The 144,179-nt window shown below is 44.5% G+C and overlaps 3 protein-coding genes across 4 annotated transcripts; 1 reads left to right on the forward strand and 2 right to left on the reverse strand.

Annotated features, from left to right (window-relative positions):
- Positions 1–18,724: 18,724 nt before the first annotated feature.
- Positions 18,725–69,189, reverse strand: LOC119401789 (tyrosine-protein phosphatase Lar). The gene is made up of 20 exons (XM_037668762.2): positions 69,022–69,189; positions 61,167–61,469; positions 60,713–61,015; positions 57,794–58,111; positions 51,614–51,907; positions 48,379–48,506; positions 46,876–47,083; positions 41,782–41,943; positions 37,526–37,627; positions 36,806–36,947; positions 34,135–34,199; positions 33,317–33,431; positions 32,308–32,391; positions 31,645–31,734; positions 22,973–23,054; positions 22,610–22,700; positions 22,298–22,374; positions 21,193–21,326; positions 19,894–20,013; positions 18,725–18,808 (listed from the first exon to the last, which is right to left on the reverse strand). Exons 1-18 carry the CDS (start codon positions 69,167–69,169, stop codon positions 21,252–21,254), a joined length of 2,787 nt encoding a protein of 928 aa, XP_037524690.1. The 5' UTR covers positions 69,170–69,189; the 3' UTR covers positions 18,725–18,808; positions 19,894–20,013; positions 21,193–21,251.
- A 39-nt stretch (positions 69,190–69,228) lies between these two features.
- Positions 69,229–100,704, reverse strand: LOC125759410 (protein sidekick-1-like). 2 transcript variants are annotated; one of them, XM_049418138.1, is made up of 8 exons: positions 100,326–100,704; positions 81,911–82,238; positions 80,328–80,645; positions 79,036–79,371; positions 77,911–78,255; positions 75,884–76,210; positions 75,365–75,692; positions 69,229–69,329 (listed from the first exon to the last, which is right to left on the reverse strand). In XM_049418138.1, exons 1-7 carry the CDS (start codon positions 100,419–100,421, stop codon positions 75,460–75,462), a joined length of 1,983 nt encoding a protein of 660 aa, XP_049274095.1. In that variant the 5' UTR covers positions 100,422–100,704; the 3' UTR covers positions 69,229–69,329; positions 75,365–75,459. The 2 variants fall into 2 exon arrangements, with proteins under 2 accessions (XP_049274095.1, XP_049274096.1); XM_049418139.1 differs by lacking the exon at positions 75,884–76,210 and having other exon boundaries at positions 100,326–100,700.
- Positions 100,705–105,561: 4,857 nt separating this feature from the next.
- On the forward strand, positions 105,562–106,473 carry LOC119403182 (beta-alanine transporter). The gene has a single exon (XM_037670128.1). The coding sequence runs from the start codon at positions 105,562–105,564 to the stop codon at positions 106,471–106,473; it is 912 nt and encodes a 303-aa protein (XP_037526056.1).
- The last annotated feature ends 37,706 nt before the right edge of the window (positions 106,474–144,179 follow it).

The raw sequence follows: 144,179 nt of genomic DNA on the forward strand, positions 1-144,179 counted from the left end.
TCTTCCGTCATGTCAGACAAGCCAAATTGTATATAGAACAACTTTGGAATACTCACCACGAAGCTTTCGCAGCAGATACGTCAACTTTCTAGATTGCACAGCCGCGTTGCTTGCCTAGCTAGCTAGCTAGCTAGGCACAGAAACCGGTATCCTATTCAGCACTACTTCCCTCTCTGCTTTTCTGACTAGCGAAAAAATAAACAATAAAGAATTAACATTTGTCGTTGTTTTCCATGTATTCTTTCTCTACGAATTACAGAATAAGTATTGCTTTCAGTGTATTTGGCATAGCAGGGAGCATTTACCAAACACGCGACAGAGCATCTAAGCGACATTGAATTCCGGGCTCGTGAAGCGCAGCTGTCTAGAGCTAAATTCCTTATCACAATAAATTCTTTGATTGAGCTGAATTAGTTCGTTTCACTTATTTGACAGCTCCTGGTCTCTGTTGACAAAGGACATGGCATAGCGTTCGCGAGAAAGAGGTGCATATAATCCGCCACGGTGTTCTAGTGGTTATGGCGCTCGACTGCTGACCCGAAGGTCGCGGGATCGAATCACGGCCGCGGCGGCTGCATTTTCGATAGAAGCGAAAATGTTTGAGGCCCATGTACCTAGATTTAGGTGCCCGTTATAGAACCCCAGGTGGTCTAAATTTCGGGAGCCCTCCACTACGGCGTCTCTCATAATCATATCCTAGTTTTGGGTCGTTAAACCCCAGATATTAATATTAAAGAGGTGCATATATTACAAGTTGGGTAAATGTTAACGATGGCGAACAGTCACCGCAAAGAAGACATAAGAAAAAGCTTTGGGAGCTCAGCCTCCGATGTTTCTCTATACCGAAACGCCGCAGTCTAGATGCCCACATAAAATATGCAAATGAATGTAATAATTGAGTGTTGTACGTCGCCCGCATTGTTTTCAGCCGTCACTGGACATATGGTGGACTACCCGAGACGTGACTTAGTCGCCCAAATATTATTTGTTTTTTTTTTCATTATTCTTGAACGATGTACATATCTCATTCGCAATGACTGTGGATGATTAGTTGTAGTACTGCCCTAGTAACGCTCACTTTTGTGCCATCATGAAAGCAAAAATGGCAATAACAGTCAGGGCTACATTGATCGAGTTGAATTTTGTTTTGCCTGTCACTATCTAGTGACCACTGCGTCGATGCCTGACCTCTTGTTGATTTCACGATAGTAAGGAGCGAAAAAATTGTACTGTAAACGGAACAGAGACAACTAGGACGTTGAAAATTACTATATGTGTTTAGAATTATCAGTACCGTAGCAGCGGACCAATGTGTAAGGCGTGCACTTTACATGCGGAAGGTAGGTGGTGCGAATCCCGCCAAGAGATATCGAATGGTATTATAGGAAAGGTATCCCCCAGCCAGGCGCCCCGGTTGTTTACGGGGTGTGTGAACATCTGGGAGGCTTGCCATCAGCCATATCGTATTCATAACCACTTTCCATTGAAGTTATCAGCGTGGCCAGCTTAGCAATGTATCAAGTTAAATGTGGTAATGCCCCCAGATATAATGGAAATCTTAAAAGCTGCGATTTCCAGTTCGCGTCTAGCAAGACCACGTTCACCGTCGCGCTTCACTTACGAAATAATGCGAAAGAAAGAATAATGAGACGAGACTCATCTATTTGCAAATTGACGCTATATTATTCCCACTCACGCTTCGCTTGTGAATCATATGTTGCTCAACTGTGCCAGGTTTGTGATGTCAGCAGCTCATGTCTCGTACATTACGCAATGATAACACTTCAATGAGCACGTACATCACCAGCATGTGAGCGGTGGCCTCCACCTGTACGAGTCTATGCCTGCTTTCGGCGAAAGAGCGCTAGTTCGGTGGCCAACCGATGCTGCTTGATCAGCTCTGCATTATCTATTGGGTACTGCGTCATGTGTCGGACGCCAACGGATGGCGATTCATTATTGAAAATCGAGACATCACTCGTATATCTAGCTGGATGCAGAATTCCGCTTTTCTCTCCCCATCTGTGCAGTGCCATTCCATTAACTACCGAACCCTCACAATAAAAACATCACTAAAGAAGTGCTGCTCGTACCGCTGTTTCTACCATTTGGGCTGGAAGCCATATTTCACGACCGCATACAGACCTTCGTTGACTGTGGTTGGCCACTGGTTGAGTGGAGCGCTTAGTCTTCATCTTCTTTCTTCCGAGCATGCTTTCAATCAGTTCATACTCACCACCACTCCTATATCATTTCCCACAACATACGGCTAGGACAGTGAATAAATGAACAGGATTCCCCTCCTATGCATTCGCAAGATTCTCCCTACTCAATCAGCGATAAAGTGTTTGTGATACTTGATAGAGTTGAATCTGTCAGCTAGTGCTTTGCTTGATCAGTGTTCTACGTGCCGTGTAACCAGAAGACAACTTCAGTGGGCTTCCCACAGCTTTAGCAGAGCAATGTAATTGAAACCAAATTATCTGTCCCGCTGTTTCTAGAAGCAAAGTATAAAATGTTACGCTCTTAGAAACAAGCATAAGCTAGCCCGTTTAATTGGTTCTGCCCAGAAAGGACTAGATATCCTTTATTGAACAAGTGGCGCAAAACAAAGCGAGAAGTTCATTGTACGAAGGCAGTCGCCATCTCCTGTATCGTCTCCTTCCCCATTTGGTCTCCTGTACGCACGACAATTTAGTGTGCGTGCAATTCTTTTTCAGTGAATACAACGCAGCTAGTGCAGCTGAGAAGGTCATGCAAAGCAAGATAGCCAGGCAACAAAACTGGATAAATATTACTTCCCTCTACCATCCATATAGTACGACTGCGAGCGGCATACTAGTATATATGAGTACCGTAAATAGAGTTGTAGGGAAGGAATGGTGCTTCGCTGTAAGGGCTGTTACATTGTTGGGACAGAACAAAAACGAATAGTTGCTCATCAGGCAAAGCCGTCATTCCGCTCATGGACCGCGCTCGTTGCCCGACTTAGAAAGCGTGCTCTCGCGAGGGAAGCGCACTCGAGTTCTTCAGATCTGAGGTGTGAGAAGTATATAGCTCTGAATTTTTCGTTAGTGTGCGACGCCATCGCGATGCTTCTTAAGTTTACAAGGTACTTGATCATAAGCTATGCGAAGTGTTCTCAAGCGGTGCGCCCTCACGGACAAAGAACCTGGTTTGGTAAGTCAGGAGGATTCTCCAGAAGATGGCATGTGGTTTTTAGTACAACGTGCAGGCCCGCAGCCAGGGGGGGGGGGGGGGCTAGGGACATGGCCCCCCGCCCCGAAATTTTGGCGACGTAGGTGTTTTTACCAAAAATAAATTATAAAAATAGGTGTTTTTTTTTCAAATATTGTCAGGGTGTTGTACAAGTGCCTCCCCCCCCCTGAAAAATATTCCTGCCTACGGGCCTGATCACGTGGCTGTGACCGTGAAGAATGCAGCAGCCAAACGAATACATGTATAAATCTTTATTGGGCAAGCCTGTGCACATGAGAATAGAGCACTCGCAGCAAAATTATAGAGGTGAACATGGTCGCCGGAAACCTGATACTTCCTTGAAACGCGCCGGTTTTTATACGTACCTCATTGTACTGCACATTCGTGTGCTATTACTGGTGCTCGCGCAACTTTCACAAGCATATTGAACTAATACCGTCATGCATGCTGTCAGCACAAAGTCGGAAAACACTCAAGAAAATTACAATAAATTATCAAGACTAGCCAAATAAGTACTCCTAAGCAGGTCTCTGTTTCCATGCTTACATCTCTGGTCGACTGCGTTTCATTTACGTAGCTATTATTTTTGTGATTCCTATTTTAAGCAATCGGAATAAATGTAGTGATACATAAATACACTAATGACATAAATACGTGCTTCTTGCATGAAAAAAAGACACTTAGGCAAAAAGAATGTTTATTTGCCGTTATTCAAAAGGAACATATTGAATAAAACACACAATATATAAAATATCATATGGAATGTGTCTCTTCCACTTGCAAAAGTACGAAATGATGTTCTTTATACGCTTCTTGCAAGAAACATATTCACACTCATAGAAAGCGAACATTATATTTGCAAAATTACAAGCAAACGTCACTCACAACAGCGAAATTCGTGTTTTATGTACACATCTTGCACAACACTCTAAAAAATGACATGGAGGTAAATTTATTGGACACATCGTTGTTTTCTCATGGTCAACATGAGAAGGTATAAAAAATTTGGCTACAGGATATTGAGAACGCATTCTGAATGAACACGCGGCGTCTTTATAAATTATCACCCACATAATAATATTTTTCCTGCGATAATGAATATAATAGTCCACAAAACCTACTGTTTTGTTACTACAACACATGTATCCTGGAGCAGTATGTTAATCACTCGTAGGACCTCTCACGTGAGTGTCGTTGTACCACTGAATGGCACTAGTATGTACATATATGTAACCACAAAAGGTAGTAAATTTTGCGCAACGTCGAACAACGCGTTTTTATATTTACCTTGAAGTTGTGCGCATAAGTTCTTCTTCTCTTAATTATTGATTATTTCCAGATCAAAACGTTCCCCGTTCTCAATGAGGTGGTTATATCATGTAAGTATGCACAGTATTTGTTTTAAAAAAATATATAAGCTTTAGAAAAGGTAGTACTTGTGTCTAAGCAGGTGGCATAATTTTTAGCCGGACGTATACATGAACGTCATAATAAAGCCAACGCTCACGTTCATGAATTGAACTGGAATGTGCTCTGCCGTTAGCGAATTTGATTTTGCAGAATCCGCAAGTCATCTTTGCACCTCACCTGTGAAAACTCTCAAGCACCGTAAGTATTTGGGAATAGCAATGCAGAATTTGGCAACACTGCCTGGGTAACTTGATCTGGGTCCCGCCCGAAGATTTAGTGCTCTAGATATGTCCAACACACTCCACAAAGGCATGCGCTGGTGGAAAAAATTATGTTTTGGTAGGCTAAGTATTGTGCAGATATCTAAGCGCTTCGTAATCAAGCTCACAACAGTATGGAGACAAATATTGGGCTATATGATCCAGTGAATGAATCACTTGCAAAGAAACTGCGAGGTTTCTTAAAGAAGCTTTGCATTGGAGATTTTGAAAGGATATAAAATGCAATGGGCGTTGTATGTGCAGCGCTAACACGCTTTGAGTACCTCACTTTCACGAAAATTGGCAGCACATCAGTTTTCACATATGCACAATTACAGCAAAAGCTCACATAGGCTGCCAACATAAGGGAAGACACACATCTGGAATTTTTTTTAACATTCCTGATGAAAAGTGGTAATTTGCTAAAACATTGTGAAGACTTCTAGGATACCATTGAGTTGTGAAGCCAATAGAGTATTGTCGTCAATATATGCTAAAATAGGTTGTAATAATAACAAAATATGCCGATATACAATTAAGACACATCTGTGTACTACATTTTAGTTTGGTTATTTTGTGTTTGTATAAACAAAGTCAAATATAAAGTAGGGATCAATTGATGGGTGAAGTTGTCCTAGCTTCATTGTGAATTGTCATATTTGCTCGGATTATCTTCCACTCAAGTTCACTTGGGTTGAACAAAGATTGAGCATTTTGTCCTAAAGTTCTACAGTCACTGCTATTACACTTCCTGGGTCAGGTATGAGGTTGAACTTCCTCTGACGTCATCAGGAGGCAGGTCCTGACATCAGGGCCGCGACGTTCTCATATATTGGCTCATCTATAGTGAGAGAAAGGGAAAAACACAACATATTTGCACTAGTGAATTCAGCGCTAACATAATAAACTAAACGTAGATATCTGAGTATACCTGAGTTCATCACTTCGAATTATGTGCAGTTCTAACATTGTTTCACATGAAAAGTGTACTGGTCAGGTAAACTTTCTATTAGCAGTAAGAACAGGATTATCTAGCCTCTCTGATAGTGGACATTACTGAAAACTTCTGCAGCCCCTTGGGCGTGTGATCACCTCTTTTTTTTTGCGCAAAACAGCAACCTAAACTTACCTCGATTCTGTATTGATAAGGATGCATTTAATATTCTCAAAAGGATAATTAGGATATACTGAAGTTTTCCCAAGGCAAGCTGTGCCACGTGGTCAATAAATGATGAGTAGTAATAGAAGACGATTTCTCCATGGAGCTTTCGTGTCGGTAAGGGGACATCTGCTAAGTAACACACATTTATGCTAGCTGTGCCACAATCGCATACATCTTAACTAATACGCCATTGTAATTTGCTGCTCAAGGGGCCATTTTCATAGACCATAGACTGGTGCAGCAAAATGAAACAGCAGTGGTGGTTTCGGCCGAAAACAAAAAAGATGCATATTCCAAGCACTCTTCTTTCCTGTATTCCGCAATGTGTCCTAAACTGTACGTAATGCTGAGTCGAGTAGCACAGCATAAGGTGCTGTGCGAAGATCTTTTTTCCAAAATTTTTGTTTCCTTCTTCCTGCAGGATCCCAGTTAAAATGCATTTCGCCCTTTATGAATACCTCTACTTGGTCACTAGTTGTTGCATGTGCTTCAGACATTTACTTCTATTTTTGACTTCGTGATCCTCATGGATATTTCTACGCGCACTGGTATGTATTATTTATGAAACGTTTTTCTTTCTTTTTCAAGAAGTGGTCATTAAATAATTTTTTTTTTCATGAATGTGCCTTTTCCTTGCTTGGCTGCATTACATAGCTTCTGTCTGAAGTTTCTTGTTGACCAACTTGCTTATCTGTTACATCAATACCTTAATATCAACAGGAAAGAATATGATAGCATCTGAGGTAATGAATATATTGCCAGCCCACGTTTTTGCTGGTTAGGAGTGTTTGATACGACTTATATGACTTTGTTAGCAGGAAATAGGTTTGAAGCAAAAGTTAATATAATTTTTGTCACTCACTTTCTACTGTACTTCCATACATCTCGTCGATGACAGCAGCTACACAGTGATATAGGTAGGTGTATTGTTTCTGCAAGAAATAAGAGCCATACAACTGCGTTAATGATGGAGGAAAACGTCATTTGGAGAGCTTGGGGTGTATTGTACATTCGAAAGTACAATAATACTTCTTTAGGTAAAATGCTCTTAACAGCTCGCTGAATCAACAGCTTCACAATACAAAGTACTTGAACTATGTGACACTTCGTACTCCATACTGTCAAACTTCTCGAATAACTTGAAACTCAGAGGGGGGAGGCGATGCAGACACAAGAACGAAAATATGTACTGATGGGCTAGTTGGTGAGCCATGATTCTCGAATAGGCAGCGTGTTCGTTGCACTTTTGTGCGCTGCCTATTAGAGAACGAAAATATGATGCACTACAGCGCTGACACCGCACATGATATATGTGGCATTTTATGCGCGATCGCTTATTGCTGCACAGGCACCCACCGACCTGTGTGTACTTATATGAAAGTGCTATGGCGGGACTTGCCGTATCGATTCAGTTTAGCCCCCACACACGGGTCCCTGTCGCGCCGCAACTGTAATGATTTGACATCGCTCAGCCCAATCTTCTGGTGATGAGAAATTAATATACAGTGGTGCTTTAACGTAAAACTGACATGAGACATTTGTATTGATGCTGTTAAGGTTACTCGAACACAGCTGCGAAACTACAACAGTTTTCTGACTTCGACCCAGTAGATGGCGCTTTAGCATTAGCACTTGTGATGCTTTGGCATTGCGGAACGAGCTGAAAAGGACTCTTCTTCACTCATTAGACAGCTAAATCTAAGTTACACGATTTGTGCAATTAGGAAGTATGATAAAAAGCAGATTTATTGGCAAGTATAGGGAAGGCTTTAGTTCGAAGGTGCGATTGTACCATGGTAATGTGCCATGAGAGATGAAAAACCGTTTTTCTAGGGCTACGTGTTTTCTGCAAAACGTTAGATTTGTGTATGTAAAATTTTACACAAACTGAAGAGAAAAAGAGCACATGTATGGTAACACTGATAAGTTTAGACTACTCTTATCATTTATAATTAGCCTCACTGGGCGGTGACGCAAAGGCAGGTAATACACTTCGCATTTAAGGCCACAAAGCCACCTTTCTAAAAAAGTAAATAACCCAACCTTCTTATAGCACCAATCTAAAGAAACTCTTCAATATAAATAGTGACGAAACTGAATAATAAGCGTAGTAGTAAAGTAATATAAGCCGAGCTCACCCACCCTCTAATGTCATCTTGTGTCGTTTCTTTCTTTGTGGTGCGTCTTTACGTTTGCGCTGTAAATGTACCTCTAGGGTCATCTTGACGGCACCAAGGAAATCAACTAGAGAACAGTTACACCAATATCGTTGGTTGCTATTTAAGGTGTCAATTCATGCGCACTACCCTAATTGTCATCAACGTAGCGTTCATCTACTTGTTAAAATGGCTGATTGGGTGAATTGGTGATTCATGATACTTAGAAATACAAGCACGTAACTTAAACAACGTTCGAAATAAGCGTTCAATTGGTAGTATGCGCTTGTCCTTGTCTTCCCAAGTCCCTGTTAAAGTTACGCGCTCGTATTTCTAAGTCTGTGTACTGTTGATAAGCATACACTATCTATTGAGAATACACTAGAAAGTTAAGAGAAAGACATTGCCTCTGCAGAAAAGTGCCACGGACACTTTAATTCAAGCAAATCGGGAAATATTCGACAACGACATAGCTATAATATGCCGTAGAAAAGTGAAGAAGCCTGCGAAAAAACAACGTGCAAACTGCTATTCAAAACCTCGCAGAAAGCCTTATACATCAATGAAGAAACACTAGAAAAAGGCACACGTAAACACGAAGAGACACAAGTCATAAAGGAATGCTGGAAATGCGGGCTTGCGGTTGTAGAATCTCAAAGTGAAAAATACACTTAAGCCTTGTACAGCATGTAAGCATCCCATTTTGCATGCCACTTAGGTTGTGCTGCTGGCGCTACTTATTCCTGGCGAATAGTATTAAAGGGACAATAAAGGCAAATATTAAGTCGACGTTGATTGTTGAAATAGCGGTCCAGAAACCTCGTAGTGCTACTTTTATGCCGAGGAAGTGCTCATTCTGAAATAAAATAACGTTTTAGTGGTCCGGATAGCGTTATCGCACTTCTAATCACCAGCCTGAAATCCGACTTTTATACGTCACTGCTGCCGTGCCCAACGTTGCCCGCCTTTACTGCGCGGCCGCCGACACTAGTAACAGCAGAGCGAAAGTAGCGGGTCCCACAGAAGCAACAACGGCCATCGAAGCCATCGAAGCTTGCCGCAATCGCCGCAATGGATATAGACGAAGAACTTGACAACGAGACATTGGCTCGCGACGCTGGGCGCCAATTCAGCGACTTGAGCCCCGATGAACGCGGTATGCTGCTGAGTGCTCGTAATGCCGGCGTCGTTGCATGGCGGCATTTTGTCGAACTTTCTGTCAAAGAGACTTTCACTAGCGCGCAAAACACACGCGGCAGTACGCTATCCAGAAACTACCACTGAGCCGCGACCGCGTGAGCGAAGCAGGGCGCCGGGCGAAGCGCAGTTCGGCGAAAACAGAACATTTGAAACACGCGCGCCGTTCCCCATGGCAACGCCACAGAGGTGCCTTTTTCCATGAATCAAACGGTAACGAACAAACAGCATTTTATTACGTCTTTTGATGCACGGAAGGTTCTTTATTTATTGCTACTAGTTTGATAACTAGTGATATATTGTAGGCAGACTCTCATACGTCCTTAGGATGTCCCACTCGTGGCGCTCATCATGTGATACATTTAGCTTAATTTCTCGGTAAGTAGGGCACTGCTGTTGATAATATTGCCGTTTTAGCAGTTGTCATACATTGAGCTTTCACTCTGACATAAATTGTTATTTGCCTTTAGTGTCCCTTTAATAAAGGGCACGTAACGGCACAGGCTGGTCGAACTTTCGCGCCTCGTGCCTTGAGGTCAACACGAGAAAATTGCCGCAAGTCACGCACCTCGTTTTGTACCATGCACCTCCTGCACTCTCGCAGGTCCAAGACGAGGTGGAAGATGTCGATTTCTTCGTCCACTTCGAGCTTCTGCAGGCACATGTCAAGGGCGATGAAGGTGCCTGTCCGTCCTACTCCAGCGCTGAAATCAACAAGTATTTTGAAGCCATTTAGGTCAAATTGTATATAAAAAAATAACGGAAAATAGGGTGAATTGGTTCTCTGCTATTGTCTACTGATGGCAGCAGTCAAAGCGAGAACATTTAAGACAAAGTTGGCCAACATTAACTTTAATTTCATACGAGGGTCCGGGTGCCTGCCGGTCCATCCCACTGCCGGCGGCGCACGGGAGTGGGCATTTCGCACAAGTGGGTTAAATTATATTCCGATCATAGACGACAGCACCGTGTTTCGCGACTTTGAGAGAAAAAGCGTTTATTATGAAGACAGCAAACATTTTCATGTAGAATGAGAAGCTGGTCAGAGGCGTTGGGTGAATTTGCGAGCACTTGTACACACGCACTGTAAAATCGAACGCGTGTTGTTTGAGCCTAGCTTCTCGTAGGACTCTACATAATTTCTCTGTTCTGTATCGCTGGCAGAAAAGACACAACAAATTCCTTAGAGAGAAGCTTCTCTGCATAACGCGTACCTAGCCTCTGCCAGCCTCTATAGTCCGACCCAACTTTTGGAAGTCCGCGGCATTTCCTCCTTAAAGGCATATGCACGCGAGCCTGCACCAATGGGTGCGCGCTCCGTACTGACGTCATGAGCCGTATGCCCGGTGACACCGCCTTTGGAGAATATTGCCGCGAGTCCATGAGCGGGGCTATTTTTTCAGACATGGAGGCTATCGGCTGCCGCGCTTCGGTCGTCGGAGGGGGGTGGGGGGGAGGAGGCCTCTTCGGACTTCCTAAGTTGTATCCGACTCTAAGTATGCAGGCGAGTCCTGTAGCCCATAAAGAGAAATTCCGCTCTGAAAAGCCCATCGCATTACAAACACAAATTGATGTACATCGTTCATAAAATTGCACGCAGCCGAGTTAATACGAGCAAACAAACATGTAAAAGCAGCAGATAGGTGAACTTTGGATTGCTATACAAATATGCAAGCGTTAACGATGCGGGTACGGTAATACATAAAAAAATGTGAAAAAAAAATGAAAAGTGCACTTTAAAAAAAAACGCGGACTGTTGGAAGCTTCGTGGTTGCTGCGAACTCTCGTGGCTGGCAGATACAGTAAGCTGCGCCGCATAAAGACAGCACCTCAGACCATTCTAGACTCTTTCAATATCGATTTTATTCAATTCGAGACGGTATAATGACCTTTACCTTCAACCGCTTATATCTGAGGTCATTGCTCTATGTGAATTCAACCAATTCAGCTGAACATTGGCACTACTTTTTTCCTTTCTCAACCAGAAATTGGAAACCACGCCACCAAAACTCTTTTTCAAGAGGCGCTGTCTTTGCTGCACAACATGGTCTTGCGGGGTGGTGTAGCGATTGTAACATTGCTTATTTTTGCGCATGCACACGACGCATGTTCTTGAAATGGCTCGAAGCTCGAAAGGAAAATACAGCGTTTCTGGCCGTTTTGCTATTTTCACCTTCAACGGTGTTGAAAGTGAGCCGAGAAAAAATAGCGCGTTTCAATGGTGCGTTCCCGCACGGCGCTGGAACGTTTCGAACGCGTGAAAATTCAGTGAAGCAATATTCCGCGCGGTAAGAGAAAATAGAATCGATCACACCCGCACAATGCGATCTCACATCGTTTTAGCAAGCTCTTTAGGCGTTTGGCTATTCTAAAACATGAGCGTGGACGCAATCTCGTATAATTCAGTCTATAACCTGCATCTGCAGAAACAGATGGGGGCCTAATTCGACAAAGCGTTTTGTTCGTGATTGCTCTTTGACGTGGTCCAGCCAATTTCACTAATAGTATGTTCAGCATCGCCACTGGCTGCAAATGCTTTTTTTATCAATTCTGTTGTAAAATGTTTTTTTTTTTGGCAAATAAGAACTATATATGCCGAAACTTCCGGGTACTCTCAGAAAAATTTAATCAAAAAATGCCCCCACCTCCCCGAAGGGAATCGTGAGGAAATGCGAATGCATTTCTTGCGCCGAGAGTACACGGCGTAGTAATTTTAATGGCGTAAATTAATGACGAGACGAGGATTTGTGCCGTAACCATTTATTTACACGTTCATCAGCACCTGTTTGTGTTGTCATTGTACCTGACGGCCATAATCTCAGCCTTGTGGTCGCCATTGGCGTTTCACAGCGGCGTCTCGAGCACACATTTCCGGATGTTCTTGAGAGGCGCCCAGCCAGCGAACGGTCGAGAGTGAGGCGCGAGCGGACGGGAGAGTGGGGCGCAGGGAGGAGAGAGAGCGAACGGCAAGAGAAGGAGCGGCGAAGCACTGAACCTACCGTCTCCTACACTCTCTCGCACCACATGCTCCGGTTGCTAGGGGCGAGGATAAGCGCGCGCGCACGCAGTTGTTGCTATGCGAGAGGGAGTGAGAGCGGAGAGATAACACCTGCCGGCGCGCGGACAACGCCGGATGCCTTACATAGCCCGACTAAGAAATGCATTCGCATTTAAAATGGTTACGATCATCTTGGAAACTTTTCGTAACACCTGTGTCGCTTATAACACAGCATTCGAAAAAAAGGTAATGCTAGACGGCTCAGATGTAAGAGGCACTCGCACTTGGCCTCATAATGAGTTCATTTAAATTCTTTTATTATTTACATGAAGATAGGTACACCAGTCATTTTATAAAGGCAGGGCCCCATAACTACCATAGGAGTTGTGAAGGGGCCCCTTATGTCATATTCTGTGATACCAACACTAGAGTGCGAGATGAGAGCGTAACGGCACGAATACGGGACATTCTCATCAGACAAGCGACGCGAGTATGCACGAACGTGGGTTAGTTTTGTGGTTCTGTGAGGTCTGTGGGTAGTTTGTTCCAGACCTGTGGTGTGGTATGCGCGAAGGTGAATGATCAACAATTAGTACAAGATTTTGCAACGGTTAAAGTCTTGAGGTCACTGATCTTAACAGGTAAGTGGTACTTTGGCAAGTACTTTTCACCGAAGGACAAAGTATAATGTTAGGTATAATTTTTTTATAGCAAAAGGTACAAATCGTCATACTAATAAAATAAATGTACGCAACGGTTAAAGAAGTTATATTCTGGAGGCTATGCTTGCAAAGTGACGAACGCGTTGCCCTCTGCTAGGTACAAGAAAAACGGCACTGCTCATAGTTAAGAAGCATAAAACGAAGCGCACACACTTGGCGACGTCGCCTGTATTGTCCTTTCTCCTACTTAACGATCGCCTCAACACATTTCTCAAGCCTCTAACCGTTTCTTACTGCCGATACGGCCGATAGCCACCGCACCGCACATCTCGGGTTTTTGCGCCCCGACGCAGTAATTCATGCGGAAAGTGGGTTGTCTTTTGCACGCACCGCCCGAAGCCTGGTACAAGTACAACCTCTGGCGCGCTCCGTGCAGGAAACCTGCCGCCACCTTGAATGCTCAATCAGCTGGTGTGAAACAGGAGGGGATATGGACACGCCCAGTACACGAGAGCTGTAGACGTTCTACTGAATGTGGCGTGCGCGGCTCCTTCCGTCGATATTTAAATCGGCGCTCACAGCCTTCATCACGCAGGCGCTCTCGTTTTGTATGCGAAGACACATACCCAGCAAGTATGAAATGTCCGCTCCTCTATAACCATAGGCTTCTCAATGTGGAACTTCTGGTCTTAGTGTGTTCTTTTTCTATTTTTCCCTTGATGTAAAAAGAGAGAGATCGAATTTATTAAAAGAATGCAGAGAGGTCGGTCTGAGCTTGTGCGCTCTGGCCTGCTACTCTGCAAAGGGGAGAAGGGAAAGGGGGAAAAGTGATCAAGATGATAACAGGGAGAGGAAGAGGTGATGCGTATGTACAATAACCACGCAACGCAGTGGTTTCTTAAAGTCTAGTGTCTAGTCCAGTATTGTTCAGAAGGTCAATAAATGTCCTTGTAGCAGTTCCTCATGCTGTCTGGTCGGACATTGCGGACAATAAGCTAGTTTAACTGAGAGTTTTGATACCGATGCCTGCCAAAGTTGAAGCCAGCCTTTGGGAAACGTATAGAGGGCAGTCGCACAACAGATGTGTTAAAGTCTCATCCCCTTGATGTAGCTGTGTGTGCAGAGATGCCTCCTTGAGATCAAGCTTTTCGACATACATATCCTTCATATTGCAAGATGCTTGGGTAACGCAAGTGGTGAAACGGCTCAGTGGTATTCTATATGCCAGGCGTAAGGCGTATTTAGAAAGTACGGGTCGTTTGTTTGTATTTACCTATTGCAGGGTCAGAAAAATGTTGACATGTAGGGTAATGTGATAGTTCCTTCAGCAGACACTAAGGTTTCTGTTGGAATACAGTGTTCAGCTTGTCAGTGAATGCAGATGAGAAGGTACGCGGTATTCGTCACTCCCACCAGTTGCCGAGTGCGTGTTGCGATTAGATTTATGCGCTGCGGAAGGATCATGACCTGCCCAAATTCATCTTCATTTGTCTAGTTTTCGAATTTACAGCAAGGAGTGAAGGGAACGTCATAAAAATGACGTCGTGACTTCGAATATGGCAGAACAAGTGTGCATGATGAAGAGAGTAGTGGTAGGCGCGGTATCAAGACCGATCAAATCACCCGAAAGGTGAACCTATAAGAACTGCGGTTAGATCTACGACTGACTACAATTGTTCAGATTTATAAATTTGCTCTTGTTGTGTACTCAACTCTTTACCCGATTGTAAAGCGGGACCCGGAGTATATAGGATATGAAACACCCGTCAACACGCCCTGCGACATAACCTCACGAAAGTAGCAAGCATTGACGTAAACGCATGCACTTGCGTCACATTGCGGTGTCCGGAGAACAAAAAATAAAGCGTACGGCAAGCGAAACGGCGGTAATTTACTTGTCGGCCGCCTGATACCACTAGCATAATATTTGCTTCGCGGGAGCGTTCTATTATCTGTTTGCAGCAAATAGTAGAACTTCAACTCCGAAATGTTTCTTGCTCCTCGTCTACCTTACAAAACTCAAGATCTTGTAAAATGCATGCAAGGTGTGCACCGAAGATGCTAACCAATAAACAAAGAGAGGAAGAATGCCCAGTGGACAACTAGTTCTGGACTGTTATCATCAAAACAGAGAAGATTTTGTTATTTGATGTTGTCGCAGGCCACGACATGTTGATATACTGCAGTAACGCACAAACAAAACGAGAATGCCAATGCAGCGGCGTCCTTCTTTTACACCGTAACGTAACGAAAATTTTAGACTCTCGTTGCCAACTCGTTTAATTTCCAGGCGGCACTGTTCAGTGCTATTGCCGAGTGCAGACTGCAGGTGCAGAGTTACGAAATGTGCTCAGACGTTAACGCAGTTATGAAGAAAACGAAAATGAAATCTTTGTGTGCAACTAAAAACGCCATAAATACTTTTACTTAAAACACGAACACCTTTGTTTACGGCAAAGCCGACCTTACTTCATTAATACCCGTCGTACTTAGGAAAAAAATAATAGCAGCATTGGTACTTTATAATCGGAACAATAATATTCACCTCTGCTGCACACATCTCATTCATATATGCTGAACTCCCAGCACACATATGTCAGGACTAGCACGCGACCCACATATTAGAGAATAGGCACTTTTCTTCGCAGAAAAGTAAGGCAAGTAGTCTGCCAAAGAATGGAAACAAACGCAAGATTGATTGCTAGTTTTGTTTATGTCTGATCGCGGAGTAAGTTCTTCAAAGTTTCCGTCAGCGCTCCTTGCATTGTTCTCCGGTGCTGCGCTCGTCATTGCGCCATTGTGCCTGCGGTACGTTAATCGACGCACGCAAGCCACCCATCGGGCTACTCATCGACTGGTTTTATGGGGATACCACACCTCCAGACGGCTGTGCGATATTAATGACTAAACCACCCTACGAGTTACCGCAACTGCTGTATGCCGTTATGCTCACCCTGCACTGCACAGAGTGTTAATCAATACATCACTGGTGGGGATCTATTCTGTCCACAGTCTAACTACTGTAACTGAATGTGGCAAGTTAGAAGAGTTTAGAAAGGTCAACAAGTGTTCGACAGCAAGGACGAATCAAATTAACAAATAATCTGTTCATATTGAATAGTTTATATTTTTTTTCCAAACATTACATTAGTTTAACAAAAACAGCGTGGATAATCTATTGAATAATAGAATGATAAACTCTGTTTTTTTTTATTTCTCATTGGCCAATAAATGTCAACCTGTCATTACCAATTTAAAAAGTACCTCTTCTTACATATGGCCTGACAAAGAAGAAATGCCTGTTTGCGAAGTTGAGAGTAGTTTTGAAAAAAGTGAATTCGTTGTGTTCCCACTTATCCTGGTCTCCTCTGGAACCCAAAGACATAAAGTACGAGACTGGGTGCTTCTTCAACTGAAATAATTTCAGAATACTTAGTGTACCAGCAGTGAAAGCAGAGACATGGGAATGAATTTGTTGTAGTTCTTTTCAACAAGTCCCCATGGCCGACGTTAGTTCAGAAAACTGTTAACGTTTGCATAAACGGCAGTGGTTGCGGGCATGCGTCCTCTTCCGACTCTCCATATAAATTTTGATTCTATTAACCCTCAACCACATTGGTGGCTATCTCATCTGCCATCCACCAATGTAGGGTAGAAAACCGAATAAGTGTTTACCTTAAACAACCTCCTTAACATCTCGTTTCCTTTCATGAACCTCTTTATCTCTAGCCTAATGCAACTGCTAGCTTACCTGCAATGCACGAGGATCGGTGACTGCCTCATCCTGTTGATGGATGTCTCATTTTTCATCCACCAATGTGGGATAGGAAACCGGATATTCGTTCACTTTAACCAGCCTTCATATACGTGTCCGTTAGCAACAGCTTGATGAGGGCTAGTTGGTTCACAATTTAGAGCCACGAAAGCTACAGCTCCAAAGCAACAAGGACAAAGTAGAAACGAACACCACAGGACGAGCGCTGACTACGAACTGAATGTTTATTGCATGACACGTACATTTTAGAGCCACGAAAGTGGCTCTAAAATACGCGTGTCCCTTCTATTCATGTAGCTCTTTATTCCAGCATAGGTGAGGATCGGTGACCACCACATCACCTTGCTAGATGTTTATACTCGCGCACAACTTTTCTTAGCAATGAAGGGAGCGCTACAGAGGCAAACTACCCGTGTGCTAATACAGTCCCACATTGCTGGCCCGTCTTTTCTGCGTGAGAATCAAACAAAACAACATTGGTTTATTTTCTGCAGGATGCTGTTTGAAAAGAGGCGCAGCACGCACCAAGGAGATATTTATGTTTGTTTTACTTTATGCAGTGTGATTTCACGTTTTTGCGCTTGTGAACACGTCGCACCTTTTACGTGCACGTCACAGTCAAAATGGCGTCTTCTTCTTCAGATGAGCGCTCGTCACCCTCCAGCTTCTCCAAAGACTCGCCGATGGAGGTCGTGACGAATTTCATTAACAAATGGCTGTCTAAGCAGACGAAGCAAATTGTATGCAATGTTAATATTCGAGCACGCCCGCTCGAATAATCGAATGGCCGTCACAGGAGATAAGGAAAGCTCATAAACCGAAACTAAATTCGAAACGCGCGCCTGAACCGGACTATTTGTCGGAGCATTACATGTGCAGTAGCTCCTCCCCTGTAGCCTTTCCTTCACTGCCAAGGAAAGTTGTCAGCGAGTATAGCTTGTCATTCACTAATGTAGGGTAGCAAGCCCGATATTAGATGCGAAGCAGCTTTTGCTCGGGGCTGTGTCCGGCGGTGGCGTCCGCCCTCCACTGCACATGCGCCTACTCTCTCTCCCACTCTTCTCCTTTACGCGGGTGTTCGGTCGCCTTCTCTCCTCTCCTTCGCCGCGCTGCAGCCGCGGCGCAGCCTCTCCTCCCAGGTGATGCAGCCGCGCCGCTGTGAGTGTAGCATAGCCACCTGAGCGCGCGCTAGCTCCAAGGAGAAGGCTTCTTCCCCTCGTTCTTCGACCGCCTTGATGATGATAGGTGGAGAGCACTTTAGGGGCCCGGGCTGCCGTATGCTGTCCTAGCTTGGCATAACGCAGACAAAACCATGTGTGCTGGCACGCGCTAGCGCGTTCGGGCCTGTGTAAGGGGCTGGGTAAGGCGCTGTGGCCTCTCCCCCTTACACTCTCTCCGCAATCGCATGACGGCGAACAGCAACAGCAACTACAGTGAATTCATGATGTGCTCCACTTGCAAGGACGCGTTAACGCCAGGAAAGGTGCCCGAAATGAACTGAACATTAAGTCGACCCATGCGCTGCTTCGCATTCCCACATGGTTCCCTTTAGTGGGAGATGGTGTAATTTTTACTCAACTTAACCAACCATGCAATAGCTCTCCGTTCTATTCATATACCGCTTTATTTCCAGCCTACACGAGGATCGGTGGCTTTCTCATCTAATTAATGGATGTCTCGTTTGCCATCCACAAATGTAGGGTAGCGAACCCGATATTTGTTCGCTCTAACCAGCCTCCCTATACGTCTCCCCTTCTTTCTTGCGTCGCTTTATCTCCAACCTATTTAAACTACTAGCTTACCTGCAATGCACGAGGACTGGTGGCTGCGAGCCCCCTCTCGGGCCGAACATGCCTTGACAAGTGCGGACAAACTGCACGAGTGTCTCTGGTTTCTCCGGTGTTCCGTGATCCTTCCACGCCGTGAAAAACACGTGGCGTAGGCTACGCCATTTGCTAGAGTCGTCAGACTGTAAGAGATGAATCGAATCCAATAGAAGTTACACATGTTGAGTGCGATGCCGCATTGCGTGAATGACTCCGGTGAGGCTTTGCGAATAATTGAAATTTGTGTAAGTAAAACCGAATTCTAATGCATATATAAGGAAACAGAATTTCTTTCTGATGTTTTACATCCTATCCAATATCTGTCACAGGCTCGTAAATTCTAGGCTTAGTTTTTAGCATTTTCTTTCCCATTTTGAGCGGAGACTTGTGCCGCAGTTACATAGTTTATCGCTCATATACATTTCGTGCTTACATCGCACAGAGTCCTCGTGCCATACAAGCTATTGCCAGTACGTTTTTAGAAGTGCCCATCACAAATACAATAATATAATTTATGTCAGAAGTGTTCCTAGACTTGCACTTGTTACAAATGAGCACGTTCGAATATTGAAAATAGAGTTTGCATATTTGAAGATCAAGTTCTATTAGACAATGTTAAAATGCTGACACTGCACCTAAAAATCATACCGTGTGTTGTTACTTATAACGCAAAAATTTGAATATGTTAATATGTTTACAGCTCAAGCTATTTTTGTAGTAATAAACAGTTCGAAAATGTCATGTTAGAACTGTAGTCGCTTTTCAATTCACGACTTGAAAACTTTCGAAAATGTTCTTAAATTTCACAGGAATTCAAACACGAGTGCATCTGGTCGATCAATCCATTGCTCATCGATTAAAATTATTTTAATTCTACAGAGTGTGCCTATATCAATATTAAAGTGGACTAACTGTTGTAAATATACATTATTCCGAAATGTTCTAGGAAACGATGAATACTAGTTTTACAGTGAATACTGAATACAACACCGTAAACATTGTAACAATTTCGCAGAAGTTGTGATTTCGTAATTCTGATTTGTCCACTTGAAATGATCGAATGTAACAACACACCATATATTTGACATATAGATATGCCATAGCATATAGATAGGCTTTATGCTCTTGGAGTACATTGAAATGGTATCAGAAGCTTTGCCTCTCTTTCTAAACTCTTTCACTGACCATTTAAAGGAACCTTGCAGATTTGTGAAACTACACAACTTACTTTTATTCGGAATTCAGTCAAGATGAAGTCATCTCTTGGTGTCGTTGAGTCCTTGCGCACTTGCACGCATCCGTAAGCGTGTTCTTTGTTGTCATCAGGCCAATACTTTTCACACTTTTTCTGCATTAGGGAGAACACACAGATGCAAGGTGACACAGAAGTAAGTTTTCAAGGCCGAGTCTAGTTTCGTTCTGAGCGCCCTGCATAGTCTCTGTATAGTGAAAGCAGGGTAGGATGCTAAAAATATTTAATGAAATCGTTCAACCACTTCGGTACCATAAGCAAGTAAATGCTTCGATTGGGCTGCGATCTGGCGCCGAATGAGGATTCTTTGCGTATCTTTGGCATTTGTTGCGGGAGAGTTATTTGTTTACGTGGAAGGCTTTAAATAAATAAAAACGGCCCTTGTTCTCCGCCATGTTGACGACTGGCTACATGGCTTTGCGGACAGCGGCTGATGGAAGAATGTTAGTGATACTTCCTAGAATCTCATAGAAATTGCGAAAAGCCTCGTGCTCCTTTTTGTTCACTTAAAGGGAAAACTACGCTCGTAAAACTCAAAGGACTACCATTGAAATCATGTCAGGCAAACAGAAATCCCACGACAAGCGTGCTCATATATGTCAGTCATGCTTGCCGGGAGAACATAATTCTACGAGTTAAATTTTTCGAAAATATGCTTTTAACAGCTCCGGTAGTTTTAACTGCAATCTCGAAGTCTGAAATGTACTCTGCAGGCGCACGCTACTAAGTTGTACTGGCCTCAAGATTTCTCGTAAGCAATTGTGACTTGCTGATTACATTCTATGGGTTGTTTTCATATTGAGTCCTTTAGAACAAGTCGGTACCAACAAGTCCGGCTAACAATAATTTGAATGTGTAATAATGTGTTCGTGCGATATTATTTCGGCTCTCCTGAAAAAGAAAGCCCTAAGCATACTTTTTACGATACACTGTTCTAGGTTCTTGCCTTTTATATTGCTAACTCACACCATGAAGTAAGATCTCTAAGCAATAGCTCTTCAGTTGTTCAACAACTATGAATGACACTCGCTTTTATTTTTCGTTATTATGCTATGATTTCTTGCGCAATTATAGGTATCAAAATTTTAAGGACCGCTTCATCAAGAACGCACAGAAATCTCAAGAAAGCACATGGTGCTTCATAAACTTCCTAAAACAGCCGTTGCTGTTATTTAAATAAAACTTGCAACAAAAGCAACATTTTTGCTCGGATACGTAATCTAAAAGATTAGAACGCGTTGTTCACGAACAGTTGTGGAAGTACTTCTACTTTACCTTGTTCCCTTCAACAAACTGCGTGAGCATGATGATTATTTTTACGTCATGCTCCCAGATCATTCGCCAGAAGTCGTTGACCGTGAGGGCGTTAGGTCCTGGGCAGCGATGTACTCTCGATCCGAATTGCAACCCTGAAAATGTGCGATGTGCGATTTGCATGTGCTGCATCCAGCGGGTAGGCAAATATTGCCGCGATAATAAAGTGACAGCCAGGACAACGTTTGCATTAAAACATGCTTGGCTCAACCAAGGAGATATAAAAAGAATTGCTGGAGTGGAAATAAGGCCTCACGAATGAAGCCCTTCCGACCCTAACATGTCTACTGCGACTGTCATCTCAGTAGGGGCAGGACAAAACGTTAGCGTCCGGCGAAGAAAAGGGGGCGTTTTCCTTGCACGCCCTACAGATTCTGTATGACAAATTGTTCAGGACAGATACCGCTCAATGTGTGGCATTGTGTTGCCGGTTTCCCCAAGACACTTCAAAGTGTTAACGAATTTTATTGAAGAATAGGTAATATCAATAGGTTACTTTCGTAGGGAACAACAATCTTTTATCTTACAATTAACCTAGTGTTTACAGTAACAGAGCAAAACAGCAACGTATATCTCTAAGCTGGAACCAGACAGAAAGAGCATGTTCCGGAGGTAAAAGATGAGCAAGCGCTGGCTTCACTTTTGCCGGTAACGCGTCGCGAAAGCTTCCACCTTCAATATTTTTCTAAAAGTTCCTTGAGCTCAAGTGCGAAGAGCCGGTGCTTGCTGGCCGATGCGGTACTCGTCCGGCAGGCAACCATGTTGGTGCTTAGAGCCTAGCACCTCTCATGAAAATTTCTTTTTAGAAATGTTCATTATCGTAATTAAAGCGTGAAATATTAATCAGGTGTTTCGAATACTTTAGATACTGATCAACTGGATCTGTTGCACAGGCTGCAGAAGGCGTGATTAATGTGCACCAACTGCAGCTTTTATTTTGAAACGACAAACACGTCTTGCAGTGCAGACCGTATCTTCAGCAAGCCCTCATGTTTTCCCACGATGACGCTTGCAAGATGCGATTCAGTTCAATTATATTGCCACGTTCAAGCGTACAGCAGCTCACCTTCACAAAACTTGCGTTGATGTACGATGACTGTTCGTCCTCACCAACAACGGACAACGGCACCCTAGACCTGTCGACTATGCAAAAAAAAAAAACGAAAATACGCGAAATTTACACATAGTGCTCTAAAGCTGTAAAAAAATATCTGGCAAATATTACAATAAAAATACAATATTGATTTCAAAGCAGGAATTACGCACCTAATTAGGCGTACAGATTAAGGAAGTGAAAAGATCCCTGATATTTTTTTTTTCAACTTATGCTTGAGCAATATTTATCAATAGTACAGAATAAACCGGGCCTAGCTCTTACATGGATGTATATTTGTGAACCGGTTCTTTTTGCTGTTCGCTGGATGCCTTGCAACGTCAGAAGGATACTGCGGGCTTAGCTCGACTAACCTCTGAAAAGAGAAATCGATACACAATCATTATATCTCCATGAACTCACGATCTGTCAATCGGAGAGATTAATGCCAGCAAGTACTTTTCAAACGACAAAATAAATAAGAGCATATAAAATATTGAAAGAAATTGCAGTTACATCACAACAATTAGCAAGAGTTTGAGAAGATCGCGTGATGTGTTTCGTCCTCCAGTCGTACCATCGTAGCATGCGTACGAATGTAGAGACACAGTGAATGCACTACAACAATGACTGTTATTTTAAAGTTACCTCGTACTCGTCAGCAAACCTGTAGGCTGAATCCTTCATCATCATCGCTAGGTGGCTCCTGAACTCTATCTTGGGTATTGGCCTGCAAAAATAAAGTCGAGACGACGTTCTTACAGAAAAAAAAACGGGGACACTTTATCTTGCATCAACTATGATAACAAAAGCTGTTGACCTCATCGACAAGTCGCGTAGCGAGAGCAGTGCTTTGGTTTCGGCTAGTTGGTTCATTGTCGGATTTGTTGTGAAGTGGCAGCGCAAAGACAAAAGGTCAAAGAAACACAGTACACGCTACGAGTGCCCGTAGAATCTACTGTGGTTTTTTGTGCTCGTCTCTTTACGATGCCACTTCCTTACAAATCGCGTCTTCCTAACACACCGATCTGAAAACTCGCTTTGCTTGAGGACAAACACAGCTATGTATTATACATGTACTGTAATCAAGTAGGTGTGCCCCTGTCCACGAGCACGTGGCCGAGGAATTCGAAGAGCTGTGCATTGATTGCGAGTGAGCCCGTGTAGCTGAAATTCATTGCAGTGCCTTGCAAAAGGTTGTCCTGTTGGCCCAGACTCATAGCGATTGCGTAGAGCCGAAAAACAGGCTCTGACCCTACAAGCTGACTCAAGCGGACTTCATTGGAGCGATGCAAACGGAGGATGCGTTTTCTTCAAGGCGGGAAAGTGACGGGGATAAGCACGTGGCAACCGCTATCACGTCTTTTATCGCGTCCTCTCAGCTATACTCGACTCATTAAAACTTCCGATGACGCTGACCCACATTGCTGCAAACGAACAACAAAAAAAAGTAAATTTGAATTTTAGCAATGCACTAGGCGTTCCAACGCTCACCGCTTCAGTGGTAGCACTGTTGCAGAGTGCACTTGACGCGATCGCGTTGATAGAGAAAAAAGCAAGCGGTAGACGTAGCCGCCGGGTGTATCCAATCACTATGCGAGCCGAATCCACATCATTACTGACAGTCGGCTTGGATTGGTCAGGGTTAAACCACGGAACGCCGGGGCAAACATGAGTTCGGCCGAGGGCATACACTGAGCCCTACTCGTAATTAAAGTGGCGGCGACTCGGAATGCGCGTCGGCCTCGGGAGGAGCCGTAATTTGAAACGGACCTTTGGAGAACTGCGATTCCCCACAGGCCGCCTCTCCGTCGGCGGCATCACTTCATTGCGCCCAGCCGATAACCTTTAACGTCTCATTTTACTCAAGCGACCGTTCCGGCTTCGCCGTGTAGCCCGTACCTCCGTCCTTCGCTGTGCCAGTCACAGATGCGAAAGACATTAAAACGGTGAAATCGACCATCCAGAACCGTTCACTAAAACTGTCGCTTCAAGTGAGACTTGTTTACAGAGGACCACATACTTCGAGCATATGACCGATTTTCTATGACTTGGCGCACGTACTGAACATGCATCGTTCAAGGTAGAAATGTATAAGACATAAGTGCGCTTATGTCGAGTGCTCTCGATCTAGCTTGCAAAACTACCCACAGCCTACACCATTTTATTCACCTTTATCACGCTATTCAACTTGTGACCTCATTTCAGAACCGGGCAACAATTGGTGGAGTGCGGCGCAAGTTTGCCGTCCGCAGTACACTCTGCATGCCATTCTTATACCAGCTTAACGGAGCGTCTTGTATAGCCGTAAGCGACTTGATTTTCGCCGCGAGTCAAATGTGTGCAACCATATTTGCTAATGTTACAGTACAGGTCGTTTTCAGAATTTTCATGTAGAAGGATTCTTAAAGGCTCCCAGGCTGTGTCAGGAAGAAGGCTTCAGTTTTGTTTTGTATTTAAGCCGCATTCTATGATAACCTATCCCCAGCAAGCCATTTAAAACAGAAACAGAACTTCTTAATTGACTCTTGCCGTGTTCTCTTGTCTCAACCCCTTATTTGACATTGACAGACCATCTCTGTACGTTGTGATTCGGCAATAAATAATAATAATAATAATAATAATAAATATGATAATAGATTACAGAGCATAAGCAAAGTCACTATCAATATCATAAGCTGCACTCAACAAAAACATGAGCTCAGCCCATTAGTGCTCATGAAAAACACTCATCTGAATCGAAACGCTTTATAAGTAATTCATGTCATCTGTAGCCGTAATCCCGGTATTCAGTTTTCTCAAAGAAATAACCTCTCATGATCGTATTTTGCTACGATTACTCGATGCACGTTAAGTAATCCAAGCCCGCCGCTCCACGAATCCCCAGCAACGATAGCCACAGGGTTAGCCTTCAGTGCTGCGCTAGATTAAACCACCGTTAAGCATTAACGTTCATTCGTTTACAGCGCAGCTTTACGTAAAAGTACATTTACTCGGATGACGTAACTCCCGCAAAATGCCAAACAAACGTAATCGCTCCGTGGTCGAGCATTCTCAATGCGGCGTTCGCGAACGGGTGCCCGATTTCACGCTCGGAATACCGCGAATGCTTATAGAATCATACGCGAACGGAGGAAACGATTGAAATAACTTTCCGAATCGTTTCTCCCGGAGGCAGGCGAACTCGAATTGCGGGACCAGTCGGAGAACCAGCGCGGCTGCGCAGCTTGGGAATAAACGATTCACGGAATCATTAAATGCACCCACTGTGGACGAGCCCGACGTATCTCAGTATCGCCCACGACGCATTGACGGCGTTCCATTTCATTTCGCGGAGCGCGAAATCACAACTTTGGAGACTTCGTATGATTTTCGAGACTTCACCGTGGAATTGCCCTATTGCGTGCTATCCTTCCGGGGCTGCATTCTCCGGGTGACATACACGCAGACTTCTACACACGAGAACGGAAAGTTATGTCCACTGGCAATATTATTACGCGTTGACTTGGAGTCCGGAATAAATGCCTATCCGCGGAAAATCGGCGTACATGATTACAGTAACAGGTCGTGATGAATGTGGTCGTGATGTGTGATATCGCAGCAGTTGGTGTATTTGCTTAATTCAACAACTCCACATCGGAAATAAAAGCAAGGTCGTTCGCAAAATGACGCAACCTGTTCAGCTCTACTGCTTCCCATTTACGAGAATGCAGCAGCCTAGAAATAGTAATCGACAACATCTACTCATCATCACCGCTGTTGCGGTAGCAACACCCAATAAATATGCCTACCGCAGTCATATAATTCCCCACAAAGTCTCAATGATAAATAACATTTGGCAGATCTCACGCGTTGTGGGAATCGGTTTCATGCGAAGGAGTCAGCGAGTAATTATCTCTGCTGTAATTTATGTCTTTCAGCCAAGCGTTACGACATGGATCGACGCGTTTTTGTAGGTGTAGCAGCTGTGTGCACATTGTGGGCTTACCAGGCACGTCGACAACACTGGCGTTTAAAGGGTAACTTATGGTGCGACGTAACGTCAGCCCTCACGTTAGAGTACATACGTCAGTATTATCGAAATAAAGCGCGCTTTATGGTGCAATCATGTGAATATCATACCTAACTTTCGATTATGCATTCCTCCGTGGTCGAAACAATGCCTCAATATAGCTGGCAGAATCATAGGAATACAAATGCAATGTTTATGAGACTGCTATAAAAGCGGAGCCAACATTAGAACCACAGACGTTAATCTGATATGACGCCTGTATCGTAGGAGTAGTACATATGTAGTGTTTATCGCTTTCTTGTAAAATTGAATAGCCAGCACCTCAACCACAATTGACGTTGCACCGATATTACGCCTGCATAGGCTGTTTTTCCAGACCAGTTTATAGACCTGGCGTGGCTCTGTGGTAGAATACATGACTGCCACGCATAATGCTTGGGTTCCATTCCTGCTGCGATCCTAATTTTTATTCTTTCCATTCGTGGGGTCAACGCTGCCCATGTCGGTTTCTCTTAACTCTCTCGCATTTAAATTACGAATGCCTGTTCTCGCCGTTCCTGGGCAGATATAAACTGTCAGTCACCTGTGGCGTATACCCATACACTGCGGCCCGTGGTAAAAGGGTGTGTGCCACACGCGTCTGGAGGAATTGGTTTGACGACGTACGCGGCAGGATTTCCACGTTATTCGTGTAATGACCCGGCAGTCATATTTCGTCAACTCTTCTTACCGTCCCATACAAATTTCGTCTACACCAAGATAAGGAGGCGATCATGAGAGCGCCCAGGACGTAGTCGGCTAGATGCTAGATAGATAGTAGATAGCTAGATAGATAGATTAGATAGATAGATAGATAGTAGATAGCATAGAGAGATAGTATAGATGAGACTATGATAGATAGATAGTAGATAGATAGATAGATAGCCTATATCAATGCAGCCACCTCCGCTCCGTGAAAAACGTGGAAACAGAAAAGCTGATACTACCCCTTCGTCAGGCCATTACCTTTCTGCTTTTTTTGGAAGTCTTTTTGAAGTATTTATTTGTTGTATTATTGCTCTTCTTTTTTCTTTTTGACACTGTATGTTAAGCTATGGGGCGACGATATGCTCATGCCCGGCCGCGCTGGAACGCGACCGTAGCGATCTGGTGAGGCCGTGGCCTATTCCACCCGCCCACTCGCCGAAAATGCGTATTTCTATCACGGCTACGCTGGAACGTAAGCAGTGTTGCAAGCACTGCGGCTGTGCATGACATGCCGGCGTTACGCCAACGGAAGGCGTATGGTTGGCTAAGCTCAGCGTTTCTGTTAAAAGTTACGCAGTTCCTTATACAGTTGCCTAAGACTGCTCGAATGTGAACGCCATTTTGTTGTTCTTTACCTTCACTATGGATTGCATTGATCCTTTCCTCTGTACCCAACAACTGTTGAGCGGTAAGCCACGCGCATTTAGAACAAAAAAGAGAAAAAAAAAAAACGGGATTGCGCTGTGCGCAAGACGTTGTATCTCACCATATATGGACATGCCGAGGAGCCGCCGCGTTTCCTGATATCATGAACGACAATAAAGGATGTCTGCATCTGGGTACAACGACTTTTTGTGTGACAGTGAATGGCGAATCGGACGCGTTATTCGAAGGTCGCAGGTTCGGTCCCTGCCGGCGGCATGTTATCTTTTCGTCCACTTTAGTTTCTTCATATTTATTTTCTAATTACTACAAATAACACCCCTTGTACTTTCCTTGGTAATATTGTCTGTTAGTTCTCATTAATATAGTGAATGGCGTTGAAAGTCCTTATGATAGGACAAGACAAAGTCGTTTCTCCGCCAAGAAAGTAGTGCATTCAGAGGAGCGTTGATCACATTATCCCAAATAATATTTGCGAAGAGTTCGAGGCTCTTCAAGAAAACTCGCAAGAGAGAGACAGTACGCGTTTTTCAAACAACTTTGGTGCCACTCGTCTTGCGGCGCCACACACACGGCAATAAGTTCAGCTAGGCAGCACCCGTTCTTTTCTGGGCGCGCATGGGCCCGCACTTTTATTGCTTTTTTTTTCAGGGGGGTGCGAATATTCGAATGCTTCGAATATTCGTCGAATATTACATTTGAAATATTCGTATTCGATTCGAAAATTGTGTATTCGAAAAGTTCCGAATATTCGATAACTTCGAATATTCGACAAATTCGAATATGCGATTCGATTATCATGCATAAAATAACTCGTCTTCCACATTTATGCTGCGTTCGTATAGCTAAAAACGTTGCCGAGAGGAGCGATACACATCGTAAGTACACGGAGGCACGATATCTGCCTGCGATGAGCGCCCCAATACGTATGATTTATTGTTGGTGCATCTGCGACGTGCAGCGCTGTTGGCGATCATGTAACCGTACATTTTCAATATTATGCGGCCGTAACGTGCCGCACTACCACTCGTTCACTATGCGGGACCACTTCTGAAGAAAGACAGTGACCCATGTGACTGGTGGCGGACTGTAGGCACCTTCAGGTACCCTGCAGTCTGGCAAAGCTTTGCCCCATGTACCTTTCTATACCAGCCACTTCTGTTCCAAGCGAGCGTGCCTTTTCAGTGGCAGGGTGGGTTGTCTCTGTTAGAAGGGAGCGCCTGCTGGCTGATCGTGTGGAGCAACTCATATTTCTTCATGATAACATCTAGTCATTATTTTCATTGTGCCGTGATATTTGATTGTGTTGTGATGTGCATTGTGCTAGCGTGGACATTGTGTTCTGGAGATAGCAGTGTATGTCTTGTTGCCAGTCAGGCTGTTAATGTTTTTTTATTGCGATAGCAATTATATGGACAGTCTCAGCTGAATTCTGCCGTCGCCGTCATGCACCGTATATGTATAAGTATGTATATGTATATAAAAGCCCCAAAGAAAAATAATTCGGAAAAATGCTTCCGAAGCGCGGAATCGAACCAGGGATCTCTTGCTGCGCAGCGAGTGGCGCTAACCGCTACGCCACGAAACGCAGATCCTCCACGTAGCTAACGGCGAGCGTTATATACACACCCTTTACCGCTGGACGGACTCAGAGACGGCCGGCGCTTATAAGCGTTGCTTCATTACCAGCGAGATGGCGCTAGGAGCACGACGGGTGCATTTAAAAGTCGTCGGCGAGCTCGCTCGCTTCTTCTTACTGCGCAGGGAGAACCTCGCCCTTACGCTGTCTGCTCGCGCGGTTTTCTGGTGGTGATGGGAAGAGGGTTGTTTCAAGCTTTCACCGTGGTATCCGCGCTGATGTTACGGAGCGTACGAAAGTCACTCGATCTCAAGGTACGCCGCTAAACGAAGAAACAGACGATGAGCGCGAACTATCGAGTGTCACAGCTCGACACTTGAAGCACGCTAGTTTCCTTCGCTGCTTCGGCCGCCTTTGCAACAGGAGCGCTGTTCAAACTGAGAGTATACATTGGCGAGCATCACTTCGTATAGCATTAGTTTCTTGCTATCGCATTCATTGCTTCGCCCTTGCGGCGAAACTGTGACTTTTTTTTTTTCAAATAGCTACATGTTAAATAAAATATTGTTACTGTGGAGGCATTTTTCCTTTGATGTGCGATATTCGATTCGATATTCGAAGGCGGATATTCGTATTCGATTCGTATTCGAAAAATTTGATGTTCGCACACCCCTACTTTTTTTTAATCGAGCAGCCAAGCGGGTATGTCCGAGAGAGAGGGAGGGAGAAATGTTTTCATGTAAACTGGAGATGTTAGCATGGCTCTTCGCCTGGCTGATCGCCTGACATGCTACTCCAGGTGCTGGTTGATGATTGTAACATCGAGTAGACAGTGGATTCTGGATCATCATATACTATGCGCTTTCATGAATCATTGCTACCACGAACCTCTCATGATTGTAATAGCCCTTCCGCGGACGTTGTAAACATTAATCATCATAAACATTTCCATGATTCCGTAGCTGATATTGTATACTCATTTTGTTTCTAACTTACTGTACGTTTCTATTGTACTTGCATATCTTGTTCCTTTTTTTTCTTATTTTTTGTGTACGTGTTTTTACCACTCCCCCTCTGTAATGCCTCTGGGCCTGAGGGTATAATAAAATTAAAGTGAAATGAAATTGGTCTTGTTGATATTGCGTTCTCGCATGTTGCATTGCACAACGCGTACTCATCTGTTTTTCACTGATTTTGCGAAATCTTACGCGTATCAAATGGAACAAGCGTCAAATGCTCCTATCGTTTGGCGATCATTCTAATGTCAACGCTAATGTTTTAATCCAGCTATGATAATTTAAAACGCAGGAAGCTGAAGAGCACAGTTTCCTACACAATATTTTCTTCTATGGCCAGGAACGCTTGTTTGAAGATGCGTCCGTTAAGCGGAAGCCATTGATATCTCAATGGTCGCATACTGTGGGATTGTTGAGAGAGCCGTCCCAGCTATCCAAGCGGCGAGCCTGTCCCTGCTGGAGCCGCACGCAAACATATGTACCTGCGGCATTTGATGACTGCCTGGTGGTCTGTCTTTCAACCGGACTAGGTGCAAGCCATGATCGATTAGATCAGAAAGCCCGGCTTGACAAACTGCTGCAGGCCGTTACAATCATGATCAGGCTGGACGGGAGACGCGACGCGAGCACAAGTGTAAACGCGCGCGTCGCGTCTCCCCTATGACCCGGCCAACGCCTTCTCTATAGAGGACGCGTTGGCCCGGCCAGCCTAAGAAAAAAAATGGAGCGACGAAAAACAATACGCCTTCCCTCCACCTCTGCGTAAAAGTCGTTCCGGATAGTTTCTGTTCAAACCGCAAGTACTTTCCCACTGCTTATGTAAGTAGCGTACCAGGCAACTTCCAAAATAGAATTTCATCGTTCCCGGTTAAAATATCAAGCTTCATGGAGCAGTAACGCCAGAATCTCTGGTAATTTGCCGGGGCGTTTGAGTGACACCAGAGTATATCTGTATTATGGTATCAACTATATTAGGCACGCGGAAAGCGCTTGACATCTCTCTTGGTGGGTGAGCGACGGTTGTTGACGTATCTCACGTGTTTTCAGAGGTTGTAACCGACTACACAGTAAATTGGGTAATCCCCGATAAGTGTTGTATTTTATTGGTGTTCTATACTCTTGGAAGTTTATTCACAAATTCGCTCTCTCGTGCTGCCTACTCTGAACACAGTTCTATGTAAACGTTATTACGAAGGCTTTCTCAATTACAGGTGACGTCATCGGGACAGGATTCCACACGGGTAGATGCGGGATAGGTATAACTATAGAACTTGTCCCTGCACTTGCCACGGAGGTTACTCACTTGTTTATGTCTTTAATGACGTGGTGCTCCATTTCGATCTGCTCGTCTTGCACCGCAGGAAGGCTGGGCTTTGTTCCCGACCCGTTGACGCTGGACAAAATACGTGAACCACGATATATTACTGCACTAATGTAACATTTTTGGTCATATATTACTACCAATAAAACTGAGAAACCCAACAAAACTGTGCTAGCGAAACGTAACTCACATAAGGTATTGTATTTGACCTGTAAAATACAGATTGACTAATAACGAGTACCATTTCGATAAGTCCAATGCATTTACGCTTTTCTTCTTGTGGCCAGTATTCTGCCAAAGTAAGCGTTAACTTTCTTTTGTGAATAGGTGTTGTATCATATAACATATATTATTGCCTGTGCTATTTCTTTTTCTTCTGATTGCAATGCTTCTGAACCGAATCATTTGCGCACACTGGTATTTGCGTACCGGCATTTGCATTACGAAAACTGACATTTGTGTGCACAAGAGACAGTGCTTAGACGTATTTCTATTGAGTATACATAGTTGAACGGGAACTCAAATAGAGCTTCCAAATTATATTCGCTGACTAGTATATTGCTGGTTTCGTCCATTTCTCATGGAGGCACTCGAAATCGAAAATAAAAACGTTACATATATTTAGGAAAATTATAAATAACTTACTCGGACATCTGTACCAAATGCACGAGGGAATTGTTCATGTTGCCTGCGTCAGCAGATGCCCTCTTCGAGTTCGCTTGCTTCTGCCTTGGGAAGAAACATTTACACTGAGTGTAAAAAGTTCATGACGTTCCCTTTTCATTTTCTGAGGCAACTGCATACCAAAAGGCAGACTCGTTTCCGAATGTACATGGAGAGCATCGACACCAGATATGCCTACATCCCGCTTATCAAACCGACCTCGAGTAGAATTTTTTGTGGAGAGTTCCAGTTTGTAGTATATAGGTCACTCGTCGTGATGTACTTATTGCCTCCAACAATGTAGTTACAGGTGCATTTTTCACCTCGTTATGGCCAGCGATGACCCCCGCGTAAGTCACATAGCCAACCTTACAATTAAGAGCGGTAGGAAATGAATGAGAACGCTTTTTTTGTCTGATTTACCTATACATACCATTTAACAGATTTCTAAATAAAATAATCAGTTCCCTTCAAAATTTAGGTGATTAAAGTTCGCGTGCATTTAAACGTCATTATGCCATGATTTCGAAAATCTATAATGTATTGTTTTTATTGCGTCCCAAAAAAACTAGGTACTATACATGACTGGTGAGGCTTGAAAGCACACGTGAATAATATCTGCTTCATATAGTCTCGCTTGCATACTAAGCAGTCTCCTTTATTCAAAGCTTAACATCAGTGCTCTACTCAGGTGTAGCTTGCCATTTTATGCTATAACTGTTCAACAAAGACATTTTGACTTTCCAATTTCCCGGCAGGAACTACACTCTTGGAAAGTGTAAGCAATACATTTAAAGGCAAGGTGAAAAACAAAAACTGACATTTACGTTTCAACGACACCTGAATGTTCTGTTGGGATTTTATCATTTTTTCATGTGGGTGTGAAACGCACACCTAGCGACCAACAAGCAGCCCTGCAAAGCCCACCTCTATACATTCGCATAGATGATACACACTTATTTTTTAATGTGATAACATTTCGTGCTCTTACCGTGCCAGCCGCCGCCTGTGAATCACAAATACGGCCAGGATGGCGGCCATTATAACGATGGCAGTCAGAATTCCACCTGCGATCGCTCCCGCGGAACTGGGCTCTTCTGGAAGTGCTGACATATAAAGAAAAATTCGTGAATCATTCCAATTAGTGAATGCGGATGACAAGCGCAGTTCTTTAGCCTACGGATTTGTATATTTTATTCATTCATTTATTTCTACATACATTTACACATAACTTCTGTATTTCGCATATGCTGCTTTCAAGCTATTCCACCTCGATTTGCGTGGGCCAAAAGCCAAGTACGCAGAATATATATTTATTCATTTGTTAATGAGTTAATAATTTGTTTAATGATGATCTTACTAATTTTTGTTTATATTTACACATTTCATTGTTTGTTCACTTTTTTTCTGCTTACTTTTAGTGGACTAGTGGTGAGTAGCGCGATTTGTGCAATTTCTGTGGCACATGCCTACTAGGGGTTTTCCGTTGAGTAGGTATTTGTTCAATAGACGTACGCGGCGTTACGATATGTCCATATTTCTTATTAGTCTGAGGGTGGCAGTCACGTGAACCATTTCGCTATTTCCCAAGCTCAGTCTTGGCGGCTACTGTCTCTTTTCAAATTTGAAGGCAACCACCATTCATGATTATAAGTGTCTGCGGAGTAGTTAAGTGTTCGCGGAGTTACGATAGGCCTTGTTATATACAGCTCAGCTACATAAATATTAGACACTCTCAGCAAAAGTTACCGCATATGAATCCATGGGAAAAGAAATAACGCAATCGATAGGCACCAGTAGCCGCCTCACCTGTAACGAAGACTTCAGGAGAGCTGGCACGACTACCGCCTTTTGTGTACCCGATCACGTACATTCTGAAAAAAGAACATTAAGAAAAAATGTCACAAAAGTACTACGTGCTTAACATTCCACAGTCATTGGTAATGTAGCCTAAGCATTTAGGTTTCGAAGTGTTCATGTCAGAAATAGAAAACTGCTTCAGTCCTCTTTTTACTGGCATAACTAACATAGAACTACTTCTATTTTCTATGAGAGTTGAAGTTGAAGTTTATTTCAGGCAAAAGCAAAAAAACAGAAAGGTACAATTTGCCTAGGGGACAGGCGAAAAGGCTCAAAAGCCTGACAAAGCGCCTGTCCCCTGTAAACCCAAAACCCACCAAAATGACACAGTGCTCAGGGTAAAGAGTCAATAAGAAAATAAGCATAAATGAGTTTCTACACGCAAAACATGTGTGTAAAGGAAGACATAAATGAGCGAAAATTTGCCCAGGCAATGAAATCAATAAAGCATATATGTGTCTGACAAATCAAACAAACTGTAGAGGACATAAACAAACGCTAATGTAAGACATGTAAAATACTTGAAGAAGCTTGAAATTTCAGTACACAAGGTTTCAAAAATCAAAAATCAAAAGGCAACAACATCAATAAGCAATATGTGTGACGAATAAATTAAACACAGTTTAGATAACATAGCCAAACGTGAATGTGATTTACACAAAGAATATACTTGACGAGTGTGAAAAAAAGAGGATGACGGTGAATATGTTTGTGTAGATAGGAAGTGTTCCTGCATCTTCTTTTTAAAAATGCCATATGAGACTGTATTGCCTAGAGAAGCTACAATCGGTTGTTCGTTCAGGAATTGCAAAATTTGATGCAATAGTTTTTGTGTGCCGTAATTCGTACGTGGTTTCTCATATGTATACAGCCTATGCCGTAGGTTTTGACTGTGATCTCTCGAGAGGTGCATCTGATAAAACCCTGAGGGATCAGTTCGTACCTGTTTATAAATAAGCATCGCCAATTTTTGTTTCATGACCTTGGTTACCGTAAGTATTTTATGTTCCTTAAAGAGAGGCGTGGTATGATGCCCGAATGAAACCCCTGATATTAGTCGTATAGCTCTTTTTTGCAAGATGTGAATTTTATCAGTGTTTGCTTTAGTCGTATTCTCCCATACAAGGAGACAATAATGGAGATGTGGCTGAACAATGGATTAATATAGTTGTTTTTTTAACCACAGAGGAAGGGGTTGTCGCAATTTGCAGATTATACCCGTGGATCTGGCAATCTTTTTACGAACGTGGTTGGTATGTAAGGACCAGTGTAAGTGTTCTTGAAAAAGTATCCCAAGAAATTTATGCGCTGTGACACGTTCAATTTCCTGCCTTTCAAATGTTATTGTAGGCTCGCTTGCGATAGCCTTGTTGCGTGGGCGGAACAAAACATATTTTGTTTTTTTGGTGTTTAGTTCTAATCTATTACACTTAAGCCAGTCAGAAAGATGTGTCAGCCACAAGTTGCTTGTTGTTCAAGGTGATTGAGGGAAATACCGGCTAAGAATATATTGGTGTCGTCCGCGTAGAGAACAACATCGGGTGTTAGCGGTATGTTAGTTAGATCATTGATATGAACCAAGAAAAGCAAAGGCCCTAAGATTGATCCTTGTGGAACGCCACAAATGATATTACCTACGTTAGATTTAGTATCGCCGAGACTGGTGTACTGTTGCCGATTACTTAGATAACTTTTTAAAGCTCTAGAGCCTTTCCTCTAATTCCATATGAAGGGAGTTTCCGTAATAAAATATGGTTCTTAACCGAATCGAAAGCTTTCTTGAAGTCGAGAAAAATCCCTATGGTAAGTAATTTATGTTCAAAATTGTCAAGTATTTTTTTCTTTAATATCCAGTAACGCTGTTTCAGTAGTTAGTTTCTTTTGGAAGCCATACTGCTGTTGTATTATCACATTTTCTTGCAAAAAGTAATTTGAAAGTCGTAAGTTGACAACTTGCTCAAACATTTTAGAGAATATAGGTAATATTGAGATAGGCCTATAGTTATTAAGGTCATTTTTATTACCGCCTTTAACGATGACAGATATTTTTGCGATCTTTAGCTCATCAATAAAACCTAAAAAAGGACCCATATGTGTTGCTAACTGCCTCAAAAATTAGTTCTCGGCGTTATGTGCGATGCGCTCTAGTGTTTTCTGTCATCTACTGATATATTTGAAACTGTTTGCCAGAACCAAATCCTTCATTACACAAATACAGTAATACAACATAACCGTAAGTGGTATATCACCTAAATCATGTACTTAAGTTGCGGCTGGAATTAATTCCGAGCTACTCGATAGAAAACTGGCATTCGACACACTGCGTAGGTCAATAAACTACTGGCGAGACCCGCTTGCTGAAATCTCCAAATTGGTTGATTGTCCTATTTGACATGAAAAACGGTATCTAAACACGAATGTAAATACAGTACTAAAACTAACAGCGCGGGTGTTCAGAGTCCTTCGATTTTACGAAAATTGTATTAGGATTCTTTTACACATCGTGCTCTTACTTGTTGCTCATTGTTTTCGTTTGGTTAGATTGATCCAACCTGCATTGAGCTCGTGTCAGTACGTGTCAAACAAATTAATAATAAATACATTTCTCGCTTCTACTTACGCGTACTCTGCTCCCCCTCTAAGAGGCCCATTGCAGGGGACCTCCCGGTTGTCGTCGCAAATTTCACTGCCGATGGTGCATATCATTGTCCCTTCTCGGCCTCGCAGTGGCTCACAGTTCAGCGGATCCTGGTCATGGTTCTCTATGATGCCAGAAAATAATTGTTCCATGCTTTTTGAAAAGTAGGTAGGAAGCAAGCAGGAAAGCGTTCGACGCATTGCTTTTTTATTCCACTAGGTTCTAATAGCACGGAGCAGGGAACTGGAAAGTGCTAAGCGACATCATTATTCACGTTATCTCATCCTAACACGCGCCAGTAATTACGCCATGAATAAACTCGCCAGTACCAACATTCCACTTATGACAGCATACCAAGAGTCACATGGCCGAATGCTACTAATTCAATTAATCCGTTATAGAAGTTTACATTGGGCGAACAAACCGCAGTCAGAGTAAAGGGCCCGGTGCCTCTACGAGGTTCTAATTTGTCGGGACAACAAGCAAGCTACATTTTTTTTCATTTATTACACTAAGTGTGTCGTTATCTAGATGGAACATGTTTAGTGATATGCAGGCTTTAGGTGTCATGTAGTGTACTTGCGAACGAGATCATTCAATCCGGGAGCTTTTCACGCATCTCCAAGAAATCTGACATCACAATTTCAGAGGAATAAGAGCTGTGAAGCATGCACTGACGGCGCAAGATAACAAGCGGCTTACCCTTGGCGAAAGGGTTCCAGTCTTGTGGTGTAATCACATGTGGTGGAGTAGGCTGATTTCGGGAAACTTCTTTCCACATAATGCCACTTTCAACGTCTTTATCTGTGAAGAGACGTCTATTATTCCTACATCTGCAAGCTCAACAATTTTTACTATACTCTTGAATATTGTCTTTGAATGATTCACAACGGCTGATCCAATACTAAGCTAAATGTGAATCAAACCGCGAGAGAGTGAGAGAGAGAGATACGAAGAGGAAAGGCAGGGAGGTTAACCAAGCTTTGGCTCGGTTGGCTACCCTACACTTGGGGTGGGGGAAGGGGGAATATTAGAAAGGAAAGGGTAGAGAAGAAAGAAGAAGAGTAAGAAACAGATGGATGAACAGCGTGAAACTACACAACACGAAATCGCGCTGTTAGTTCACAGGCGCTCATGAAGTCCGGTGGTCCTCAAGAAGCACAAGAGGGCTTTCGATCCTTGCGCATATGCGAGAGCGTAGGCCAAGGTCCCAAGATCTTCTTTTCTGTAAGTGGTTTTGAGTCCAGGTGACGGAGCTTGACCTCCATACTACGTCGTTGAGTCTGATATGATGGGCAGTGGCATAGAATGTGTTCAAGCGTCTCCTCGCAGGCGCAAATGTTGCATGCCGCACTGCTGGCCATTTCAATCAGACACGAATACGCATTCGTAAATGCCACGCCCAACCACATGCGGCACAGTAAAGTTGCATCGCGTCTTGAGAGCCCGGATGGCAAACGAAGTCGCAAATTTGGGTCAATCGAATGCAGGCGCGCGTTGGAAAAACCCTGCGTATTCCATTGTAGAAGAGTGATACGGCGTGCAAGTGATTGTAGTCGCCACGCGGCGTCCGTTCTCAAGAGTGGTATGGGTGACCGCAGGCCTTGGTCATGAGCCGATCGTGCAGCTTCATCCGCGCGGTCATTGCCGACAATTCCGCAGTGACTCGGCAACCATTGAAATAGAGGTTTAGATTGAAGGAATGGGCCAACCGAAACAGCGTACATGTTAGCGATTTGCTGTTGGTTTAGCTGACCTATTTTACTTAATATACATCAACCGCGACACGGAAGGATGCCTCTCGGAATGTAAAAATTGAAGCATGACTAAGAGCTTATTTCCTATGAGGCAGTGAGAGGAATGGCTATTTCAGTTTTCCTTGGACTGCCATGCTGCCAGCAAGATGTAATATGCATGAGTATGTCCCAGAGATACAGCAATATATCGAACGGACATCTTAATAAGGTATCATGCATTATCTGTGGATACATCCGTCAAGAAACTTCACAGCGAGTTCAATTACCAAACATAAAATAATGAGCACCGCGGACGGCATTGTCTATAACAGATCATTTTAATGTAGTGATACTACTGGCAGAATTCCTCACCATTCAATACATCATTTTAAAAAGTCGAGCCGTAGTGAACAATACGTGCAAGTGTCTAAACGATACAGCGCATTGAAACTTCGCTCTGTAAATCTGGGCGTGTAAGCATATCTAAACCGAAAACAGATGCACTGGAAGTGGCCAGGACATAACAACCATCGATATTTTACTAAGCTATTGCATATTGGCAGAGTTGCGGTACTGCTCTGTGGATTTTTCAATAAATATTTATGTAGGTCAAAGTCTTCGATGCCTCATCATACACGGAAATTGACCGTCGACGGCGACGGCGTCCGGCGTCTGTGGCGCGAACACGAGTGACGCAAGAAATCATCATCATGTGGGAACGTCCCCACATCATGCCATCATAACTCATAAATCCCTATATTTGTGCCGTCGTTACGATGTCACCATAGGCGTGCGCACACGGGAAGGGGGCAGGGGGGCGGCCGCCGCCCCCCCTAATCACCTATGAGGGGGGCGCAAAATCTGCCCCGTACATTCACCCTTCTAGTCGCCTAAGAAGGGGGCGCAAAATCTGCCCCATACATTGACTTAGTAGGGGGGGGGGAGCTGCGATGAACCTTTGCCCCCTCCCGCCCTGATGGGGAACCCTGCGCACGCCTTTCGATGTCACTGTGACGTCACTATGACATCAGTACGTGACGGTACTTTATGACGTCGTCGCGTGACATTGTCGCTTGGTCAAAGATGGGTCGATCACGGAGGCAGTGCGAAACCAGGTAAGGTAGAGATAGCTTCAGTCTCTTCACTATTGCAAGTGCATAACGCACTAATAAAGCAAAAGATTGCTTATTCGGCACCTGTTCTCCAGGGGTTGTCGCAAACTACCGAGGAACGCCTTCAGAGAATACTGGCAAGGGGGCTAAGGGTGTGCCTAGGAGTCCCACAGGCAACTTCGAGTCCTCTCGTTATAGCTGAAGTTCGTCATCCGCCATTTACTGTCATACGAACAGTCGAAACTTGTCGACATGTTTACCGCATTTTAACTCAGCACGAGATGCATCCATTGAACCTCGCACTTATAGAAAGAAATAAATGTAAGCTTCACAATATCGTTCAAGAACATAAAGAACTATTACCGAGATATGAGATAAGCAGAGTAGATATTAATTTCCCTCCTTGGATGCTGCCAAGACCAAAGATACAGTTGTCGGTTGAGGGAATAATATCAAAAAGGGACATGTTCATGATATTCGCGCAGCAGCTGGCACTATTCCAGATTTATAACCTATATCCACAGTATAGTCACGTGTATACAGACGGCTCTTCCCATGCAAATTCCTCCTCTTCGGCTTTTGTCATTCCACACTTGGCAGTAGAGCAGCCATTTAAATTATGTAGAGTGACGTCTTCTACCGTTGCGGAACTCTTTGCAATTCTATCCGCGTTGCGCTTTATAACATCAGTAAAGAAGGAGCAAAAATGGGTCATTTTTAGCGATTCACAGGCCGCTCTAGCGTCTCTACAAAGTACTAGAAAAGATTCTCTAAACTCTTCCCTATTATATGAAACCCTAAAAGAACACGCAAAAGCAAAAGCAATGAATCACGTGATCGCATTCCAATGGATACCAGGTCACTGCAACATTCCAGGAAACACTGCAGCGGACGCCGCGGCAAATTGGGCGCACAATAACGAAGAGACAATTAGCCTTCCAATTTCTCACAATGAAATCCGCCTACTCCTGAGACAGACAACCTTTAGCCTCGCCAAAGACAAATGGTTCGATGAAAAGTCTAAAAATTCGGACTTATATTTAATAGAACCTGACATAAAACTATGCATTCCATCAGACTTGAGAGAAAATAGGAGATTTGAAGCATTAGTCCACCGCCTACGGCTTGGCACAGCATTTACGCGACACTTCCTACACAGGATAAAACGTGCGTCTAGTACAGAATGTTCCTGCGGCCACCCTGACGAAGATGTACATCATCTACTTATCGAGTGCACAAACTATGAATCACAACGAAAAGTATTACGAGCAAGTCTACTACTTTTAGATAGAAGGCCTTTCACATTGACGAAAATACTAGGTCCATGGCCAACGCAAGTCTTCAGAAAAGAGCGCTTGTCGCCTTGAAAAAGTTTCTTGAAGAATCGAATATTTTATGGAAATATTGACCTACTGCACACGATGTCGACTTCCCCTTCATACTGAAGGAATTGTGTTATGTTTGTGATAGTGTGTTTGATTTTATGTGTCATCATTTGTGTCAGTGTGTTTTCCTGTGCATGTCAAGCAATACAGAATATTTGAGTTTGAGCGTATACAGGTGAACTGACTTTTCCCATTTGAACTTGTCATACAACACTTGTGTACATATGAACCTATTAGACGTATATGAACTGCCATGAGATGTTCGGCTGTGAGTATTTTGTACATATGAACCTATTAGACGTTTTAGAGGTTTATGAACTGCCATGTGATGTTCGGCTGTGCGTATTTTCCTGTGTTCTACTGTATTGCATTTTGTGCCCTTATTAATCTTGTTACTACATATTCTGTATTCTAAGCGAAAAGGAGTAGCCGGTGCCACTATAATGGCACTAACCTCTCCTATTCCATCATTTCAATAAAAAAAAATAGCTTGCAATGCCTACGATCACAGAGGCAGAGCAAAACCACGTTGTGCAGAAAGATTTCACAGGGTTGCGGATGAGGAATAATAAATCGAATGAGAAGAAAAAGATGATGGCTTTCTCCTTCTAGTCGTCTCAGGGGAATACATGAGACCCTGTGAGCTTTTTTTTTTTTTCTGCTAATACACATTCAATCACTACCGTGACTATGCACACACCCTGCAAGGGATTATGAAAACTTACCGATGAGTTCGGCAGATCCAATGACCACGTCGTAACGTCTGATATCGCCGTTTATGTCATCAAACATGTCATTGGAAATCATGAACTTCTTCTGGGTGTCCGGCTCCGGCGCAGACGGACAGTCTCCGGCTACCATTGACACATTCTTCGGAGGCGGTGGGTCTGCAAGCGAGCACAAACCCATACCGCTATATTGCAAGAAAGCACTGCATTTTTATTTTTACCCGCGCAAACGCCGCAAAAACGGACTGGACAAACCGCGGCGGCCGTATTTCGATAAATAGAGAGCCGTCTAGTTAGATTTAGGTGCACGTTAAAGAACTCCAGGAGGTCGAAATTTCCGCAGCCCTCCACTACGGCGTCCCCCGTAATGATATCCTGGTTTACTACATGAAACCGCGGCAATGATTATTATTTCGAAGTGGTCAGAGTACACGCACAGATCACACGCTCCCATTCACATTTAGTTTGTTTTTTTCCACCACGTGACCCCGCGCAGACGAAGTGGACGAAATACAGGCGCAGCTGGCGCACTAAGCTTTTCTTTGGACAATACTTCTTGGACCTCAGACGAACTTGAACGCCTTAAAACGCCTTGTTAATAACATGTATAATAACGCATTTAGAAACGTGATGTCCGAAAACATTAGCGTATCCCCGCAATAAAAAGATTGCTCTCTAAACTTTCTTATGGTAAAACGCATTGAACACATGCTTGAAGCGCCACAGCTCGAACATTACTGCGTTTTCCTCGATCATTTAGACTTGTCGCAAGGCGCAGGCAGAGCGCTGCCGCTGCATTTGAACGACACGAACAGATGAGGTAGTCCCGAAAAATGACTCAGCAAGTGCAGCCAGACAGAAGCGACCGTATAAATATACGTTATAAGTCCGAGTGACAATTTTCGCATCGAGAAATTCGGCTCCTTTTTATAATGGACGGCAGACATATTGTTTTCGCGTGTTTATGATGACTCTTGTGCCGAAGAATTTGAACATGCATCAGCGAACAAAATTATTAATTCACATAACCAAAGAAATAAATCATGATCAGACACCAACGCATGACTTGTAACTGAGGCATATGTCTTCATTACCTGCCAGGCATAGCAAGGACTAAAAAAATATTCGCTGCAATTTTCAAGTTCTTTCAAAATGAAGCTGAGTGCGCCAGCAGGAGCAAGAGAAAAGAGATGTGCCTTCACTCGTGACGAGTCTTCCTGCCGTTTCACAAGCCTGTGCGATATCAGTTCCAGTTAGGCATCGAATGTTTACAAAGCGCGGGCCTTTCTTTGTGCATCATCATTAGGGCGCTAGCCATGTGCGTGTCGCCTCGTCGTCGTTAATGTACCGCTTGCACACAGCCCCTCCAAGATGCGTGGCGACTGGAAGTGCGTTCATGCCAGCCCACCGGATACGGTAATGCTTGTGACCGTGGTGCAAAATTGAATTTTATGCGCCGAACCCGATAGCTAAGACGCTGGTAATAAAGAACGTGCACTTGTAAATGAGTAATGCGACAGCCTCTAGCAGAGTCTGCTGGAAAGGTGATAAGTCTCCCTGTTATTAACGCGAGAACTTTAAAGAGCTCGTTTCGCGGAAATTCGGGCGTCGGCGTCGTTGGTAGTGAGCGAAAAATCAGCTTTGTCCGTGAGCGAAAAATTGAGAAAGATACAAATAAAGTAAATAATAAAAATCTTAGGTTCGAGTGCGAATTAAACCCAGGCCTGCTGTGTGGCAAGCAGGTGTTCTACCAAAGAGCCACGCCATTGCTTGAAACATCTTCGAAAAAAAAACACTATATGAATGTCATGTATTGGGAGGAGTCTCCTTACCGTATGTAATATTGCGTTGCAGAAGCGTAAAAGCGGTGTCAGGCGTCAAACATGTGAACTGCGCAACTAATGGTTGTTTTAAAGGCCCACCCATTACAAAGCGCTCACACGTATTCAATAATCATCCGCAGCAAAAGCATCAACAAAGTGAGCCGCTGCGTAGGTTCGCGTGTTGCCTTACGGAGGCGTAGTGGCCCTTCGCTGATTTGCAAAAGGAAGAATTATAACGTAGTGGATACTTCGCAACTGTACTTGCAGTAGGCATTCTAGGATGCTTTGAAACAGCTAATGTTGCGCGCACAGGAGTTCGTTTCCTTGCTGCGCAGTTGAGGTATCCACCGGGAGCCGAAGCCAGGTTAGCAGTTGAGAAGACGATGCACACGGGGCCTGATTACACTATGACGTTCAGTTCTTGAAGACAAAGCTCAAACGTCCTCCAAATTTGTTATGATATTCTTCAAATGTAATATAATTAGGATACGCGCAAGTCCCGCAAATTTTAATGCGGAAGCATGTGCCATTAGCAACAGGTATGTCTACTCAGTGCTTAATTATTTTTTTCTTGGAAGTGTTTAGTGGCGGTGTGCAGATAATAGTTGAGAAAAGTGCGTTGTTGCTTTACAATTAGCGACTTGCAAAATGCGCAACTTGAGAAGGAACGATTTGATTTCTCAATACATATTTACAGGCGTATGCCAATCCGAGTGACTCGTACATCTCATACAGGAAAGCTGTAAAAGAGGGTCCGATCAGCTGTTGCATATATTGGAGGATTATTATGAAAGTCTGTAAATATGCAAACATTTTTTTCACTTGTTTAACTAGATCTGATGACCTCATACTTTCTTAAAAAGGATCATTGTATACACACCTAACTTGGGGTCGAGTTCACAAACCATTCTTTTTCAAGTGTTCTTTGGCATAGGTCAGCTGCCTACGCTAATGGTATGCCCAGTGTCACAATTGGCTGAAATTTTTCTCCTGCGAACTATTCCAGCGGAAATGCTCTTTTTTTTTATAAACGGCCATCGTTCGCACTAAGACCTTAGCTTCTTCTTTAAATTTCCTTATAAATGACGCACCGATAATATTTCATAAAAAACATGTACTAATATTAAATTTCGCCTAGAGGCCCGCCTGCAAGTATTTGCCAATTTTGTCTTATCCTATCTAACCTTGAACACGTAGCCAATGAAGTGCGATACTAGAAAGGAAATGGATAGCTCAGTGGGCATCCTAAACAAAGCAAAGTTTGTCTTTTTTATTTCAGTGCGCTATATGCGAGGTTACTTTCCTGTTATAACCGAAGATAATTACGTTTGGAAGTGAAATCTGCAGGCTCCCCTCCTGAATGTGGTGTGACATTTACATCAACTACGTTCGACGAAAGATTTATTTCGCGAACGCAGGATATAGAGTCAGGCATGCCAGAAAAAGACAAGCGAAACAAGAAAGCATGTCAAACTTATTCTAAAATGAAAAATGATTGAAACGAAGTTCCAGGTGTGGGAAGCCTGTGAGGTGTCAATCTTGCGGACATATGCGATTCAACTGGATGACTGCCTGACAAGGATATTGCCCAATCCATCGCACTCCTAAGAATATTCTGTCTAAATCAGCAAGTTTAACACCTTTCCGTGTTCGCGCACCTAGAACCCCAGTTCGTTCATTCCTCGATGTCGGTCACACGTTTGCTTTGTAGAGAAGCATTGGAACGCTGTAATGGGTCTTCCTCTCGAGCGCCTTCTAGTGGATCGTCCTCTTCGTCTCTTCTCGGAGAGCATGCTCCTCGTGTTCGTGCTTGTAAGAGTCTGCGAGTCTGCGATCCGTCGTGACTATCGTATTTGTGCATCGTCGCCGTCAATCACGCCGTCAATAAACGTCTTTACAAATTGGTGGAGTGCTGTACCTTCACAACACCTTCAGTTTTCTTGTTGCTTTTTCGTCATATTTGGCTGTTTATTTTACGTTCGCGCACTAAACCGCTGTCGGATGTCAGCGCCTATATAATGTGTACCTTATTATGTAGCCGTTTTCGAGCTATTTACAATGCAACGCCTGGAAGACATTAGTACGCGATGACACACAGTCCATGAATTGATTTTGTATAAAAACCGAGTGGACATTTGCAGATATATTTACTGGTGGAACGAGCAACGAGTGGCACTCTTGTTTTTCTTCTAGAACTTCCGGTCGAGCCGTTACTTCCGGTTTACGGAGCATTGAGAAAAACTCGTGCGAGAAATAAAACTGGTACGAAATCGATGGTGCTGGTTCACTTTACGAGTTATATTGGAGGCATGTTATATTAGAGCACACGTTTACTTAAGACAATGGTCAATTACCTGTCAGGATTATTAATAAAAATAATTGAAGCAGTTCATTAAAATATCAGACGGTTTTCTTGTGAGCAGCTCGGATCGTTGCGGCCCCTACCGAAGGAGATCTAAACCGTTTCTTCTCACTGTGTCCAGTGTTTCCCGCTGTTCTGTTATCCCTTTTGACAATGTTCCAACTAGCCCAGTCCAACGCCTTGGTATCGCAGATCTAAACCAGGCGCTTCTTTCTACGCGGCCTCCGAGATTCGTTTCGGCAGCCCAAGGAATACACCTCGGCACACGAACGTCGATGTACGAGTGATGTCACCTGACACCTAAGCGAAGGGTTAGGGCAGCTTCAAATGTTTTACCTACTTGCTTGTTTACAAAATTACTGCAGGTTCGTCACAAGGCCCACAAAGGAAGGCTCATTGACGGGTGTGAAAAACCATGAAGAAGGCACAGATGTAGACACGCGCGTGCAGATGAAAGCAAATACTTCGCTAAACGGGCATGCTGAAATGGGCGCAGGCAGTTGCGAAAGTTACGCGATGGGGTCGATTATCTTAAGGTACAGAGTAGTGCTTCATTAACTTGACGGTTCTCCTGTTCCGAAAACAAGTTTAACTTGTGTTTCCCTCTCAGTAAGTTCTCACGTCGAGGTGAAACTATTTACACACTGTTTACCCTTACTTCCAACCCGCAACAGTGGCGTAGTGGTTGCAGTGCTCCACTACTGACCCGAAAGTCGCGTGATCGAATCTCAGCCAATGAGGTCGCGTTTCGACGGAGGCAAAATGCTAGCGGTCCATGTGCTTATATTTAGGTGCACGTTAAAGAAACCCAGGTGTTCGAAATTTCCGGAGCCCTCCAGTACTGCGTCTCTTATAATCATATCCTGGTTTTGGAACATAAAATACCAACAGTTGTTATAACCTTACCTCCAGCTGGAACCTCCACCTGGATTGGCGACTCCAGCGCATCGCCCCAAGCGCTGACGTTAACGTTGATGCCACGCACGTCGAAGGTGTAAACGTATTCGGCGGGCAGTTCCTCCACGTCGAAGGTGCAGACAGCAGGCATTCCATGGCATACACTCGCAACCGGCAGCAATTCACTCGGAACATTCGTTAAAGTTGGTTTGCCTGGCTGAACAGTGAGAACAAAAATAGCTAGAATATGCAGAACAAATGGTGACTGGCATCCTGTAGATTATTATTCTGCGTTATTCCAGCAATATGTAGTAACAGCGGGTGCTGTGCGAGCAACAGTTTTATCGTTATGCAAACATCAGCAGGAACCAGTTCACTTATAGACACACTCGGTGCAAGAGGTCTCATGCTCGAGTGATGCCAGGACAATACACTTGAAAGCACATGCACTTCGACCACTAGGGAGCCACAATAGTTAGATCAAATACATAATTTTACTTATTATGTAGATGAAGCTTCTGGAACTAGTCCTTTATTGTTCTTATTAATTACTGCAGATGAATAGTGTCTTCTATATCATTGTGGTATATATGAGAAGTGTTTTACCATAATGGAATACCTGTCATTGAAAAGATTCTTTAGTCGAATGTGCTCGACATATAATCCTACATGTGCAGGTTCACTCCACAGTGCTCCGAATATTCATGTGAGCAGCTTTTCATAGGAGACGCCATGATGCAGCAGTAAGTGATGAACATATCATAAAACGCCGCTGAAACAACTTTTGTGTAGTTATGTGATTTCGTGTGTTGCTAGAGTTCAACTTGAGCAAAACATTCGCACCAAGCAGAGTGCATCAAGGCGCATTAATTTTACCCTTTTCTCAAGACGTGCTTTCTCGCCTAAACTTATTCTCCGAGCGGTGGGGGCTAGGCTCTGCCTTCCTTACGTTATTAGGGGGGGGGTCGCCCCCTCCAATCACGTAAAGGGTCGCACGAAGTATGCCCCATATTTCTATTCGTTCAGACCTGTCCCGTCATTCTTTAAAAAGCAGGGCTATGACGACGTAGGTTTTGGACGATAATGACGGCCGAGGGCCCCTGACGTTACATTTCGAGAGCGGTTTACTTCCTGTCTTTACTCCCGGAAAATCAGGGACCAAAGGCAGGCCACTTTGAGAAGCATGTCATCACTTCATGTTCATTTTTATTCGGTTGTGTAGCATATAACCGATCAACGGGAGGGGGGGAGGGGTCTGCGATAAATACTTTCACCCCCCCCCCGGCTCCCTTGATGGAGAACCCTGACCACGCCTATGCTTGAAACCTTACAATTTATGCACTGTCACAAAGGAAAAAAAATGGTCTGCTCATGATCTCCGGGGCCAATACTACCGCCTAAATATTTTTCTAAAAAAATATCGACAACACCCGTTTCCGAGTCTAGAACAATAAAGAAGGCGTAAGCATGCCTGCACTACAAGGGTCTATGGCACGGACGTGAAATTACTACCTTAGTGGCGTTGTAGATGACCACGTAACTCTGAAGCTCTCCTCTTTTTTGAAGGGGAGGACGCCAGGTGAGGTGCACAGTGTTGTTCTTGAAGGCCACCAAGTCCAAGTCCACAATAGGCCCGGGTGCTGAAAAGAGGAAATGAAATGGCAGCATGGTGTATGTTTTGGTTATTTCATAACGGCCTTCAATTAGCGTAACTGGCGACAGAAAAAACAGTAAAACGGCGTCTCTGTATTTTAGGTCATCTTAGAATACAATTTATTTCTGAGCTTTCACACACACACAAAAAAAATGTTACATCTGCATGCTTCTGAGTCTCTTGCTCTTTAGCCTTACGAAACATCGATGAGAGCTTCCATCACTACATCTTGGACGAATATAACAAAGCGTGGCGAACGTCTGTGATCCCCGTTGAATGGAAATCATCTATCGTGAAACCAATCTTAAAGCCTGGGCGCCCTGCAAAACACCTCAAGTCATACCGGCCCATATCACTAACTTCTAATGTTATGAAGCTGATGGAGCGAATGGTGCTGTTTCGTCTAGATGGCAGACTACAGGAGCTCAATTTCTTTCCTGAAGTTATGAGCGGCTTTCGTCGACATCGTTCAACCATCGATAGCATCGCAGATCTCGTATCAACACTTGAATCTGCTCGAGAAAACAGGCACTCTGCATATATGCTCTTCCTGGACGTTCAACAAGCTTTTGATTCGGTGCCACATAAGGAGATTGTCTTTGCACTTATGACTGCCGGAATTTCGGGTCGACTGCTTAATTTCGTGCGTAACTTTCTATCGGAGCGCAAAATGAAAGTACTCATCGGAGGAGTGACAAGTGAATCGCGCACTGTTAAATGCGGTGTCCCCCAAGGTAGCGTTCTGTCGCCGCTTCTCTTTAACAGTGTACTTGCTGGGCTGCCAAGCCGATTACCTCAAGAATATGAGTTCCCAATAGGCATAGCAATCTATGCTGACGATATTGCACTGTGGATAAGCGGTCCTTCGCAGCAGGGTCCGCGTCTTCGCGGAATTTTGCAGAGAGCGCTGAATACTACTACAGAGTACCTCGAAGAAGTTGGTCTACAAATTTCGCCTGCTAAGTCAGCCGCCATTGCTTACCATCCCAGACAACGTGCTCGACGAAGCATGAGCCGGCTTTACATCGGAGATACACCAATAGAGTGGGTACGACAACATCGTTACCTGGGCGTAATTATCGATGATCGCCTGTCTTGGCGGCCTGCCGTTACCTCTGCGAGGCGCAAATCACAGACGCTCTTCAAGTATGTGGCTGCTCTGACTGCTAGGGGCACTGGCTGCGATCAGACGACAGCCCTACAGGTGTATCAGTCAGCTGTGCTCTCTGGCTTGATGTACGCTTTGCCAGTCTTGAACGTGCCACCTACTCTGATATCTCAATTGGAACGGGACCACTGTGTTGCCCTCCGAATCATACTTGGTTTACCTCGCGAGGCGCAATCTGTTCCTCTACTCACCGAAGCGCACCAGTTGCCCCTGAGGCTACAGGCAGACCAGAGAGCGCTGCACCATATCGGGCGTTTGCACCGAGCAACAGACGGTAAAGCACTTATTAATCGCCTCACTCAACGCCCGGGATCTCGCATGGGGAAAATGGCGGCATTGTTTACTACGATTGCCGGCAATTCAGAAGATTCCACTACCTTCACAACCCCGAAAGAGTACAACCAGTGCACCTTCCCCATTTATCTATCCATTCCCGGAATACATAAAAAGTCTGACCAGCCTGTTTCGGCACTATTTCAGTTGGCCCAGTCGCACCTATTTGAAAAGTTTGATGACTATCTCCATGTATTTACAGACGCATCTGTACGCAGCGACGGCCAAGGTGGCTCTGCAGCTTTCTATTGCCCTTCGACTAACATCAGACGGGTGTTTCGCATACCGCATCCATCTTCATCAACAACTGCGGAACTATCAGCGATTGATGTTGCTCTGAAATACGTTCAAGAAGAATTAGGATCACCAAAGGTTGTCATACTCGCAGACTCTCGTGCTGCCCTTAGCAGACTGTTGAGAAAAGACTGCGACGGTCCAATTACATGCAGCATTGTAAAATCTGCCACAAACATTATTTCTAGTGGGGTGTCCCTCATTTGCCAGTGGATACCTTCGCATGTGGGTATTGCTGGGAATGAAGAGGCCGATCACGTTGCTTCAAGTTGTGCCCACAACGAGTGCGACTGCCAAGAAATTTCGTGCCTGATAGACAACGCTCGTCTGTTGATCCGCCGACATCTTTTAAAGCAGCACCCTGACCAACGTGTCGCAAGCCGCGGGTTGTTCCCTCCCCGTATTCGTGGTCGTGGATTGCCTCGTTGTGACAGAGCCCTCTTATATAAGCTAAGAGTTGGCTCCGTATTAGTGCGTGAGCGCTTATACCGACAAGGTCGTGTAGACAGTCCATCATGTACGTCGTGTGACTCCTGTGAGACACTAGAACACATAATTTTTGAGTGTCCCGCATTTGTTATGCAGCGAGCACTGCTCATCAAGGAATATGGACTTATTGGTCTCAAGTGTACGAACCTTGATGATTGCCTGTTCCCGAGGGGTTGTGCTGCTCGGCGTGACCAGGCCCATCGAGCCCTACTTACTTTCTTAAAAAACACCGATTTGGCCTCCCGCGTATAGACAATTTTCCTTGTGACCACTTATTCGTGTTTACGTCTGTGTTATTTGTTTTTTTTTCTTACCTATTTTCTTTCCTTTTTCTTTCCCCCCTATCTTCCTTTCCCCAATGTTTCCCCTTTCCCAAATGAGCAGGCAGGCGTTGTGCCCCTTTAGGTGGCAGTTGTCAGCCTGTCCCCTCCCTATTTCCTCTGTGTCTTCGTGTTTTCTATGTATTCAAACCAAATAAATAAATAATAATGCCCCAATTTAGATGTAGGTAGCGCGTAGATACAGCGGTAATACGCAGACGGAAAGATACAGTTAAAGAATATTGGATATAGTATAGAATTTACTTGACACGCATTCTTGAATACTGGCGAAGGCATGCATAAATTAATGTCAACATTACCTTCTATTATAGAACAGCCTCAGTGTGGTTATTTACATTTAGCGTTGTTGAACAAGAACAAGAAATTTAGATGTTCGACTTGACATACAACAGTTGGTCTCATTAAATATACGTATTCGAATCGACTCAGCCACATAGCTGTTCAAGCGGCTACTAACCCACTACTTACCTTCGGGCAGTGTGCGAGCGTGGATGCGAACTGGAGGACCCTCAAAGCGCTTCGTCTTGTGCTTATTATAAGCGCGCAGTTGCAGTGTATACTCGGTGTACGGTTCCAGTGAGGATATCTTTGTACTCCTCGGGCTGATATCCGTACGGTTGATTTCACGGCCGTCGGCACTAAGGCTCCAAGTGAGGATGTAACCCTCGAGTTCTCCGTTTTTCTCCTGCGGCTCCGACCAGTTGAGGATAAGGGACCTAGACTCAAAACGAGCCACCGAAAAGTTCCTAGGAGTCGAAGGTGCTGTGCAAAAGAAAAAAAAAACAAGTGTTATTATTATCCGCCAATTTGTATTAAGAAAAAAAAAACTGAACCCCCGAAACAATCACAAATATTTCACAAACGCTCACAAACCTTTCACAAGCATTCACAAACGTGTTCTTAACGAACGACTTTTTGCAAATATTGTTGGTAAAAAAGTTTTTTTTTTTTTTTCCCGATCCTGATGCAGTGCAATCTTAACTGCGTGCATGCCATTATCCCGTGGCATACCAACTTGCAGTGATTAATGAAAACCAGCGGATAGTGAAGCCAAGAAATGTGTAGAGGAAGTTAACTGCAATGTTTTAAGTGTATTGCAGTAATTGTGATGCAGGTGTGAAGAAAATAAGGTGAACAAAAACATAACTTGCCGCCGGCAGGAAGCGAACCTGCAGCCTTCGGATAACGCGCCCGTTGCTCGGGTGCTTTGTCGCAGCTACTACAAAACACTTTAGGGGGTATGAAGGAAAGACGATGACTTTTAAGGCCTTCCATGCCTTCCTTGGCTTAACTATTTGTTTATTTTAATTAAGGTTGTGTCAAACAACAACAGGAGCCCTCAATATTGCCCCAAACTTGTAATGATGTACTTTTACGTATGTTTGCTCAATGTAACCACATATTGTATGTGATACGGCCTGCTAGTTATTGCACACGCGCGAGGGACTAAACATAACGATGCATAAAAATACCAGCTTACATGTATCGGCAAAACTGAATGCTAAAGTAACGCGTTAATTGTAAGCAAGACTTGTGCGAAAATGACACTTCATTGGCAGATATTCCGGTAATATAGATTGTTGGAAGACTTGAGTAAATACACTTGCAGTGTGCACCATTATAACTTGCACTAGACTCCATTTATCGGTTTCTAATGATACAATCGGCGCATATGATACAAAATTTTCCAGACAATTGTGTTTTCTCATTATCCGGCGTTTTCATTAGGCATCACGCTTTGTAAAAGACACGTTAAATATTAAGTGCAGGTCTGGATGCGTTGACATTGCAACTGTGTAGTCGCTAGGTGAGCAGGCAATCACGAGGGTAATAAAAAACAATGACTGGTACGAGGACACTACAGACAGAACAACGTTAACTTTATGCGAAATAATCTAGCTAGTAGACGTTTGAATTTCTCTCTGTTATAATTGGCTTTTTTCGGGCACGAGTAGTCGCGCTAATAGCTGCCGCGCAATTATACGAAGCGGAGAAATGCGAACGTAAAACAACCCTCCACATATTCTTCAGCCATTAGCTGTATTAACATTAGCCGCATTATATTTCCAACAGAATCGACAGTGGTATCGCAAAATGATACTATACTTTGTATTCAACCTTAATGAAAACCAACAGACAATGAGCTCTTAAGGTTATATCAACAGATAAACGAGCCCTTAAAATTCCCTTCTTTCGTTCATTGATAGCGAGGGCCTCGTTCTCATAGACATGATGCCTTCAGGTAGCATACGAGGGCTTATTTGTCAGCTGTCCGCACATTAAAAAGATCACGTGCTACGTGACGTCAGCTGGCAAAAAGAGGGGCGGGAGGCAGCCAATCCCCGTCGCGCCAGCTTACTTCATTTGTTATCTGTTGTTCCTATAACAGCAGTAGGGTCGCTGATTCACTGATATTATCTACGCCGGGCGGTATTGTGGGCCTTTTCAGTTTGTCTTTCCACGGCCGACATTGACCTATCGTGGTGCTGGACACGTGGCCAGTCTCTATAATCTGGTAGTGGCGATTGACAGCCATTAGCGGCGCGTCTAATCAGTGCAGATGTTAAAATGTAGAAAGGAGACCTTCACATATTGCGTTTCATACACCATGTGCAACACAGTAGAGGCTAGCGGGAATTCGTATCGTAAAACCTTCGCACCAACAAATAGTTCAATGTATTTACCACCCATAATGTGGTTTCGTGTTCTTTTTCTGGCTTAGTAATGCATGAAACGTTTTGGCCATTACACACAAACAATCTCATCCATGCAGCTGTCAATATGTTATTCTACATCACTTGGCGTTTGGATGTTGCCAGGTTCTGGTATTTAATTTGCAGCTGGTCATGACGCCACACACGCAGGCTAGTGCTCGGCTCGCACTAGCATTTACAACCAAGAAAGCCGACCAGAAGACGCGCGGAGTTATACATTTTGTTGACCGAAGTTTTGCATAGCTTCGACAGCGTTGCACCAGATGTGTGAAAGGGCGTTTACATCTGCATCATGACATCAATGTGTTACGACGCACAACGCCCCAAAGATAAAGACTGATTGCTTAATCAACCCCCTCCCAAGCTGTTTAAACTCTAGACCCTGGCTTAAGCTCTTGACCCTATAGCTTGACCCTAGATTTTAAGGGCTCGTTTCTTAGTTAGACACAATATTAATGTGAACTAACAGACAATAATGTCAAAGAAAGTATAGGCGATGTTATTCGTTGTAATTAGGATAAAGTGTGAAGTAAGTAAAGTGGACGAAAAGATAACTTTTCGTGCACTTTACTTTCTTCACACTTTATCCTAATTACAACAAATAACACCTCCTATACTTTCTTTGGCATTATTGTCTGTTAGTTCTCAATAATATTTAGGGGGTAGGGTAAGGTAAACAGGTTGCGTCGTTTCAGCTTCATATCTCTGGAACTGTACCATATTTGGTTGTTAAATTTGGCGCGCTCAATAGGAGAGTCTGTGGCCTTCAGTCTGTGTAATTTTGTCCCTGTAGCTTTTCTTACTTGCTTCTGGGTGAATACCAAATTTCTCACTGCTGCACAAAATTAAGTGCACCTTTTCTCAAAAACGAAAAGCAGTATGACCGTGAAATTTGGCATGCTTATTGAACGTGATATTGGCATTAATCCCAACCTATACAAACAGCTCCTACGTTTATCGCACCAGAAAAAAATATTGTCCTCATTTGTTGCGTCCCGTGAGTAATACCTTCCTATTCATCATTTTTTTATTAGTTATAACTTAAATAGTTTTTCCAAGACTTAGGTTCCGACTATTCGGAAGGGATTTAGGTGTAATCTGAGAAAATGTGAGTACGGTCGGACGGATAGTTTTCCAGAAAAAGTACATCAAGTTTGTAAAATTTTGAAAAAATTGATCGTAGAAAAACACGATTTTATGTTTCAAAACACGTGCGCGACATGCTCACAACGTACGGCAATTTTTACGCTAAAAAGCATTTTGGTGAGATAATTGCGATCAAAACGTATCACAACATGGTAGGAAGTGAATACATTCAACCGATCTAGCCATAATTATTATTTTTAAAAAATTCGTACACTGAGAAACAATGACGAAAAAGAGCTTGCGTATCCATTAGGAGGCGTGGTCGTTAGCGCCATTTTTTAAAGGGCTGGGAGTACTCCTACGTTCTCGCGAATGCATGGTTGTGCTCCTCAGAGTGTGTGTTATTTTTTAGTAATGAAATAAAAAGTCCCTTTTTTGGATCCCCTTAAAACAGCATAATTAACGTCCCATATGCCTTCCTTGGCTTAACTATTTGTTTATTTTAATTAAGGTTGTGTCAAACAACGACCGGGGCCCTCAAAATTGCCCCAAACTTGTAATGATGTACTTTTACGTATGTTTGCTCAATGTAACTCCGTATTAATGTGATACGGCCTGCTAGTTATTGCACACGCACACGAGGGACTAAACATAAGGACGCATAAAAATACCAGCTTATATTTATCGGCAAAACTGAATGCTAAAGTAACGCGTTAATTGTAAGCAAGACTTGCACAGAAATGACGCTTCATTGGCAGGTATTTGGGTAATATGGATTGTTGGAAGACTTGAGTAAATACACTTGCAAGGTACAACATTATAACCTGCATTAGACTCCATTTATCGGTTTCTAATAATAGAATCGGCGCACATGATACAAAATTTTCTAGACAATTGTGTTTTCTCATTACCTTGCGTTTTCATTTAGCATCACGCTTTGTAAAAGACACATTCTATATTAAGTGCAGGTCTGGGTGGGTTGACATTGCAAATGTGTAGTCGCTAGGTGAGCAGAAATTCACGATGGGAATAAAAAACAATGACTGGTACGAGGACACTACAGACATAACAACGTTAACTTTATGCAAAATAATCTAGCTAGTAGACGTTTGAATTTGTCTCTGTTATAATTGTTTTTTTTTTCAGGCACGAGTAGTTGCGCTAATAGCTGCCCCACAATTATACGAAGCGGAGAAATGCCAACGTAAAACAACCCTCCACATATTCTTCAGCCATTAGCTGTATTAACGTTAGCCGCATTATGTTTCCAACAGAATCGACAGTGGTACCGCAAAATGATACTCTACTTTGTATTCAACCTTAATGAAAACCAACAGACAACGAGCTCTTAAGGCTGTATCAACAAAGAAACGACCCCTTAAAATTCCCTTCTTTCGTTCATTGATAGCGAGGGCCTCGTTCCCACAGACGCCTTCAGGTAGCATACGAGGGCTTATTTGTCAGCTGTCCACACATTAAAAAGATCACGTGCTACGTGACGTCAGTTGGCAAAAAAAAAAAGTCACAGCTTCATCGCAAGGGCGAAGCAATGAATGCGATAGCAAAAAATTGTAGTGTTACACGAAGTGAAGCTGGCAGCTAACTGTTTTGTATTCGATCTCGCGTAACTACAAAACGCTGGTGTAAGAGAATACGGCCGCTCCAGGGAGAGATGCTCTCCGCATTGTCACTTCGCGTTGAGAGCGCAGCACGTAGAAGGGTAGACGAGCCGTCCGCTGTGATGTCTTGATAGGAGGCGCACCAACGATCGCCGCCGCGCCCTTAGATTCAAATTTCAGAGTTGCTCCTCGCGCGACCCGACACCACCCCCCCTCCCTTCGCGTCTTCTAAGGCTCGTTAAAGACGGGCAGGGCATTTCCTGTCTGCTTCGATGACATGCCTTCCGAGCGGGGTGATGTCATCGCATGCACCCTCCGAGCGATTGGCCGGCTTGTTTGAACTCTGCTTCGGCCGCGTTCGTTGCCCCCACTCGCGCGCTTTTACTAGCGGTAGAACATACAATGCGCGGGGGGATCCTATCAATTTAGACTTCATGATGGAAGGACATGACGGCGATGGCGACGGCAAAAACCAGTCGAGACTGTTCATATAATTGCTATCGCAATAAAAGTGTTCGACACTCGCCATCATGGCTACGAGCGACGCTGAATAAGGCTGCTAGGTTCGCATGCACATAAATACCCGCTAAAGTGAACGAGAGTAGGACTACCGCTGTACCTCAATTGGAAGAACATCGGGCGCGTTATCGGAAGGTTGCAGGTTCGGTCTCTGCCGACGGCAAGTTATCTTTTCGCCAACCTTACTTTCTTCACGTATATATCCTAATTACTACAATACAGTTGGCTGGTTGGTCAAACTTTAATAAACGGTCTGGTTAAAACAGTACAATTAGCGTCCCATATGCCTTCCTCTGCTTCATTATCTGTTGGAATTCATTAAGGTTGTATCAACAAAGAAAAGAGCCCCTAAAATTCCCTTGTTTCATCCACTTATCATTGTAAGTCGTAAAAACTGTTTATTGTTTATTCACCTTCCCGCTTACCCCGAAAGCGTTGCAGCAGGGGGATTGCAAACCTTGAAAAAAGGAAATCTTCGTCGCCACTGCACACGTGCTCACATGACAGTCGATTCCACTGAGCGATATTTTATGTGTGTGTGGTTTTATATGTAACTCATTTTGTTACGTTCAGAATGGAGCCGTGAAAACGGTTTATTTGGTTAAAGTTAGTGCAGCCTACGTGTGGAATTTTTTTGTGATCATCAATACGGCTGAAGAGCGTCAGCTCAAGCTTTTCCATAAGAGAATTGTTATTTACGTTTCGCTTACCGTCCTCTTCTGTCGTGTAGTAAATGCATGCCTCTGGCCCTTCCATCGAAGTTCCATTTGAATCGAGATTATAGGCGCGTGCTGCAAACGTATATGAGGTCCAGGGCTTTAGATCTTCCAGAAGAAGGAGCCGCTGCGTTGTCCGTGATTCATTCGCGCAGAGTTCTTGGCTTTCGTTTTTGCCGCTGATGGACTGGTACGTAGCGTAGTTACACCAGGCAAAACCGTCCAGGGGCCCGTTTGGAGAGCCCGCCACGCTAAGAAAAATCGCAGCTGATCGTGACCCCACACTGATGTCCACCTTCGCTTTATCAGGAGCTGCCGAATAAAATAAGAGCACATTGAAGACAACAAGCACAATTGAAATCATGTTACTGTGAACATATTCTGCACATTCTCGCACTCTGAGAAGTATGCAAAGTACAGGCGTCTATTGGATGGAGCGCCTGCTCCAACAGTGCACATATGCGACAGAATAAAAATTGTGGGCAGCTCCACTCTAAGTGAATGCCGGGGAAGTGCAATGCACACCCTGTAGCTGTGTCTATCTTTTGTTTATATTTGCTCACATAGCCCTGGCGGCGGCACTGCCGTTCTTGGGCGAGCGAGCACTGTCGTTCTCGGCGAGCCTCCTCAGTGGCGTCCATGGCGGTAAAGACCATTCGCCAGCGGCTGCCTTTCTATTGTCTGCTGCGTGGGAGCGCCCCAATCGGCGAAACCCTCAGAAACTTTCCGATGATAGGATCGTGACGCCCTCTCTCGGCCTAGCGGTGAAGCTCGGCGGCTGTTTCGCTTGGTACTGCGTGACGACGGAGGGACGCCGTTCGCCCAATCACTCCGTAGAGGTGGTTAACCAGTGAACCAGTGAACCCAAAACGTGCGGCCCCGGTGTTTATCACGAGCTGGCATCTATCGAAGTGTCGTCTGTTGTAGCGTTCGATTTCTTTATGACGACACTTAAGAGATGCGTGTTTCAAACTTTGTGTTTGATGACGTTAGTTTAAAGGATAACAGGATCACCTAAATGATTTTATGGGTAACTATTCATGCTGCGGCGGCTATCATCCCTAGCTATATATGCTGACAAAACCTGCAGGGAAGCTAGTGCAAGTTTCTTCCAAAAGTAAAATTTGTAATTAGGTTCATTATAGCCTGAACACATCTCCAATCTATATTGATAGAAAAGAAGACCCACGTTCAAATATGGAGCTTTTCAGCGCCAGAATTTGATGTGACATTTTGAAATCATGAAATACAGGACGCGTAAGCGTTTCTGCTAATTCACTCAACCACTGTTTGTAAGGACGTGACCTGCTGAATAGCGAGCGAACAGGCAAGTGGATGCAACTTATATTGTAAACGTTCGTGGAAATGAACTGTAACGAACTCAAAGTTTAGACTCGGTTAAGCGTGCTCATTACCTGGGCCGTAACGGTATGCACGAGCGGTTCACACTACCCAGCGCAGCAAACGGAATGATCACACACGGAACTACTGGTAAAATGGAAGACCCACACCTATTCAGCACACCCAACCTGGCAGTGACGCATGTCTTATTACGTAAGCGCTACCCGCCGTTTACTATAGCCAAAGCACCACAATCATCTCATTGTGCTGATCGCTATTGTCATCGGAAGGCATGATAATGGGTACAATGGGAAAACCTGTTTATGTAACACACGTTTTGTTATTAGCTTGCCGGATTCTGGTATTGATCGTTTTGCTAACCTCTGCAGGGGCAAAATAACACTTCTTTTTAATGCATTTTGTGAAGGGCTGCTTGTGAAAACATTAACATAGACTAGAAGTGTTGTGTTTATTTTCTGGCCCGCCATGGTAGCTTACTACGTAAGGGGTCGCACTGCCGAGCTCGAGAGCACGGGTTTCATTCCTGGTGACGGCGTTCATATATCGAGTGGAGGTGAAATACAAAGAACACCGATGGGTTCAGATTTAGGTGCACGTTACAGGACCGCAGGTGGTTTAAATTAATCCGGAGTACCCGTCTATGGCGTGCCTCATAATCGCGTTGTTGTTTTAGCATGTAAAACCCCAGCAATTAATATTACGGATGTTGTTTTGTAGGCGATCACTATTCAATGAAAACCGTAATTTAACAAAACAAACTTTGAATATTCTGTTACGAGTTTGGATATGGGAACACGGAATATATGCCATTTTTTTAAGTTTACATACCTGCAACACAATCTGAGAGAGTCGCTATTTATACAATTAAAAAACCAAGTGGATTTTATGAAGTGTACTAACTTCCACTCAGCTAATATTCGAATCCTATAGAAAGAAGGGAATGCGCAAGTGTTAGGTTGTCTAGAAGCTGCTTTGCGCTGGCGTTATACCAGATTCCGTTGGTGTAAAGGTTAGAATTCGGATAGGTGGCGCCATCTGGCGGCGGCGAGGTGAACTAGGTAAGCATAGAATTGCTACTGCAAAAACCCAGTGCATTCTACTTTTCTGCTAGACTAAATTCTCGGCAACGGCCTAATACCGAATGATTCGCTTATCAAACTTTCTTTTTCTTAAGTGACACAAGGTTAAGCCAACAAACATGTATATAATTGTGGTTGCCCCAAGCGTCACACGATGTCGATGCCATCGTCCAGCAACCCTGTATTCATAAAGCCCCTTTGCGTATACCGGGATACCGGACAAGCTAAAAACCTCTCATGTTTGTGCTTCCTTTATCTTCTGCATGCATGTCATCACTGTGCTGACATGCTGGCTGTGTTAGCACCCTGTTAACACAGCAAAACCGAAAGACGGCTTCTATGAGAACAACGCCACTTGAGCTGCCACTCTAGTGTTTTCGCAAGTGACAAAAGATAACGGTAGTTGTCTCGTCTGTGGAAACACCACTCTCTGCTCAAGTATATGTATGCTATACATGCTTGAAAATCTCACCGTCCACAGCAGTCTTGAAAGCCGTCAGCGCAGCATCACCATACAGTGGCTCAGCATCCCCAATTTGATGAAACGCTCTCACAGACAGCGTGTAATTTGAGTACGGTTTCCATGTTGGAAGTTGGCATGTCCTGTTGTTAGTAACCAGCGATCCCACTGCCGTTACGCGGCCAAGCCAGTCTTCGATGATCCACGATACGTTATAGCCATCCACTGGTCCCCGTGGAAATTTGGGCACATCCCAAGCGACGTTGATTGAATGCTCCAGTTCATCTGTTTTCAATTTCTGAGGCTTGGAGGGGGCTGAAAGTAAATACATTTTATCGGTAAATGACGCGATAAGACAGTGTGTTGAAATGCTATTTGGAGGAAAGAAAGAAAGGACGTACACATGTAAAATAGGAAGAAAAGAAGTCAACTGAAATGCACCCAGTATTTAAGGCGTTAGTCTTACCAGCAGGAGCCGTTTTCACAGTTGTGTTAACTGACTCGCTTTCGAGCAGGACGTTGCCTTCGATATTCTGAGCCACTACTGATATCGTGTACTCGGTCCATGGTGTCAAGCCTCGGAACAGAGTGCTGGTTTTGCCTCCAAGAACAGGTCGGGTTTCGCACTTCATTCCACTGCTTTCGTTCTCGCTGCAGAGGTCAACTTTGTATCGAGATAGATCTCCATTCGGCACATCTGGTGGTTCCCAGCGGATTTCAATCGAGTCTTCCTTAGCAGTTGCATTGATGCCTTGTGGCCTGCCGGGCACTGCAAAATGCATGAATGGAGTTGCGAGACGATTGTTGCTGAGCGTTTATTTTTTTCTTTACAAGGTATAAGTTTATACTAGCAAATAAGCAAAAGATGTCAAGAGCTAACGTCATGTGAGACTAGACTATGCGCTAACAATTGTGTGCATGTTGGTTGTAAAAGTGCGTGCGTGTTGAGAGCGGGGGTAAACTTTGCCATGCTTAGTAAATATATACGGTTTCATTGCAACTTTAGCACTTGCGCGGCCAATGTGATGAGACTGACCGTACCTTGAGCAAAAGTGATTTGTGTAAACGTCACTTGTTCTTCACGGCATTTGAAATCCGATTACAGATGCTCGGTACCACACTTAAGAGGAAACATAAGTGTCCATTTGTATTTGTTGCTGATATGGTAACAGTAAGCAGGACTACGAGCACGCCCTCGTGTATCTTATGGGAATTACACATTTTACACGCAAGGAAAACGGCCTCTTCTGGATCATAACCTTGACAGCGCCTAGCTCTACTTTAATTACAGATGAGGCAACGTCAAGAGTTATCAACGAGCGCATGTGCGGTTTGCATCACGAGTGAAGGAGGGAATAGTGACTCCGTTAATTTCGCCAACAACATACCCTTACAATTATCGCGTGTATTATTCAGTTGTTTGTCAACAAAATGTCTATTGATAACAAAGGAAGTTAACAAAGAAACATCCGATTAATTAGGAAGATTTTTTAAGGGCATCGTTCCAAACCGAAACTAGTGTTTGCAAGGTAATTTTATAGGAATGACCTCTTGCGTTACTGCCCGACTTGCGCAAACGAAAGGCTTCCCCTCCGTACTGCTCTAAATCCCCTGGACGGAAGCGCTTTTACTGTCAAGAAGATATTGGGAACATGGAAATGTCCATCACAGTTCCGAAAGGCAACGAAAGCGCTGTTGCGTTTTCTCCAGAATACCGGACTGATTCACCGTCTGTGATATCAAACGCGGAACTCTTACGTCGGCTGAAATAGTGCCTTTTCTCTTCTCCTCTCAAACTTTTTCACCCTTACCCAGTGCAGGGTAGCCTACCGGGCTCAGCCATGGTTTACTTCCCTTCCTTTCTTTTATTCTTATTCTCTCTCTCTCTCTCTAAGCTGTGAATCAATTAATATTCAAGATATCTGAGACGCGAAAAGGTACGGGACACCCGCAATAGGAGAAGGAGAAGACATTTAATATTTTGTTGCGGTTAACAGGCTTTAAATATAAGTCCACAGAATCTAGTCCACTTCTAGACCATCCTGCGACAATTTGTTACACTAATTCCTTAGCGCAAAACACTTGAAGTGACTCTTATTCGCCAGAGGAATGTGATAGAATGGTGGTACTTACGTCTGCACACAGAACATTAACTGCTAATCAATAAACCTTAAGGGCACAGCAGGTGTGAAGGGACATTGCCTTGTGCAGAGATAGACTGTCCTGTATTAGAGAACGGGCGGACATGACGGCTAATTAATACTAGTTTAGGAAACCTATTTTTATGTTGTTGTAGTCCGCTATGGAGAACGTTTTATTCTCGATTCACCTCTGCGTGTATCTTCTGCCGCGCGAAGTCATTTCAACACGCACGCATGCATTCTAACCTCACTGTCGAGCAGCTCATGCTTTTTCTTTGGCACCGGCTTCTGCATACAAGTGGCAAAGGTAGAGGCGTAATGTCAGTGTGGAATTACAAGCGGTGGCAAAAATAAACTGAAACAAACATGAGCTGCAGTAGACAAAAGACTTCCGCAAGTACTTTCAAAGCGATAGCGACGATGCAGGATGAAGAATGAAAAAGAAAAAAACGGTACTTTTCGGCTTCGCGACTTTCGACGACGCTGAACGACACTGGTGACACCTAATGACGAGAATCCGAAACGAGTGCAGTGCTCGCGCTCGAGGCTTCCTCGAGGTGGCGCTCTACACAGAATATTTCTCGAATAATCTGTTTGTTCTTACCCAGTGTATAGAAATATCGAAAATAGAAAACAGGCCCTTATACGTAGCTTATCTAGATATTACCGGGGCGTATGACAACGTTAATCAGGAAATTTTGTGGGATATACTGAAAGAAGTGGGCATAGGTGACGACTGTATACAGCTTTTGAGGGAAATATACCGAGAAAATACAGTTTGTATAGAATGGGAAGGAATAAGTAGCAAGGACAGCGTTGAAATCAGCAAGGGGCTGAGACAGGGATGTCCTTTGTCCCCGCTGTTATTCATGCTGTACATGGTGAGGATGGAAAAAGCGCTAGAGGGTAGCAACATTGGATTTATTTTGTCACACAAACAGGTCGGCACGATGGTTGAGCAGAAGCTTCCAGGTCTATTTTATGCTGATGATATTGTCTTATTTGCGGACAGTCAAGATGATATACAGCGACTGGCAGATATATGCGGAAGGGAATGTGAGGCTCTAGGACTAGGATTTAGTGCAACAAAATGTGGATTGATGGTATTCAATGATCACGAAGACCATGCGATCTTTATACAGGGCCAAAAAATTCCGAGGGTAAGCGAGTACAAGTACCTCGGAGTATGGGTAAATGAGGGGGATAGATATATGGAGGTACAAGAGAAAGCATCGGTAGCAAAGGGAAAGAGGAATGCTGCAATTATGAAGCACAGAGCTTTATGGGGATACAATAGGTACGAGGTGCTTCGAGGGCTGTGGAAGGGTGTGATGGTCCCGGGGCTTACATTTGGGAACTCAGTAGTGTGCATGAAGCCAGAGGTACAATCAGGAATGGATGTAAATCAAAGGACGGTGGGCCGCCTCGCGTTGGGCGCTCACGGGAAGACGACAAATGAGGCGGTAAAGGGTGATATGGGATGGACAGGCTTTGAAGTGAGGGAAGCTCAGAGCAAAATGAGATTCGAAGAGAGGCTGAGGAAAAGGAAGAACAGTAGATGGGCAGAAAAGGTTTTCAGGTATTTGTATAGAAAAAGCGTTGACACGCACTGGAGAAAAATAACTAGGAGGCTCACCAGTAAATATACGGCTAGCAGTGCGGGCGATATGGCAACAAGGAGCATTAAGCGGAAGGTCAGAGAGGCGGAGAGGACTTATTGGATGGCAGCGATGGAAAATAAGCCGGCTCTGAGTAACTACCGAAAGGGAAAAAACGAAATAAGGAGGGAAAGGTTTTATGATAATTCAAGGGGAAGCGCTTTACTGTTTGAAGCAAGGTCGGGCTGCCTTAGAACGCGTAGTTATAAAGCGAGATTCAGTAACGAAGAAGAACAATGTACATGCTGCGGGGGAACTAAGGAAACGATGGAACATGTACTGATTGAATGTGGCGATATTCACCCAGGTATACGTGTGGGTACGAGTCTACATGAAGCCTTGGGTTTTAGGGACAACAATGGAAAGCTGCACACGTCCGCGATAGAAATAAGTAAGAGACGGTTAGAGTATTGGTGGCAGAAAAGTAGAGATAAAGAACAAAAATAAATAATGGGGGAAAAATAAGGTCATTCTGCCTTAAGAGGCAGAGAGATGGCCCGTGAATTTATATTTTTTTGGTATAATAACATAGATTTAATCAATGTAGATAAGGTATTAGGCCAACATGAAACAAGGAAGCTTTTTTTTTTTTTTTTTCCGAGCCTGGTGGCAGACATGTCACCGCCCCGTTTTAAAGGGGATGCTCATAGCATCCATCCATCCATCCATCCTTCTCGCTGTTTAAAAATCTTTTTTTTGTTTTTGTTCATCGCTAGTTACATTTTATTGACTCATTAGATATCTCGTTTCCGCTGCAAGGCTGATGGGGTGGTAAAGCGTAATAACAAGTGCCTTGCTGCGCTCCTTGATCGCCAGTGTTAGCCGGCTTTCCACGTGCTTTTAAAAGCTGAAAGTGATAGCTGTTGCACATGCTTTCTGCAATTGAATGCTGATCGTTATGACGCGTACAGGTCCGGCTATGGTGCTCGGCTGCTAACACGAAGGCCGCGGTTTCGATCACGGCCTCAGCGGTCGCATTGCGATCGAGAGGAAATGCTAGCGCCCCGTTTATGTACTATGCGATGTCAGTACACGTTAAAAAACACCGGATGGTCGAAATTTGCGCATCCCTGAGGAATCGGTGGCCACGTCATCAGGAAGGTGAGTGCTCGTAAGCGAAATGGACGTTAGCGTAAAGTGAGCGAGCACCTGTGGTTGTGAGCATTGGAGGAGCGAGGGGTGGTGGGGAGATTTCAAACGCCCCGAAGCTTTCGCATTTTATATGCGTGTATATACAGGCTCGCATACAAACACACGCACGCACATACATAAAGGGTGGTTGAATCCCCCGTTCATGTATGCTTATTTAATATGTGTGCACCTCTCCCTTGAAAAAATACCTCTGGCTACACCTCTGGTTCTGAGCAGTCTGCCAACGTTGTGGGTCATGTATGGGTCGAGATAAATTAATTTCAGGAAAGACTCAAGCGATACAGTAGGACTGGAAGGCTGCTTTTGACAGCTGCGTTCATGACTTGTGTTCTAGAGCGTACATGGGTTCACTAAGGGAGTCGATAGGAATTTTGAAAGTCTTTTTTAGCTGAATTGTTACAAGAACACATTGTCGCCGCATGAGGAAATAAGGGCACCAAGAAAAAGTAAGACGCCAACTTTTCCGCAACCAGATAAGTAACTACGTACTGCTTGCCTTGAGGAATTTTTCCAATTCATTGACGTACCACTCACTAGACTGCTATTGGTACTTTGTAGCATTGTTAAGGCACAAAAGAAAATGGCATCAGCAAACCCGAAGTTCGGTTATTTTGTAGTTATTTCAAGTGGTCACAAACAATGTTTTTGCAACTATTTGGGAGTATTTGTCTTCCCTCCTCATTGATAAGGGTTTTCGGGATATCCTTACCATCCGGGGGCGTAGCCAGACATTTTGTGTGCGTGTGTGTGTGGGTGGGGAGGTGAGGTTTCAACCACCCTGTTCGTGCATGCGTTCGTAAGCGTGTATGTACATACACACATGCAGTATTGAATAATACGGGGGGCGGGGGGTGACTCAAACCCCGAACCTCCTTGCTAAGCCAATGTTATCATCCTACCATTCGACACAACGTGATAGCTAAGCAGCTATAGTGTAGCGGTGCTAACTTCGAGGGTAGGGGTTCTATTCCAAGACAACAGGTGCCAATTTCTAAGAGCCAGAAATAATGAAAACACGTGTCTACGTAGATTTGGGCGCACCTTCAAGAAACCCAAGTGGTCAGATTACCTGGAGTTCTCTATTATGGCGGTCCTGATACCTTTATTTCGGCTTACGAAGCGCAGCAGTTTAATTTATTGTAAATGACGCCAGAAAAGACACATAATGCAAGCGCTACAACAACCTAGACTTGTGTATTAACGTGTATAAATCTACTTGGATGCGTCAATAAATCGGTTGTAAGTTCGACGACGATGTATGAGTGAGCGTACCTTCATTTTGTCCTTGTTTTTGTGGTTTTTTTTTTCATTTAAACGTGGACCTACCCGCTTATCTGAACCCAAACATCAGGGGCTCAATGCACAAAGGTTCTCGTTTGCAAGCGATATTGACCATTGCTCTTTCGGCTTCGTTAAAGGCCAACTGCAAAGAAATTTCGCACACCCCAAAAAGCTGATTTATAGGCAGTCTAGCTGGAGATAATGCTACCTGCCAAATTTCACCTTCGTAATGCAAGTGGTTACCTCGGAAAAACACCCGCCAAGAAAGCAATTTTTGATACCGAAACTAGAAAAACGACGCCATTACAGCTGACCGGAAGTGACGCAGACTGCAGCTCGACTGACCGACCGATGCAGGCGAATCGTCTGCTCTTCGCTCCGAAGTATTCGCTTCGCGGCCGCGCCACACAGTGTTTTTAGATGGTAACGAAAAAAAAAACAAAGTATGTAGATATCCATCGTGCTCTTCTCTGAGCAACGGCTGCCCGCGTCGCACCCATCGTCTCGTCTCGCCCTACACTGTCTTGGAGAACTCGCTGGTTCGCAGTAAATGATGCTGGTGGTTTACACATCAGGTATTCTCGCTTCTTTGATAGACTACGGACGGTAAGACATCGTTGTTTTCGATATCGATACTCGGTTTGGCACACTCCCATGTCTACTAAAAGCGTCCCTGCATTTCTGTAAACACTTGTCTGACTGCACCAAAGACATACATTAAACCTAACCTAGCACAATTTGTTTTCTTAAAATATGTTTACGTGCTTTAATTTCTTTGAACCGAGCACGACTACATTTCTGTCGAACTATGCTGCTTTGACTACTGGCAGCTAGAAGCGAGCCGATCAGCTTTTGGAGGTTGCATTACTCGCGCGTAGATGGCGCAGCTAGTCTAGCGAATCGCGGGGCATCGTTTTACCGGCTTTACGTTATACTAATGTCTTTCGAATAGCGTTACGCTATATATTAGCGTGCGAAACACGCTGACACAAGCATTTTAGGCTATACTAAAGCTGTACTATGACGAATACCTCTTGTCGCCGGTGCTTCTCCAAACACTGGTCGGAGCTTCCCGCTGTTGGGTTTGCAGTGGCTGAATATTGAAGGCACTTCGTCAGGATTCAACATTCTTTTCAGTTTCAGCAGTATTTGGGCGAAAAGAGACCGGTCGTACGTAAAGTCGTCGTCTTTGAAGTGTGCCGCGTAAAGTACCACGTTCTTCAATAGCTCCCATTCCGTTCACCTCACTGCTATAACCCGCAGCTATTGGAGCTTTGACTGTTTCGGAAAAGCGTGAAAGCTAGTGCCGTCCGTAACATGCGTGTTTCAGGAGCCCACGGCCCTGCATTTCGTCCTGCAAAATAGTTAACTATTCTGAATTAGCCAGCTCGTAGAGGGGCGTGACGCAGAAAAGGAACGGATGCGGCTGCAGAGAGTTCTGCTCACGGGCGGCTGTGAACTGTGATTTGCGTAATTTCAGTTTGTGTCCGATTTGCCCGGGCACACCGCTAGGGCTCCGCGTAGTCTGCTAGCTGACAATTAGAGCACCGATTATAAATGAAATACGCGACTGCAAGATTTTTCACTGTGAGTATCATTAGTTACCCAACATATACAACGCATTCCAAGCGAGTTCTCTCCAAGTCAAATTTCGCTGCAGTTGGCCTTCAAAGACATGTCGGAAATCACGATTGGCTCACATTTTGTCTTAAGAAATTATTTAGCGTAATATCTTTCTGTGAAAGCGGGCCTGGCTCTTACAGTAAGTTAAGATTGTCACCACCACACTTATCTATTATTGTCCCGAAGTACTTATCTTCCGTGACAGTGGCGTAGCCATGGGGTGGTACACCGGCCATGTGCAGCACCCTCCGAATTTCTTTCTACCACGGGATACAGAGTACAAAATCTCACTCGAGCACACTTGCCCTGCCGAGTCCCCACCTCTGATCAAGGTGATGCCCCCCCCCCCCGCCTCTCCCGTCCCGGAAAGAAATTTCTGCCTGCGCCACTGCTTCCGTCCTCACCTACATTGCCTCTTGCTATCTTATCCTTGTAATCATCGTGACCGCGGAAAAATCAGACTCACCTCCTATTTTTGTCCTTTCACAAAGTGACGCCGCCTTCCCGAGAAGCTCAGTTCCGTTCTTCATGATGTTGACGGCTGCTACGTGAATAGCGATAAACGTCCAAGGTTGCAAGTTGGTAAGATTCGCTGCCTCCTCGTCCGCTCGCATAGTGTGCCACACATGGCAGCAGCTTCACAGGTCTTCACGATGCAGTGCGTGACATTGTAGTGGTCCACTTCACCACCTGCAAACTCGGGCTTGCTCCAGTTCAGAGCGATGCTATGATTGGTGACCTCTACTACGGATAGCCTGGTAACGCTTCCTGGAGCTGCAAGAAAGTAAGGGAACCAAGGCTTACGAAGGCATCATATATTTCATTAGACAGCGTAGCTTGTTGAATTATGTAACATGAAAACTGCATTTGGCTAGGCGAAGCCAAAATTCGCCCGTCCTATGTCCGCTAAAAACTCCTAGCACGTATGTGACTCAAGAATTTGGCAGGCCCCACTACTCAGCACTGACCGACCAAAAATGACGAACTCGTATGGGGGTGGAAACGTATGTGTGACATAAATTGAGCAAATCCCACCGCTCACCAGGGGTACTCTAAAAATGAAAAAAAAAAAGAACACACGGGTGGCAAACACCAATTGAAATTTCTGGACTGGCGTAACGAATTATTAAGAAAGACTATGAATCATAGGGATTAACCCAGTAATAACTACCGGGGCGGTTCATTTCACCTTCGCTTGCTAACCATTTGTATGGAGTGCATGGACGGCGATTTTGCTTTCAGACTGCCACGAGGAAATCGTTGAATGCACAACTGAAACTGCTTCATTGAAGTTCACAGAATAGTGCGATATACTGAACGGAGCACTTTGCTGACCAAACCAGTAAACTTAGTCATATAAACGGATAGTCAGGCCGATTTCATGGTGACGGCATGACCAAATAAAATTATTATAATGAAGTCAATGGTCTAAATAATATATATAACTGAGAAACGTTCCAGCTTCCACATGGAAGCCGTGTTCAGAATAGTGAAGTGTGAACATGACACCTGTCAAAGAGCCGAAACGTCTATAAATTTAATGTATTTACTTGGTTCGACTCTGTGTGGAGATTCATTGATACCGTTAAAATGTCACTCTTCTTTTTTTCTTTTTCTGGCGCACATTAACTTTTTTGTTGTGCTTTCGCGCCCGGCTACTGGAGATACACTCGTTGCAGCACGTCTGCAGAGTTACAGTAGAACTAAACAGGCTGAAGACAGGCCCGTAGCGGAGGGGGGGGGGGGGTAGCCCCACCTCCCCCCCAAAATGTTGGTAAAGTAGGTGTTTTTACAAAAAATAAATAATAAAAATAGGTGCTATTCTCAAATAGTCAAGGTTCTCAGCAAATGCCCCTCAGTGGTCCTCAAAGCAGCGCCGTTACATGTAAGCTTCATTTCCATCGTTTCCTGCGTCACATACTTGCTAGAGGGGCGTAAAGCTTGTTTACGACATGCGATAATAACATTGTTTACTAGTCCTTAAATCTGTTCTTCTGAAATAGTGCTTATTTTATATATATAGGCAGCCTATTTGCTGTTGAGGACAAGGGAGCGTACCTGCACAGCTAGTTGTTGTTATCACTTGGGAAAAATGCACGAATTGCATGCAGCCATCAGTTGTGCAGAATCAAGCATTCTCTCTTTTGTTTTTTTTTTTAACTCTTACGCGTTCACTCTCGTTGGCACATTCCACAAAACCGACTCGGCTGTTGTTCTCGGATGAGCGGTTTCCCAAGGTCACGTGATGGTGTGACTGCAAATTTCCTGCCATCGCTAATGTACCTCGCTCGCAACAATGACATCCACGCCACTCGGTGTTGTCAAAACGGGGCTTATCTCAATGGATTCCACCCTCTCTCTTAACATTCTTGGTGTCAGCGATTAGGGGCGCGCCGTCGATATACGAGAAGAAACGTCTCACAACCGCTACCACTGTCGGCCACTTTTCTGCGTTTCCACTTTGGCCACATTATCTGCACCGACGTCCGCATCCCAGCGGTCGGAGATAATCGTGGTACGTTCGACGACTGCCCGCATTTGTACCCCTCCCCGTCTCCTCTCATATCCCTTCCACTATCTTATCATGCGCCACAAACGAACTCACACGGCCGGGCCTTTGTGAGGCTGTCTCGATACATTATCGTTATCTGTCGCTACAACAGAGGTTCATCAGCTGCGGCCGTGAACGCTGGTGTTCACGTGTCTTGAGTCGCCTGTATTTTGCGAGCGTGTAGGCAGTGTGAGGCCTTGCAGCTGTCTTTGAGGCCTCTGTGAATGGTTTCCATCTGTCTCCTTTTTCAACGAATGGTGGAAGGGAATGCAAAAGAGTGCACAGTACTCACGGATTCTAATAATAATAATTGCTGGGGTTTAACATCCCAAAACCACGGCATGATTATGAGAGACGCCGTATGCACCGGAAATTTGGACATCTGGTGTTCTTTATCGTGCACCTAAATCTAAGTACACGGGCCTCAAGCATTTTTGCACCATCGAAAATGCAGCCGCCGCGGCCGGGATTCGATCCCGCGACCCGCCGGTCAGCAGTCGAGCACCATAACCACTAGACCACCGTGGCGTGTAGTACTCACGGATTCCAGCGCGAAAATTCACGGCTAAGTATAATGCACGTACTTTCGTTTGCAGCGTCTACAGATGGTGTCATATCGGCGTAATATTGACTCCAAGATTTACGCTAGAAATAACATTATCTTTAGCGGCCAAATTTGCTGTGACGTGACGCGGTTATCATGAGAAATTTCTCATAGCGGTCGTTAACTAAAAAATGATATCGTCTTTCAATCCGTGTCTACTGTGCGCCAGAACGCTTGGCGTTTCGTTGCAATCTTTACTGCTGCCCGTAGTAAATATCTGGCATAGCTCTTGCTGGGGTCTTGAAGCACATTTCGAAGATTGCTTCTCTGGAACTAATTATCAGTGCTCATTGGCTGCTGGAACGATTTTTACAAGTCTAGTAGATATGTGATTTTACATTGGCAATGGTACGCTGAAACTCATAGGCCTGTTTACATTCTTTTACAGATACAAATCATACAATATCTTTCTTCACCGCTAGATGCCCGAATGTTTTATGCGTTCAGGCAGACATGGTTTGTCATTTTCACTTGAAACATCTTCTTAAACTCTCCTTCTTCCCTTACCAGTGTGCCTTTATGAGAAAGGAATATTTCACATACTAGAAAACTTAGTAGCTTGTGAATAGAAACTAACCAGATATATATGTACTTTTTATTATGAAGGTTCATTGGACCCGCCGCGGTGATCTGTGGTTACTGTGCTCTACTGCTGACCCGAAGGTCGCGGGAGCAAATGCCAGCTGTGGCGGCTGCATTTTGATAGAGGCAAAATGCAAGAGCCCCGATTTTTTAGATTTACGCGTTAAAGAACCCCATGTGGTATAAGTTTCCGAAGACCTCCACTACGGCGTCCCACATAGTCCATATCGTAGTCTTGGGACGTAAAACCTCAACAATTGTTGTAATGAACGTGCCTTGTTACCCTTACTTTTGTTTATATCCTAAAAAGACTTCAGAAAATGGTTACATTGAGAAATGCTTACATTACAAATGCTTACAGCTTGATTCTAGTTGCCGATATATTGAATGCTAGACGGTAGTTTTGACTAAGTACTGCTGATTTTGTACAGCGATAAGAGCTTTCGTATGACCACTACCTGGAAATGTGATTTGAGACAATTTCTATTTACAAAGACTACTCCATAGCCGCTAGAATAAACGAGTAGTATTAAGCTTTATTACCATTTTTTTATTGTTTCGACTAGGTATAAGGTAGACGTAAGCTTTTTTAGGGGCGAAGCTCCTTAAGGCGGCACCCGTTCGTCCCTCGTAGTCGTCGTCGTCGTCGTAGTAGTAGTAGTAGTAGTAGTCGTAGTCCGTAACAAGTCTTACGCTTTGACCTCCAAGGTGGTGCCGGTGGGAGATTTTTCCTGTGCGTTGTTGAACAATAAAAAATTCGCAGCGTGCACGTTAACTAAAAGCCGAATTCTTCTGTCTCTCATTCCCCATTAGCAGCCATTGGCATGTTCCAGTAGGAAACCTTAGTAGAAGTAGAAGTGTAAGTGTTAGCTAAAAGCCGACTTCTTCTGTCTCTCATTCCCATTAGCAGCCATTGTTTACCTCCAAGGTAGTGCCTGGTGAGATTTCTCCTGTGCGTGATTAAACAATAAAAATTTTGTTCAAAACGCCGTTGATTGATGAAATAAACCAACGAAAGACGCCAGATGTTTTGTAAAAGCAAAACGAAAGAACGCCAGATGTTTCTAAAGCAATGGTTTTCTAAACAATGAAAATTCACAGCGTACATGTAAAATTAAAGTGAGCTGCAAGTCGTCATAACTCATCGAACCTTTAGTATAAACGCGCCCGATCTCACGTCGGTGATGATGTACTGGGCAGAATTCACGGAAGATTCAGGGTTTACCGATGAACCTCCGCAGCTTCGCCCACTCATCATCATTCACTCCGTGGATATGCTGTGATTTTTTTCATATTGATAAAGATTGAAGAGCGAAACTGTGCTACATGGGTAGAAGAGGGGCGGGAGGCAGCCAATTCCCGTCGCGCCAGCTTACTTCATTTGTTATCTGTTGTTCCTATAACAGCAGTAGGATCGCTCTGATTCACAGATATTATCTACGCCGGACGGTATTGTGGGCCTTTTCAGTTTGTCTTTCCACGGCCGACATTGACCTATCATGGTGCTGGACACGTGGCCAGTCGCTATAATCTGGCAGTGGCGATCGACAGCCATTAGCGGCGCCTCTAATCAGCACAGATGTTAAAACGTAGAAAGGAGACCTTCACTATATTGCGTTTCATACACCACGTGCAACACTGTAGAGGCTAGCGTGACTTCTTTCCGTAAAACGTTCGCACGAACAAATAGTTCAATGTATTTACCACCCATAACGTGATTTCGTGTTCTTCTTCTGGCTTAGTAATGCATGAAGATGTTTTGGCCATTACACACAATCTCCTCTATGCAGCTGTCAATATGTTATTCTACATCACATGGCGTTTGGATGCTTCCGGTTTCTGGTGTTTTATTTGCAGCCGGTTGTGACACCACACGCACAGGCTCGTGCTCGGCTCGCACGGGCGTTTGCAACCAAGAAATCCGACCACTAGACGCGCGGAGTTATACATTTTGTTGAGCGAAGTTTTGCATAACTTCGACAGCGTTGCGCTGGATGTGTGAAAAAAGGCGCTTACATCTGCATCATCACATCAATGTGTTATGACACACAAAGCCCCAAAGATAAAGACTGATTTCTGAATCAACCCCCAAGCTCTTTAAACTCTAGACCTAGTCTCTAGACCCTAGCTTAAACTCTTGACCCTAGCTTGAGATGGAGAAAGGATCAAGGAGCTGGTTTTTTTCAGACACAGCCATACGAACTCAACTTATAGTGTAACCACGAAAGGCACAGGCAGCGTTATTGGTTAAGATAAACCCCCAGGACCTGACTATGATAGACCATTACGTCGTGACTTGCGCCTAGAAAATATACATGATTTTTTTTTTTTGTGGAGTGGCGAATCATGAATAATCAAATTTTCGTGGAAGCCATGTTTACTCCAGTCAACGCTCGTATTGTCCATAGGAAATGCACAAAGCTGCAAGTGAACAGGGCTTGGTGTCTATACTAAACAGCGTGTGTGTTGTCCTTAACGACATAAAGAAAAGTTGGCAGACACCGCCCTATTTGCTGGCAGGCGACAGCAATTATTATCTGACGATGCTATTTTTGGCTCATGGCGTCGCCGCACGGCAACAGGAGCACCTGCGCGTCTAAAGCTTCGGCATAAAGCATGAAGCATTATCATTGCTGGCTTGGATAGCGTCTTATTATGCCTGCCGTGTGATACAGGTATTAATGGGTAAATACCAATATTATTTGAAGTGATGCATGCTACACTTCTTGCGAATTAGCTCCGCCGTGATTTCCTAACCGGGGTCGCTAGGTGCAGTCTTTTTCAAATGAACTCATGCGCATGAGTCAAATCGCATAAAATGTGGACCCCTCTTAGCTACTCAAGGATCAATACTTCCTCTGAGAACAAAAAGAAGATTGCTCAAAGTTAACGACAAGTTTGCCAACTTAGTCGGTGCGAGCACTACTCTCAGACCCCTAAGTTATGCATCATCGTCGCTTTACATATTTTCGGAAGTAGTGTTATTGCGCTAGAATTACATGCTACAAACTTTCAATTGAAAATATAAACGTAGTTCAAGGTGCAAGTGCCAAACTTAAGCAGATAACTCACCAACAGCGTCCGTATGAAACACCTCCGTGGTTTCGTCGCTGACCATCTCGGAACCATCGGCATCTCTGTTGAATGCGGCTAGAGTAATGGTGTACTTAGTCCACGGATCTAGACCGTCCTAGCTTGTACGAAGTCGTCGATGAGTCGTTGATCATGATGTGTAGAGTCGGAGCTCCCGTGCACTTGTTTTCCACCGGCTCATTCCGTCGACACACCTTGATGATGTAACCGTCCAATACACCGTTTTTCACTCTCGGCTCCGTCCACTCAATAGTGGCGCTCGTAGTTTCAATCGTGGTGACGCGTAGGTCTTCTGGCTTTGCGGGAGCTGGCAGTGCAAAATTCAGGACCTCATTAGGATTGGCGCAATAATATAAATAATAAATTCAGATTGTATTGTTTGAGACGGGTACTACAGATTGGAAACAATTTTTAAAGAGCGTTTGCTCTATGGCACTTTATAGAATTAAATTCCGTATTTCGAATTAAACTCCGCCAAACTTAAGAAGATCAACTCACCAACAGCGTCTGTATGAAACGCCTCCGTGGCTACGTCGCTGACCATCTCGGAACCATCGGCATCTCTGTTGAACGCAGCTAGAGTAATGCTGTAGTTAGTCCAGGGATCTAGACCGTCCAACTTGTACGTAGTCGTCGATGAGTCATTGATCATGAGATGTAGAGTCAGAGCTCTCGTGCAGTTGTTTTCCACCAACTCTTCCCTTCGACACACCTTGATGATGTAACCGTCCAGTGCACCGTTCTTCACTCTCGGCTCCGTCCACTCAATATTGGCGCTCGTAGCTTCACTCGTGGTGACGTGTAGGTCTTGTGGCTTTCCGGGAGCTGGCAGTGGGAAATTCAGGAAGTCATTAACGTCGGTGCATTAATATAAATTAATAAATTCAACTTGTGTTGCCTGAGACGAGTACTACAGATTGGAAACAATTTTAAGAGAACATTTGATCTATGGCACTTTATGGAATTAAACTCGGTGTTTCACATCACAACTATTACCAATAGGTATTACGTTATCGTCATATCAAGTATTTACCCGGAATGCTATATATTAGAAGTTTCCTTTAAGTGCTTTCAAAACAATTCGTCATCGCTGTCTCTCTCTCTCTCTCAGTGAATTCTTCTAAACGCGCACACCTGACCTAATTTCTCGAATCATAGAAAAATAGCCCTAGATAGTCAACCGTGGCCGCATCTCGTTGAAATGAATTGGACAAATTTATGTCACAGAATATACCTTGCAAGCTTAAATGATATAGTTGAAGATATATTGCTTCGCAACGCTCTAGCGATTAGCAATTTCGTCAAGCTGAAACATGGCTAGTGGAGAGTTGTATTTTGACCATGTCAACTCCTACAAAGTTGAATTGTTTGTACCATGATCCATGAGTGTGCCGAGGGGTTGAACGCAAGTTTACTATTACTACCGCTGAACTGACCGCACCTGAGCAAATTATATTTTGTCATCAAATCCTTTGTAGCATAGAACTACAAAAAGGAATATTCTTTCGAAATGAAAGCCTGCTAAGTGGTAAAGAGATTTTTATACGAATGCAAATCAGTGGACATCCCGAACCACACGGGCAATGAATACGGGAATTAATTTGAACAGAATTCGGCTAAATGTCTAAAGGTGCACTAAGGTAAAGAAATGGCCATCCGCTTCTTTGTTGCTTTGTTTACGATTTAAATGTAAACATTTCGACAGAAGTCTGTCTGGCTGTGTGGAAGAATTAAGAAGAGGATTTTGAAATACCTCCAGCCACAAATTCTTGGAGGAGACCCGACGTTTTTTTGTGACTTCGTGCCACAAACAAGCCTATGAAAATGTCTCCTTTTCATGTACATTCGCCCCTTTGTAGGCTGCCGCTGAAATGATTTACCGCATCCGCTGATCACACTACATTTAGTCAGTTTAAACAAATACCAGCCGCGTCTTTTTGTATGTTTACGACTATGGCACCAGTGACATCGTTGGTACTTTCACACGCCGAAGTAATTATATTGCTTTGATATTGCTTTGCAACATCATGTTATAAAGCTAAATCTCTTTATAAGAGTCCCGCAGCTGGAAGTAGTTCTTATACCTTATATCAGGTGTCTCTTATAAGCAGGGTACCACGTTCTCATTTTCTGATCAACGCCTATTTCGATGTTGGCCACAGTGGTGTCTCTTAAATCAATGTCTCTTAGAAAGCGGTTCAAATGTATCACAATACACTATTCCACGATTTGAAGTTCGTTCCAGAGGTGTCCTCGTAAGGAGAGACAGTTACGAGTCGGCACTTTTCTCTTCTTATTTCCTTTCATAACCGCTTAGTAGATGGGATTGTGTAAAGGATTTTTACGACTCCTACTTTATTCCATCTAGCAACAGCGTCGTGCCTGTTGCGAATAGCTTTACAGACAAACCACGCCCACATATATTTCATAGTCACGCCGTGGAGTCGGCGATAATGCACTTGAACGGCCGCAGTAGGAAAACTAGTTGAGGAGCAACAAAAGGAGAATTCAGATAGCGGACTCACCTTCTGCGAGCGTCTTGAAGCAACCAGAGACTGGATCACCAAGAAAGACTTCATCACTTCCATTTGCGTAAATAGCCCGCACTGTCACCAATAACACACTCCATGGCGGCAAACTATTCATGTTTGTTGTGGGTTGGCTTGTTTTCACAGTGGCTTGGCTGCTATCCTGGCACAGTGCGCTCGCGGAGACGTTCGAGGGGCACTGCTGCTCAGTCCCGACACACCACGTTACATTGTACGAAGCGGGTCGAAGTTCCTGGTAACCGTCTTGACGGAACATCCACAGCACTCTGGCATTCCTGCTGGTAATGTCTTGGGCACGGAGGCCTGTGATGATACCAGGAGCTACGCAAGAAATATATATATTTTATGGGACTCTTATTTAACGTCTCACATTTGCGAGTTTTTTTTAATAATAATAAAAAAAACTGACAGTCCTTTCAGCGAAAACTAAAAAGAGCACAAATGCAAGCCTATGCTCTCAAGAGACGCTCGCTAAATAACTTTTACTTTCTCAGCCGAAACCATTCCCGCCTCCCCCCTCCACCCTCCTCCCACTTGAACTCCTCAAACTTTCCACACCTTCCGTGGTGTTGCCCTACTTCAACGATCGGCCCACCTGTAACCAAGCGACGATGTAATTGGATGACGTCGTTACTGACATCACGCGATGTAGTTTTCATACAGTTTGCTCTTTCAACGGCGGACGAGAATTTTGCGGTTGAGGAGACACAAAAAGTTGCCTGAACAGATACTGCCTTCATCAACCGGCAAATTGCTTTGCTGGAGAAGTACCTTTCTTAATAACGTTGATTGGTAAGGGCATATGAGGGCGCTGTTGGTGCCCCACATTATCATTACTATCGAAATAAGTTGCGTGAACCGCGCGCTCATCTGGTGACAGATTTGCTTCATCGGATGCTGGGCAGTCTTGAACCTGGATTTGGGCAGTAAAGCTCGTGTTTCGTGAGCCAAATTTGGTGTTCGTGGAGACAGAGGTGAGTATTATTTTTGCGTACTGGTAAATGATAGCTTTGCAATATTATATACCGCTTTTGACTGAATGCACCCTGCTCGACTGTGATATGGTCCATAATCTTGAGAAAGAATGCGTTTAACTCTTACCGGGTGTTTTAAAGCAGTCCACAGTCTCTTTCGATGTTGTTACAATTCCACTTGGGTATCGCCTTGTTGTGGCTACTCCAACAACAACCGCACTCTTCGGCTTCAAACGAAGTATGTTGTAGCTGCTCCGTTTCAGTCCACCCTCCGAAACAATGCTGCTGCAGTTGCCGGGGAATAACTCCTTGTTTTCAGGACAACGTTCTTCATCTTCGTTGAGGCAGTAGCGGACCTCGTAGTCATCCAGTGACGCGTTGAAAGAAGCCTGCTGTGCCCATTGCACTTGAAGGCTATCCAATCCGTGTAGGGAAACTTTTAAGGCTTTGATGCTTTCAGGTTCTGAAATACATGAAAATATTCTCACTTTCTGCAGTAGATATCAACCGACTGCTCTAGTAGAGTTGGTATTAAAATACACACCGCTCCTATTCTCGATTTTACACTGCCTTCTAAAAGTTAGAGCTTTGCTGAATGGCCAAAATTTGAGCACGCGTCAGTCTTTACAATGACTTAAGCGACACCTAGACAGTGGTGCTGCAAAACTGAGGCCGATCATACCTAGAAAAGGAATACGAGTTATGTGAAAATGGATGCTGCATCCAATCGCTTGGAAATTATTGCAAAAAAAAAGGAAAAAAAAACATTGTTTATCCAGAACCTAATCTGTGCCCAGAATTTGCGGATTCCTGTGGTCAGAAATAATTTCCTGCAGTTAGCGTGGATATTTCCGCGCTAGAGAACGCTCTGTTTATGCCCCCAATTGCCCATTAGAAGCATGCACTCCAAAATATTTCATTCAAATTGAGTGTTGCTCGGAGACTCTGTTGCTATGCAAGTAAGCAACTTCAGCCGAGGTTATCTTATTGATGTTAAAAAACTGGGCGTGCGAACACGGACACAAGAGACGTCAAGACAACACAAACAGGTTGAAAGAAGCCAGTGGCGCCGGTTTGTGTTGTCTTGACTTCTCTGTTGTCCGTGTTTGCACGCCTAATCTTTGACACGAATACGTAGCAACTAGCTCAGCTCTCCGTTAATTTAAATACCTTATTGAGTCCGCTTAGATCAGGACTCTTGAGCTAGCGCTATACCTTCTTGTTTTTTCGACATAAAAAGAACTACAAGAAACACTGTCGTATGATGCTGAGTACTGCCAAAAACAAAAAAAAAAAAACCTGATGAGATTACGTGTCTCTGTCGTTTAAACAACGAATAGGTATAACATAACTGGTGAATAATAAATAAATCAGAATCGCGTCGCTTTGAACAAATAAGAACGCTTGGGAAATTCATACCTCCGGGGGGTATCTCAATGCACCTAAAAGAAGAGCTTCCCTTGAACCCCAGAGGCGACACCCGTAGCCTCAAGCTTGTAGCCGGGCTCAACTCTTCTATGAATGTATTCGTGTGCGTCACGTTCCGATCTCTAGATTGGGGACCATTCTCGAAGCAGGTCGTATCAGATGAGCAGTTGGCGTCTTCTGTGCACCAAGTCACGCTAAAGCTGCCCACTTGTAGCCCGTAGGGATGATGAACTCTCCATGATACGAACGCTGTGGATAGGTTCACCAACGTGATGTTCGGATCGGTGACTGATACGATGTCTTTGGTTACTGCGAGAACAAAATGCCCCACTTATTTTTTCGTTGTTTTCAGTTGTGAAAGGCAAGACAAGCGCGATATTACAGCCTCATTTAATTCTGTAGATTCATTAGTACCAATTAATTGCAGCGCCAGATCCCTTAGTGCCCGCTCATAATAATTGCCAGCAAACTAGGACTTTGAAATTTGTTAATATTCTTTTCTCTTTCATGTCTAAATATCCTCACTCATTTCAAACACACTGTGTGGCGGCAGAGCAATGAATCTAGAGGAGGGAATGCCAAACCTCAAACGAGCGGTGCCGTGAATATTGAGGGTAAAGCATTTTCCTGTGACCCTGAACGCTATTACAAAGACATGTTTTAATACTGAAACCTAATTCGAATACCTTGTCAGCTACCTGCATTCAAAAAAACTTTTAAAATTGTATTTCTTACATGTATATCTCTAAATTTTTATGTATGGATCCAAAATAGCTTGGTGCTAAGGATCCAGATGCTTCTGATGCATTCATCGAGTCTTGTATCACATTAGCAAATAAAATTTTAAATTCAGTTCAATTCAATTGCAATCAAGCAATTGGAGATTTCTAATGTAGCAAATGTAGCAATGTGGAGATTTCTCTCTAGTTTTCCTAAGGCAGTGTTGTTTTTTGTGAGAACCCGGAAAATGGGTGCAATTCCTTTTGTTTGTCTGCTTAGTGCGAGGATCTGAAGCCTTACCTTTAGATTATTAACTAGCAGTCCCTTATGCTCGCTTTATTCCGACAACCAACTTCATTGGAATGTCTGCGCCATCGTCAGGAATTGCAGATGGGCACGCATCCTGACTGCTAGCATGGTGAATTAGCCAAGACGCGCAAAATTATCAATAGCGAGAGATCCAAGCTTAGACTATCGCCATTTGTAGGAAACAAAGTAGAGTACACCAGCGAGAACCGCATAATATCCCGTCAATACCGAAAGCAATAGGCAACACCACACAAACTAACTTTGAGGCACATGTCAACACGATAAATAAAAGGTAGCGCTTAAGAGAACAATTATTAACTATAACAAAATTTGTTGCTTGGCTCGTCGGTTCATAACCTTAAATACTAGATAGCGCGGATTAGACACAGGACAGAGACACAGGATAGAGACCCAGGAAACTGAAAGAGAAGAACACAGAGAAAGCTTTCCCTTTTCCGTGTCGAATCCGCGCTTTTCAGTATTTAAAAATTATTAGCTAATAGAAAAGAAACTGCTCACGGTAGTAGGAAAACGGCATCACCCACCATCATAAATGCTGCAGTTCTTTTTCCCGCAGTTTGAGAAATGACAAATGGAAGATTCGCCCGAAGAAATTTGCTCGCTGATGTCGACCTCGACGCTGTTATCTTGATCGGCTGGTAGGGCGTCGCAGGTACGATGGCTGGAGGTGGCGTTGTCACACGTGAAGTTTTCAAAATCTTGTTCGTCTCTGAGCACTGGATAGCATATGCAGCTGGTCTCGTTCACTTGACTGGAAGATGCGGGTCTTGCCCTGTGGAAGATGATCGTAGATCCATTCCTTGTCACGTTGAGCTCCGGAAGTTCCGTGCATGTGTCGGGCAACTGCGCCACCTGCAAACATTGAGAAAAACGAGCACTACGCCTTCAAGCCAGCCACGTTCCCAAATTCTTGCTGATATTTGAATCGTTTATCACTCTCACATTCTCGGATTATATTTCTAGCAAGCGCCATCAACCTAAACGTTATGTGGAGATCAGGGGCGTTGCCGGAAATTGACAAAAATACGTTTTGGCGTGGTGGGTGCGGGGTGGGAGGGGTGTTCAAGCGCCCGATATGTATGTTCATGTGCTTTTACGTGTGCGTGTACATGTAAATTGCAGAATGTAGCAACTTCGCGCACGGGAAGAGGTTGAACTCTCCTCCCCATGGCTGCGCCAATGGCGCAGATCGAGCATGTAGGGTGACTGCGCAATTGCAATGCCTAGCGCACTAGAAATTTTATAGCGCCTAACTTGATTAGATGGCGGGAACTAAATGTGCACGGAAAACAAACGAAAAAAGGCACACTTACACACACAAAAGAAAAATGCACCTGTGGAGGTTTGTCTTTTGTCGTTCACGTTTTCCGTGTGATTTTAGTTCTGCTCAAAGTGGATTACCAACGTGCCCAAACTGCCGTATTGTTGACTGGATGGCGGCGATTTTTCCAGCTGTTGACTTTGAGGGAGTTAAAGTGCCCCAATACGCAGAAGAGAGTTTTGGCCATCAGGGCACGTATCTACCGAGTGCTGTTACATAACAAGTTTTCTTAAGCGAAACTTTGTGTCAATCCTGATGATGGAGATATTTCTGAAGGCATATATAATCACAGAGCATTCGCGAACGAAGCCCTGTATGTATTTGGCCATTTTCACACAGTCCAACTATATGACGCCACTAATAATAACTGTTGGGGTTTGACGTCGCGAAATTCCGATACGATTATGAGGGACGCCGTGGTGGAGGGCTCCGGAAACTTCGACCACCTGGGGTCCCTTAACGTGAACCTAACTCTAAGTACAGTGGCGTCTAGCATTCCGCCTCCATGGAAATGCGGCCGTCACGGCCGGGATTCGATCCAGCGACCTTCGGGTCAGCAGTCGAACACCATAACCACTAGACCATCGTGGCGGGTTATATGATGCTTCTGGAGGTCCGACATGGACATTGGCAAATGAGGGCGTTCTGGCAGCCAAACACTACGGGAAATAAAGCACGGGCTTACGGTGAGCTGTAAAGCCGTGGATGATTAGCGGTTATGGCGTTGCAGTTTGAAGCACATAGGTGTGGCTTCCATTATTGACCAGGGCGACCGCATTTCTGTCGAGGTGAAATAGAAAAGCGGTCTTATAGTTACAGCTTTGTACACTGTAAGTAGGTCAAAGTTAATCAATAATACTACACCACAGTGTGCCTCGTAATCATATTGTTCCTTTTTTTGCAACTGAAGCACCAAAATGTAAGTTTTAATGACTATATGTACTGGGAGTTAAACATCATTACAAACTGTACAACATATGTATCAGTATTGAAGAAGCGCCCTTTCTAAGGTGATGATTAAATTGATGTTCATTGGTGGAAAGCAACGAGAAATATGAAAACAGGGACGTCAACCATACACACGTACGGTTTGCTACTCTACATAGAAGGAAAGAGGCTAAATGAATGTGTTCGTGCTTTAAGTTCTACATGCATGGAAGCAAGCAAGTCGACAAAAGAAACCTCTATTTATGTTGCTTATTACAACAATTGTTTTCCGGCTCAATGCGGGGAATGAAACGTCGTGTTTTCTTGTCCAATATATTCGAAGTCCTAGTACACTACGCGTCCATGCGTCTCAGTGCCCGCCGCCCTTTTAGCCTATTAGCACACTTATACACATGATGATTCTTATACTAATCATTCACGCGAAGGAGCGATTGAGCTCATAAAGTTCCATAAAGGTTTGTACTGCCTTATCACTTCATTTCTTATTTTATTAAATCGAACCTCTTCTCATTGTCCTCAGTATACTAGGGCATCCGAGAGCCTGCGCATTGTGATCACACCGAGGGTTTCCCGCGCATCGCGCCATGTACGGGAAAAGCGCCTGGCCGGTGTCGACTGACTATGGCGATGGAATGCACGGCACGCTCGCTCCAGCTGTACGCGGTTCATGTAAAAAAAAAAAACAGCGTTTGCGATGGCTTTAAAACAACACGCGAGCTTGTAATACTTGGACGCTTTACAAACTGCGGTGTAATAAAATCTGGTTGTTTGGTCGCCGCAGCTCTATGTGTAAAAGAAAAAAAAGGGAATAGCGATCGTGTGTGTGGCTTTGCCTTTGCTGCTTTTTCAAAAATGCTACGTTTTTAACAGCGGCGCTGCTCAGTCTGGAAGAAATCCATCAGGTATAACGCTGAAACCACCACGCGGAGATATGACTTCACTGCGTTGCCTAGCAACCACTCGGCGTAGCAACGCGCTAGAGGAAGGAAAGTAGGAGGAGTGGAGAAATGGACAGGAGGAGGAGAAGAAATACAGGAAACAAAATAAAGTTTCTTGGCAAGGCGACATTTGGACCCGCGTACCCACGGTTCGAAGGCGACCGTCGTAACCACTCGGCTATCTAGGCACGCTAACGGAACAAGCATTTATGGGAACCATCTAATTGCTTTGCTACGGCCTACAGAACGAGATAAAAATAAAGAGAACCAGATGATTGTATAGTATAGTATAGCAAATGGGTAAACAAGGGAAGTGCGGGTGAGGAGGAGTGATGTGAAGATGAGAAGGAAGGAATGTAGGATGGGGACATGGTAAAGCATAGCATAGCATTTATTTATTTATTTATTTATTTATTTATTTATTTATTATTTATTATTTATTTATTTATTTATTTATTTATTTATTTATTTAGTACATACTGCAGACCCTTAGGTCCAAGCAGGTGGGCAATTTCAATAGGACATGGTTGATACAGAAGTGACATAACAATTTGTTTAGGGTTGGTGTGAGATACAGTCATAGTAAATACAATTGTGTAGTATAGTATAGTATAGTATTACAAGGGGGTGGGAAAGGAAAGTGACGGTGAGGGGGTGGCATGTTACGGTAAAGAGGAGGGAATGGAGGGGAGAGGGTAAAGTATAGCATAGTCTTGTATAGTATAGTAAAGCAAGAAGTGGCGGCAAAAGGAAGTGAGGGTGAGGAGGATGGAAACGAGGAAGGTAACGCCACCTAATCCGCTGTTTCCTCAGTATTCGCACGACTACTGCGTAGATGCCCCAATTTTTTTTTTAACCTTCTAAACACGAACGTTGAGCATTCCTTGGTATCGACGTATTAGATGCTGGAATCGATGTTCAAAGATGGTCGATTTATATTTTCAAAGCAAATTGTTTTAGCAAAATATCCGTGAAAAAAATTGGCCGCGTATCTGCGTGCATCGCTGCAAATGTCGTCTAAAGACGATAGAAGAGGCGCTGCGTGAGATATGGACGCCATCTGGCAATACGACGGGAAACATGAGTGCTGTGTTGCGGGCTGGTAATCCCGGCGCAGCAGCAGGCGAAGACCGGCGGTGACCAACGCGACCGGCGGGGACGCCAGCCAGCCCGAACATGGCGCGAAGCGCTGAAGCAGAAGAAACGTCCGCTCTAAACGAATACTCTCCACACGCTCTTTTATTTACACGTCGCCTGGGTAAAACAGGAATGCCAGAGCGGCGCCCCATGGCATTCGTACAGTGCAATACAGAACCGAAACCGAAACACAACAAAGAGCTCGTGCAGAGGGCACGGACGAAGGCAAGTTTCAGCGCAGTCGCATTTTCAGCGCAGCTTAAGAAACTAGGGTCTTTAGGATTACGTATGTTTGCATATTCTAATAAAGGAATACACCACCTAATACTTACCTAGTGATGTTGCGCCTCAGATATGCGTAGTGTTTGCTTTCTGATCGACAATGTACACAAGTATGAACCTAGTCAGCCGTTCAAGATGGCTGGCCCTTGGGCAAGTGGTTCAACTTTGGCCGAGTGGCTTAATCGAGTGACGTGCTGACAAACAGAAAGACAGAACAAAATTTCTCCGTTTAAGTCTCCCAAGAAAGACTATCGTCTTTAATATAAACGAGGCGGCTTTTTACAGCCGCTTCTATTCTGCCAGTATGCTATACTTGAAGGACACTACGGTACAGAACACTGCCGCCGTTTAACAGGCCTGTGTTTTAGATGCGAAGCATCTTATGGCGGAGTTCAAACCGGTGGTGGTGGTGTGGTGTGCGGCGTGACCACCCTTACTGCGCATCCGCGAACCCTCTCCACACACCTCCTCTCCCACTTCCTCTCCAACTGCGCCATCAACACATTTCAATGCGGCAAAATTAGACAGCTACGATCGGGTAGTCGGTAGATTGACATGAATATATATACAGCAGCAGTCAGTTGTTACATTATAAGGGCACTGATAATGACGACGTTGGTAAAATGTACAAATGTCAATTAAATTTTGTAGAACAGTAGCATCTCGTATTTTTTTCTGCATCGCAGTGGCTCGAATTGAGCCTCCATAGCTGTGTGTGCTTTTCTTAAGTCTTCAAGTCCCATCGAGGCTTCCGCGAGCAGACGCGACACTTTTGTGTAGGCTGTGGTTGTGCGTTGCGTTTATCAACGCTTATGCTTTCCGCATTGGGATGGCCGACACCGCAGCCTGTGACCACTGTGGCAACGCAGAAACAATTGGACATATTTTTTGCGACTGTCGTCAGTACAGAGCACAGCGACTATCTCTTTGCAATGCGCTGAACCAGTTGGATTGCCGACCTTTGTCGGAGGAAAAATTCTACGCCATCGACAAGACGCAACGTCGCAGAAGAAGGCCGAGCAAGCGCTGCTGCGCTTCTTGCGATCGACCCGCCTTTCTGAACGACTGTAACCAGAACGCTCTTCCTGTGTGTGTTGTTTTTTATGTTGCGTGTGTGTATGTGCCTTTCTATTTTTTCCCCCTACACACCCTTTCTTGCCCATATTTCCCCACTCCAGTGCTGGGTAGCAAGCCAGATGCTGATATCTGGTTAACCTCCCGGCCTTCCATGTTTCATCTCTCTCTCTCTTCCTATCACACCACCAGTCACCGTACCTCAAGTAATGCAGGTGAGCTTATGCATAAGCATCAGTGCGTAACAAAAACAAAAAAAAAAAAAAAAACAGTGACATTCACCGCACTCCGGTTGCACGCTGTCTACCGGGACGCAAGGTCACTAACCCTGCGGCAGGATTTCCTAAGCGCGAAACGGGAGTCCGCAGAACACACGGAAAAATGGCTGTTACCGCTGAGATACGCGGTAAGCAGTCGTAAAAGCAACATATAGAGTGGACACGGCGGGATGTTATGGGCCCATAAGCAGAGGAACGTGAGCGCTGCCGAAAGCTCGTTGGTGTGAGAAAGAAAACAACACGAGGCCATTCTAGACATAGCGCCACATGCAGTCTCCAGGTACTTGTTTTCTTAAGGCTGCCACAACGTGGAAGTCGGGGTAGTCTCAACACATCTCTGTAACTGAGAGCAGTCTTAAAGGGACACCAAAGAGAAACAATGAATTGGTTTAGATTGATCAAGTGTGCTCGGAAAACTCTTGTGTAGTTTATTTCACCACCATAGGTTTATTATTAGAGGAGAAAACCAACTTCAAAGTTTCATTTTTAAATTTCGCGGCGAACTTTGTAATTCGTGACGTAAAAGGTTTCAAAGAGCATTTAACGTATTTTGGCGCCACTGTCTCGACGAAATTTCCACAAACTCGTTATGTCAAGTATCTGGCCCCCCTGAGGACACTGTACTTCGATTTAACCAATTAGGAACCACGTAGGCCCAAGCAGGCGCCGTCTAAAATATGTGGCGTCACAGCAAATGGTGCGAGAATTCAAAGGTGGCGTCGCCACCTGTATTTTCTTTTTGCGCGTTTTCTCGCTTATTAAGCCTTCTCGCAGCAAGCGCGGTGTTTTTGGTATCGTGGAAGCCTCCTTTACTAATGCGAGAAAAATCGTTTTGCTCTTTAGTGTCCCGGGATCCCTTCTTTAATACCGAGTTTCGGAATCATATTCAAAGAGCCGGCACCAACGCCATTACCACAACCGTCTTCATTCAATTCTGCGCGATCTCATGGCAGAACGGGGCCGGTGTTGTCTTAAAGTTTGATCAGTGCCTTTATATACATAAACAAGCTCTCAGGACACATTTTAACTGTAAGCTTCAATTGGAGATGTGTATCCAATTCACTTCGACATATTTTCAACCGAAACGAACGTCGTTTTCCCCTGGACTCTGGCATATCGAGAAATGTGGGATGACCGCCCCATCTGGTGTCTGATCCTTCAAATATTCTAAAACCACTTGGGTGCGGTTAGAGGCCCCATCGATATACGGGGAAAGGGGTGTGTGCTGCTTCTGTTCGCAACGTTCCATAAGTGGATTTTCGGTATGCGTCATAGAACTAAATTGTCGGTAAAACAGGGAGTAGGACTATCTTCCGACGCGAAGTACTACAAAGAAATAGCCATGTAAAATGCAATAAAGGCGAAATGCATATTACAACATTATGTATTTAATAAGTGTATAGTTTGTGTTAAGCCTACCGCAATTACTCATGTAGACACCACAATTCGTTTATGTTCGCTAACTCTAGCCTAGTGTTAATTATCTACTCTATAATTATTATTCCAGGCAACACGAATGTACTGCCAGGCTTCCGCCCTGCCAAAGTGAATAGTTCGTGCACAGCGACGGTTCCCGTTAGAGAAATATCTCGCGAACTTTTTATTACTACACGAGAATAATACATTGAAAAAGAAGTAATAGGTATATGCGAGCCCATGCGACAAATCCTTCGTAAGGAAGGTGGCCTGGAAAATATTTTCTAAAGAATGCAATATGTGAGGCAAAAAACTACCTGCTAAAGCACAGGAAGTTGCAATACCTCCATCACCGGCGATATCCACAAAAGTATGTTACCGAAACAATGTAATCGCATGTAGCGGCCGTTCATTGACATGGAGTAGAAGCTGAAACAAACGCACTCTATCTCTACGCTCCCACGTCTGTTCTTTATCAGAAATAGTCATTCAGACTCTAATTTTACGAAGCCTGTCGATAAGGTTCATCCCGTTCATGCATTTCTTATAATAATAATATCTCGGGTTTAACATCCCACAACCACGATATGATTATGAGAGACGCCGTAGTGGAGGGCTCCGGAAATTTCGACCACCTGGGGTTTTCTAACGTGCACCTAAATCTAAGCACACGGGCCTCAAACATTTTCGCCTCCATCGAAAATGCAGCCGCCGCGGCCGGGATTCGATCCCGCGACCTTCGGGCCAGCAGTCGAGTGCCATAACCACTAGACCACCGTGGCGGGGCCGTTCTTGCATTTCTTGTGGAATGTCTTGTGATCGCACAAAACATTGCACAGTATAAATCCCAAATTACGCTAATAACTCGTTTGTATATATATATATATTTTCAAAAACAAACCAGCAGTCCTACAGGTTACGTAACGCCTAGAACGACTATGCTTATTGCCTGGCTAATCAGAAATTGTCTGGAGTCAACATGGTATGTCAGAGCACAGCCCACTGACTGCATTTTTCAAACACCATTACGTCCTCTATCCGGCATGATGCCACCTCACTGACAACACGCAATTTAAATCTCACTTTTTTTCACGTGTCTTGAAGGTCTCCACACATGAATTATCGTACTATGTGTATATATGCTCTGTAATATAGGTACCAAAAATATTCCAGCTGTGACGACATGGGCAGCGAGAGTAATCCACAAGACACGATAGAATGCGTGCAGGTTTCGTCGTTCGCATCGGCTACAGATGCACAAAAAGCTAACGGCGTTCTTCATGTTTCTATTAAAAAGTTTTACGATGCAGTGTGATTGTCCGTGAGCGTACGCTTATAAAGACGCACAAGAAAACTGCGTAGTGTTCCTAACCGGCATGCAATCAGTAACTATCATCATGTCCTCCCCGTCAAAAATAGCAGCACTAATTTGGTAGTCAAGCTAATCACTAATAATGTGAAGCGCGCTTACTAAACAGCGACGAAGCGGGGTTTTTATTATTGATTCAACATGAATAAGGAAATGCGAATATTGCAACTATTCAGCTATAATACCAGCTTATCAGCACCACATGTAAAATACATAAGAATGGTGTCATGACAAATAGCTTCCTCATGCGCGGCCTTCTTTTATGCTCCTTTTGTATATGTAATTATGATCTTGAAGAATCAGTGTGAGTTCCTAATTACCATTTATGCTGTTTCCTCATCAATATCCTGAACGACAATAAGTTGAGGAAAGCGCGGCCTTCTTAAATGCAAGCGCGTGGTTCAATGCTTCACCATGGCGGCAGTATTTAAGATGGAGGAGAAATAAAATGAAACACATGAAGCACATACATTAAGGTAACCACAGGAGGGCACAATTAGCCTGGTGCCACCCATTTCGGAATACCTCCTAAAATTGCCTAAGCATTAGGACCCCATGGCGTAGCTTTTAGAACAAATATAACTAAAAGTAATAAGAATGTGGCGCCACAGTACGTCGTACATATCCACGCGTTCCGGGCAAATGTGCGACCACACTGTTTTGCGAACTACTATAAGACGAGATAGCATGGACAGTAATTCGGATGGGCAGTATAGTTGTTGCGTGCCATAAAAGGTGTTGTTATTGCACGGGACTATACAATAAAGCACTATGGCATCTACTAAAGAGTCCCTCATACTCATACGCCCATGTTGCCTTTCATAAAATAAGATGGCGTCATTGCTTGAACCTCGAAGGAATTGCATGTTAGCACATTATGGCTGCAAATAGCTACAGCTCGCTCCACTGGAAATTTTCCGCTTCACTTTCCAGCACCTTCTGTTTGCGATCGTGCAATACGCGTCATTTAAGTGTGAAGGGGCTCACATTCAGACGTCATGCATATTTTTGTCTAGTCTTGTTTAACCTATGCGTGTTCGGGGTTGTATTGAGCTTTCAGCTGTAGGACGTTCTGGTGTGTTCGTAGTAATTTCAGACAGTAGGCGTTTTTTTTTTCAAATCTAACACTTAAATAGCCCCATGACATTTCGTTTGAAATACATTTAGAAATATTTTCGTTGCTTTTTTTTATTAGTGGAAACGAAAACGTCAACTGTAATTATAAATTTAGTAGTTGCTTTCCAACGCCCTTTTCTCTTTTTGCGAGCAATCGAGCGGTAATGCTACTGACCCTTTTGCAGTGTAGCAAACGGAAAGCTGGGATATGTAATTGATCTCTTTGAGTCTCCCCTGTATTACGTATTGCGCGTATTGTGTGAAGTCACGCAAGATTATTCCGAAATACCGTTTTGCAAATTGGACTTTACATGGTCAAATTCATGCCTGTGCACTTCTAACGGTTACTAACTTAATTCTTAACCTCAAGCTAGTATGTCGCAAAGAATGCAGTAGAAGCCATGTATGGAGCTATGCAAACTCGAAAACAACAAAAAAAAACAAATAAGAAGTAATGGTTTTAAAAGTAGGTGTCAATACCACGTGAAATACGAGTTCGTCACATCATGCTGCGGAACGTATCCATGTCACTGTCTTCTCTTTTTTATACAATGTTTCATACCAGAGTGACACTTCAAATTCTGGTACTTTCCTTCTGCGCTGAATTCCGATATGAGTAAGCATATATAAGGCTGGTAACCGCTGGGCAATCGTCGCTGTTGACCATCTAACGCGATACGCCGAAACCGCCGCCCTCCCAGCGGCTACAGCGCGCGACGTTGCCTCCTTCCTGCTACACCGATTCATGCTGCGTCACGGTCCACCCCAGGAGCTTCTCAGCGATCGAGGCCGTGTCTTCTTGTCGAAAGTCGTCGAAGCCATTCTCAAAGAGTACCATGCTGTTCACCGCAAAACTACTGCTTACCACCCGCAGACGAATGGCCTAACCGAACGCTTTAACCGCACGCTCGGCGACATGCTCTCAATGTACGTCGCCGCCGATCACACAAATTGGGATGTCATTCTGCCCTTCGTCACCTACGCCTATAATACCGCCCCTCAAAGCACAACTGGGGTTTTCACCCTTCTTATTATTGTACGGAAGGCACGCGTCGCACACCATCGACACGATACTCCCATACAAGCCGGATTCAACTGAGTGTGCGCCGATTTCTGACACAGCCAGGCTTGCGGAAGAGTGTCGCGAGCTTGCCAAGACTTTTACAGCGCAGGAACAAGAGCGGCAGAAGAGCATTCGCGGTGGCACCACCACTTCTGAGTCCACGTTCCTCCCTGGAGCACTCGTATGGCTCTCGGTCCCTACCACTGCAACTGGCCTCTCTTCAAAACTACTGCCGAAATACGAAGGCCCCTATCGGGTCGTCGAGCGCACATCCCCGGTCAACTACGTGATCGAACCCATCGAACCCTCTTCGGACATGCGCAGTCCAGGGCGCGACATAGTCAACGTGGAACGCCTCAAGGCCTACTATGACCCACTCATAGTGACGAGCTGTTAGGTCGCCGGACGGCTCCCTTTTCGTACCCGGGGAAATTGTAGCGAAGCCTTTGAGTTGAGTAAGGGGTTGCGCTCTCTATAGCCTTCTAGTGGGTCGTCCTCTTGGGCTCTTCCCGCTCGCGCTCTGAGCTCGTGTTCTTGCTTGACTGTCGCCATTGAGCATCGTCGCCGACTGCCGTCTAATAAACACCTCAACAGTAGTAATAAGTTGATAATAATACTAATAACCGTCGCGAGTGTCGTGGATGTCGTGCTAGCCTGGGCGTGCCCCCTTATTTTCGCTTACTATTTTTTCCTCTGTTTGAGATGTTTTCGTTTGTTTTTTGCGATTTTGTGGCTCTTGTTCGCGCAGTCCGCTTCGGCGATGACGGCAGCAGCGTCAGCTTTCTGTTATGATATCTCTCTTTGCTTTTTGGTTCGAGTATCGTTACACGCAAGGTTACCTTCGTCGCTCCTATAGCCTGCCCACCCCACCCCTTCATAAAAACAGGCTGACGATTCTGCGGTTTAGCTCATCTCCATAACCGGAGGCCGCCCAGAATCACCTGTGTACACTTGGCAGCTATTGCGTGAACAGCGAATACATAACGTGAAAACTGTGTATTGTATATGAAGAAGAGAGCCTTCTGTGTGTAGATAGATATAAAGCGTCAGCGTTGAAGCCTCTATACGGCTCGTACAACAACCCGCACTGTGACACTATAACTAGAGTGATTTGCTAATGATGACGTAATCCATGTTGCAGCGATGGCGTAGTGGTAGAGCATCAGCTTCGCATGCAAGAGGTCCGTGTTCGAATCCCGGTACCGGACAATTCCCAACCGGATTAAAAAAAAAAAATCCGCGTGATGAAGGAATTGTGAAAAAAAGGCCTGGGGTGCAGCCTCACTGGCGACCACAGCCAGCAATGCACTCCCTCACCAGAGCAGGATTGGCCACCCTGGTGTAGTACTTGGCCACTACCTCCACATGAATACACCAATTAACCCTCGGCCCTCAGTCCCCAGCGGCTGCGAAGCAACTGACCAAGGCGGCGGTCAGACCTGCGACGCAGCAGAGGGTGCTAAGAATCTCTGGTACGGAAGGCCGCCATTAGAACCTGAATTTGGCTACGTATAACGCTAGAACTTTACCTAGTGAGGCGAGTCTAGCTGTACTATTCGTGGAATTAGAGGGTGTTAATGGGATGTAATAGGGCTCAGTGAGGTTAGGAGGCCACAGGAGGCTTATACAGTGCTGAAGAACGGACACGTCCTATGCTATCGTGGCTTAGCTGACAGAAGAGAACTAGGAGTGGGGTTCCTTATTCATAAAGATATAGCTGGCAATATAGAGGAATACTATAGCATTAATGAGAGGGTGATATGTATCGTAATTAGGTTTAATAAGAGGTACAAGATGAAGGTGGTACAGGCCTACGCGCCTACATCCAGCCATGATGATCAAATAGTTGAACGCTTCTACGAAGACGTAGAATCAGCAATGAGTAAGGTAAAGACACAGTATACTGTACTGATGGCGACTTTAATGCAAAGGTAGGCAAGAAGCAGGCTGGAGATCATGCAGTGGGAATATGGCATCGGCTCTGGAAACGCCAGAGGGGAGTTACTAGTAGAGTTTGCAGAACGCAATAATTTACGCATCTTGAATACCTTCTACAGAAAACGGGCTACTCGTAAGTGGACGTGGAGGAGTCCTAATGGCGAAACTAAAAATGAAATAGACTTCATAATGTGCGGCCACCCGGGCATTGTACAGGATGTGGAAGTAGTTAACAAGATCCGATGCAGTGACCATAGAATGGTAAGATCTAGAATTCAACTTGGCGTGAGGAAGGAACGGCAGAAACTGATACGCAAGAAGCCGATTAATGAACTAGCTCTGAGAGGGAAAGTTCAGGAATTCAGAGTTTCACTTCAGAATAGGTACGCGGCTTTAACCGAGGAACCGACCTTAGCGTTGACGCAATAAATGATAATCTGACTAGTATCATCAAGGAGTGTGCAGTGGAAGTCGGGGGTACAGTCGTTAGACAGGACACTGGTAAGCTATCCCAAGGGACGAAAAACCTCATTAAGAAACGTCAAGCTATGAAAGCCTCAAATGCAACAGACAAAATAGAGCTGGCGGAGCTTTCGAAGTTAATCAATAGGCGTAAAGTAGCCGACATAAGAAAGTATAATATGGAGAGAATTGAGCATGCTCTAAAGAACGGAAGAAGCCTCAAAGCTATGAAGACAAAACTGTGCATAGGCAAAAATCAGATGTATGCAATAAGGGACAAGGAAGGCAAGGTCACAAACAATATGGATAGAATAGTTGAGGTAGCGGAAGAGTTCTACAGGGATCTGTACAGCAGCCGAGGCATTCAGGATGATAACGTAAGAAGAAGTAATAGCGCAGAGGAATCTGACATCCCACCAGTATTGACAGGAGAAGTAAAGAAAGCCCTAAAGGGAATGCAAAGAGGCAAAGCAGCTGGTGAGGATCAGGTAACATCAGACCTGTTGAAAGACGGTGGAGAGATTATGTTAGAGAAACTGGCCACCCTGTATACGAAGTGCCTCTCGACGGGGAGGATACCAGAATCTTGGAAGAATGCCAACATCATCTTGATCCATAAGAAAGGGGACGTCAAGGACCTGAAAATTACAGGCCCATAAGCTTACTGTCCGTTGTCTACAAGCTGTTTACAAAAGTAATTGCTAACAGAATTAATACAACATTAGAGTTCAATCAACCAAGGGACCAGGCAGGATTTCGTACAGGATTCTCAACAATAGACCATATTCATACTATCAATCAGGTGATAGAGAAATGCGCGGAATACAACCAACCCCTATACATAGCCTTCATAGATTACGAGAAGGCATTTGATTCGGTGGAGACATCAGCAGTCATGCAGGCACTGCGGAATCAAGGCATCGACGAAGCCTATATAAACATAATGGAAGAAATCTACAGCGGATCCACAGCCACTATAGTCCTCCATAAAGAAAGCGACAGAATCCCAATAAAGAAGGGCGTACGGCAGGGAGACACGATCTCTCCAATGTTATTCACCGCGTGTTTACAGGAGGTTTTCAGGGCCCTAGATTGGGAAGAGTTAGGGATAAGAGTTAATGGAGAGTATCTCAGTAACCTACGATTCGCTGACGACATTGCATTGATGAGTAACGCGGGAGACGAATTGCAGCTCATGATTACTGAACTGGATACGGAAAGTAGAAGAGTAGGTCTGAAAATTAATATGCATAAAACTAAAGTAATATGGAACAATCTTGGCAGAGAACATCGCTTTGCGATAGGTGGCGAGACACTGGAAGTTGTAAAGGAGTACGTCTACTTAGGACAGGTAGTAACCGCGGAGCCGAACCATGAGAGTGAAATAACTAGAAGAATAAGGATGGGTTGGGGCTCATTCGGCAAGCATTATCAAATCATGAATGGTAATCTACCACTATCCCTCAAGAGGAAGGTATATAACAGCTGCATCTTAGCGGTACTTACCTACGGAGCAGAAACCTGGAGACTTACAAAGAGGGTTCAACTTAAATTGAGGACGACGCAGCGAGCGATGGAAAGGAAAATGATGGGTGTAACCTTAAGAGACAGGAAGAGAGCAGAGTGGGTCAGGGAACAAACGGGGGTTAAGGACATCATAGTTGAAATCAAGAAGAAGAAATGGATATGTGCCGGGCACGTAGCACGTCGGCAGGATAACCGGTGGTCATTAAGGGTAACTGACTGGATTCCAAGAGATGGCAAACGCGTGAGGGGGAGACAGAAAATTAGGTGGGTAGATGAGATTAAGAAGTTTGCAGGTATTACGTGGCAGCAGAAAGCACAGGACCGGGTTGATTGGCGGAACATGGGAGAGGCCTTTGCCCTGCAGTGGGCGTAGACAGGCTGATGATGATGATGATGATATAAGTTCCCAGCAAATACTGATCAGCAACTTCGTTCACTCCAGTGGAAATGACAAGTTTCCAACGATGCAACATGACTAAAGCATGCAAACGCGACGTGTTTGCACAAGACGTTCGACACGCGGCGTCTGTGCAACATCCGGCGTCATTTCAAGACATCGGCTGTGACTGAAAAGTTCCCGCTTATGCGATCGACGCTCCGCTTCCCCGTTGAACGGAAGCGGCGCAATTGAGTCACATACACGCGTTTTCTTTTTTTCTTTTTCTGCGCTTACGATGTCGTTAGCCTTGGTTTCGCGGAACTGTGGCAGGCGAGAGTTTAAAAAATATTTTGATAAGTAGAAAATGACACATTTCACAGCAAAAGTGTTGACTCGGTCTGATTGGTGCATGGCTTAGAAGGTGCTATAATAGGAGGCAGAAAAATTAGTAAGTTTAGCTTAGCGGATGTAGAACAATGCGCACGAGAATGCAGAACACATATCTAGCGGCCGTACACATTTGCCAACACGAGAAACAAATGGTGTGAGAACTTGAAAGCGTCCCATTCCTTACGTACTCTAACAACGCACGAAATGTGAAAAACATACACGTATTGAGACACAAAGATATCAGGAAACACTGGAACATGGTACGACCTTTAGTTGCTCTCACACGAGTTATTGCTATACTCAACGCATTTCCACATGACTTTTGGTTTTAACGTCGCAACACAACTGCCTCGGCACGTACTAGCATTTCATTGACTTTTGAAGTTGGATTATAAGGGTGGACATCTTTGCTTTATGATGTCAGTCCTGCAGATACTCCGCTACTTACGTACGATGAGGTACCGCAGCAATCTTTTTCCTGTCAATGATAAAAATATCGCATCCATTTCGGGATGATGAAATGTGTCATTAGAGACAATATCTCATATTCTGAGTGATGATTATGCAGGAAACGAATAATGGACGAGGTAATAGGCTATTGTATAAGATCATGCTACCTGTGGGAACCCTGATCCCGAAGTATGACACCTGCTGGGGCCCATAAAAATAGTGGCCTACGCGTGGTTGTAATATGGGGGTGGCAAAGGGGAAGGCGGCAGGTGCTGCCTCTAGCCACAGCCATAATCTTTCATCTGCCATATTCTGTCATAATCACGTGAACTTCTCATCCAGTGCTTAGGTAATTTTTCGTACTACATGTTCACGTTCACTGTTTTTCCGTTTTCGACAGCGCATGCGAACACTTGTCATAATCAAAACTAGCTTCCTGTGTTATATCCAAGAACGCCATTTTTTCAAGGTATTTCACAGAAGATGTTGTCGGTGAACTTTATCATTGAGATGCTTTTCTGGTGGGAAGCCTGAATAAAGGCTACGCTGCATTCAAAATTTTTAAAAACGTTCTGAACAAGGCAACGCTTTCAAGGTAACGTCAGACTAATTGGAATGTCAAATCAAGAAAATAGGTCGTCATGCTTCGTCTGACCTCGCTCTTGTTAAATCGATAAAAAACAACTGATTCCATATCAGCACTTCGGCAAAATGTCATTGTAGATTAGGTCTTTCTTTGCTAGCGTGGTGAGAACCATAGTTTATTTTTGCTTTCAATGCAATAACGTCCCAGCAACATCGTCTCCTTTGCATTTTAGTACATAAATTAAGCTCGCTGTATCTCGTGCAGCAATGCTGATGCGACAAAGTCTTGTAGTACCCAATGAAGGTGAACACGAACGATAATTCCTTTTCTCTCCGAATAGTAAACTAGTACGAAAGGTTGGCTGAAGAAAAATATTTTTTTAAGAAGAAGAAGAAATGTTTTTATTCATTCGAAAAAGATAATACATAGGAAAAATAATATACAAATAATATAATATAATAATAAAAAAATAATAATATAAATAATATAAAAATAAGAATAATAATACATAGGAAAACTAATATTGCCGTGTAAATGCGTGCACTGTGTATATTAAGCGCTTCGATTAAATGCCTTTGGGCACTGCTGGTAATTTTTGAATGAATAAACAAAATATGTAAATAGTAAAACCTACGGCGTCAAGCTCTACGAATTCCGATGTTGAATGGGTGACACGAAAATAGAAAAAAAAACTCTCCCGCTGTGTGTACACTGATTTCATTCACTTTTCAGTGCGACTGGAAATTGGAGGATATTGATAAAGGTGTCGGTCTTGATAATGCTTCTATTTTCTCAGCAAAGATAACCCTCCATAGAAATACTGAACAATGAGTTCATTTGAATGTCAGCCTCGGCTGTCTATTCTGGTTATCTGTGATGCGTTCGAGGTAGGGGGGCAGGAGGATGATCCCGGCTATAGCGGCAGCATTACGATGTAGCGAAATGCCCGTGCACTTGGACTCAAAGCGCACATTAGTGAACTCCAGGTCATAAAATCAATCAGAAGTTCCCAAGTTCGGCGTGGCACTTCATCTGATAAGTGTTTTGCCGTATTCTGGCTGTGCTTAAGCCTAGTGACTTGGCAACATTGCAACCTGATATCGGCGGAATGCGTTCCCATTTAATGATAAGATTTTAAGATTAATTTACTTTGTGCGGAATGAATCATTCAACGCCTGAGCACCGTTTCCAGCATGTGAGTCATGCGCATTAATGAGTGAAGTGTGAATAATTGCGACTACGTCTTGCGCAATGTTCCGACCTCATCGATATCAACTACATGGTAGCATTACTTACACCTGCTGATTTCATCAACCATAAATATGAACATAAGAAAATATTCAGAAGTTGAGATTTAGAGTGCATGACCATTACATATCTTTTGGCTTCACTGCACACAACATTGTCTATGGTCGCGTATATTTTTAAATTAGATTATCTCGGATGTAAAGCAACACAAAATAGCGTAGAAACAGTGTGCCCGAGAAAGGCAAACTTAAATGCAACTGTAGATATGTCCAATGCTCTCACTCAATGTAGATGCACATGAAATATAACTGAGGGGGTCGTATTGTAAAATGAAAAAAATGTCAAAGTGTCAACGTATCAGATAGCAATGGAACCTTTGGACTACTTATCACTTGTTTATCACCATATTTATGTCTGACAGCGTCTTCTAACAAAAGCATGTTCAGTTTGTCTCTTTTCTCGACTAGTACGAATTTACTACGAAGCATATCATCAAAGCTTTTAGCTGTCTAGTAGTTTACAGTTTCAGCGAATGTCTTTTTGTCAGCGGGACAATTGACGCACTTGGACGTTAGTGTTTGTCACATCGTAGCTGAGGTCACGCCCCTCGAAAGGCAGCAATCGAAATATTACGCAGAAAGTTTCCTGTCTGTTTGAGTCGACTACTGCTGCAGACATGCACCTGAGACCACCGCTTAAAGTTCCAATTTGCGTGCATGTTACGTGATGTTGAAGAATCAATAGAACCATCTTATACAAAATGCGTACTGCTACATCTGCAGTTTCAGAAAAGCAATGACACGTAGAATGTTCCCCCTGTAGGGGACGATTAGTTATGTACAAGAGGAAACAACGAAAACTCGGTTGCCACGATATCTACAACAGAGTCCACGAATATGCGAAACTGACAAATATATACTACTCCTCACTAACTTCAAGCGTAGTTCAATGACCTCTGATCGGTAAAACTAATCCGATGGAACATCAATACATATAGTTCACGAATGTACCACTCACCGCCAGCGTAGAGCAGCAGAAGAACACGTAAAATCCCGTCCATGCGAGCGGCGCGACGGGCAACGGCCTCCTCCACGTTCGAATACGCCCCATCATGAGCAAAAACACCGGAGTGCGCGGAACGCGGACGTCATGTTGCGGTGACGCGCACAGCTGCTCGCGCGATCGCGAAAGCCGAGAGCATATTACGTCGTCCTCTCCAGCGGCACACGTTGTCGGACTCCCGGTCGCTGTGGCTGCCCCGTTGTCACCCGCCTATGCACCGCTGCCCTGCGATAGCAAAAATCTGCACAGGGCGACCACAATGCGCCGCTGGGGGGGAAATTCGTTTTTGCAGGGGGACCTTTGGAACCGCTTGCCGCCTCTCGATAAGCGTATCTCGTTCGCGCTTTTTTTTTTTTGCATCTCTCCTTCGGGTTTTCTCTCCTCTCTCTCTACCCCTCTCCCTCCCTTTCCTTTTATTTTTGCGCTTGCCGTATCAGTTTCCTCCGTAGAACGCCTCCCCTTCGTTTCTCCACAGCGTTGGCCGCTGAGCCCGAGGAGGGAGCGAAGAGGTCTGTCGTATCTTTTTCAACAATAGTGGACGAGTATCGCTGTCGATCGCAGCGCCCCCTCGACCACTACACTGCGCTCAGCTTTCCAGGAACCAACAATACAGCGCCGTTTTGCGTGTCCTCGCCATTGCTGCTGGTTGCGAACGGCTCGATTATTCACTTCCTCGGCGATGGCTGCGGTTCGAGTTGCATGATTAGTCGCGCCTTGCGCCGCCGCAACACGGCAGCGGACGACGACCAACAACACGCGGGTGACGTTGCGGGTGAGATGTAAAATGGCGGAGCAGCGGGAGGAGGGCAGCGGAAGTTCGATTAGACGCCACTTCCGTTGAGACCAACGAAGCTCGGGTTGTGCGAGACACTTCTGCGACGGACCGTTGCTTCCGCCCTTCCGAGCCGCGCACGCCGCTTCCGGTTTGGAAGGGAGCAACACATCGGGGTCTTTTGTTCCTGCTTATCGAAGCTTTGAAGGACGCCTGGCACAGAAATATTTGGGGTCACATTAGGCCACATGCCATCCAACTTTGTGCCATCTATTGGAGGCAACGGTGTACAGCCGGCGTCAAAAGAATAAAGAATTCTAGGTTATAGAAACCTTTGAAATTCCCAGCAATTTGGGACGGTATTCGGTCGAGCTGCCCAGTGCATGATGTTAGTGCGTTTAAGAACAAGCCTGATACCTAAATTCAAGCCTGCCAGCCGAGCCAGCGGGAATATTTTTCTTTCTTTTGTCTAGTGGTGCCTAAACATCTGATGCTAATTGTACGAAGAAGAGCCGAATGTGTGTCACGATTACCTTCTAACATAATGCACCTAAACATATATAGGATATTTTTATTCAATTACCAGCAGCGGAACATCTAGTGAAACGATACCCGAAATGTTACCAACTCCAGATGTTTGCCGAGTTGCACTATGTTCAATAAATTCCTTCGGCAAAAATATAGTACTATCAACCCATCTGAGATATGCAGACAGGCGTGCGCAGGGTTCCCCATTAGGGGGTTCAAAGGTTCATCGCAGCGCCCCCCCCACCCTACTAAGTCAATGTATGGGACAGATTTTGCGCCCCCCCCTCTTAGGTGACTAGAAGGGTCAATGTACAGGGCAGATTTTGCGCCCCCCTCTTAGGTGATTAGGAGGGGCGGCCGCCCCCCTGCCCCCCCCCCCCCCCTGTGCGCACGCCTATGTATGCAGAAACATACCGTGATTGCGTAGCAGTGTACAAGCAATGGACTGCGGCATGACATCTTGCCTATCGTACAGTATATACAATTTATCACAGTATATTACGATAACCAACGTGCTTCTTATTTTTGGCAAGATGGTATATTACCGTATTGCTGAAAAACATGACATAGTGCATGATTTCCTCCTCGACGCTGCGCTTTCAAGAGGAACAGGCATTTTCTACACTGAGACTCTGTTATATTTCTATGTCGAAGACTTTTTGCAGATTGAACTTAAATATTTTCTTCGTAAGGTGTCATTGGTGATATTTATCTGCGTGATGAAATTCAGTGCAGCAGTATTATCTGTTGATCGCTCATTTTTAAAGCCACTGCCGCACAATTAGTGCCGAATGATTCACTGCTCAAATGCGCGACTGGAAGATCTTCGTGAATTCACGAAAAGTCAGATATTTCTGGTCAATGGTGTATGGCTTGAACTCGCACAGTTGTTTGGAATGTAACAAGGCAACGGATCTGCCCAGGACACACAGGACGCACAAGTAAATAATTAAATTGAACGTAATTATGAAGTAATGCAAATAAGCGAGGCAAAATACATGGCGGAAGCATGCGCTATGCGGACCGCGAAATGAAGCTTTAGAATTCTCAATTGCAGAAGATGTGTTCGTGTAATTCGATTTTTGATCGCATAATGTTATATTGAACCACCGAACTATAGCAAGCTTGAGTAATCAGGCAGATGCTGCAGTTAGCATGCACAGTTCACAATTTCTCCCTAAATTGTGAACTGTGCATGCTAACTGCAGCATCTGCCTGATTACTCAAGCATGCTATAGTTCGGTGGTTCAATGGTTCGGTGGCGAAATGGATTTTTTAAATGCGAAGTATTTCTTAGCGAACCTCAGGCACTTCGGCCGTTTCTATCTATCTATCTATCTATCTATCTATCTATCTATCTATCTATCTATCTATCTATCTATCTATCTATCTATCTATCTATCTATCTATCTATCTATCTATCTATCTATCTATCTATCTATCTATCTATCTATCTATCTGCCTGCCTGCCTGCCTGCCTGCCTGCCTCCCTCCCTCCCTCCCTCCCTCCCTCCCTACCTACCTACCTACCTACCTACCTACCTACCTACCTACCTACCTATCTATCTATCTATCTATCTATCTATCTATCTATCTATCTATCTATCTATCTATCTATCTATCTATCTATCTATCTATCTATCTATCTATCTATCTATCTATCTATCTATCTATCTATCTAGCAGCCTACGTCTGGGCGCTCTCCTGGTCATCTCCACAACTTGTAGAGCACCGAAATTGGCATAGGAGGGTATCAGATAATGACGAACACGATTTACTCGTCATGACTTGAATAACGCAAAATGTAATGAAACCCTTTCCCTCATTCACATGTAGCACATACCCGCATACCACCGTTCATGTTATGCGGGTATGCGCCAAAAGTGATTCACAGTCTCAATCAACACATTAACAGCAAACACACATTGAAACGGAAGGCAAGTGAGGAAGCTTAAGGCAGTACATCCCTGGAAGGTGCTCGAGTACCATCCACTCCTTCATGTGGTCCGCCAGAATGACGCAGTATTCTCTGCATTTCTTACGAGAATAGGCGGTGGCCTCATGGTGACTGGGGATGACGTCTAATTATATCAGAACCGCTTTGTGACACGCGAAGAAGCGGCCGCTAAGTGCCCTGACGGCATACGGCTATGCTACAGGCATGCGGACGTCGACCGCTACGAACACACATTGCCTCGACGCTGCGGTCGACATGTGATTTCATACCGCATGCGATAACATAACTGGCTACAAGAATGAGCGGGTACACAGGGATGTCCTGGCCAAGGTGACCAGAATAAACGCAATCTACATGGGTCGCCTGCCGGCCTCAATTTGCTTGAGCGTCGCCAAGCCCTGCATGATGACGGCCAACATTGGCGTAAGCGACGACCTCGTTAATGGAACATGGGCACCTTGCGGTACATTGAGCGCGACGAACATGGCAACCTCGCGCGACTGAAGCTTTAATTTCCGACGTCCACGGTAGACATTGTCGTCCCAGCCAGGACGAAACAGTTCACTAAAGAAGACCCTGTAATGTAATTGAAGTTCGCGTTCGTGGGATTGCGAAGCACTGCAACCACGATATAGGCCAGACAAAACATCTCGCGGTAGAGGACAGTAGCCCCACACGCAAGCAAACGCCATAACTATACATGTCACAAGGAGCCACATACGCCGAGGTAGTCTTGAATACGATAAGCGATATTACGCCGTAGTCACCTTCCCGCCGTTTGCTTCGCATAACATCGATTCCCATGGTACGTGGGAGCTGCCGAATTTTTTTTAAAACAATGCGCAGCGTGAGCCTTAAGATACACTAAGTTATGAAAAACCGAATTTAGAACGAACTGTTAACTACTGGATGCGCGCCAGTAATCGGTGTGTTTCAGTGTTTTCTCTTACAGTGAACCTGTATATTGCTCGGCAAAACCAAAATTACTCCTTCATGTGCGCACAAAAACTCCTAGCACGTATGGGCCACAGAAAGTGGGCAAGCGCCAGTATACTCCCCACTCATCCGCTAAAAATGAAGATTTCTTCAGTGGTCAAAAACGTATGTGCTACAGAAATTGGGCAAAGCCCCCTACTCACCACTGGTCCACTAAAATGAAAGAGGGGACACATGGGCGGCAACCACCAATTAAGATTTCTGGATAGACGTAACCAATAATTGAGAAAGGCTTAAGTGAGCCCTCGGGATTGACCCGCCGATAAACATCGGGGCGGCGCGTTTAAATTCCTCTGATTAATCATCTGTACGCATAGCTCCGGCAGTGGTGATTTTTCGTATTTATAGAGTCGTTGTGGCAAAACATCTTCTTCAAACCTTTCGTAGGGGTGCCCCTGACCGCAATAAAAAAAATAAAAAAATGGCGAAGCTCACACAAAGCCGCGCAAGGCTTGAAACAGCGAAACTGAACGATTCGGAAGACCAATCTGGTTGCTTCTTGGTTGTCTCTAGTCCTTAGCTAGGTGATGCAGGTTGTAGGTTGCTTCATGTTGTTTCTAGGCTTTAGCTAGGTGTTACTAGGTTGTTTCTACGTTGATACTCAGCGCCGAGAGGTTCGAGTTAAACCCAAATTAAACAGTCACAAGCCCGACACGGTTGTCTAAACTCCAGAGACAGAAAATTTGCTAGTGTCCCCACAGTTAGCCTACGCACCGTTTAATGGAAGGTCATCGCCATAATCAACATAACGACAACAACAACAAAGGAGCTACTTAAACATCAGGTGAATGGCACATATTCTAACGACTGTGGCATCAAGAGCACTACGGAGAAGTGTTCCACATTTGCTAATAAAAGAGAAGGCCGACGACCAACTGGTCCCGAGGTGATTGGATTCGCGTGCCAAAGGGAAGAAGAAGGCAGAAAAATCAGCGACGATGGCACAACGAGCGCAGATCCAAGGTTTTATGGACGAAGAGGCGGTCGCGTACGGTGAAGGCCCTTTTCAATACATGATCGCCTTCAGCGCCTTCGCCGCTACCGTTGTCTTCCTGACGCACGCCTTCAGCTTTCGCTTAACGGCGCGCTCCATGGACCACTGGTGTCGGCCACCGGACTACCTCTCCAACATGACCGACGCCGCCTGGAAGGAGATGGCCATCCCCAAGGACGACAAGGGCACCCGCCAAAGCTGCATGGTGCTCGACCCTCCCGACGTCGGCGACCCGTCGGCTGTACCTGTGTCGTGTTCTTCGTGGCACTTCGACCTGGAACAGTACGGGAACACCATCGTAAGCCAGTGGAGCTTGGTCTGCCAACGAAAGTGGCTCGTCATGCTAGCCGTGGCGTTGTCTTCCACTTCACCCATCATTGGTATGCCGATCGTAGGCATCGCCGCTGACACGTACGGCCGGAAGAGCGTCATCTACGTGACGCTGCCCTTTGTCATCGTGGCCGCAGCGGCAAGCAGCGTCACGAGATCGTTCGCAGCCTTCGTCTCGATGCGAGTGGTGGTTTCGGTGACGTCGACTTCCGTGCTTGTCCTCGTTTTCGTGCTCCTCTACGAGGTGTCCTCCGGGAAACGACGACTCCAGTACTGGTTCGCGAGCACGGCCCTCGCCTACGTCAGCCTCCCCGTGGCTTTCTTCGCGACGAATTCGCTCAAGCTCGACTGGGACGACTTCTACCGCTACCTGGCGGCACTGAACTGCGTGCTCCTGCTCTTCTACTACACGGTGGACGAATCGCCCCGCTGGCTTCTCGTGAAGTGGAAGGTGCACGAGGCCGAGCGCGTCGCGCTGCAGGGCTGCTCGCCTGAACAGCGTCCATCCGCGAGATTGCCTCGGTAAGCTCGACACGGGAGGCGCCGAACTGCCAAAAGTAGAAGCTGGACTGACGCGCAGGATCTTCGCCATCTGCAATGCCAATCTGAGGAGGCGAACTGCACTGTTGTCCTTCATTTGGCTCGTGTTCCCCGGCGCGTACAACGTGGTAAACCTGACTCGCATAATTTCCCCGAACTTCGTAGTGTCGGCCATCAATATAATTCTGCTAGGGCCGGCGCAGTTGCTGCTGTATCCCGCCGTACGCCTTCTTGGCGTCAAGCGCACGGCTGTCGCAATCAGCGCGGCTTTTACTTTGGCAACGCTCGTTCTCGCTTTGGCCTACAGGGAGGAACGGGTGGTTTATCTGACAGTCCTGCTGGTTCTCATGCGAGTTCTGCTCGAGATGTTCGCCCTGATAATTTCGATAATTAGCGTGGCGACATTTCCGACCACTACGCGCTGCTGGGGAGTATCCGTTCTCTTCGCCGTAGGCCGCCTGGGATCATTTATAGGCTTAATGTATTCCAAGTATGAAGAAGACCACAGGAAAGACATCGTGCTGTGCGTTCTGGCCGCCTTCATGATATTCGTGTGCGGTGCAATTGAGTGCCTGCCTGAAGATGCCGATGACCGTTCCTGGCAGGGATCTACTGCTCGAAGCAGCGTATCGTTCCCTGGTGCCTCTGTGCTGACGGCAAGGACGGAATCTTCCGTAAGATCACTGAGAGAACAAGCCATTATAGTACTCCGCGGCCGCGGCACCAGCTTCAGTGCGCAGAGTGATACTCCTTCCGGATTGTCGAGAAGCCAGGGCGTGGCGCTGCTCGAGCCACGTGTGGGTAGTGCTACCAAGATGAGGAAGCGGGCGCGTCAAAGGGATGGCAACGCGGGTCAAACACCTGCTAGGGACCATCGTGGTAGCCAAGGGTTTTCTCTTACGTCAATGCACGATCAGCCGTGATCTCGTGACAAAAGCCAGATCTCTTGTCCACGGTGTGGGGACATAAGTTCTGCCATTTACTATAGCGCGTATTTTGGAAGAACCATCGAAAATGTCAGTTCATTCAAATATACTTTTACGTTGAAGCGCAAATACTGCCTGGAAGAGGCACTCTTTAGAAGATGCGTCCTCATTGTTTGTATCTTTTCTTTGGCACTCACGCACACAAGTTTCACATTGAAGTCTTCCCTTACAAAAATATGTTTGTTCAATCATAGACTGTCTAAAAATGGGTTTAGACAGTCTATAGACTGTCTGTTGTTTTTTGTAAGGGTTGCTTTTCTTTTAGGTGAGGCACTGTTTTCTTTTTCCTTTTTACATGGTTTGTACCGGTTCCACCTCTAAACTTACGGGGACTCGGAAGATAACCTTTTTAAGACGGTCAATTTGTCGATGTTTATTGTTTAGGAAATTACCCATTCATCGCGAGCTCAAGATCTCTCGGTGCGTTTACACGAAAATATGTCACATACTACACGCTTAAGTACAATTAGCTGTGGCTACTATGGGTACGCAGTGACAGAAAGTTACCTTCAGTATTATTGAAAAGTGAATTGTATTAAAATCCTACATGAACAAGGTCAATGGTGCAAAAAGAAAAAAAAAACGCCAGGCCTGCGCGGAAAGCGCAGCACAGTCACAGCGAAAGCTGGAAGAGCGGCATTTCTAGAGCCCATTATAAACTCTCGTGTGGCTACTAATACAAGTAAATTTGCAACGTACCCACTACGGCACAAATCATAATTTTTGGGAAGTTGGGAAGTACCCACCACGACATTATTCGTTATTCTGTGGAGAAGCGAGGTACCATCTGTAAGGCATTATGTGCATTATGCTGATGCGACGGTTGATGACGATGAAGAACTATGGCTGGGTCAATTCTAATGGGCTGGAAGCTTTAAACGACCCACTACAGTTACGTAATTCAAATTGTGTGACGCGCGGTCGTTACTTAACTGTCCCGTCACGCTTATAACATACGTTAACCGGAGAAACGGAGAGCGAGAGAGAGAGAGAGGGAATTAACTTTATTGAGACCCTGAGGAAATTCATCATGGGAGCCTTATGGGCTTCCTTGGCAACCAATAGAAGTGCACCTGCGAGGAACCCTCTACGCTATTAATTATCATAATTTTTGTGAATTAGGAAGCAGCGACTATGCAATTTTTCGTCATTCAGCGGAGAACCGTAGTACTCGCTAAACACCTGTAAGGCATTATGTGCACTTGATGCTGTGGCTGATGGCGATGAATTATCGCAGAGGCCTTTGTAATGGGTTGGAAGCATTCAACAACCCACTCGTTACGCAATTCGCGTTGTGTGATGCCCGGTTACAGGAATACGCGTTTGTGTGACGCCTGGTTGGTATTCTACTGTTCTACCACACTGTATTACATATGTTAATGCTGGTTCCTTCGTGACATGAAGCCTGTATACTGTCCTTTTGCAACTCAGTTTGCAAGCACCTGCATGGCTTAGAGGTAGAACACTGGGCTCCCACGCAGAGGGCCCAGGATCCAACCTCGTCCCATCCTGGAAATTTTTTCTTATTACCTTCTTTTTCTAATTTCGTGCGATAGCGGTTACGCACACCAGCGGCGGCGGACTACGGCGCCAAAAACGGCCGTTGAAATGATCTCATAACAGCTATCGCTGTAAAACACCAAACACGCACAGCCTCCATCGGTAACGATTCTGAATTTGATTCACTGACACAGTGAGGGGCAAACTCCTCCTCATGATACGCCTGAAATCGTGAGTCGCTACTCATTCCTAACGCAATTTTTTGGCAAGCATATGGAAGAAGTATTTCAAATTTCGTATTACTAAGCACACGCGACAACGTTAAAGAGTTGGAAGTTTAAGTAGGAAGTTTAAAAAATTCTGCAGATCACAAGCGTTGTGGGAATCGGTTTCATGCGAAGCAGTCAGCCTAGTACTTCTATGCTGTATTTTATGGCTTTGAGCCAAGCGTTACGAGATGGATCGACGTATTTTTGTAAGTGTAGTAGCTGTGTGCACATCGTGGGCTTACCAGGTCCGTCGAAAACACTGGCGTTTAAAGGGTAACTTATCGTGCGATCGTAACGCCAGCCCTCACGTTAGAGTACATACGCCAGTATCATCGTTACTAAGTGCACTTTATGGTGCAATCATCATACGTAACTTTCGTTAATGTATTCTTCCGGGGTCGAGCAATGCTTAATATAGCTTGCTCAATCATAGGATTGCAAACTGTAACGTTTGTTAGACTGCTACAAAAGCGGAGCCAACACTGGAAACAGACGTTAATCTGATCTGACGCCTGTATCGTAGGAGTACATATGTAGCGTTTATTGCTTTCTTGTAAAATTAGATAGCCTGCACCACAACCACAATTGACGTTGCACCGGCATTAAGCCTCCATAGGCTGTTTTTCCAAGCCAGTTCATAGACCTGGCGTGGCTCTGCGGTAGAATATCTGATTGCCACGCAGAATGCTTGGCTTCGAATTCTGCTCGACTCCTAATTTTTATTCTTTCCGCTCCTCTGCTCAACTTCGCCGATGTTGGTTTTTCTTAACGCTCTCGCATTTAAATTACTGTCTGTTCTCGCCGCTCCTGGGTAGATATAAAATGACAATCACCTGTGGCGCATACCCATACACCGCGGCCCGTGGTAAACGGGTATGCGCTACGTGTCTGGAGGAAAGGGTTTGACGACGTACGCAACAGCATTCTCATGTTATTCATGTCATGACCCCACAGTCATATTCTTCAAATCCTCTCACCCTCCCATGCCGATTTTGGTCAACACCAAGTTAAGGAGGCGATCATGAGAGCCCCCGCCGTAGACGGCTAGATAGATAGATAGATAGATAGATAGATAGATAGATAGATAGATAGATAGATAGATAGATAGATAGATAGATAGATAGATAGATACGTAGATAGAAACGCTCAAAGTGGCAGAGGTTCGCTAAGAAATGCTTCGCATTTAAAATGAACGATTATCAACTAGAAATTTAAGGAAGCGAGCAAACCTCACGATCTAACTTTGTGAATCCAATGCTTAAAATGGCACTACAAACCGCTCATTCCAACGCCCGTGTGCAAGAATGTTCCATGCGTGTGCGCCTATCAGCAACGCGTCAGTTCCTCTATATTATAGCACTTCCCTCTCGTGAGGCTGGTATTGTGCGTTGAATTATCTGTGCCAAGCATGTGGACATGAAAACATCTATGACGAGAGCACTTCAAGCCTTAACAAAACACGGTACGGGGCTAGTTAGTGATACATTCTTATTTAAAAATTGTAGCGCTACATTAGACTAGGATAATAAGAAAGGTACATGACAGGACGGGCGCTGTGTATTTGAGAAATTACGTAGGATACGAAATGTTTCAACTCATCACCAATGGTTGCCACTGCCACGATTATCAAGTGGACACTTTCTTAATTCAAGTACAATTCGACTAGCCAGGCAAGTTGGTCAACGATTTGCCTTGCGAATCTCTGGACGAACTTTGCTAAGTGCTGGGCTGGCTTTAAGTTCGTTTTTACCCTCACCTACTCAACGTGGTAGCTTAGGATGCTGAGTTAATGAGCAGCAAAGCTCGATGCCGCGGTTTGGATTCTCGGTCACGTCAGTGGTACTTCGATGTGGGCGAAATGCAATAATACCCGTGTACTTCAACTCATGTGCACCTTGGTCTCCAAAGTGCACTTAAGTGGTAAATGCATCAATTTCTACCTCAGGTGGTAGAAATTGATGCAGAGTGCCCAACTAGTTTGTGCCTGATATGTTTGTCTTGTCACGTTAAACCCCAAAATTATTCATTAGCTTTGTGTCAAAAGCACTTAAAGCTTACAAATCTAGGCTAATTTTCTTAATATTGCGCTACTCAATGCTAGAGCAGTGTAAATATTTTTATGTTCCAAAACTTGTAGACATATTATTTGCAATCGTTTATCGCTCAGATTGCTGCAAGTGATCCTTCTACATGCTACTTAGTGTTGCTCATTGTTCTATCTCGAGGTGAATGATCCCTTGAGCCATTTGGAAATTATAAATTAATTTAGAAGCGCGCACCAAAAATTATTGTGATTATTATGGGTGCATAATTAAGGAAATAGATTTGCAAAACAAAAGTTTTCCTTCGTAGGTGTGTTTTGTGATTGGTAATTAGCCTAATATTCACCGATATGTTCCTCACTACTTGTCGGCACATTAGCGAAAACATGTTTTGAAAACTATAGGTCATGATTGGTGAAATTTATCTTCTAATATACTCTGTTGTGTTCAGTGCAGTTGGCGTCCACTGGGCAGTTTTTCGTTGTTCACTGGCACAATACAGTGTACCTTAAGGACCGAAGTGAGGGCTTATGGGGCACGGTCGAACTTGTAAAGACTTCTTGATGTGGATAAGACAAGTACGAATAATACTGTATAGGCAGAACAGGCGTCCATCCGGTAAACTGTCCTTGGCTTATTCGGGCCCAGGTGTTTGCACTATTACGTATGGCCAACCAGCTCTAGATAAAGCTCTCCTCGCGCTGCTTACAATAGAAACGACAATTTTATCAGCATCAGGCTACATCGCTGGGTTCTCGGCATGCGGATGCCTCATGGTACATCAGCAACCAAACAAGATACGATGGTAAAGAATAAAATGGCCACGGCATGAACATAATTGCCAATATTTGAGATCCGTGGAAACTTATTCAAAACATGCAGTGGAACTTGCAGGAAAGCCACATGTACGTATCAATAAAAGTACGCTTCTGTAATAACGAAAGCTTCGTACCTAGAACAAATGACCAATAAATAACAACCACGTATATAAAAGGCACCTGCCATTCCCAGGGACAGAAGGCAACGTCACTCAACTATACACAGACAAATTGCTTCAGCCATGTTTGATAAATGTAGACCCATCAGTCGGAGCGTCCACAAGACTGTCTGACTGTGCACAAGACTGTCCACAAGACTGGCTGGTTTATGTAACATTGCCACAAGAGTGATCAGCATGTCGGTTTCCTAATATTCAACGGCAATATGTAGTTAATTCACACAACGCTTCTTTCCCGTTAGAACTTTCAGTTAGCAAAACATATTTCAATCCACGCAGCCTTCAGAATACGCACTGTTTTTCACGGAATCACATAGTCAGCCATATGAGAAACTGGATTTCTTTTCTGCGTCACCAGTAGACCCAGAAATTGCACTTCTTGTTCGAGAACATGGGGTCTCCGATGCCGCAGTCGAAGAGTCCTCCCGAAGCGCACCGAATTGCTGACCGCGGCGTTGACCAGCATAGCTCCGCCGGACCCAGTGCCACAGTGACTCATGGCCCATAGTACGAACAAGAGCTGCCAGTTCGTGTAGCGCTGGTTTAAGTAGACCCGCGGGTGGACTCCTTCGTCGACACCTCTACGGTAGACGTCGTAAAGTGGACCGAGAAGAGCGGACTCGTGCGCGAAGTCAAGCAGCAAGCCGGGATTGTTGTCGAAATTCAGGGAGGCATTGTACACGGACCGCAAGCAGCCGGTCACGTAGGCCAGATGATGGTCGTGGGCAAGCTGAAACGTAACGCGTGCGTAGCTATATCAGATATAACCCAGTGAAGTTACTGTCTATGCAATATGACAGGGTATATGCATTTCTACAACACACATAATATAATACAAATTCTTTTATTTTGATGTCTTCTGTGAACCTGCATCTGAATTGCGATATCAAGGAGGGGGGGGGGCACGTATTTTGTGATGGATGCTGAGGTATGAGGCTTCTCAGTGACAGCGCGAGCTGGGTCAGTTGAGAACTTCAAATATGACAAAATAAACATTGTAGTCGTGTGGTCTTGCTGTAGTTCGCCTTTATAGCGATGACTTGGTAAAAGGCTGCTCAAACGACCAGTTCTAAGTTCCACTTGTACCCATAAATGGACCACCTGATATCTTTTTTCAAACGTGTGCACACCACGCCAATAAAAAAAAGCAGTGGAAGCTCACAACACCACGACAAATATATTATTATGCCGCGAAGGTCACGAGATAACAACGCACCATCTATTTTCGCAAGAGACACTCGGCATGTGCGTACAGCGTCACTAAATTTCTAAGCAAACAAGTTCGTACAATTTTAGGAGGCATAACAATGATAAGTTTAAGTAAATATACAATTGAATATTTCATTAGCGATGACGTTTTTTTATTGCCATAGCAGCCATGAACTCAACGAAGCGTTGGAATTATAGTACCATTAATATAAGCTGCTAAGAAGGTATTGAGCAAACGTTTTTACACAATATTTGCTTAAATATATATAATCTTGTTAAGGAACAGAGTGTTCCTACAGGTCCAAACGTAGAAGATTTTCGCTGAATGTTAACATAGAAAAGACTAAATTCTTTCTGCTGTTAAATTGCTATATTTTAGGCTCTTGCGGGTGAAAATCTAAATTTAACTCTCATTCTTAGTCTTATTTTAGTTCTATGAGCGTTGTCACCGTAGCAGCTAAAGAAATTAAATGTCTCTACCTCAGTAGTTTTGCTGGTGCCGCAGCCCTCCTCTAATGCTAGGGAGTTGTATTTTAAAACACGAAAATAGCCACATTCATGCTTATAAGTAACCTAATCACGAAGCTAAATATACGTTCATTAAAGATTTATGTCTTCAATAATTTCAATGTTGCGTATTCGACAAGCATAAGCAATGCCAGCGCTTAAACTAAGCGCATCTACGTATCTATGAAAATACTTCGCCTGTTGCAACGTATTTTCATAGATGAAATTATTATTTGTATTGTGAGACGACGTCAGGTACGACGGAACGATTGTTGTATTTACAGCAAAGGCGCGCGAACCAAAAACCGAACACCGGCGATCCAACACGATGATGATGATCACGATGATTTGTATGCACAAGTAAAGATGATGACTGACACAGTCAGCGCTCACAGTATAAACAATCGATTGGCACTTAACTGCAACCAAAGAAACGTCTTGATATGACTTCTGTAATCATAAGTCATGACCCTAAACTTCACATTGTTATTTATGAAGAAACTCCGTCGCACCTTCCAGGAGTATGGGCCCGAATGCTGAGGCAACAGGGGTCTCATCAGCTGTGCGAAGACGAACACTGATGACACGGGATCGATGACATCAGTTATGGTTGCCATCAGTGCCAGCAACCCTTGAGGAACAACAAGCACGTTGCGGCTGTTGTCATAGCGCGTCTGCATGAAATAAAAAAAAAAGAAATAAATTGCCAACTTTCGCGCGACTTTCTCTAGTCGGCTTATACGAGTGTGTCTCCGTAAGGTTTCGTGTCGACGATCGCAGTTTTATGAAGAGTTTCATTCGTCAATCATCTGTCATTCACATTGCTGTCAGAGCCTAGTGTTCCGATGCTGGATCTGATTTTCATCTATCGACACTATGTAATTACGTACCTAAATTCTTTTTTTTTTCGCATGACGTTGTGCATTTTGAGTGAGGGTTGCACTAGGAACACGTAACTTAGAAAGGTACGCGATAAAACACTGGGTATGTATACATCTAACAGTGCGTAATTACTTAATTTTCAATGGACAGCAGCATCTATAAATATTCCTACAGCGCCAACACAACTGGAAAATGTTGAAAGAAATGCCGGCTGCCCTTCAGTGTCGCGTGTTACCCCTATATCTGTTAGTTTGTTAGTATTGCAGTGAATTCACACTTTTAAAAATATACATAGAATGGTAAAATTTAAGAATGAAGTCTTAAATCACTATGTTCACTTCAAAAAGCAATACTAAATTGCCACCGGACGAAAGTGTTGACATCAGGAAGACAATTCTTTAGGATTAAGAGGTACTCCTGAAGTATAAATGACATAGTGCCCGCAGTGTGTTCTCCTCTTTTGCGCACGCCTAGTCAACCGTTTTACATCATTTAATGTCACACAAATAGGGCCGACCCTCAGCACTGATTAGGTTTTATTTATTTATTTATTTTTATTTATTTATTTATTTATTTATTTATTTATTTATTTATTTATTTATTTATTTATTTAGAAGAATGGACTGTTGGGCGAGTTTACTTATTCGTTTATTAGTTTATTTATTTATTTATTTATTCTCGTACGCACATCCCCATTGAGGCATTACATTGGAGGGAGGTTGGTATTTTACAAAGCAATGTGAACAGCCTATGGTATTCTGCAAGAAACTGGGCAGTGCAATGACAGCGGTGCAGAATACGGAAATGTATTAGCCTGAACAGCGGTACAGTATAAAGCACTGTTAATAGATAAAAAAACAAAGGTACATATACGTTCTAATATACATAACCAACATAAAATATAAATCTTTCTTAGACGAATCAAAATTGGTGCTATACTAATATATAACAAAGAACTATAACACTAAAAAAACTGTACAAGATCAATTGTAACGAATAACAGAGCAAATTTTCAAAGAGGCGCTCGTCAATAATAATAATATTAATATTTACGGTTTAACGTCCCAAAACCATGATATGCTTATGAGAGACGCCGTAGTGGAGGGCTCCGGAAATTTCGACCTCCTGGGGTTCTTTAACCTGCACCTAAGTCTAAGTACACGGGCCTCAAACATTTTCGGCGCCAGCGAAAATGCTGCCGCCGAGGCCGGGATTCTATTCCGCTACGACTGCTGACGCAAGGTGCTCGTCAAGGCTAGCCTCGCAATCAATACTTCATAAATAAGAATAGCAAGAAGATGGTGTCGTCAACGTACCTCCCAAGAGTAGACCGACGTTTCGTAGTCGATAGGAGCGTCATCGGACATCCCAGCTAGTTCCACCTGCACAGACTGCAACTCTGCTAGATATCGCGGCCTTCGCTGGTGCTGGAATCGTGGGTTCTCGCCTTCAGCGTGCCTGTGCAAAGAGTACCTTCACATGAATGCTGTGTACGTGTTATCAAGTTCTGAGAGTTACTGTACATGGTTTGTACTGCCATAATAGGCAAGCGCGACATGCAAACCAAGATGGAACACCAGTTCTTCTTTCTCTACGGCGATGTCCTGCAGCAATGTCAACTTAGACCCGATATATCTTCTCAAAAGATTCAGTATCAGGAAGGCTTTTTTTCATTCACGTAGTTAATTAATGCTAGATCAAACGGCACAGGGACCAAACTACAGAGAACTTGGTGTAGTATACAAAGTCCTTACATATTAGTCCAACAAAAAAATGTGTGCTTTTTCGCGTGCGTGCTGCGGTTTTGTTCAGAGGATCACGACCCGGTGTTAAACTGCTGCAGATGAAGACAAATCAAACAAGGGCGTGGCGTACTAGAAGTATCAGGGGTCGGAGTTTCATCCCGTGATTAAGAATCATGACTTCGTTAATGGTTTAATCAATACTTCGGAAAAACGGTATGTCTTGGGTGTTAGCTGCTGGTTCTCCAAAAGATCTGAGTACCATTAAGAAAGGGTACCGACCGTGAAAGATGGGAAAGCGACTCAGCGCACATATATAAAATACAATATTTTCATACATTCCTCTTATATTTAAACTAGCCTATATTCAAGAGTCACGGATCTGAACTGCTATTCGCCATTTGTTCCACTTTGAGCGGAGTCATAAGATTAGCTGGCTGCACTTACAGACATGTAGGAACATTGCTGTTGGATTGATATCGATTCTTGTCATATATTACCGTTTGACCTAATTCATAACGCAGTGGAACGACTGCAAAATGTTTCGCAGGGTCGTGTTGAAGCTAATTAAACGTCGTGAAGTGTATCACTTCGGTTGATTCGGCTTAAGATATTATAACATCCACCTTATATTATGAAGCTTATTTATATTGAAATTCATGTGCTCATTTTGTAGAGCGAGGACTTCCCCATCCGGCACTCTTCGCAACACTTGTGAGCCGAACATGGCTTTTCAAAATGTTGGAATCAGAAGTGCGAGCCTTGAGTCCTTGCTCGATTACAGATTCCACCACGACGATGACTGAAATCCGACAAAAAAAAAACAATGGCTTAGCTTGCACTAAGTCGCGTAAGGCTTCGAACAGCGAAACTAGACTGTTATGAAGCCTAAATTGGACTAGACTATTATGAAGTCTAACGTGGTTGCTTATGGGTTGTTTCTTGGCATTAGCTAGGTTAGTCACGACACGGAGAACTGAGCGTTCGCACCTCTCATAGGTATACGGGCGCGTCGTCGTTGGCGTAGGGCGTACATCGCTTCGGGCTATTCTCGCAGCCGCCGTTCTCTTTCCCGTTCCCTTTTATGGCGGCTTCGCACTAGTCGTGCCAAGCCTGAAGGAACAGCGCAGCTGAGTGGCCTTCTTTGTTTCTCATTATTTTTTTCTTTGCTTCTTTCTTTCTCTTTCTCTTTGTTTTCTGTATCTCTATTTTGTATGTGTATGTTTCCATTCTTTTCTCTTTCTTGCTCTTTTCACCTTTATTTCTCTTCCCTTTCTTTGTATCTCCTTTTTTATTGTTCTTTCTCTTTTTTTTTCTCTGTTGATCTTTCTTTTTTTATATCTCTTTTCCTTTCTTTCTGTGTTTCTCTTTCTCTCTCTTTCTCTGTCTTTCTATCTTATTATGTCTTTATTCCCATTCTTTCTCTGTATTTTTATCGCTCTCTTCCTTTCTTTAAATTTCTCTCTCTCTCTTTGTGAACCATTGGTGAGTAGAAGGATTCGTGCAATTGCTGTGGCACCCGTTCATGATGATGATTGTTTTATGGTAGGCCGCACAAGATAATTAAGGCTAGCTCAAATAGCTTCGCCACTCACCTAGACAGCCACGTAGGAACACGAATACTCAGAGCGTCCACCGCTGCGCGGAACAGGTCTGAAGCGATTTGATGGAGAACCGTGAGACTTTCTTCCAATACGAGAACTGCCGCCTGCGCACTGTCCGACTGGAAGAGGCCCTCGTGGATTTGGACGCAGACCATCTTGCGCGCTGTATCGACGTCGTCATCGACCAGATCCCACAAGGAGCTGTTGACACTCTGCGCATTAAGAGTCACTCGGTTAGAAATGGACGTCCAGAGTGTTAAAACAAATAATGCCTATTTATGAAATGCATTGCCAATATAGACCACGGCAAAAAACTAAGAGGGAGCGTCAAGAGATGTCGCCAGCCTCGGCAAGCCAAGCTTTTCTGACGCCTCCCTTCCCAGCCCGTACGCGGTGCCTTCTGGGTAGGATTACGCCTCTACAGCGCCCGCAGCTGAGCCAACCAAAGCTCAGTGGCGGTGGCCACGAGCTCCTAGAATTAAATGGGAAATAGACGAACAGACTTATATCTGACAAACAAACCAGATTATTCAAATTTACACGCGCTGATATTTACTAAATGTCCACTGGAATATTCTGGTTAAATTCTACTGGCATGTCACCAGATACGTAGGTTCCAAGAACATTTTCAAAGCTTACAGTACTGGAAGCGAGACACATGGATGGTGCTGGGCTGCCTTAGCCTCCTAGGAATCTACGCCCTTTGTTGCACAATAGTGGACTTTTACCAGAATGTTGCCGTGGATCTCGAGTATAAATACTGGCACTCGAATTTATATTTATTTATGCTTATATTTTTTTTACCTATTTGCTATTTAGTTATGGCAGAATGCACCGCCGCCGCCGGCAGATGGCGCGACACACACTTGCTAAGGCACTATGAAGCACACTCTCGATACAAAGAGAAATGCCCAGTCATCATGATAATCATCACAATCATCTTTATCAGAGCGTTATTATCATTTTCTATTGTAGTAACATACGTTCACTTACATTGCTCAAGAAAAGTGGCGCGAAGTACAGCTCGTTCCACAGCTTTTGGTACAACCGGACGTCACTGTCACTGGCCTTAAATCGCTCTTTCATGTGGCACTTTGCTGATCGACCAAGCCAGTTGCAGAATGAGTTCACCCGTTGTGTGGTCATCAGTTGTCGGAGCTGCGAAATGTCGTGTTCCAGATTGACCACCACGCCGTACTCTTTGCCGTATCTAAAACAGTGCAACGACAGAGGAATTTGTTGTGAGAATGAATAGGTTATTTAAGGAGAAATTAGGGCGACATTTGCTCTAAATATGGTAAGCTAGCGCTCGACGATACGGACAAAGACGGGTACCTGACACACGCAAACTCGGTGCACCACGTGCGTGTTGTACCTCTCTTAAGACGAGAGCAAACAGCGCTAAACACGGGGCGGAGAAGAACGACAGACACAAGCGCTTATATGTACCAACCAGCGCAGTTAAGCGCACTCCTGCTGTACCTCTCTTTTTTTTTACCGCGTCGTCCATACGATATGCAATAAATTATTGTATTACAACATAGCTCCTTAACAATATGCGTGAACACGTTAAACGTTGAAGTATTAAAATGTGAATTATTTGGAAATCATTCCAATATATTGCTTCCGTTAGAGAGGTTCGATGCATTCCTAAAAGCGTGTAAATGAACCTTCTTCATGCGCGTAACCGCAGGCAGGACGACAATGCATCGCACCTTTGTGTAATTTGATGTTCAGTGTGTTCATCACAGTTCCTTGTCGTTTAAATTTCAATATTTTAGAACCTCTGTAAAGTACACAGCAGTATCCTCGTGAGCGATATTTGGCGAAATTCGTGCTGTACCTCCGATGAGCTGAAGTACAATTACCAAGTATACGTCCTTGCTATGGCCTGTTCAAACAAGCAGAAAGCGGTACTATGACCACGAAGTGAATTTTGTTCCTGTTTTTTCATTCACGAAATGGTTACTGTTCAACACAATAAATTTTGAGGTTTGTCAAAATTCAGCCACGCGCCACAAGGCGTTGCCATCATAACTCCAATATCTGCCTGATTTCTAGGGCTTTACGTGGGAGCGCCACAATACGATAATGGGGCAAGTAGCAGTGCGGTCCTCAGACTACATTTGATCGTGATGGGTACATTAACGTTCCATTAAAGTTAAGTACATTTGCTTTGCAATTCGCCAGCATAGAAATGCAGCCAGTGGGGCCGGAGTCGAGCACACATCCTCGAACTCAGCTAAGCAGAACATGCAGCCGCTAAGCTGAGATACCACAGCGGATCTCCTCCTTGGCTCCTGTGGCTAACCATGTCTGTTAAGCACTGTCTAAGCATTATGTGAATGCTCATCTGTAGAATAATCTTGCGCAAAAAAACTGCACTTCATATATGATGTGAGCCTTAATGAATGACGATTTGAAAGAGCAATTAAAAAATCGGGATTTTCCGAGGCACGAGGAAGTGTCATTACACTGACGGTGGCTGTGTTGTCACCATTTCAACGATTAGAATGCAGTTGCTACGTCTGGCGAGTGAAGCACCCATTTCTCGCTCGATATGTAAACCTCATATCTATTGAACCTGTGTCATAGGTAGCGAAAACTCTTTCCCAGCATGGATTCTTATTTCCATTGCTATTGTCTAACAAAAAAAGGTACTCAATAAATGATCATCATATTCGGGAATTTTTCTCACCTCATCTTTCGCCGTATTGTTTTGTAAGCGCGTAGAGTGCTATCATGGTATCTGAAATGTGTACATCTGTTGTTTCTACTAGTCGGGTCAAAATCAATGAGCAAAGGTACTTGCCTTTTTACTTGAGAAAGGAACTCCTTCACATTCGTCACAGCATGGCCATCCAGAAGCTGATCAACAGCCTTCAGAGGTAAGCTGGGGTAACGATGAGGGCATTCCGTGCTGTCGGTAGATTTTCTAACACCAAAGTTGCTGTAGAATGACACAAACAGGGTGTTGATCCGCGGCTTAAAACATATTACTACCTAGTATGCCTGACACACGGGCAAAATTAAAATACTGCGCAGTAAACTCTTTTTTGTTATTCTGAAGGACCTTCTGAAGAAACAAGGTGCGCCGATGACGCACGGCACCACACTGTATTCTTGAGGGTACAGCTGGAGTAAGTGTCCACCATTCGACAAGTCGCATTGCTGTTAAGAAGTAAAATATGTTCCCGAGGAAAAACCTTCTTATGGGGTATCGCAGCACTGTGACAGTTTTCTTGCATGGACCTTTTCAATAGAAAGAGGAAGCACCTTCTTTCTGTGCGGCTGCAAGGGAGTACAAAGGCTGACATCTTTGTTTGTGCGGGGGATTTTCAAAGGGTCGCACATATTTACAATGGCATGATAGGGGATTATGGCTGCACCCTTGGAGAATCATTAAAAAGGAGCATTGGTGAGTTGTACCCGCTGTATGCGGGATCTGGTTTACCGCAAAAGCAACTTTGCCGGGAGCAAGAGATACAGCTTTGTCGTGTGTCACTGCGCTTTAAAGTGCCCGTGTGTCAGGGGTACATCCTTGCTTTATAAAGGCGAATGTAAAGTTGGCCTGCTACAAGTGAAGTGCGCAATTGAACTGGTCGTGGTGAAAAAATTATACCCACCAGTTCAGTGCAAATGACGCAGCATCCGAGACGCCGCTGATGCACTTTTGAAGCATGGAGGCGTCCTCACTGACGTCGGAGTCTTCGTCGTTGGAGTCTGTCGGGGAAGTCAAGTGGTCGGCAACCTGGACCATAAGGTTCCGTGAGGCGTGCTCGTATAGAGACGGGCCCTCAAACTTCCAGCAGACGTGTTCATAGAAGTCCTGGCAAACCACTGGACGTTCTTCCCACAGGCTGCCAAGGCCCATATCTGTCTCCAACCATTGACACGCGGTTGTCTTACAGGGAACTGTCTTTGGAACTTCCGCACTCATGACTTCGGCCTGGAGTGAATGTTTCTTTAAGTGTTTGTTGAAAGTACCATCTTGGTCAAGTGCTGATTTATTTCCATCAGTGACATTTCCGCATAATGTGCGACCGTTGTGAGGTTTCATATTAATTGACCTTAATGAGGATTGTACTTGCTTCTGTCCTCGCTAAATCCTGACCATTTTCCGTTTATAACTGAAAACATTATTTCCTAGACCCTTAATGTACTGAAGTTGACTTCACAGCTTCTTCACGGCTACTTGTGGTTGCCATTACCCGAATGTGCTAGCTAGCACTAAGTTTAGAAGTCTCACACGGGCTCGAAAATTTTTTCAAATCTCAACAGAGAGCAACCGTGACGAAAAGACTTTGCACGCAACTAAACAAATGTGTTAAGCTTTATGTTATAAGTAAGAATACTATAAAATCCTTCTTTTCATTGCACGCGATATTCGAACAAAAAATACACTAAACACAGATGCTTGATTATTTCCAACCCTTGTAGCTCCACACTGTAGTGTATGCAGTGCACTGGCCGAGAAGCATCCAAATTGAGGAACGCCGAGAGATTTGAGCTGTCTCTTATGTGCAGCTTTGAAATCAGCCAAAGGATATGAAAAGTTACCCATACATTTCTGTTGAGGCTTATAGCTGTCGTAAGGGACCACGCTCAAATGCTGCACTCTGATCTGCTTTGTTTGGAACCAGCGTTAATCAGCTTTGCTATTTAATGATATCGGCACTACCACGTCCCCTTTGCGTACTCTTAAAAAAAAGCAACAATGTGGATACTTTGGCTAGCTTACATACTTGAAGAGGTACGCATATTGTAGTGCACAGGTGTTTGTAGAAGAGAAAATATAATAAGATAGCAAAGAGCGCACGTTTACAACCAAGCTAACTAAGCAATACACTTGGTTGTAAGTGTGCGCTCTGCGCTACCGTGTTTTCTTTCGAAACTCCAAATGTTCTACGAACTAAAGCAAAATGTTTTCCTTGTAAATTAAGAAGAAAACTGCTCTTTCGATAGAAATAAGAATTTCTAACAAATAGAGACGCTGTAGTTGATTCTAACGCAGGAGTCGGTCAAGGCAAATTAACACTTACGCGAGAAAAAAGATGCGGAATTTAGGCTCTGGTCTCTCGCCAATTATGCCGCAATGACTTCTTTTCCACCCCCTCTCCAACAAACCAAGTTTGCGAATTCCTGAACTTCACAGCTCAGTAAATGTGCATATTAAGAGAAATAATCAGCGCGACGCTGAAAAAAAAAGGGGGCGCTTTCCTTTGCTAATTTCTTCGTCCTGTGTTGCGCTCAAGAATTTTTTAACTGCGTGCTCCGCAGTTAAAAAATTTTAAGGGACCGCCATGTCACCGTCTCATGTCTTGCGTTGCTGTCACGCAGGTCCCACGTCTGGTACACAGAAGTCGAGCAGTCTGCATGTTTGGAACGCAAGCGCTTGCTTCCCCGTGAGCCCCAACGTGGTCGAAGGGCTCATTCGTCTGTCCGAGTCAGCGAAGCTATAGCGAAAATTAGCGTCGAGAGTTAGACAGATCTACGAAAGAGAGAAGGGGAGGCGAAAAGCCAACTCCGGAAGTAAGACGCACCGCGCTCGGAGCAGTAGTCAGTAGAAAAAAACAGTAGAAAGGAGGCCATCCCACAAAAAATAGATAATCGCAAAACAAATAAGATAATCACTAGAAATGAACAGAAAAACATTTAAAATATTACATAATCACGCGAAAAGAACACAGAAGATCGGATAAGCTCAAGATAAACACAAGGTAAACACAGGCTAATCAATGCTCCGTAATTCGTACACCTTGCACTTCGGGTGGAATTGGCTTCTTTTTTCTTTTATGTACCAAGCAGCTGCGCCGTTGATCGTGTCGTCATAAGCGTGCGCAGGGTTCCCCTTCAGGGGGGTCGAAGGTTCGTCGCAGCGCCCCCCTCCCTATTATGTCAATGTATGCGGCTGCCTTTGCGCCCCTCTTCTCGCCCCCCCTACAATGTATAGGGCTGACTTAGCGCCCCCCCTTCTCGCCCCCTTGCCCCCCCCCCCCTGCGCACGCTTATGCGTGTCGTCATATCCTTAGCTGACGGTTAATGCGAAAGCCTTAGATCATCATCATCATCAATAGCCTGAAGGTATATAACAGCTGCATCTTACCGGTACTTACCTACAGAGCAGAAACCTGGAGACTTACAAAGAGAAAGCCTTAGATGCCTCACTAAACACGAAAATTGACCAGCGCCCCGCGTCGGCGTGCCCCGCCAGCGGCGTCAACGCGAGGAATGCGAAAAATCAACGTCACGTGATGACGTCACCATACGACGTCATCGTGACGTCATTATGACGCCGTCGTGATGTCGAAGTGACGTCACGTGACGTAACTCGACGTGATGACGTCATCATATGACAACGTAGCGTAGTCAAAGTTGAGCCGATCGCGGAGGCAGTGCAAAACGAGGTGAGCTGCCTCCAATATTAGAGGCAGTGGAAAACCGCGTTAGGTGGAGAAACTTTCGGAGGGTGGCGGGACAAGATCAATACATCGACCAAGAAGAAAAAGAAGGTGGCTTTCGCTTTACAGTCTTCTTAGGTGATTCCATAAGGGACCCTGTGTGTTTTTGAACTTACGCAAGGCATCCGGTCTTACCCACCAGTACTTCCTCGACGTGCCTTTCGTTCGGCGAGTACCTTTCGAAGCCCTTGAGCAGCTCGCCAGCGATGATGCCCAGCGGAGGCTTGGGATAGGTCCGGTCCAACCAGTCAATAATCCCGTAGACAGACACAGCTGCCAGTACTAGTAGCGAAAGCAAGGCAAGGCGGGCGAACTCCTTGCTTTGGAACGTCATCTTCAATAGGAATATTACAGCACGACCGAGCCTTCTTGACAGTGACGCGCGTGCGGGATGGCCACGTTCAGGCGTCATCCCAGGCGCTGCCTTCTTCTTCTGAAAAAGAAAAACAGAAATCCAGCGAAAAAAAAAGCCGCTAGCTTTCGTCACAAGCACAGCACGTTTCACCAAGCCGTTTCGTAAATGCAGGCCTTATAATATATATATATATATATATATATATATATATATATATATATATATCCGTTCTCACAAGACCCACCGGCATTATAAAAGGGAGCAAATGAACCGAAAAGGACGCTCCAAAATGAAATAGCAAAGACGCAATAAGAGCGAATATAAAAACAAAAAAAAAGAGTACAAGTGCATATGACGCAGTGCAAGCAGCCACGGTTTATTCGTCCTGGAAGGCCGTTCGCATTTTGGCCGCAAGGATACGAAAGCAACTGTATTCGTATCAATGCTTGTACTTTGATTATATTCGGCATTATTATCTTATATACACGGTAAAATGATGTCCTCGGACTGGAAACGCGCTGCGATAATTGAGTACCGACACTGAATACCTACCGCTCGCAGTTCACTCAATTACTAAGTAAATGCTGTCGGCGTATCAAACTTCACTCGCTGAAACCAATTAAATAACCTTGATAGAGCTGCGTAAAAAAAACAAAAAAAAAACACTCTTCACCATCTGTGAAGTTAGGGGCCACTCGCTTCTTTATATTCAAAAATATGGTGCGCAGTAAATCGAATACACTCGTCATGCTGTTTAAGGAACACACGACTGCTGAATTTAAAGCGGCGTCAGGTGATGCCTTCATCGCAACAAATTCTTTCACACTTATGTGTACATTTATAATGTACGCGGCCACGCATTGGTTGTTCATAATCTGTGGCACAGCACAAAAGGACACACAGGACGACAGACCAGACGCATATACGTGTGCGCGCTTTGATTTGCGCTGTACCCCAAAGACCCAGAACAAACTAGCTGAGTAGTCTTTCATTAGGATATTTCCCTTTTATAACAAGTGACAGTTCTTCCCGCAGGCTAGTGTATCTCATGATTTGCTACTAATTAGAATAGACGTAGCGCACCATGGTAGATATGTGCTAATGTTAATTATCCTCTGAGCGTCCGATAATATATATTACAAATGGCGTCACACCTGCAGGTTCCCCCATTTATGCTCAAGCTAACCACTGAAACTAGGATCGCTTCTAAAAGATATCAAGCAATACGGGAATTTCAATCGCGCTGAGCTCGCGTACACTCATTATGAAAAGTAAAACAAATTCACTGAGGAACATGCGCACACGAGCGCCGAATTCTCAACTGAAATATTGTTCGCATGTACAGAATACAAATATATAATATACACCCCCCATGGCTACACAAAGAACACAAAGAAAGAACAAACATAGAAACACCATCTACCCAGTTAAATACAATATTTCGTTGTGATGCAAAGCCATAGATGGGGAGCTGATGCATGGCTCTTTGATTTTTGTATATACCAAGCCTCGATTATCTCTAGAGTTGTCTCGAGATATAATGTCTGGAGCTGCCTTGATAATCTCTCAAATTCACGTGCACAGTCACATTTCTGGCCAATTTGATTTGAGAGCTCAGCGTTTATGTGTTCATACGTTCCTCGGTGATATTGTCTATTTCGGGGCGCCGTTTCTCAATTATGAATTCATTCCTACTCGCCTAATTGTCAATTGCACTTACAAGTTTTCAAAGGTGTTGCCTATCAGTATGCTTTACAACGCAAAGTATATCGCAATGTAACTAGAACGCAAGTGTGATTCTCACCTTTCGTAGCCAGAAAACCATGATATTCTCCTTGCTGCGGGGGTCGATATATACAATGCACTCGGATAATTCTCGCTTACACAAGAACAGTGACCATCATAGTTTAGTAAGATGGTCGGACCTAAGTCTTTGCTGGTGTCCTGGAAAGAAATGTCTTTAGGGCGTTCGATCTTGCGGGAGCTGGCACGTGTCTAAATCTCGATGATCTCAGAAAAAGAAGAAACAACTTAGATAGTGCAAGCTGGCCACACTGAAAAGGCAAAATTGTTCTTTTTTTGTTTTGTTTTGCTACTAGGATCCTTCTTTTAGAAAGGACAATAAAAAGCTGACAGCTTTTTGTAGTCATCAGAATAAATGCAGCAAGCATTTGTACATGTGCACTAAAAGAGTTGTTACTTGTGCGACTGAAAACGACGACGCTTGTCGTTGCGGCTTTTGTAATGATGATAATTGCGATGTCTTTGGAAACGTTATCAACTAATAAGGATTTGTAAAGAGGGGCCAATTATTGAATATATCGTCATTCCTAAGATAAACGAATGCGATTCGATTTCTATCATATGCCATCTCAAACAGAGGCTCATTTCTATTGCATCGCCTACGGACTGCTGAGCGAAAGTTATTTCTGTCATTCGCCTTGGAATAACTTTGTCTATTATGAATGAGTTCTTGTACTTTTGGACTGACTAAGTGAAATAATTTTCCGCAGCCTTTGGGGCATTAGGCTATTCTGCCAATTAGGTATTGTTTTATATGTTTACTGCACATCTTCTCGAATATAACATCAATGTATTAAACTCAGTGCGCTATGTATGACGGGGTTTCGTACGGTTTGATTCTACGGTAAGAAGACGTCGTCAATTTGTTCGGCCAGCTTCTGAATTACCTTTTCTTTTTCTTCAGTCATAATGCAAAACTGCACTGTCCTGGAAATCACTTGGTTGTTTTATACCGCTCCTGAGGAGAAAACTCCACTATTGGCTGGTGGAAGAAGACAAGAAGAATATGCCGCGGTTCGGGGCTATCGCTCAAGGAAATAAATAGTACTTCCAGAAAATAACTATAACCCTACCTACCCAATTATTGGCCAGTAAATCGTTGTGGCCACGAACCATCCTATAGGAGCATCATCTTCACTCTCACCATCATTATCATCGTCTTTATTGGTAGTTTTGGCCTGCCTTCCAAATAGCCATCAGTGTACGGATATTTAGGCTCTACATCGACACCCATTTCGTGAATGGCACCCCATTTTTAATGCGCGATAAGTACATCCATTTGCTATTACATAGAATATAATGTGAACCCAGAATTGTAGTACTGTTCTTGAAGGTGCGTAGTAAGGTACACCTTGAAGGTGCATATTATTTGAAATAATAGCAAGACACTTCTGAGAGGAATTTAGAAACTGTTTGTTAAAACGGAGTATTGTGCTGAAAAAAATCTGCACTTATAAAAAAGGTAATGACAGATAGGTCATCATCATCAAGTTATTTCATATCCACTGCGTGACGAGGGCCTTTCCCGAAAATCTCTCAATGAAGCGCTGTAGTTATGCAATATAATGCACAAGTAAATGTGCCACAATATTTGCAGGATTGACTATTAGGCAAACAGCCGCGCTTGTTTCAAAGCAGAAGAAAATAGTAGTCCTTATTTTTTCAAATCACAACATGATCCTGGAGAGAACACGTATGGCCCTATCTCTGAACTTATTCTCCGTCAAAAATAGGGCTTATTTTCATGTTCCGATTTCCGCAAACACTAGCTTGTTTTCGCTGCGAGTGCTTACCATTAATCAAAATGCTTCTATTAGAATGACAACGAAAACGACTGGGCGTTACGTACGGTCAAGAAGATTTTGAGCCAACTTCAGCAAAAGGAAAAGCGAGAGAACTGCGAAAGAACGTTATAATTTATTGTGTGCGCTTCAGCCTAGTCTTTGTACAGTGTTTGCAGTCTCTCTGCGAAATCAAATTTACAATGCAGATGCTTGCAGAGCTGCAGCAGCGGAACCATGCTTTGCAGGGCTTCACTGACACGTAAGTTTCTGTACACTCTGACTCAGGAATGTGTTCTAGCTTCGAGTACGAAGCAATACACGGGGGGTGTCACTTAATAACATGGGTGGGCTCCTTTATGCCGACACTTGGTCTTCCGCATTCTCCAGGTTCTCGCTTTTACGCTTATGACAGTTGTCAACGTAGCGAACACAAGGAAATTGATATCACAGGTCATGTTGACACACTGCATTCAAGAACACCGTACACTGATGCACAGATGAATTGGGCCATGCGCCCTGTGGTGCACTCACAGACAGCTTCACAGGAACTCGTTGCTTTCTGAAGCTCTCAGAGATGTCCCAAGCACCACACTTTGGACAACCAGTTCCGCACGGTTATTCATCAATAGGTGTGCGATACAAGCCGCTGCTTCGGGCAGTCCGCGCACAGCAGAAACTGTGGTCACTTCTTGATGGGCATGAAGTAGCATATCAGCAGCAAGAAGTCCATTGTTGCAAGGGCTACGATAGCCACCTGGCCGACCTTGATGATGACGTTCCTTCGATGCGCGGGCAACTGCAACTTCAGAAATGCCATGATCAGGCGAGTAGTACGGGAAACACTGCGTCGCAGATGTAGCGTTCTTATTCTTATGTCCCGTCAATGGCTTATACCCACTACGAAGGACCAAGTTGCTTGGTTTAGTCGGAGTGGAATGGCGTAAACAGTCACTGGGAATCAGCCATAAATCGCTCGCCAGTAGAATTTGTAAAAGAAAAAAAATATTGCGAAATAGGTACTTTGTACACAAAGGAAACTATTATTGGAGATTTTAGATATTTCATTGAATGGTAATAAAAATAGTCAAATCACTACGGCTAATCTCTAGTGAATTAAACGCAATAGTAATACATAAATCAAGATAAGAAAAATAAATTAATTAAATAGTAAAAATAAATATATACTTATAATATTAGCACATGACAATTTCTTTGACTCTTATAAAATGAACCGGCACGCGCTCCCTACATCCTCTTCTTCATCCTGGTCTGCTTCGCACCCTGAACACGTGCGTCGATTTCTCCGGCGTGGCCTGTAATAAACCCTGATAGGTGAGATAACGAATACAGGGAGAAAGAGACAGAGAGAAATTTTTGGCGAATTCCTCACAAGGCGGGATTCGAACCCGCATACCCTCGATCCAATGGCCAGTTCCCTAACCACTCGGCTATTCCGACACGCTAGCAGAGCATAGCATAGCCTTGTTTAGTATATTGTAGCAAAGGGGTGGGAAATTGAAGTGAGCGTGAGGAGGAAAGATGGGATAGTAATGAGGACGGAAAGGAGGAGGAGAGAGAGTAAAGCGTAGCAAGAATCAGAAAGAGAGAGAAATAGAGTGAATGGTAGCGAGAGAAAAGGACAGAATGAAGGAGGAAAAAAGCGTGAAAGAGAAAGAGAGAAAGAGAGAGATGAAAGCGAGAGAGAGAGATACAAAGATGAAGAAAGAGAGAGAGATAGAGAGAAAGAGAGAGAGAAGTAAATAAATAGAAATACACAGAGAAAAAACATAGAACAACAAAGAGACGAAGAAAGAAATAGAGATTTGGAAACTTAGAAAAACAGAAAAAGCCAGGACTACATTCCGGCCCATCAGCTTCGCCGTCTATTTAGCATTACGCCTTCAGTGAAAGCTAAGCTTATTTATTTTCAAAACTTAGTGATAAGTTATGCGCTATCCTATCTTTGCTATGCTCCAGTGCTAATAACAATTAACTGTGGATCGATTTTGCGACATTCACAGGATTAGTTGTTCCTCAGTGTCCTGGCACAAACCGCTTCAGGGGACCGGCCATGACACGGAGTCACGGACGTTACCTTGTTTGAGAAACTATATTGTTTTTTATTCTAAATATGCTCAGAAATAGTTTACAAAATAATTAACTCATTGATACAATCAAGGAAAATCAGTAATAATAATAATAAGGAAATATATTTAAAGGGGACTGAAAGTCGATAACCTTAAGATTTAATTTGTTTTGTCTCACGCAGGAAATCACATACGGCATCGCAAACGTTCCTGTGGCTACAACCCACTATGGTAGTTCCGAAGGAAAGAACCACCGAAGGAAGACTAGAGTAGATCCTTTAAACTGTGGCACACACGCAAGCTGGCGGATTGCTAAAGGAAGAACCTCCGAAGGTTGATGATGTGCCTCTGCACATGGCTCATACCCACACCGGGGGATTGGCCAAGAATTGTTGATATGAATTTTTAAAGTTACAACTGATGATTACACACAAAAGGCACGCAAACATAAAAAGAACGAGTGCAATAATTATTTCTACATTCAGCCCAGACTTCTCATCCTAACTAGAAATTAGAATAATGAAATTAATGTGGTACCGAACGTCTTCTTTTTTTATTGATTTTTTTCTTATTGTTTCATTGCTACTATCGAAACAGGTTTGCAATTAAGAACTTAAAAACGCATTCGTTTTGTTTCACGAAGGAAAGCACTTACAGCATCAAAAATATTCCTGTGGCTGACGCCCAAATCCGAAGCCCCGAAGGTGAGAATAGCGTCTATTGTCAAGATTATCCCCAGCTTAGCACATGGAGTTTCAAGAAGTCTTTTCCTTTGTAATATATAGCGGCGACACGATAAAAAATAATGCTCTATTGATTCGATTTCTGAACAAAAGTGACAGAGGGGAGATATCACCAGACCAGCCCTGTGTGCATACAGATTCAACGGGGGCACTCGGCATCGTAATCTAGTTAATAATACTTCTAATTGTCTAGTTTGACACCACTGGATTTTCCATGGAAATATTAAATGTCTAAATTCTGTCCATGGAGTGGTTCTTCTAGATCTTCTTCTTTAATTTGTAATACCCGTGTTACACGGGCGCACAAAAATTCGTTTACGTAAGCGGTCTTTTACTATGTTGAAAGACGTTTTATGAAGAGGCGTTCCCTCGCAGTCACACGGCACCGACGATCTCTTTTTAGAGGTTCCTTCCGAATACGCTACCGAAAGAGTGGCGCTCGCTTTCAAAACAGAACCAGCGAAAAGAAAATTATGTATCTCGACAGAAGGTGTCCACATTTATTGTATGGCACGTTTGTTGACATAAATTTAACAACTCCAGTTGAAAAAAATCACAGCATATCCACGGAGTGAATGATGATGAGTGGGCGAAGCTGCAGAGGTTCATCGGTAAACCGTGAATCTTCCGTGAATTCTGCCCAGTACATCATCACCGACGTGAGATCGGGCGCGTTTATACTAAAGGTTCGATGAGTTATGACGACTTGCAGCTCACTTCAATTTTACATGTACGCTGTGAATTTTCATTGTTTAGAAAACTATTGCTTTAGAAAACATCTGGCGTCTTTCGTTAAGCAGCTGGCGTATTTTCTTTTTGCTTTAGAAACATCTGGCGTTCTTTCGTTTTGCTTTTACAAAACATCTGGCGTCTTTCGTTGGTTCATTTCATCAATCAACGGCGTTTTGAACAAAATATTTATTGTTTATTCACGCACAGGAGAAATCTCACCAGGCACTACCTTGGAGGTAAACAATGGCTGCTGGGAATGAGAGACAGAAGAAGTCGGCTTTTAGCTAACACTTACACTTCTACTTCTACTAACGTTTCCTACTGGAAAGTGCCAATGGCTGCTAATGGGGAATGAGAGACAGAAGAATTCGGCTTTTAGTTAACGCGCACGCTGCGAATTTTTTATTGTTCAACAACGCACAGGAAAAATCTCCCACCGGCACCACCTTGGAGGTCAAAGCGTAAGACTGGTTACGCACTACGACTACTACTACGACTACGAGGGACGAACGGGTGCCGCCTTAAGGAGCTTCGCCCCTAAAAAGAAGGTTCACGCAGTAGCCTCTTAAGAAGCGTTTGCACAACTGGCGGCCTTTATATATTATTGTGGCAACAGTGGGCGTCTGTTTCCTTTGTTAGCGCTCTTGTCTGCCTCGCCATGGATGACCGTATGGAGGAAAAAGTGACAATTGCAAGTCTTGTAGCGTACCATCTCTCTCTGGAAAACGAGGCAGACGTGGCAAGCAGACGCGGCGACGGGGTATGAGCCAAGATCTAGGCGACAAGACAAGACAAGACGGGCTGATTGCACACCGGCGTTCGCCTTTCGGCGCTCACTCGCGTCCATGCTCGCGTCTATGCTGGCGGCCATAACCCCAACCTGTTCGCCCTGCTTACGAGAGTACACAAAAAAATAAAGTTTAAATGGTTTTCTTACGCTGCTTAGGACAAATGAAATTTATTTTTATGGTGAGCCCAAGTGACACCGTAATAAAGAGTTGTCGGTTTTTTTCATCGCTTCATAAATGCTGGCGCCCACTGGTTTCGGGGCTACTCCTTTACCGCCGTGAAAGAGTTCGTCGAACACCGTTTCCAGAAAAGACCGCTTCTGAAAAGGAGATCGCTCTCTGTCGTGTGACAGCGCGCGCAACTCTTTTTCGGAAAAAGTCTTCTTGCTTAAAAGACTTTTTAGTGTCCGTGTGACACGGGTATAAATCCTCTGCATGATGGCCCTCAATATTGCTGTCATCATTATTATCACCAAGACCGTTTTACACGCGCATCTGTGTCGTCTTTCTCTCGGCTCGCGGCGTAGCTTTATGGTCTACATCATCTAACCCCACCACGTCACATTTGCCAGATCGAGTCCTTCGCGTCCTCTGCTCTGTTGTCCCGTGCGTATCACGTCACTATGGAAAGCCTAGCAAGTCGGTAGGTCGACCGCAAGGAAGTCCAAGACGGGGCTCAGGCCGGGCCTTCTCCGGACTCCAGCAATCAGGCCCAGCAGACGCCTGCAGTCGGTTTAACCGATGGAAAGGCGTCAACGACGAATGACTCCCGGGGCTTGCACGATGAGGGCCCAGCACCAAAGGACCTCCGCGTCAACAGTGATGCTGGAGGACGCACGGAAGACGCCGCTCGTTTACCCAACCCACAAGGTGACGTGATCGCCACCAATCAGAACGCGCATGTAGCAGCGGCCCGGAGGAACCAATGCCGAAGAAGAAAAGACGCACGCGTTCGATGTCAAGGATTTTTTCGGCCACTAGAGAGCCATCTAAAGTAAACGCGGTCGGGAAGCATTTAGCGCAGCCGTCATCGTCGTCGTCTTCCACGACGCCGACCAAAGAACGAGGACCTGAACATGGCACCCTACCACCTTCTAAAGCCACGGAAACAGCGACCGAACCCAAGACGAAGCGCGTTCATTCCGGGTGAGTTTCAGCATCATCATCTCATCATAAATTCGCCTGTGAGGATAGCTCTCGATCCGTATTCCTAATCATGCATGTTATTACTCAGAGAAAGCAATATACCCAAAAAAGTGTAGGTTGGTGAAATAACGACATGTTTACTTCTAAAATTCAATGGATATTTGTGGCATTCTAAATGCATATGCGTTTTCGAAAAAAGTCATTATACAATAATAATTTTGAAAATCATTAGTGCGCACAAAATTTCTAGCCGCCATTCAAAGTGAATATCCCTATTCTGTGTTTTTGTCCCTCAAGGTAGCTTTGATTGCAGTACGTCGTAAACTATCACTGCAATTCTTTACGGTTGAAGTTAGCGCATAGCGCATTGCGAGAGTTAATCAACAGGTCTCGTAATAAGTAACGTACATGTCTTCTAGAAGATTATATTAAATCAAGGGAGAGGCACACTGAGTGATGAACGATCGAAGAAGGTAGAAAGTTATGCGTTGTCATAATCAGACATTCGTAGCCACATTATGAAATGTAATGAAGTGTCTGGGTGGTCCCTGCTTCTTGGTGCTCATATCAAAAAATGTCAATGATGACTATGGCGAAAACACTGGCCTAGAGTTAAAATACGATCGGCACATATTGATGGTGTGAAAGAGTCTGCGACAGCCACAATTCGTTTACATCCTGGCAAACTTTACCGACCATAGATGTTTCTGCCTATGCTCGCTTACCCGGAGGTACGTTGAACAACAGCTATCGTTTCGAGTTTTTAGTGTCTCAAGACTCCTATTTCTAAAAAATTAAAGCTGTTGATTCAATTTACAAAAAAGTTACCTTTGCTTGTCTGCGTCCATCACGTTTACTAAAACCTGTAGAACAGATCTCTTTTTCATATGTTCATTTCAGGCGCAAGCCGAAGTCTAAAAAGCACGTCACCGCCAGTGCACGTGCAATTCAGGTGGCAAATACTCTCAACGAAGGAGAAAAGGGCGGTTCGACTATTTCACAGAGAAAAGACACCACTCTGTCTGCACCGACCCGCCCAGTAATCCCGGCACCATTACAGGATCTGTGTCCGCTGGAGAACTCGCCAACAGGTGTGACACTCGTCGCTACGAAGACATCCGCAGAGTCACCAGGCAGGTCAGCCAACGACGGAACCACAGGCGTGACAGCGACGACGTCGCAAGATTCCCAGATTCCTGCAGGCATGAGCGGTGGCCACGAAAATCCATCTGTAGCATCGACAACATCCGGCAATGAAGGCACAAAAGTAACAGGTAACGCTGCTCGCGTGGCAACGTGACGGGATATCGTACTTTCAGAATTACATTGACAAAGACAAGCATTGAAGACCGTAGAACAACAGAGTAATTATAGTAGTTGTGTCTGTCAGACTGTATGTTAGATGTGGTGTAGTGATTCTTGCTATGATATGGTCAGCCACATCAATCAGGATGCCCAGCGCCAAACCTTTCCTCTATGTAAAATTCTCTGGCGATTCTATACACAAAGGGTGGTCCTGTGGTTTATGTGCATTCTTGCGTCATTGTCCTTAACGCTGTACTGACAACGAAATGCCCGAATCGTAGCTAAATGATCTTTTTTTTTTGCAGTCACTGCTTGTGATGACACCGGCCAGTCACCTGAAAACCTTGCAGCACCTGTAAGTAAAGCTGAAATTTTGTAGCTTGTCTGTACTTTAACTATTAGGAGCATGCTCAAAAGAGGGCAGTTGTATCGAAAGCGATTACGTTGCGCTTGTCGCATCCTGTTCCTGAACCCTATCCTTTCTCTTTCAAATAACAAAGAAATGTTTATCGCAGTTGGGATGGTTGTACTCATCTTGTATAATGTCTTGATATACTGTACACATATTATATTGATATACTCGTATATATAACATCTTGATATAACGTAGGACCACGGCACGACAAGGAAATACGGGCTCTGTACTTAGAGTCCGCCATAGCAGACGCGTCAACTTCGTCTTTCTCGCAGTGACCGCGGTTGCAGCTCGTGCCCCTCATTTCTTGTCATCATTGTCTTGCTACCTTCTCATCGTGAGAGGCAATGCATTTAAACGACAATAACATACACTTGGACTGGTCAGTTTTGAGCGCTCGCAAGTCCCTCAGTGGTGCTTGCTATTCGCCTTGTTGAAAAGAAGGCACTGGGAATACATTCGGCTGCTTCATTTGGAGCGCCACGCCCCACCTCATTGTTACGAAGGGGATCAAGGAAAAAATTTTCCTGCTTCCCGTATTCCTGCACAGTTAAGGTCTCACGAGACGCCGAAATGCTGAGCTCATAATTGTTGCGGAGGTGCTGTTACTTGCTTATGGTGAGTATTCCGGACTAATGCATCTTATAAATGAACATTGCTTGCAGGTCAGCAAAGCCCTGGATGAGAAGGAGGAAGTTATTAAGGGGGCTATGAAGCAAGCGGCGTCGAAGAAGAAGAGTGGTGACAGTGCCTCCTACGGAGACTCCGTTACGCAAAGGGAGGAGACTGGCCGAAAGAGCGGTCTTCGCTCTACGACGATTATGTGGTCCTTCTGCCGTGAGTGGACAGTATCCTGTCTCTTGAGGGTATTGGAGTTGACAGTTAGGAAACGGCCTCCTAAAACCGAGGAAGCGGCTTGTAATCAAAGACAGCTATGGGTTGTGCAATTTTCTTTGGTTTTTTTTTCTTTCGTTTCTTATATAGTAACGTACACGGTGAGGAAGAAAAAACGACTTGCGTCTACGCACTCGAGTGCCGAATTTCGATAGGATGTTAACTTTACTTCCCTTGTGCAGAAAGGAGCACTCCAGAAGGCACTGCGTTGCAATGTTGAGTTTACCCCCAAGGGGACTCATTAGAGAGCAGTGAAGAAATCTCGGATTAGCAGAGCTTTTCCTCGTCACCTTTCTTTCTGGAAGGCTACGCTAATGACGTAGAATTAAGCGAGTTAAGCTTTGCACCTTAAGGAACAGTTCGAACTACAGCAGCACCATTCTTGACCCGGAAAGAAAACGCAATACATGTGGGCCGGGACATCACACGAAAATGCTTGGCCTAAAGAAAACGCTTAGGTCAAAACAAGTCGCCTGTGTTGGCAACCGAACTTCCTGCTAAAAGCTATACAACCCACTTTGAAAATTTTAGTTCAATTTTGAGGTAGTCTATTTCTGCTCCGTACAATGCTACTGAAATGTGTGCTATACATCTGTCTCCTGCCTCATGGGTATATAAGGCTTCTGCGACTTCACGTACCCGGTTATCTTTTGACCACGCCCGCGCCTTCGGCTCGGATACCAGCTGTGCCCGAGTGCACTCACGGCAGTGCAGTGTCCATTAGGAAGAGGGGTGCGCCTTCGCTGAACCTCTGTAATTCAAAAGTCTGTCATTAAGGCAAAAGCAAGCGCGCGCTATGCAGAACCATCAGTAGAAGGACACTGCATAGAGGACTGCCTTACCATGCTTGGATATTTTAACTCCGTGCTTAACATTGCATACATACGACTGTTGTGCACCACCTCAACAATTTTTTTCCGACCGCAGCATGTGTTCTGCCGAGTGCCTCACCAAGTGCGCCTATCTTTATGCTTTCTGAGCTTGCCTTTATGTATAGCATTAGTTTAAGGCAGTACGTTTTAATTAGGAAAGATAAAACAGCGCACAAAAGAAAACAGAGAGACGCACAGAAAAGCGCTCACTCAGAACTGTTTCATTACTTCGAACGGTAGACATTTTATGGTACGCATCAGAGCAACAGAATGGAGATTACAAGAAATCTTGCAATGACAATGACACGTGCCAAGGAGTTCCCGAAAGAGGTAAACATGCAGTGTTGGAAGTGCGGAATAAAACCTAAAATGTAAGGCACGCTCATGGTATGCAAAGCGAAAGTAAAAAAAAAGGGTATGTATAAAAATTTCCGTTAAACTTTTTATTTTCCAGTACTCGTCAATGTCATATGAACGAGATTCCAGTACACGTGGCTTTGACGAGCGGCAGTTATACGCACCCTTTATGCATGCTCCGGATAACCGGGCCATTTCTTAATAAACACTCACTTAAGTGCCAATAATAATAATAATAATAATAATAATAATAATAATAATAATAATAATAATAATATAATAATAATAATAATAATAATATAATAATAATAATAATAATAATAATTTTTGGGGCTTTATATGCTAAAACTGCGACATCATTATGATACACGCCGTATTACAGGGCTTCGGAAATTTTCACCACCTCAAGTTCTTCAACGCGCCCATAAATCTTAGTACGCGGGCCTCTAGCGTCTCGTCTTCTTCGAAATGTGACCTCTGTGGTGGCCCTGATCGAACTCACGTCTCTCGGGTCGGCATTCAAGTGCCGTAAGCACGGTACCACCGTGGCAGCCTTGAACTTCAATCTCGCTCCATTGTCGCTTCTGTTTCCTCGCCCTTCATAGTGCGCCACCTCAGATGGCCTTAACGGTTGCGCGTGGCAGAGCCGATGCATTTCTCCTCAGCTCTAGCGCCTTTTAAATTTTTATAGCCCTCTGTATTCATGATGGTACTAAAAACGCAAATAAAAACAAAAACATTAGATACAGTAGGAGCACCACACAGGACGAGTGCTCGCGCGAGTGACTCTTGCGCCATGGAACAGTCAACGAAGAAGAATGCGAAATTTTGATTTTAACGGTTCCGGAACTCTCCCGCCATTGTGGTATAGTAGTTAGGGCGCTACACTGCTGATCTGAAGGTCACGGGATCGAATCCCCGCTGCGGTGGGTTTATTTCGATGGAGGCGAGATTTCCGGAGCCCTCCACTACAGCGTCCTTCATAAGCATATCGCGATTTTGGGACGTAAAATTCTAACAGTTATTATTAATACCGTTTCGAAACTGTCTAGTCAGGAGCGCTCGTCCTGTCCGGTTCTTCTTTCTTGTGAATCGTGGGTTTTGCGCTTCTAAGTACCGTCATGTATCCTTACAATCTCGCCCAGTTATCTCTTCTTCTAAACGTGTGTATTCGTGATAACACTGTGAAGAAGGGAACGCCTCGCAACGCGCGCAGCCCTCAATGTCTCGTACATGACCGACGTGGACAGCCGAGACGAACGCATCCTGTACGTGGTCGTGATCCTGGTGACAGCGGTCATGTTCGTGCTTCTCGTAGCATCCCTAGTTCTGCTATTCTACGCCAGGCGCGCACGGTCGCCACTGGCGTGCGTGACGGCCGAGTGCCTTGCGGCTCGCGACTACCTCACGCGCCTACTGAACACGAGCAGGGACGTGTGCAGCGACTTTTACGGGTACGTCTGCGACTCGTGGCTGGAGCGACGTAAGGACGGCGGCAGCTTTCGTCGGGACAACATCGCCGCGTGGCTGGCCCGCGTCAACGAGTCCCTGCTGCGCGACGTGGGGTGGGAAGGTTCGTATAACGGGACAGCCTAAGGCCGTATAGGGCACGAGCTCTTCCTGGATCATTGCTATGAAAGCCTTTGTATGACGCGCCGCTACGCCGCCCATATACGTAAATGTATGTTAGAATAAGAACAACAGCAGGTTGAGCTATACTCCGTTCCTTACATAGCAGTCAACGCTGTGGAGCGAGACTTCTTGAAGTAGATGTGCTCGCACCAGGAAATAGCTCAATCTTTTTTTTTTTGCGTCCACGATGGTGAATTCTTTCAGTATTAGGTGGAGTAATAAATGAAAAGCTTTTGTGGCTTAGAGATAAACAGCTCGGTTATACGGCTGTGAATATGTTGTGCTATATATCTAAGAGTTTCTTCGTCCTGGTTTTCTTGCTGTTCATTTGAATCATCTAGGCGCTTGATGCGTGTGCCCTTGCTCATAGGCGTGCGCAGGGTTTCCCTTCAGGGGGGGGGGGGGAAGGTTCATCGCAGCGCCCTCCCCCTAGCAATTATGTCATTGTATGGCGCTGACACTTGCCCCCCCCCCCTCCCTATTACGTTAATGTTTGGGGCTGACATTGCGCCCCCCCCAATTAGGGGAATAGGGGGGCGCCCCCCTGCCCCTCCCCGTGCGCACGCCTATGCCCTTGCTCAACTCGCGTGAGCACTTGAAACGCGCCTGTGAAACGCGCGGCGTTATAAGTTTGCTCAAGGAACTTCTTACGTAGCTTCCACAGCGTTGCCTACTACGTATGGAACGGAGTATAGTTAGTAGTGATTCGACATAAAAGACGGTAAGGCGTTTGTGTTGTCTTGTTCTCTTGCGTCCACATTTGTACGCCTTATCTTCTGTTGTGACCGGTATACGGTATGTTAACGTTGCTGCACTCACGCGTACCTTCCGAGGAATCTAGTCTACTGAGGAGTCTCATCTCCAGAACAAAGCCGTTAGAGCGTAGCCCTTGTATTACACTGTAGGGTACGTGTTTTGGATAAACCTTATGCTAAGAGGGCACTGCGACAGTGAGTGTAATCAACGCAAGGGAATATAGGAAAATATGCATCGTAGTACTGATCGAGCTTCGATTGAGCGCTTTAAGATAGCAGGAAAGCAGATTGCAAAGTTCGGTCAACGACACACACCGCCATGACGGAAAAGCAGCGCAGATAAATGTGTACCGTCTTGACTATTCTGAGAGCGGCTTCATAGCTGGATGCATCAGAGCAACTTCCAAGCAACGAGCATAAGCTCACCAGTGTCGGAGGTAATCGAATATAGCATGCTACACTCGGTTACAACCTAATAAAAAATCTAAGCTCCGCCCAGACACCCGCGGCGCACCCACCCTTCGCCTGTGAAAGACAGTCGCGCTAGCTAGTTTCCACTCGAGCCGTTAGTGTTTTTTCTCAGCTAATGTAAAAACTACGCTTACTAATAGTTAAAGGCTCGTCGTTACTTCTTAAAACATTGCGTTTGGCGAAGCAGCGGTGACAAATCCCTGACGAAGTTTACCTGGGCATTGAAGTTCCCGTCCTAACATTGGCGACACAAAGCTGGCGACACAAGAGAAGTGCTTGATATCACGAGAATAAGTTAGCGCTATTGGATGGAGCATTTATGCAAATTGTCTGATAGGAACGGCAACGATGGCTGTGGGTGGGGCCAACATTTCTTTTTAGGTTGGAACCGAGTATATATATGGAAAGAAAGGGAATTAACCACGAAATCACAATGATTCTTGTAACGCGCGTAGCTCTTGAAAGGTTTGAGTATCCAATTTGAGGACATATAAAAACATGACAACTGATGGACTACTACTCTTGTCTAGCAATTAAACTTTTCGCCTGTCAGCGCATCCTAACCTACGCGAAATACGAAGCGCTGGCAGATTATCCATCGTTTAGGAGTCCTGGAAGAGCACGTGACTTGCCACGTGCGCCGTGAAACTTGAAATAGCACAGCCTCTCAAGACATGGTTACCCACGCTGCAGGCGATAAGAGACGCTGTCACACATGTACTGCTATATTCGCACTAATATGCTGTAACAACACTGATTATAATGAAGAGAATGTTCCTTATAATCACTGTTATTGTTTCTATTGCAATTGATCATTCTTGCTATTTTTTCCGTCATTCAAAGCGCTATTTCTATCACGTTTTACATGCGTCCTGTAATGCCTCTGACATTTTTTCCACCAATATTCTAAACGTCTCTTGTTTGTTCCGACCGCTTAGCACATATTTGCAGCAACAAAGCTCGCAGTGAGACTGCGCCATACTTTGAAAAGTAATATGCGATTAGAAAATTGTTCTGGCACGCGAAGGCCATTGTCCCAGCAATATTACGAAAGAAAAGTTCTTTCACGACTACGTTGCTACTATTAAACTTCAATATGTTGCTACTAACGCTTGCCACTGGCAATTAAGCGGGATAAGGCAAGGGACGACGAATTGTGTTCCTTTTGTTTAATGTGCGCGTCACGAATATTGCTACTAACGTTGTTTCAGCCATGCACCTGAACCGTGACCAGACATTCTAGAAATACCAATATATTTAAGGAAAGGACGACAACTTTCTGCAGTGCGTGATAAACTTGAGGTGTAGGTGTTCACTAAATGGAAGTCCGTGTGCTGCAATAGCGCTAAGTTTAAGAGACCACAATGTTTCTTCGTGCTCTTAGAGCAATTGTCGCGTCGATGAGATTTGTCAGTTTGACTCGCAGGACACAGCGGTATGGATAGTGCCGGAGTCCGCGTGATGCGACACGTATACGGCAACTGCCACCACTACGTGTCGTTCAAATCGGCGCCCTTGCCTTTCGAGGAAACCTTGGAGTCGGCGCGAAAGCAGCTCAACTGGAATCAGATGCGCGGTGCCCAGCGCTACAAGGAACTTGTCTCGCACCTCTTGGAGGCGACGATACTCTTGGGGTGTCAGACGATAATGAGCGTCGAGGTGTTCAGCGACCACGACCAGTTGGTGGTGAGGCTTTCCCGTGGCCGCTCACTACTCCGCAAGCTGACAACGACGGGCCAACGGCACGACCTAGAAGAAGCCCTAGAGCGCGTTCTCAGAAAGGACCTCCACAAGATAGCTGACGTCGACCTCGCCGTTGATGCCGATCTCGAAGGCAACCGTTCCGCAGAATGGCCAGAAGAGCCGGAAGTGACCAAGTCTCTGAGGGCAATCTTGGAGGGCATGCTTCCCGACGTATCGGTGGCTGACTGGGTCGAACTGTTCGACGATGTCCTGCATTCGAGTGGCAAGCGTGTCCATGCGACTCACGCCTCTTTCGAAACTGGGGCGCAATCGTTCAGAAAGGCGTTCCGTAACGTGGCAGCAAAGAACGGCATCGAGGTGACTGCGTTGTACGTGGCGTCGCACCTTGACGCTGAGGTCCTGTCGTTAGAGTTGTCCAGAGACCGAGTGTCACTGGACGTGACGAAGACCGCTCGCTTCTGCCTCGCCCTCGCCCAGAGGTCTCTCGCCCACTCGTGGCCTAAACTCATTGCAAAACTGATGGACACGAAAGAGAGCGTGAGCGTCCTGGAAGCTATGAACCAGGATATCAGGCAGATGTCGCACAATTTCGACGTCGTATTCACGTGGCTTCCAAGGACGGTACGAACGGTCATGGACAAGAAATTTGAACTAATGACACTCGTGGTGGTATCCGAAAATGACGGGGTGAGTGCATGACCTCAGTAATTTGCGCGTATGTCCATTCTATTAGAGATGCAAAGAAGTTGTGATAATTAGGAGAAGGCACTGCAAAATCGTTTTACACAATTGTGAAGGATGCACGCTAAACGTAATGTATTAGAGCATCGTGAATTCCGTAGGTGCGAAATGCCAAACTTTAGCTCAAGCAACACCTTGAGGAAATATTACCGGGTAGATAAAGCGTAAATAAAAGCATCACTCTCAAGTACACGAAGAATTCCCATCGAAAAGTTAGCCAAATGTGCGCTCAAGCTGTTACCATACGTGGCACGTTTCCACATATTTATTTTAGCTACAAGAGAATGCAGTAGTTGCTCATTGCATGTAAAATCATTCATCAGAGTTCTTCACCTACAGGAATGGCAAACAGAACGTTAAAAGAGTTGTTAGTTGGGCTAGTTGGAACATATCATTCATAATTGTACTGAGCAAATGTTCTACACAGCGCTTGCCTGGTGTTTTGCGCTTAGTACAATTATGATAAAGATTAAGAGTTACCGAGAATGGAACGCTGCCTAAGCGTAGTCACTCTCAGCGAAGTACCTATTTGTTTCTAGAACAAGTGACCTCAAATTACACCGAAGCTTGAAGGTGTGCTCTCATTTTCCTGTAACTTCCGGCGCGTCTTAAATGTGGTCGCAATTGCAGCCTGACCACCTCGAATCCAACGACGATCACGATGACGAAGACTACGCTCCACTGCTGACCTACATAGAAACGCAGACCGTTGAGTTCGTGGATATGTACCTAAGGGTCATGGCGTACAGTCACGAGAGGCAAGCCCGTTCACCTCCTAAGCTGCGGCAAATGTACGTCTCGCGCTTCGAGGGCCACCACGACCTAGCGTACTCGCCGATACTGCACTCTGTGGTGGTGCCAACGTTGTACCAGATGTCACCGTACCTCTACACGACGGGCGTGCCGTCC

Source organism: Rhipicephalus sanguineus, chromosome 8 (genome assembly GCF_013339695.2).
Source record: "Rhipicephalus sanguineus isolate Rsan-2018 chromosome 8, BIME_Rsan_1.4, whole genome shotgun sequence".
NCBI classification, from domain to species: Eukaryota; Metazoa; Arthropoda; class Arachnida; order Ixodida; family Ixodidae; genus Rhipicephalus; species Rhipicephalus sanguineus.

Excerpts from the sequence above, each read along its gene's own strand:
- LOC119401789 (XM_037668762.2), bottom strand. The coding sequence starts at position 69,169 with ATGCGAGCGGACGAGGAGGCAGCGAATCTTACCAACTTGCAACCTTGG. Across the intron at positions 37,628-41,781 it reads TGGATCTGCCGAACTCATCG|ATAAAGACGTTGAAAGTGGC; the intron begins GTAAGTTTTCAT and ends GTCTCTTCACAG. Across the intron at positions 22,375-22,609 it reads GTTCACAAATATACATCCAT|TCGACAGGTCTAGGGTGCCG; the intron begins GTAAGAGCTAGG and ends TTTTTTGCATAG.
- LOC125759410 (XM_049418138.1), bottom strand. The coding sequence starts at position 100,421 with ATGATGGGGCGTATTCGAACGTGGAGGAGGCCGTTGCCCGTCGCGCCG. Across the intron at positions 78,256-79,035 it reads GGACTGCTTTAAAACACCCG|CTCCTGGTATCATCACAGGC; the intron begins GTAAGAGTTAAA and ends TTTCTTGCGTAG. Across the intron at positions 76,211-77,910 it reads CTTCAAGACGCTCGCAGAAG|CTCCCGGAAAGCCACAAGAC; the intron begins GTGAGTCCGCTA and ends TCCCACTGCCAG.
- LOC119403182 (XM_037670128.1), top strand. The coding sequence starts at position 105,562 with ATGGCACAACGAGCGCAGATCCAAGGTTTTATGGACGAAGAGGCGGTC.